A 144,179-nucleotide genomic window follows, 5' to 3' on the forward strand; every position below is an offset into this window, starting at 1 on the left:
GAATAAGCCTCATTGAACTCATCTATACATCCTTCTGATGTACAGAATTGCACTGTGAATTGTGCAAAAACAAGGATATCTTAATAAGGATATGATTAATGTTTACAAATTGACGGAGCTTGCTTTCTGTGGCAAAATAGGACAACGTATGCACATAGCCCTAACTAAACTCTAGCAATGACACAAAGGCAAAAAGGGCCTCAGTGATGCTGCAGAGTTTTATATTCAATGTCTGACTGACATTCTCACAGCTCCTTCCAAGGACAGAAAGCGAAGCTTAGTATGAAGGTCTCTTGGGGTTCACACATCCGCTGCTAACCTTTCACTCTTGCAAAAGCCTTTTTATCACAATGAGAGGATGCCAAGATCTTGATACTTGGGGAATGGAACTTTTCTGTATTTGTTAAAAAAAACAAACTGCTTTTTCTCTTCTTATTATTTGCAACTGTAAACCATTGGTGAACAGAACAGGTTGAATGCCTGGGATCTCTACTCCTCAAGCTCTTCCTGCCCCCAAGCACATACCACCTCAAGCGAGAAACTTCCTAACCATAACCTGGTAGCTCATGAATTTTCAGCCCTTCTGCCTCAACTTGTGGACGCTGAGGACTAAGCCGCATGAGTTGCCAAATAATTATTATGCACCACTTTCTGTACTACAGTAAGGTTACCGGATGTCCCCGTTTCCCGGGGACAGTCCCTGGATTTACAAATCAGTCCCCATATAAAATCCATTGAAGTTGAAAAGAGTCTCCAGATTCTTTAAAAAAAAAATCTGCTAACCTTATACTACAGTAGTACCTTGGGTTACAGACACTTCAGGTTACAGACTCCACTAACCCAGAAATAGCACCTCGGGTTAAGAACTTTGCTTCAGGATGAGAACAGAAATCATGCAGCGGCAGCAGCAGGAGGCCCCATTAGCTAAAGTGGTACCTCAGGTTAAGAACAGTTTCAGGTTAATAATAATAATAATTTATTATTTATACCCCACCCATCTGGCTGAGCCTCCCCAGCCACTCTGGGCGGCCTCCAATCGAGTATTTAAACAATACAGAATTAAATATTTAAAATTTCCCTAAGGACTGCCTTCAGATGTCTTTTAAAGATAAGGTAGCTGCTTATTTCCTTCACATCTGGTGGGAGGGCGTTCCACAGGGTGGGTGCCACTACCGAGAAGGCCCTCTGTCTGGTTCCCTGTAACTTGGCTTCTAGCAGTGAGGGAACTGCCAAAAGGCCCTCGGCGCTGGACCTCAGTGTCCGGGCTGAATGATGGGGGTGGAGACGCTCCTTCAGGTATACAGGACCGAGGCCGTTTAGGGCTTTAAAGGTCAGACTTCCAGAACGAATTAAGTTCTTAACCTGAGGTACCACTGTATTTCACTTCAGACTGTAGTTGGGGTTGGCCATGTTATTGGAGGCTCCATCATATTTGACAAAAATATGCAAGCACATCAAAAACTGGCATTCCAAGGGAGAAGAATGCCAGCCTCTCCTCTCTGGCACATTTGCTTGCTATGTCCAGGTAGTCTGAGTTATATGGAAAAGCAGGCTGCGTACACCCTAACCCATTTGTAGCACAAAAACGTAGCTTTTCCTTGATCATTCATGCTCATCCTCAACATGCTGCTTTCCATCTAGATTGAGTCTAGGTGCTGCCTTGCACAAGGGCGAGTGTGGTCGCTTGATGCATGTTTCAAAACACTCTCCTTTACTAGCTGAGTCATGCCTTTTCCTCCCAGCACATGTCCCAGGTGAAGGTAGAAGGAAGTGGTGATTGCAACCCACAATGTCATCGTGGATACATCCCCCATTTCCGGGACTGCATACTTTTGTTTTCAAACTGACACGCTGCGTGGCAACACAGAATCGATCAAGCTTTTACTCTCAGAATGAAACTGGTTTCTCAAGAAGCGTTTTCCGGGGGCAAAAGAAATATGCAACAGATCTAGATTGTGTGAGGACTGTCTGGAAAAAGCAAGTATTCGGTCTCCATTGATTCTAGAATAAAATGTCAAGCACATGGGTCCAAGAGCTCTAATGTGGTATTCCACAGATCATGCAGCTTGATTCTTTGTGCAGTGTTCTCTTGCAAGATGGTAGCTCTTTCCTCAGCCACATTACCCAGGGCAATCTAAAGCCCTCCTTGCTACAATCTCTATTTACTCTTCATTGCAAGAGGCAACATTCCCCGGCAACAGCTGCCGCTGGCTTCACCGCTGCAGCTGCCATCCCACTGCTCCTCAGAGGCAAAAGGAAGATACAGAAACATTCAAGAGCTGAAAAGCAGCCAAGACAGGAAGACAGATTTGCTGTTCACTGAGATCATAGAATCATAGAATCATAGAGTTGGAAGAGACCACAAGGGCCATCGAGTCCAACCCCCTGCCAAGCAGGAAACACCATCAGAGCACTCCTGACATATGGTTGTCAAGCCTCTGCTTAAAGACCTCCAAAAAAGGAGACTCCACCACACTCCTTGGCAGCAAATTCCACTGTCAAACAGCTCTTACGGTCAGGAAGTTCTTCCTAATGTTTAGGTGGAATCTTCTTTCTTGTAGTTTGGATCCATTGCTCCGTGTCCGCTTCTCTGGAGCAGCAGAAAACAACCTTTCTCCCTCCTCTATGTGACATCCTTTTATATATTTGAACATGGCTATCATATCACCCCTTAACCTCCTCTTCTCCAGGCTAAACATGCCCAGCTCCCTTAGCCGTTCCTCATAAGGCATCGTTTCCAGGCCTTTGACCATTTTGGTTGCCCTCCTCTGGACACGTTCCAGTTTGTCAGTGTCCTTCTTGAACTGTGGTGCCCAAAACTGGACACAGTACTCCAGGTGTGGTCTGACCAGAGCAGAATACAGTGGCACTATTACTTCCCTTGATCTAGATGCTATACTCCTATTGATGCAGCCCAGAATTGCATTGGCTATTTTAGCTGCCGCGTCACACTGTTGGCTCATGTCAAGTTTGTGGTCAACCAAGACTCCTAGATCCTTTTCACATGTACTGCTCTCAAGCCAGGTGTCACCCATCTTGTATTTGTGCCTCTCATTTTTTTTGCCCAAGTGCAATACTTTACATTTCTCCCTGTTAAAATTCATCTTGTTTGATGAAGGAGCTCAGGGAGCCTCACAGGGGTGCTGTTTGCTTTGCAGGGCACTGGTGGGCTAAAGCATGCATCAGAGTGCTTGCCTCCTTTTCCCCATGCGTCATCATCATAATAATATTTTTTTATTTATACCCCGCTCATCTGGCTGGGTTTCCCCAGAAGAAGAGGAGGAAGTGATCAAAAAATCAAACATTAAAAAATTCCCTAAACAAAGCTGCCTTCAGGTGCACACTGTATATATTTGTAAATAAGCATCACTAAAGGGACGCAGGTGGCGCTGTGGGTTAAACCACAGAGCCTAGGGCTTGCCGATCAGAAGGTTGGTGGTTCGAATCCCCACGACGGGGTGAGCTCCTGTTGCGCAGTCCCTGCTCCTGCCAATCTAGCAGTTCGAAAGCACGTCAGAGTGCAAGTAGATAAATAGGTACCACTATGGCGGGAAGGTAAACGGTGTTTCCATGCGCTGCTCTGGTTCGCCAGAAGCGGCTTAGTCATGCTGGCCACATGACCTGGAAGCTGTACGCCGGCTCCCTCGGCCAATAAAGCGAGATGAGCGCTGCAACCCCAGAGTCGGCCACGACTGGACCTAATGGTCAGGGGTCCCTTTACCTTTACCTTTTAAGCACCACTAAAGCAGGATCTCTCCAGGAAAACAGACCCTGCAGTGGCTCTCTCCTGGGACCTTCCTATTTTTAAGGCAAGCACAGGGCCCAATATATTTGTAGGTTTCCAGAGTGCTTTATCAACCCCCAAGACATGCACAATTTCCAGCTGAATATTGATAGTGTCTTGCAGCCAGAGTACCAGCTGTCCCAAATAAGAAAACTGCAAAGTGAGCATATTACGTGCCCAGAACCATCAGCTGACTTTCTCCTCAACTCATCCAGTTTACAGCGTGCCACCCTGCTTATTGCAAGGGAGCGAGGTCCTAGAGGGAGGCAGCGAGGGAGCATCTCATTGCTGTTTATCTTACTCCATCTGCCGGGATCTACTGTTCCTTGCATGAGCTCCTGCTCTTAGCTAGCATTAGTGAATCATCACTCTTCTTTAGCCAAGAGTCAGGAGAAGCCGGTGCCAAAAATGGGACTCAAGCATTTCCCACGGAAAGCCTCAGAAAACTAATCAGTGAGACACCTGCAACTGAAAACCTCCAAAGCCAACTAAGGCTGCAAAAATGGCTCACAGGATTGAGCTCTCAGACAGCTTATCAGATCCGAGGGGGCAGTTGTGCCAAGTGTACATATGCTCTGGGCAGCACACTTTGAGGCTTAAGCTATGAAACTTGAGCCAGTGCGGAGAGCGCTGGGAGAAAGAAATAAGCTGATTGCTATGAGACAAGCAGAGGCTGAGAAGGAGATTCAGTGGGAGTTGACCACTGACAAAGGATGACAGGGAAAGGAAGAACAATTTCCAGGACTGGCCCATCATGGAACCAGTGGAGCAAGAACCAGGCAAACTGAGGACGGCATCTAGCTAATTCAGGGGCAGTGTGTGCAGACTCACACTGGTTTTGGGTATTTTGGTTAAAAGATAAAATGCAGTCATACCTCAGAAGTGGAACGGAATCCATTCCAGAAGTCTGTTCGACTTCCAAAATGTTCGGAAACCAAGGCATGTCTTCCGATTGGCTGCAGGAAGCTCCTGCAGCCAATCAGAAGCCACATCGGACATTCGGATTCCAAAGAACATTCGCAAACCGGAACACTCACTTCCAAGTTTGCGGCGTTCGGGAGCCAAAACGTTCACATCACAAGGCGTTCGTCAACCAAGGTATGACTGTACTAGGTGTAATAAAAAGGAGAATTCCCTAGATGCCAAGATCAAGGTTTGAGGCAAGTACGCTTTGATGAAAGGACCCCAGCAGAGATTTAAAATGACAAAGCATGCAGCAAAGCAGAGCATGGAAATATAGGCTGTTAGACCTTTAAAAAATCTCCTTCTAAGTTGCTTCCAAAGTTCCCCACTTCTCTTAGTATAGAAAAAGACCACATGTTTGGCAAGTTCAAAAATGGTTTACTTACAAACTCTTCAAAGATCAGATTTATGCGTTCTTCCATTCAGCAGCAAGAAAACACAGGCAGTATAACTTCCAAAACAGTAAAGGTTTCTAAATTATCTGTATAGAAAAAAACCAAGATGGCTTGCTTAAGCTTGGAGCATCCAGCTTAGATCTCCATACTGGTAAGGTTCATATGGTGGAATGGGAAGAACAAAGGCTTGATAACCCTTCCTTCCAAGAGCTAACCTAGCTAAGCCTGGCAGGACAGCTTACTCTATGGTCTTAACCCCTTCATGCATTAATTAGACTTAAGCATGTTGGTTATATGAAGTTGGATATCCCACACAAACCTTACCAGATCTTTGGCCAATTAAAAGTGCACTCTATATGACAGCACATCAATCTTAGTTTCGTCTTCTTACTTTATTTCTTAATGTTATTGGATGTTACTTTACCCTAATATGCAGATATCTTTGGGGCTAGAGAGCTACACTGCAAAATTCAAAGAAGAGCAAATTTATAGGACAGCTATGTTTTGAGTTTGCATGAAACATGAAACAATTTTCATGATGTATGGATGGGGTAGGCTTGTGTTAAAATCTGAACCGGAGCAAATTTCTATCCAATGCCTATCTATGACATAGCAGTATACACCATTATACTTGTACTCAGGCTATGTGTGGAGGAATTATTTTAATTAGTAACATTATGCTAATGAGTGGAAACCAAGCACTGAAAATTTTAACAAATCTATCTCCTCCTCGATAGCCATTGACTTGTCAGCATTTTTCCTCCTCCTGTCTCTCCTGATTCTAGTGATCTTCTGCATCGATGCAATCAAGGAAATTCTCCTCTGTTAATTAAAAAATAATTGCCATTTATCATAAATTGCCAAGTTTTCTTAGAACAGCACAGACTGCTTCCCACATCCAAGAGTCCCACAAACTCATGCACAGAATAAAGGCATCAAATCCCTTGTAAGGCTTAGCAAATTGCGCACTCTGTCTCTCATTAGGTTTTTGGTTTTTTTTACCTCCTCTTGTTCCAGAAAAGCTGTGTTCTTGAGTCAAATACAGCACATCAGTGGCTGAGACACACTAATTAAATTTCTGCAGTTGCAGTTGGGAATAGGAAGCTGAAGACTCTACATTAACTAATTCAGATCCAAAATGTGAAGAGATGCTAATTATTTTCGCTATTCACTATTCAAAAGGGATGATGAGCTACCTGGTATTTCTGAATTTGCTGTTTTGTTGATTATGCTTCAAGTGTGCTACACACATCAGTGATTGATGCAAACCTAATGAAGTCAAAAGGTGCCCAAGTAAATTGCAGTCACAAGATGAAAATCCAAATGCAAGTGTTCATCAGCGGAAATAAATATCCAATTCTGATTTGTCAAAACAACTTGTGACTTCCCTCTCTTTTCAGACTTCTCAACTGGTTTCCCTTGCTCATTGACCTCTTTCTGCCTAGCTGAAACTCCCTGGCCCCTCCCCGTTTCCCCTTCCCTCTCTGAATCCCACCCATTGGACTGCAAAGCCTTGGAAATTTGCTCTTTACCAGTGCCCCATTCATTGAGAAGGGAGAAGGAGGGAAGTGAGCGGCAAAACAGACCATCTAGGAGATGCATCACTCTACCTGCAAGGTTGGCAAACACAAAGCCCTCTCCACAGCAGCACACAGAGACATTTCCAGGTCGCCTCTTCTGCACATCACCAGCCATTGGTGCCAAGTCCAGAGGACCCTGGGTGCCTGGGCACCCATAAAATTTTCACTGTGGGTGCCCGGCCTTGGCTGCCACCCCCACCTGCTGCCCTACCTCTGGTTCCACAGTGGTGACTGGACCGGGGCTGGGGCCTCCACCGTGGGGTCTCTGTTGGAGCCCACTGCAGCCTCACGACCAACACAGAAGCAGGGAAGCGGCGCCGGAGAGCTGCTGGAGTTGGTGGATCTCTCCAGTGCTTTGCCTGGCTTTGAACCTCTGAAGTGGCATCCTTGGCCCTACCCAGCGATGCCTGTGGAGGGGCTCCACCCGCAGCTTCCCCTCTCAAGGCCTAGCAAGGTGGGACCGATCCATCCTAGAGAGGGAAGCGGCTCTGGCTTCGCTCACTTGCCAGGCCGAAATTGGGCAACCATGCAAGTAGCATCATCATCATCATGGTTTCCCCAGCCACTCCGGGCGGCTCCCAACAGAATATTAAAAACACAATAAAACATCAAACATTCAAAACTTCCCAATACAGGGCAGCCTTCGGATGTCTTCTAAAAGTCAGATAGTTGTTTATTTCCATGACATCTGATGGGAGGGCATTCCACAGGGTGGGTGCCATTACCAAGAAGGTCCTCTGCCTGGTTCCCTGTAACCTCATTTCTTGCAGTGAGGGAACCGCCAGAAGGCCCTCGGCGCTGGACCTCAGTGGAGGGTGGAGATGCTCCTTCAAGTATACTGGGTCAAGGCCATTTAGGGCTTTAAAGCCTGCATGGTATGCTGAGGCAGACGGGGGGGTGGCAGGAGCCTCGGAGGGTCTCTCTGGAGGCGGCCTGACCTTTGGCCGGCAACCTCTGCACAGGGGTGAAGTCGGGCTGCTCTGAAGCCCTCTCACGACTTGCTCCCTTTCCTTTTCTTTCCCGGGCGAGCTCCAAGCAAGGAAGCAGCACTGGAGAGTAGCAACGCACACACGACATGACAGCACGACGTCATCATGTGCCTGCACCACTGAGCACCCACTGGCTGGGGCCCAAGATGAAGTCCATGATGAAATGGCTCTGCCAAATAACTCCTCTGTTCCTCCTCACATTCAGGAAAGGGTTGACAAGCCCCTTTTTCTGAGCCTTGGTTTGTGCAGGAGAAATCAGTGGAGGTTCCTAGTGAAATGTGGTCCCTGCAAACCCCTTTGATTGGACACTTTGCTGGGAGACGGCAGGAAGAAAGCTCTCTGTTGAGAATTGCGTTCCACCTTAAGGAACAGACATGGGATTGTTACGAGTCACATGTCTGTTTACATTCCAGCACAGCTTGCTGGGAACTTCCGTTTGTGTGTAGCTTTTTGCTTTTAGCTGTTCTGTCTGAGACGACGAGAGAGAGACAACATGTTTCTTTGTCCTGATTTATGATTAACAAATCTGTAGTTGTAGCATGCTTCCACAAGCCTCACGCCTATCTGCTGATAGTGTGCCCTGGCTGAATAAGCCCGGGTCACTGATTTATGTCAGTGATGGTCTTTGCAGCAGGATGGCTGGAAGGAGACGGCCCAGCCAGGGCTAGCCAGCTGGCCTCCCGGCCCTCTGCATGTCGACAATGACCTGAGTTAAACTTCCAAGCTGCCAGTGGTTCATCCCAATGCTAAGGCGCCTGCCCAAACCAGGACTGAGCGGCAGAAAGCATAATATACCCTGTCGATCCAGGCATGCTCTGCTAATCAGCTGAGCCCTCTAGAGGCACAGTTAGAGCGCAACTTGTGGAAAATGTAAGCCACGTGACAGGCCCAATCAACCTCAGAGATGGTCCGGGGAAAGCTGAGACTCCAGAGGGAGCCAATCACCAGGTTTCCATCATCACCAGCTTCCAGGAGGGATTCGATGCAGAATGAAAACAGTCCAGTGGGAAACAGCTGAAGAGCCTGTCGCACATCAGCATATCCATGTGGCAGGCAGCAGCTTCCTCAAAGGCGACTCTCCATGCCTGGCATCTCACGCAGCTTTGCACATGACTCTTTTCTCTTTCAGTCATGCTGATCCATAGCTGGCAGATGCCCTCTCTGTCTGGATGGCAAGCTGCTTTCATCGCACAGACGGCATTCGCCGCTTCCCAGGAGCAGGCCTGCTCTTCCCTGTTCTTCACCCGACAATACGGTAATGGGGCAAAGACCCAAGGAAGAAAATGGGGGGAAGAGAGTGCCTGCATCTCCACTGAGTGCTCTAGAGGGGTGGTCAACCTGAGAGTAGCCTCGGTTATTTATTAGGAAGCAACCAAGTGCCCCACGGAGGACCTTATGTTCTTCAAACAAAAACATCTTGGAGGTTCCAGGCCACAGAGAGGTTAGGCTGGCCTCAACCAGAGCCAGGGCATTTTTGGCTGTGGCTCCAATCTGGTGGAACGCTCTGTCACAAGAGACCAGGGCCCTGCGGGACATCTTTCCGCAGGGCCAGCAAGACAGAGCTGTTCCACCAGGCCTTTGGCCAGGGCACAGCCTGATTCCCTCCTTTGGCAATCCTCACAGAACTCTAGCCCAATGGTTGCCATTAATCTGATTTGAACTGATTTTATAATGAAATGATTTTAGAGTGTTGTATTATTTTACTGTTGTTAGCCGCTCTGAGCCCAGCTTCAGCTGGGGAGGGCAGGATATAAATAAAAGTTTATTATTATTATTATTATTATTATTATTATTATTATTATTATACCATCCAACATTTCTCTGATAAAAATAGGGACATCCCATTCAATAAGAATAATTTTATTATTTATTCACCGCCCATCTGAGTGGGTTGCCACAGCCACGATGAGTGGCTTCTAAAATATATAAAAACATAATAAAACATTAAACATTAAAAAAGAAACTTCCCTATACAGGGCTGCCATCAGATATCTTCTAAAGGTTGTTCAGTTACTTATCTCCTTGGCTCACGGGTGGCATAACTCCATACCCTCCAACATGAACCAATGAGTCTCCATTCAGCTTGAAGCAGCTTGTTTCGTTCCTATGCTTGTTCTGCACATGCTTACATATCTACCAGGCTAGGGCATAGAGCTGCTGCACAAAAGGATATATACACAATGGCTCCCGCTTTGCAAAGACCAGGCTGGATTAGAAGGGATTGTATTATTCTCATGTCCCCTTTGGATCAAGTTTAACGTCTGGGGCTTTCAAATTGCAGGGCTCCTGCTGCCTGCCATTAGCTTGCAGCAGGAAGACTCTGGTTGACTGCCGCAGTGAAAATGCAGAAAAATTAAACCCACCCTCCAGCACTTGGAGGAATTGGAGGGAGGGCAGGAGGGCAGGAATGGGAAGAGAGAGCCACCAAAGCGCACTAACAGTGCAATCCTAATCAAGTCTACCCAGAATTACGACTACTGAATTCAGTTGGGTTTGCTCTCAGGTTGGGATTGCAGCCTAAATGGATTCATTCAGTCCAATATGTTGTGTAGACATGAGTTCCATTGAAAGCTGGAGGCAAAGGACAGCTGCAGGTGAGGGCTGGTGGCAGCACAGATTCATGGGGCAGGGAATGGGAGCGGATCTGGGGCGAGTTGGGGAAAAGTTGCCTACAGCAGCAAATAACCAGCTCATAACCAGCCACGATGGCCATGACCAATGCAGTAGGTCAAGGACGCTTTAGTTCTTCTCCTGTAGTCACATATTGTCAAGGAGCTGTCAACGAGCCAGGTCAACCACAGGACAGGCCCACGGGATGCAATGATGCAATTAGCTTTTTATTAGCAGAAAATAACAGCAAAGTACAGTGGTAACCTCGGGTTACAGACGCTTCAGGTTACAGACGCTTCAGGTTACATACTCCGCTAACACAGAAATAGTACCTCAGGTTAAGAACTTTGCTTCAGGATGAGAACAGAAATCGTGCTCTGGCAGCACGGCAGCAGCAGGAGGCCCCATTAGCTAAAGTGGTGTCTCAGGTTAAGAACAGTTTCAGGTTAAGAACGGACCTCCGGAACGAATTAAGTACGTAACCAGAGGTACCACTGTAGAGTGCTCTGGTTTGTCTTAATCCAGCTCAGATGTTGCTGAAACTGACGGCTCCTACCTCCACCCTTCCTGCCCTAGCCTTTCATTCTGGATCCCTGCCAAGCAGACAAAGGCTGTGTCAAGGGGGTGAGCTTCTCTGGGCCTGTGTGGCTCAGCAACGTGCAGGACTCTCCTCGAGTGGGGTGTCAGATGGGGAGGAGAGCCTGCAGGACAGGGGCTGTCCTGCTGCTGTGTAGCAGGGGCAACCTCTGTCTGAATCTGCACTCACACTATGACTCTCAGCCTCTAACCTTGTTTTGAGAGCCAGTGTGGTGTAGTGGTTAAGAGCAGTAGACTAGTAACCTGGTGAACCGGGTTCGCGTCTCCGCTCCTCCACACGCAGCTGCTGGGTGACCTTGGGCTAGTCACACTTTTTTGAAGTCTCACTCTCAGCCCCACAGAGTGTTTGTTGTGGGGGAGGAAGGGAAAGGAGATTGTTAGTTGCTTTGAGACTCCTTTGGGTAGTGATAAAGCGGGATATCAAATCAAAACTCTTCTTCTTCTTCTTCTTCTTCTTCTTCTTCTTCTCCTTCTCCTCCTCCTCCTCCTCCTCCTCCTCCTCCTCCTCCTTCTTTTGGAAGGGCCTTGATCACTCAAACTCCCTGCTTCTAACACATAGGTAGGCAAACTAAGGCCCGGGGGCCAGATCCAGCCCCACCGCCTTCTAAATCTGGCCCGTGGACGGTCCAGGAATCTGCTTGTTTTTACATGAGTAGAATGTGTCCTTTTATTTAAAATGCATCTCTGGGTTATTTGTGGGGCCTGCCTGGTGTTTTTACATGAGTAAAACATGTGCTTTTGTTTAAAATACATCTCTGGGTTATTCGTGGGGCATAGGAATTCGTTCATTTCCCCCCCAAAAAAATATAGTCTGGCCCCCACAAGGTCTGAGGGACAGTAGACCGGCCCCCTGCTGAAAAGGTTTGCTGACCCCTCTTCTAGCACCTCTCAGCTCACCCCTTCTGCAGACTGCCCAGGGTCTAAGTCATCTGTGCCCTCCCTGGGGGGCTCTTCAGTGGGTGGCTCCCATCACTCTTCCTTAGCCAGCCTGTCCCTGCCATCTATGTAGTACTGGCACCATCAAGTGCAAGTAGTTCAAGCTGCCACATCAAACTTCTTCCCAGGTGAGAGCTTATATAAAGCAAAGACAGCATCAGTGACAACAAAAAAACCTTCCATTGATTTATCCTTTATTAGCTCTCCTTTAGCAATAGCAAACAGGCACTCAGCTTAAATTCTGCAGGGCCGGTAATACAGGCATACCCAATTTGAAGCACAGATGTGCAGTGGGGGGCAGGGAGCAGGGAGGAAGGGAAAGGGAAATATGGATTGCAGTTTTCCCCTCAATCGATATTGTTCCATCCTGCCAAGACAGCATGAATAACATGCCTGCTGGGAAGCACAGGGGTTAATTACCACTGGAAATGTACGAACTTCCCCGAGATCTATGTGACCAGGTTAGCCCAAAGACTGATTACCATGATGAAAAAGCCATTAAGATCAAGACAGTCTGTCTCGTGGCCAATCCCTCAGACAGAGTTCTTGGGTTCACCTTGACGATACACTGTTGATAAGGATGATACTCTCTCCCTTTTTTCCCCTAGCACACTCATTCGACTTCTGCATTTTCTTGTTGGGAGTTAAGTGGTGATTTATTGCTTAATTAGGCACCATGAGCCTGGCATAATACAAAATTATGTGGGAATGCCTACTGGACTTTGTAGAGACTGTTTACAACTGGAATCTACCATGGCCATAATTTTCTTTCTTTATATATATTTTTATTAGTTTTACATAAATGTTATACATCATAAACATAATATTTTCACACTTTTTTAAAAGAGTTATTTCAAACCTTGAGACCTCCTCCCTTCCCTCCATGGGTTCCTATTCTAAATTTTATTCCTGCATCTTTTACTGTAATCTATATGTTATATGGAAGTGAGAGCTGGACCATAAAGAAGGCTGATCGCCGAAGAATTGATGCTTTTGAATCATGGTGCTGGAGGAGACTCTTGAGAGCCCCATAGACTGCAAGAAGATCAAACAGATCCATTCTTAAGGAAATCAGCCCTGAGTGCTCACTGGAAGGACAGATCCTGAGGCTCCAATACTTTGGCCACCTCATGAGAAGAGAAGACTCCCTGGAAAAGACCCTGATGTTGGGAAAGATGGAGGGCGCAAGGAGAAGGGGACGACAGAGGACGAGATGGTTGGACAGTGTTCTCGAAGCTACAAACATGAGTTTGACCAAACTACGGGAGGCAGTGGAAGACAGGAGTGCCTGGCGTGCTCTGGTCCATGGGGTCACAAAGAGTCGGACACGACTAAACAACTAAACAACAACAACAATCCAAAATCCATGTTACATTACAAGTGTCATTGTATTCCTGCCCATGATTTCAACTGTTTACACAGTGATCTCTCAAATATGTTAGAAAGTCATTCCATTCTTTTAAAAATACTTGGTCTTCCTGATTTCTGATCTTTCCCGCCAGTCTTGCCATTTCTGCATATTCCATCAGCTTGGCCTGTCACTGTTCTCTGGGCGGTATATCTTTTTCTTTCCATCTCTGGGCAAGAAGCATCGTATGGCCATGGTTTTCAGTTACCATTGTCTTTCATGAATTTGTCTGTATCTAACTATTGCTGATTATTCACCAAAGCCAGACTAAATGTATTTCCATCAGAAGTACTAAACAGCAGACTGTCTAGAATAGGCCCGATCAAAATAGGCTCTGCTTATGCTCCAAGGGTGTCAACTCCACGAAGCACATCCTACTGCACTGTGAGCAGTTCAAACAAGCCAGGGATCAATTAATTAAACCCCTATTGGTAAACCTAACTGGAAAATCCAAAACCTTCCACCTTAAGTACCTCCTTGGAGATATGTCAAATGATACTACCCTGGTCATGGCTCAGATCCTCTCAGAACAGAAACATACATGCTCTGGATAAAACATAGTGACCGCCTTGGAATCCTTTCTTTGCATTTCTGTTTTACTTTGCTTTTGAAAATGTTTTTGTGGGTCTTTGGACGGAAATAAAGAAACCAGATCAGGTTATCATTGGTAAAGGAAATGCTTTGCTGGTCGTAAACAGAGGTTTCACAGGACACAGGACCCACATGCAAACAGTTAAGGAAATACAGTGGTACCTCAGGTTAAGAACTTAATTCATTCTGGAGGTCCGTTCTTAACCTGAAACTGTTCTTAAGCTGAGGTAAAACTTTAGCTAATGGGGCCTCCCACTGCTGCCGCGCCACCAGAGCACGATTTCTGTTCTCATCCTGAAGCAAAGTTCTTAACCCGAATTACTATTTCTGGGTTAGCAGAGTCTGTAACCTGAAGCGTATGTAACCTGAAGTGTTTGTAACCCAAGGTACCATTGTAACACTGTGGCACTCCCTTTGGGGGCCACTGCTTCTTGCAACTGGCACCTAAGGGAAAGACTTATTATAAAATCAGTAATTGCACAGGATTTTCCAGCCAGAAAGCACACGGAATCCTGTTTGAGGATGCTCTGTCCTCAGCAATATAAACTTCATTATGAATGTAAGTGTATGCAGCAGCCTCATTATAGCACTGCGGCAGTAAGAGGCGTCTCTCTCTCCCTTCTTCTCTGCTGGAGCAGAGACAAATCTAAACTGCAGGCCTCTTGAATAGCCTGCAAACAGAAAGCCATGCAGAAATGAGGTCACATTCAAGCCGATTCACACTTTTTTTTAAAAAAAGCTGACATTGGTTTAAAAGTTGCTGAGTCATCAGCAGTCAGCTGGAGCAGTAAGCAGCTTCAGATGGATGAGGTGGTCCAAGCAGAGTCTTACGTCAATACAGATAGAGCATTAGCTTAAGATCTTACAAATTAAAAAAGTTAAGAGCCTCAAATAAGTGAGTTTGAGAGGGCATTCAGATGAACGTTTTAAACAGCTGTTTGCACAAACCTTGCTTTCAGCAGTAAAGGTAAAGGTAAAGGTACCCCTGCCCGAACGGGCCAGTCTTGACAGACTCTGGGGTTTGTGCGCCCATCTCACATCTATTGGCCGGGGGCCAGCGCTGTCCAAAGACACTTCCGGGTCACGTGGCCAGCGTGACAAAGCTGCATCTGGCGAGCCAGCGCAGCACATGGAACGCCGTTTACCTTCCCGCTGGTAAGCGGTACCTATTTATCTACTTGCACCCGGGGGTGCTTTCGAACTGCTAGGTTGGCAGGCGCTGGGACCGAACGACGGGAGCGCACCCCGCCGCGGGGATTCGAACTGCCGACCTTTCGATCGGCAAGCCCTAGGCGCTGAGGCTTTAACCCACAGCGCCACCCGCGTCCCTTGCTTTCAGCAGTACAGAGCCTTAAATATCAGGAACTGGGAATAAATGGTAGGACAGAATTAATTATTATTATTATTATTATTATTTTATTTTATTTATATGCCTCCCATCTGATTGGGTTTCCCCAGCCACTCTGGGCAGCTCCCAACAAAATATTAAAACACAATAAAACTTCAAACATTAAAAACTTCCCTGTACTTCTGAAGCTGCCTTCAGATGTCTTCCAAAAGTCATATAGTTGTTTATTTCCTTGACATCTGACAGGAGGGTGTTCCACAGGGCTGGTGCGACTACCGAGAAGGCCCTCTGCCTGGTTCCCTGTAGCCTCACTTCTCACAGTGAGGGAACCGCCAGAAGACCCTCAGAGGTGGACCTCAGTGTCTGGGCTGAATGATGGAGATGCTCCTTCAGGTATAACAGGGCCAAGGCTGTTTAGGTCTTTGAAGGTCAGCACCAACATTTTGAATTGCAACCTTTAACTGCTCTCTGCTTGCATTTGGTTTTCTCTCTGGAGAAGCTCAGCGCTGATGACTGGTGGCCTTAGGAATGAGGGAGAAAAAGGATTTTTGTTAGTATTTTAATGAGAAACTACCTAAATCACACTTTTTGAAACAATACATGAGCCCAAAACAAAGCTATCCTTTGCAGTTCACCACATTTTGTGACGCTGTTCTACAACCAAAGGATACATGAAAAAATACTTATATTTGGGGAAAATGTGCATTAAAATGCCTGCATTCGTGAAAATAGCACACACACATTGCATTATATATGGGGAAATTGCTTGCAAAAATGCCTGTTATGAGATACACACTATGAGATGCATAAGTATGGAGAAGGAAGTGTGTCAACTGTCTCACGAATGTCACAGCTACTGCATCAACAGCACGCCAAACAAGAAACTTGCAAATCACATCAACTGGAGCTAAGTTTCACTATTCTGACATCTGACAGGCGTCACAAAAGGCACAAAACCAACCTTTTCCCATCACAGCAATTATAAGTAACTGGTGACTGGGAGTGGTCACAGAGACCATAGAACACCAGTCCTAAAGAATCTACATTGGCTCCCAGTGTGACCTAGTCATTTTGACACTTTGGAAGCCTATTTGCAAATTAACAATTCCAAAACCTACACGCGCTTTCACTTTCACAAGATTGAATATACTGCCTTCAGCTGTAATTGAGGGTTGATTTAAAAAAAAAATCCAATGGAAAAATGGTTATGTCCCTGTGGAAATGGCAGTACAGTCGTACCTGGGATCCCACTCGTACGTTTTGGTTTCCGAACACCACAAACCCGGAAGTGAGTGTTCCGGTTTTCAGTTACAGGTAGGTAGCCGTGTTGGTCTGCCATTGTTGTTGTTGTTTAGTCGTTTAGTCGTGTCCGACTCTTCGTGACGCCCTGGACCAGAGCACGCCAGGCACTCCTGTCTTCCACTGCCTCCCGCAGTTTGGTCAAACTCATCCTGGTAGCTTCAAGAACACTGTCCAACCATCTCGTCCTCTGTCGTCCCCTTCTCCTTGTGCCCTCCATCTTTCCCAACATCAGGGTCTTTTCCAGGGAGTCTTCTCTTCTCATGAGGCGGCCAAAGTCTTGGAGCCTCAACTTCATGATCTGTCCTTCCAATGAGCACTCAGGGCTGATTTCCTTAAGAATGGATAACAAAAAAAAATAAAAAAAAATATTTATCATACCAACAACAAACTTAGTTGGTCTCCAAGATGCTACTGGAAGGAATTTTTATTATTATTATTCCAGTTTGCAAATGTTCTTTGGAACACAAACGTCTGGCTTGGTTTCTGAATGTTTTGGAAGTCAAACGGACTTCCGGAACTTATTCCATTTGACTTCCGAGGTACAACTGTATTGAGTCAATGACTCATGTGCTTCTGACTTACACTCTTTATAAAGATTTGAGGAGTGAGGTTATTAAAGGTAAAGGTACCCCTGCCCGAACGGGCCAGTCTTGACAGACTCTGGGGTTTGTGCGCCCATCTCACATCTATAGGCCGGGGGCCAGCGCTGTCCGGAGACAATTCCGGGTCACGTGGCCAGCGTGACAAAGCTGCATCTGGCGAGCCAGCGCAGCACACGGAACGCCGTTTACCTTCCCGCTGGTAAGCGGTACCTATTTATCTACTTGCCCCCGGGGGTGCTTTCGAGCTGCTAGGTTGGCAGGCGCTGGGACCGAGCAGCGGGAGCGCACCCCGCCGCGGGGATTCGAACCGCCGACCTTACGATCGGCAAGCCCTAGGCGCTGAGGCTTTTACCCACAGTGCCACCCGCGTCCCCAGTGAGGTTATTATCCCTCTATTATTGTCCATACCAGATCACTCAACCATTGCTACTGTGTCCTTTCTTTTGAGCAGATCACGATGATCAGGGGACAGCAAAAACTACAACAAGGTTTTAGCAGGGACAGTTAGAATAAGATCTATTATTTGATTATTGATGTAAAACCTCACATGTATTTTCTATAGTTAAGTTTTTACCTCTATCTTTAGTACATTTTATTTTATTGCTATGGCTAGTGGCTGATGCAAATAAAGAATCTTCCAATTCTGTTTCCTCTATCTTTCTGAGCGTGAGTTGCTGGGGAGCTTGGTTTTGCTGTTCGTAAGAGATTTTCCCCAAACTTTCTCCTTTTTTAAAAAAGATAAGAAATAAAAATCTGTATTATATTTCACTGCCGCTAGCAGCCTTGCGTTTGGGTGAGAGGAGGGGAGGGTTGTTGAAATCGGCATTGTTATTAAAAACTTGCTTGATGTTCAGCATTCCCAGCTTCAGAACATGCTGTCTGAACAGCTCCCGCAGTATTTGAAGTTTGAAAAAAGAAAGAAAAGAAGAATCAGCTTCCATTTCTGAAGCTTTGGCATTCTTTGCTAATTCCAGGCCCAGGCTGAGAAAATGTGCCTTAGTTAACATCACAAGGCAGGAAGATTCCCGAAAGTGCCTGTCACTCACTGGCAGCTGGCATTGTACCAAGCGGGATATTTATAGCTCATGTGTTTCCTATGCACGATTCTTTTCTCTCTTAATAAAAAGGAATGCCAAAAGGGGGGAGGGAACAGAATGGGCGTTGGGCGCAAAAGCATCTCTCTCCCAACCCACATATAACGTTCCCCACTGGTGTTTCTGCTGTGCTGCCTTTTACTCCAGCAGTGAAGAACAAACCGCCTTTACGATTCCCATAGAGGCACTAATTGGAATATCCCTGGCTTCTCTAGTATGGTGCCCTCTACATGTTGCTAGAGTCCCAATTTTCTTCATCCCCCACCAATGGCCATGCTGGTTGGGGCTGATGAGATTTGTAATCCAACAACATCTAATAGGTACCCAGTTGGGGAACCCTGAATTAGACTATGTGCCCAAGACAGTGTGGTGTCATGGTTAGAGTGGTGGACTATGACCAATAAGCAGTGAATATTTTTTTTTTAAAAAAAGGCAAAACCAGGGTCCTTTATGGCAGTCTGGTGGGAATGTTTAGGCTTTGTTTAAAACCACCAAATGCATTCACCTCTTCCTCCAGCAGCTATGGACCTCTGGGGTAAGGTAAAAGGTAAAGGACCCCTGAGTGGTTAAGTCCAGTCAAAGGCGACTATGGGGTTGTGGCGCTCATCTTGCTTTCAGGCCAAGGGAGCTGGTTTTTGTCCACAGACAGCTTTCTGGGTCATGTGGCCAGCATGACTAAACCACTTCTGGTGCAATGGGACACCGTGACGGAAACCAGAGCACATCTTCCCACCACAGTGGTACCTATTTATCTACTTGCACTGGCGTGCTTTCAAACTGCTAGGTTGGTGGGAGCTGGGACAGAGCAACAGGAGCTCACCCATCACGGGGATTCGAACCGCTGACCTTCTGATTGGCAAACCCAATAGGCTCAGTGGTTTAGACCACAGCGCCAACTGTGTCCCAAGTAACATGCTCTACACTCATCTTCCTCCTTATTTAACCCTCAACTTCTTAGTTGTCATCTTAACCATACTGATCTATTATATCCTTTATATATAGTATAGCAATATTATGAACAACTGTTATTGCCTTGTGGTTGTTAATATCTTTGCAAAATATTTCATTTGAAACTCTTAATAAAAAATAGTTTAAAACCATTTGTTGAAAACATGCCTTATTAAATCCACAAAGGATTTTTTTAAAGAGGATTTTCACTTTTTTGTTGTTGCTGCTGCTTTTGGCCAGCCGACTCATTTCAGCTGTGCTGGGAGCCCCCATGGGCAAGCAGGGGTTTCTCCCAGCTGTTTACACTGGGGGGGGCTGGTCCCCTCAAATATTTTAGAATGTAAGAGCCTGCTGGGTCAGGCAAATGAATGACCCATCTTTTTTTCTATAATTTTTATTAAATCTTCTGTTTTACATTTTAAAATATTCATTTAAACAACCTTAAAATATCAGTGACTCCCCTTCTTCTCTCCCTGGTTCATTTTGCATAACATAAATCCTTGCATGTTTTACATAATGGAATTCAGAATTCCATTATTACAGCCATCAAAACTTATTTACACTGTTGAATTTATCTTAATGCTGCCCACATTTTCAAATATACACAATTTCCCCCCATATATTCAATAAACATTTTCCAATCTTCTTTAAACGTATGTTCTTCTTGTTCTCTTATTCTATATGTTAGGTCCGCAAGTGCACATATTCCACCAGTTTAAGTTGCCATTCTTCTTTAGTTGGGACTTCACTCGTTTTCCATTTTGGGGCTAACAAAACGCCAGGCCGCTGTAGTGGCAGACATAAATAACATTTTTTGACACCTGGGAATTTCCATCTGAATTATCCCCAACAAAAAGAACTCTGGGGTTTTTTTGCAGGGGGGGGAGTACTTTTAAACATTTTTTTCAATTCCTTATGAATTATTTCCCAATACTCTTTTACCCTTTTACAAGTGCATCTCCTGCACTTATCTGATTCAGTCTTATACATCTTAGCAAGTCCACTCAAAGTTAGATACCATCTGTAAATCATTTTCAGGTAGTTCTCCTTCAAGGAATAACACGCTGTACATTTCAGATCGCTCTTCCAAAGTTTCCCCCAGAGATTAAAAATCTATATTATGTCCTATATCTATTGCCCAGTGTGCCATATCATAGAGGCTTTGACAAGCTGTCTTTTGTTTCCCCGTCTAATCCAGGATCCTGTTCTCTCACAAAGGCCATTCAGATGCCTGCAGGAAACCAAATTTATCCAATTAAACCTTTTATTGCACTAGCCATAGGCCATGGCATCATTCAGAAGGAGAACAAAAAGAAAACAACAAGAATCACCATAAAAATCATCGGGCACAGACATACAATAAAACCACGGTCACGGCTCCTAAAATTATTTGTTGCATTAAATAGAATAGAATAGCAGAAGATTCTCAGGTAAGATTGTAGGGCCATTAAGAAACACCCCTCCCCCAACAGCCTTTCTGAGAAAGGAGAGGTCCGTCAGGAGAACAAGGCTGGCATTGATGGGCCTCTCAAATGTTTATTATTCAAGGTTGTAAAGAGATAAGGAGGACTCAGGAATGCACGCTGCCGTGGTGTGGTGGGGCCATTGCAGGCACCATATTTTTCGCTCTATAGGACGCACCAGACCACAAGATGCACCTAGTTTTTGGTGGAGGAAAACAAGAAAAAAAATATTCTGAATCTCAGAAGCCAGAACAGCAAGAGGGATCACTGCGCAGTGAAAGCAGCAATCCCTCTTGCTGTTCTGGCTTCTGGGATAGCTGTGCAGCCTGCATTCACTCCATAAGACGCACACACATTTCCCCTTACTTTTTAGGAGGGGAAAATGAGTCTTATAGAGCAAAAAATACGGTATATGTCCATGTAAGGAAATAGAAACTTAGTATAACTTCCGATTTGCCAGAAATCGGGTGGTTTAGAAGAAATCAGGTGGTATTGAATTCTGCAAATGTATAAAAAGCTGGCACGCTTTGGGTGTGCAGATTGCGAGCTTATTGCGCTGCACCTTTGCTTTTTCATATGCATTTCAAATAAACCTTGTTGTATCCTGCAAGGTTGTTTGCCGCTTTGTGTGAATCTGTGCTCCGGGGACCCAATAGCAGATATGGAACAGGTCCAACAAGATGTGCCAAATTAAATATTGCAGGAAACCCACAAGCAGGACCCGGGTGCAAGAGCACTCTCTGTTCCCGCAGTTCCAAATAACCACGCAAGCTTTTCCTTTGCATGTCAACATTTTGTGCCGTGAGATCTCCTTTTCCTTTGGAATCTGCCGCCCACCTTCTGCCCGAAGCCTTGTGAAAACAAAAAGCACAAACACCATGCATAATTTGCAATCAACCCCAGCAGATCATGTTCTATTCCCCACCAAAAGAAACCATGTGCCGTGTCCTCCATTGCACAAATGGCAGTAAATAAGATGTTGAGAGAGCGAAGGACGGTCTAGGTAAGCAGAAAGGTTTAGGGCATTTGCTCCCAAAGTAATAGTGACATATCTTTTGGCATTTCTGCTAAATCCCTCTCTTGAGTTTTCATTTTCCTCTCCTGAGATGAAGCCGTGCTCTGGCAATGCAGGAAGAAGAACCAATTTTCCCACTTAACTGTTGTTTCAACTGAAGCTCTAGTAAGAAAAATGCTCCTGCGAGCTCCTTTTATGCATTCTCACAAAGAGGATCCAGTCTTCATTTGGACGGATTACATTTACATCCTGTCACATCCCGTTAGGTTGTTTACAGCCTTATGCAACTTTCTCACCTTAGCTGCCTGTATCACATCAGCATGAAATAATATAAGGCAACTATTAAGCGGGGCGGGGGGAGAATGTTCTCTATAAATCAAACTCCCATCTAGGCAACAACTGAAGCAGCCTATTCACTTTTGTGAGGCTTAATATTCTGATAAATCACAGGCTCTACCTCTTTTATCCTACTTGCCAAGCCTTCTCTTTTCTCCCTCAAGTCCCTCCTCAGATGTGTTTTTTGAAAAACCAAGGCTATTTGAAATCACAATGGGGGCGTGCAACAAAAGTGTTCCAGTTTAGGCTTCCGACCAATCAGCCATCCCCTTTTGCAGGATACCCTATTCCAGCTTTCCTGAATGCAGTGCTGTCCATATCAGTGATAGTATGACTCATGCAACACTTTGGTGATTAATATACACAGAACAATAATGATACATACTTTATCAACCTTCTGAGAAAAATACAAAACATTAAACAAAGCCACAAAGACTTGCGAACTACCCAGCCTAAAATGAACTTATAATGTCTGGTTTCAATAGATTTTTCAAATGCTTAACTCAGTCTATTAGATAAATTCATGAATATACCAACAAAAGGTAAGTTCGAGAGATGCTAGTAGAGTTGTAGATAGGTGTTAATAAAGTTGTAGACAATGAAGTTGTAGACAATTGGTGCTGGCATTTTGCACCTGTTTTGCCCTGGCGGTCCAAGTTATCAAAAGACCGCTGTTGGCCCCCGATGGAGCCCTTTAACTGGGGCTTGCAGGTAGCACACTCCCAAGATAGTTTTCCAGGCTTCTTCAGTGGTCTAATCTCAAAGTCTAGATATGTATATTGATATTCACTGATAATAATTCAAACCAAATCTTATTAGAAATAGCTTAATGCACTTCTAAATGATCAATTAAAACAAAAATACATATTCATTATAAATAAAATCAAACTTACTACAGAAATTTATACATATCAGTGATGACTGGTGCTCCTTGGGACCGGAAGATATAGCCAGAGCCAATGGCAGGTGGAGCCAACTAATTTTGGTTTTGTCCCCCTCCACCTCCCTGCTAAGTCTCCGGAGGAAGAGGACGCTGTCAGGAGTGGGAGTCAGGAGGAAGTTGGCAGTAAATCATCCGGCATCAATGAAGTTAACTCTTCATTCAAGGAAACAAGGAACGACTCGGGTGGCTAGGCCTATTGAGCACAATAACTCGTCCTGGTAGATTTTGCCGCTAGGAGGCAGTTGTGAAGACTGAAGTGTCACTGAAATTCTACTCAATATTGATCCAGAGTAGATTCCAGTGTATAGTTAGCAGAGTAAAAACTTAAACACGTTGCAGGATTCCCCAAAAATAGACCAGAGGCAATTGTCTTTCCTCCAGCAGAGCTTTACTGCTACTGAAGGCAAATGAGCATAATGGTCACAAATCCAATACATTCAGGATTGGCACAGTCCATAAGAAATCCAGTTGCGGCAGATTAACTTAAACTGACAATATCTTATAATAAGTCTAAAACCTTACACTAAGCATACAGAACACCGCACCAGAAAGAAAAGAGAGAGAATGAAACCCAAGCTCCTTATGGTCTCACTATTATAGTTAGCATGACCTTGACAGAAAGAGATAAGAGAACCAGTTTAAACCAGCTGTACTCAGCTTCTCTGAAGGGTTAACTCAAATAATAACCCCAACATCATGAAGTTTCTTTCACACAGAGAAGCTTCCAGGACCCTCTTGAATTAAGTAGAATAGGAAAGAACTCTGCACATCAGATCAATAATTTCTGTACTAAGAAATGCAAACTGGCCTGAAGGCCCACACCTTCCCACAGTTGCCCAAGTGTCATCCTCACCTGGGTCTCCTAAGCAATCTGAGACTTGGTTGCCTTGCCTCTTTTTGCTCCGCCCTTTTCATGCGTCTTCTGGTTCTGGGAGACCAGGGGAAAGGAGCTGGTTGCAGCAGGAGGGGGAGATCCCTTGGCTTCTTCACCAGCCAGACTCATCTCTGCCTCTTGGCCTCCTTCCTCTTCTGCTTCAGCTTCTGCCTCTGATTCTAGACTGCTCTCTGCCACAGACTCTCCCCGCTCACTAAGCCCTGTTACCTCTTCAGCTTCTGACACCTCCTCCTGACAGTCTTCTCCCTCTTCTTCCTCTGACCACCCATCATCATCCCACCACCCATTGCCAAGTGAGTCCACTGTGAGATGCATGAGGAAGCTGTGTGGAGTCTGTGCCCTCCCCTCTGATTGGAGTAGGAGCAGCAAGATTGCTTTAAAAAATACAGGGTTGGGAATTACAGGTACCGAGATTCCAGGGGACCAGAAAATACTTTTTATGTACGCGACAACAGCCGCACGGGTGTTGCTAGCTCAGAGATGGAAGGAAGAAACAATTCCGACCAAGGAAGAATGGCAAACCAAGTTGATGGACTATTCTGAAATAGCAAAATTAACTGGGAAGCTCAGAAACCAAGAGGACAAGAACTTCAAAAAAGAATGGGAAAAAATTGTAATATATTTAGGAGACCATTGTAAGCCGATGAAAACATTAGCAGAATTTTAATCACACTTGTAAGGTAACCAAAAATATGGACAATTTAGATGGATTTTAAAAAAATGGATAACAAACTGATATGCAGTCGTAAACATTGTCATCAGGACCCATGGAGGGGATGGCGGTGGGTCCTGAGATTCAGAGTAATCTCTTTATATATATATATATTTATTGTTTTTGTTATATGTTTATATTTTCTTAAAGTCAAATAAAAATTATTTACAAAAATAAAGAATACAGGCTGGTATATAAGCAGATTGGTTAGAGGAGAAAAAGTGTCCATAATTGTGGGTGGGGAATGCGATGCCTTGAAAGGGCATTGGGGAATGAGGCTTTTGGCTGAGGGCAGTGTAATGATAGGGTTTATAATTTAGAGATATTCCCTTAGGATCAATGCATGGGTAATTTGAGGACTTGCCTTGAGGTACCATCACCCAGGCAGCTCCAAAGGCCCAAAGGTTGTTGCCAGAAGTTGGTCTTGGAGGCCCTGGTGAATAAAGTTGCTTCGAGCCATTTCTCGATCCTCTAGTCTGTCTGCGGGCCTGGAATCATTACTGGTAGAATTTCCTATTTTATCCCTGACGGGGGCTCCGCTTCTAGAGGTGAGATGTTTTCCTAGCATGATGCGCATTACGCATGCACAGGGAAAAAATTATGAGGAGAATCTTCCACGGTTGCAAATACCACCGTCTCTCCCTTTCTCACACCCACCCACACACGAAAGCATCTCTGTCAGTCCCCGAAGAGATCTCCGTTCAGCCAGGCAGTGTAATCTGCTTTGCTCGCAAATCCCAACAGAGAAAACGGTTGGGAACGCTTTACGTGGTTTCTGCCAAGAAAGCTAAACACAAGCAGAAGAGAGGCCTTTGCAATTAAGGCCTTATTAAAAGGAACATGCTGCTGCCACAGATCAGCCACAGGCTTAACAGAAAATGTACAGGAGACGAAAAAGGGTTTTGTTTTAGATTAAGCACTCGGGTAAGTCTTAAAAGGGTTGTGGGGAGGGGGGGATAATGGAGCAGTCTCAAAGACACAACTCTGTGTTACGGGTGCCACAATTCCTGTCGACAAATTTACATTTTTTTTTTTAAATAGCCTACTTTTCAGATCTAATAATAATTATAATAATAATAATAAAGCATGGAGGTGGGTATCTGTTGATGACACACAGCCAGAATTTGGGCTCTTGCTCAGTAGTCATGTGTAGGTTTCTTTACCTCCTCAGACTTATCCCACCCAACCTCTCAGTGGGAGCCCAGAAGAGCTAACCAGTGCTATTTTCTGAGGGGACGCATACCGCTAAACATTTTGTGAATCTTTGTACTTTTGTCCATTTACTGTATTTATTTTTCTCAATTTGAACTAGAAAATGGTGATTTTCTTGAGTCAAAATGAGAGTACCCCTAAACATTTTTGGGGGTGGCGCAGGGAAGCTCTGGAGCTAACAATGCAGAGCATTACAATCACAAAAAAACCCAGTTAAAATTAAAATATCAATTCCAAATAAAAACCAGAATAAATCAACATCAGCAGGATCATCAGTTATGTTCCAAAGACCTGTCGGGACAAATAATCAAGTGTTTAAAGGTAAAGGGACCCCTGACCATTAGGTCCAGTCGTGGCCAACTCTGGGGTTGTGGCGCTCATCTCACTTTATTGGCCGAGGGAGCCGGCGTACAGTTTCCGGGTCATGTGGCCAGCATGACAAAGCCGCTTCTGGCAAACCAGAGCAGCGCACGGAAACGCCGTTTACCTTCCCGCTGGAGTGGTACCTATTTATCTACTTGCACTTTGACGTGCTTTCAAACTGCTAGGTTGGCAGGAGCAGGGACCGAGCAACGGGAGCTCACCCCGTCGCGGGGGTTCGAACCGCCGACCTTCTGATCGGCAAGTCCTAGGCTCTGTGGTTTAACCCACAGCGCCACCCACGTCCCTTAATCAAGTGTTTACATTGTGCCTAAATGAGGCAGGGAAGGGGGCAATTGAGCATCACTTAGGAGTCCCATAATCCCATAGCTACCACTGAATAACAGAGTCATATAATTGTAGAGTTGGAAGGGACCACAAGGATTATCCAACCCCCTGCAATGCAGGGATCTTCTGCCCAACATGGGCTTCAAACCCACAACCCTCAGATAGATGAAGAGTCTTGTGCTCTACTGACTGAGTTACCAAGGTGGATCACACAGGAGACAAGATGGAGCCTTCCACCACTTCGCAAGCAAACAGGGACTTTCAGAGACTAGATCCCTGCATCCCTCTATGGCTTCCTTTCCACACAGTGACCTAGATTAGCTGCAAGGATGTTGCTTGCCTAGAGTTGGAAAAACACTAAGATCCCTACCATGGTGGACTGGCAGATTAAACTATTGGATTATGCAGAGATGGCAGGAATGGCCAGGAAAATCAGAAACCAGGAGGATCAAAACTCCAATAAAGAATGGGAGAAAATTATATTATATTTAACAGACCACTGTAAACACTTGAACTCTTCGGCTGGTTTTAAATCACTCTTCTAATGTTACATAGATTTTGGAGACAATGGAGGATTGAAAATTAGAAGGATTTATAGTATGCATTTGGAAAAGTTAGTTAAAGAACCCATGAGGGGGGAAGTCTTAAGATTCGGAACAATCTCGTGTAATTTTATTATTTGTGATTTTGAGTGTGAATGAATTTGTAAAATCAAATAAAAATCTATTTTAAAAAAGCTATCATGATTGCTGGTATCAAAATACAACTATTAATTCTCCTAACCCTTTTTGAAATGAGTTTAGCCCAGCTCATCTACTAAGGTGTCCACTAGGAGAAGAAGAATGTGCAATGGACCCCATAAACCTTTATGCAAAAATTGAATATTTATTTTATGTCCTTTGTTTGTTTGTGTGTTTATCACTGCAATTCAATGCAAAATACAAAGGCTTAAAAACCAAACTAACAGCTAACAGTCCTTCTACTGGTGCAGCAATAAAAGTATTAGGACCTTTGCAAAGCTAAGCAAGATCTGGTATGGTTTCAGATGGGATGGGGGAACTATCTGTTGAGGTTCCTGCATTGCAGGGGGTTGGGCTAGATGACCCTCGGGGTCCCTTCCAGCTCTAAAGTTCTGTCAAGAAAATCCTCCTACCTTCAGCGCATCAGCTCAGCCACCAAAAATATGGAGGGTCTTGAAACATGCTGCCTTTTCTCAAAGTTATTATTCTGCCTCTGCCAGAAATTATTCTGCTGCCTGCTATTTTACATTTTCCCCTGGGAACAAAGGAATTTGATCGTTTTGACTCCCACTCCACACTGAACAGTTCCTAAATAAATGGTGGGAGACCGCGACGCAAGGCACTTAAGGCAGATTTACGCATGCAGAGAAAATCAATCGCACGCTGCATGTTGTCTCTTTCCTGGAGCTGCAACGTTGCAGAGAAAGGGGGGGGCGAATCTGGTGTCTGAATGTTTCCCTGTGTGGTTTTAAAAAACCTGCATCTTTACACAAGGGGAGAATGTCAAGGAGAAGACAAGGCTAAACTAGACCCCTACTCTCCAACACAGTAGCTTGCCATGCGCAAGAAGATGTTTTAACAATAATGAAGCCTTCATAGCATAGTGTGTAACTACGTCAAGACCAAAAGGGAGTGTGATGCTCCAAGCATCCCGCAGGGATCTTTCCAGGATTAATTAAATGATCACAGTGCTTCACTTACATCCATCCATTATCTCAGTCATGTTTACAACGGCCCTGCTAGCTTAGTCCAGTATTACCATTAGCTCTGTTTTTCAGAGGGGAGGGAGGTTGTGGGGGGAGCAACTGCTTTGCATGCAAAAGTTCCCACCATCTCTAGGCAGGGCTCTCCTCCCCCCCTGCCCCCCCACCCCCAAATCAGCTCTGGGGATTAGGAGTTCCTCTGAGGAACTCAAAGACAGTGGTAATTGAAGAATAGAAGGTAACGGCTAGCTGATCTGGACTGGACTGCGGGCCAAGTTAAAATTGCAACTTTGCTTAAAGTTCCCCATTGCCATGGCATTGTTTAATGAAGGTAGGAGCATGCTTCTGTAACCGATGAAATGTACACATGTGCTGATCATGCCTTAAGTAGCTTCTGCATATTCATAACTGCGGCGATCACACAGGGTCCCCGGACGTTTGACGGTCTATTGACCCTGTGCCACCACTGTAATTGCTTCCTTCGCTGCCACCAACACGTTTCGCACGGGCACGCACGGAGTCCAGACAGTTGTTAACATTAACAAATAATCAAGTTTATTTTTATCAGCATGAACAAGCTTATGGTTTCAGTTAATTTTTTCTTGTCTGTTTCTTAATCTTAGTTTCTTTACTGTCTTATATGTTCCTAACAACTTCAAACTGATTATCCCAACTGTCTATCTGACTCCACCTAACAGTTCCTCTCACTCTCTCACAACACAACTCGACCAACCCACAGACTTATCCTCCCTCTTCCTTCTCCAACTCCCAACTCTCAACTGACTTCCACACAACTCCGACTCTCACTCTAACTCCTCCCCTCTGTTTCCACTGGCCAATCACTTCACACTCATTTAACCCTTTCCTTACGACCCACCTAGGAGGAAAACGCCACAATAACATGCAGTGTTCACGTGAAACTTTGCAGATAAAAATGAGCTCCATGACTTTGTATGGCACGCAGAATCCCGAAGTGTTAACTCTCTGTGCCTCTTTCTCACTTAATCTTGAAATAAACTTTTTTTAAAAAAAATCTCTCCACCCCTGGAAGCGATTTTATCGGCTTTTAAGTCACCCAGGAACAGGGTCCTTTGACCCCCACTGCAATATCCTTTTCCTGTCTGTTTCTTTTTAAGAAACAACTTATTACATCCAATAGGCCCAACCCCACCAAAAGTTATTTCACACGGCACATATTTTTGACACTGCAGAAAATGTGCCGCGCTGCGCATTAACACACATTCCTAATGAAAAGTTTATATGCAGAAGTGCCTTTATGCAAATTTAACTATGACCCTCAATGCATCCTGAAGATTATTCTGGTGAGAGAAGAGCGTCAAAATGTTAGCCGCATAGGCGACTAAATGGAAGAGGGTTGCATTTATATTTCATTTCCAGCTGTGTCACAATTCTGTAGTGCCCATGTGCAGATTGCGCATGAAGAAAGAGAACTGGATGGCACCACATATGGCCAGTGAATCATTGATGAGACTGAAGCACCCAAAACCCAGAAGCTGGATTTGTCTTTTCACAAGCTAGATGTTGTGATTCAAGGACCCGCCACCAGCTTGGGGATAAGAAAGACACATAGGTTAATGGGCTAAAAACGGCCACAACTTTATTGATTACAGCATGTGAGAGGTATTGGCTTAGGCATTGCATAAAACAACAGAGCGTGACTCCACCCCCCTAGGGAAGGGGTGAGTCTATCAAGGGTTAACCACCAGTAGGAGGAGCTTGTTGACGCAAATACAACTGTAAGCTCCTCCCGATGTCACCAGGGGTCGTGCCATGGCCCTAGCCACCAGCAAGGGCATTGGACAGGATCCACGACTGCCGGATTCCTTTACCGGAATACCCATAAAGTGGAGGGGTAGGCGATGGCCACACCCTGCCCTCCAATACACAAACATATTCCAATGCCTAACCGCCAATACCTAAAAGTTGTGACAATTTGGTGAAAAACCAAGTGGCCAGTGCCAATTTGCCAGTTGGATAAAAATTCCTACCAGACCCCTTGGCCAACCAAAGCGACCAACCAAAGGTCCATAGCAAGGTCAAGAACGAAGCAAAGAACTAAAGGGAGGGAGGGGTGGGTGGGTGATCCGACAAAAACCAGCAGCAGAGTGAAAGGAAAGTGCTGCCGCGGCCACATTTGAGCTGATTGGTTGGGTACCTGGGGGCGGGGCATGGCAGCCAGGCCAGCTGGGAAGGGGCTGGAACGCCCCCTGCCCACGCGGGAAATGGATCCTGCTCACAACTCCTCCCCTCTGTGAGGAGGAGAGGCTTTGTGATCAAAAAGAGAACTGAAAATATCAGGAGGACGATGCACAGGCTAAAATGCCCTTGACACCCATTTTGAGCACAAAGCCCTTTGGTGATGCTGGCAACCCTGCCCTGCTTTGACCTTAAAACGCTCCATTATTTCTCCAGAGCAGGACCTGCCTCTGTCTGAAAGCCCCGAGGAAGGCTATCGATTCTCATCTTGGCACAAATCAGCGTGTTAAGTACAGAGAAATTGGGTCCAGCCTTCCATTTGACCTTGCCTTGCCGGTAATTACAAACTGGTTCCATAACACAGTCTCTTTCCTATCGATTCATGCCATGTAGACATAACCTTTAATCCCAGAACAGGGACCTTCTCCTTCTCCCTGCAAACTCTTATTAAGATACATGCCACTATAGCTGTTAGATAAGTAGTCAAAACATGAGATGGTCGAGCCTTAAAACAGCTTCCACACCAGTACGTAGCTAGCGGTCGCCATTTTATTGCATGTCCTGGCTGGTGAATATAACTTATTAATGTAATCAAAAGGACCCGTAGCTGACAGGATGCGTTTGTGATCCTTCCATGTAGTAGAGGACCTTCCAGATTTACCATCCAATTTGACAGAAAACCCATAGCAATATGAATTAGGCCTCAACACAAAACTTCTGAATTTCCTTAAAGTAGGATAAGGGAACATATCGTCAGGCACATGTGAAACTATGCACAAAACCATACACCAGTTGGAGCTTAGGTCTCCCTAGTCCTAGTCTAATACTCTAACCACTACACCACAATGGCTCTCCAGTGGCGAAGAAAGGGGGTGCGGTGGGGGTGGTCCACCCCGGGTGTCATCCTCGAGGGGGGCGTGACAAAATCCCCCCATGGTGGATCACCGGCGCTCCGATATGGACGCCCATAGGGACGGGGCGCGCTACGGGGCCTCAGCCGCCCTACAGCTGGGGGAGAGGCAGCGGGTGGACAGTGGGCGGGATGTCCTTTTGGGTGCCGCATGCGCTGTCCCTATGGGTGGTTCGCCCCACCCCTGGGCACACCACCCCAGGTGCCCGAAATGTTTCCTCTGCTGCTGTGGCTCTTACCAGATATCACCAGAATGTTCTGGACCAGTGATAGGTCCCTTAGAATGGACATGTTTATCGACTTAGGCATGAAAATAATTACAGTGGTACCTCTGGATATGAACGGGATCCATTCTGGAGCCCCGTTCACATCCTGAAGCGAACGCAACCCGCGTCCACGTGTGCTCAGGACGCGATTTGCTGCTTCTGCGCATGCGCGTGATGTCATTTTTACCGCCTGCGCATGCACGAGCGGCAAAACCCGGAAGTAACGCAGCGTGCAACCCAAAAATACTTATCCCGAAGCTACTTCAACCTGAGGTATGACTGTACAGTCATTCTGCCTCCATTTACCCTTCCTGTCCAAAGAACATTCCCACCACCACTGGAAAAAAATTGATATGTGGTCCCAAGGAAAGGGAAGCATACTTGATTGACAAAATGACCAGATGACATGAGGAAATGTACAACTGATGTGAAGCAATATGAAAAGGATCACAAGTTGGCATGTCATTTCTTCACCATTTAATTTAAAGCCATCAAAATGGAAAGTTATAGCCAAGATGGTGACAGCTGAGCTAATGGAATACAAATCAAGCAGGCTTGCTTTATAGTTATATAAACCTAACACAACCTCTTCCTTCCTTCCTTCCTTCCTTCCTTCCTTCCTTCCTTCCTTCCTTCCTTCCTTCCTTCCTTCTTTTTGGACCACCAGAGGCCTTGGGTGTCCCAAAGCAATAGCCTAACAAGCTAAATATAGAAAATAGACTCATTGACCCAGCAGTATAACGTTTCCAGCACTTTCCACTCATTGTGTGGAGACCACCAAAGCCCCATCATAGGAGAGTACAGTATAAACATCCATTCCTTTAATTACTCCCATGGAGTGTTTCCTCAGAAACCCCATGTCTCGCAAACAGAAACTATATCTGTCCTTCTCCTACCTAAAACCAGATCAGATTCCCCCCAATACACCAGTCCCAGCAGCTGCCCAGAGGCACAATGCGCTATCATTCTGCAAGAGAAAGGATAGTTGCAAACATTGATTCAGAAGAGGAAATTTCTGGTTTACCTGTAACAGAATTATTATTTTTGCTCTGCACCCTTGACACAAATCATACAATATGTCCGGCTGTCAGCAGCACTTAACAGCAGCAAACCACTAAAGGCTCGTTAGTAACACAAGCTTAAACCTTTGAGGTTTGGGGCCCCAGGAGAGCAGATGCAGGTTTGCCGCCAAATACCCTCAACGGGGAGTCAATCAATCCTGAATCTCTGACAGTGATTGCACCTGTGGTGCACCTGCTTGTCAATCATACTCTTCTTTTTTAGGTGTGCACTTAAAAAACAAAAACAAAAAAACTTTGGTGTATACGAAAAAAACACAATTTACGAAGAGAGCTCTTAATTTTTTTTAAAAAAATGTTTTTATTAAATCTTTTATCATGTTACAAAAGTACATACAGCATCTCTGCTTTCAGTTCATAGAGTTCTTTCTACACATCAGTCATATTTGATGCGAGACACTAATGTTATGGACAGTATAAACACTAATGTTATAGACAGTAAACTTTCATTTGGCTACATAGTGTATGTGTGAGGTTTTTGTCTCAGCGTCACATGGGAAGGTTCTGTTTCTATCCATTTAGCAGTTTTTTGTTAGTGGTGAGAGAAGATTGGGGGACCCAGGGCAAAGCTGGTTGCCTTTAGTTGATGGCATTGGGTTTTGTTTGCGTGTGTGAGGGGAAAAGGGTTGTTAGGTCAAGTTAGCCATATTGATTCATATGCTGTCTGTGGGTTCCTGTTGTCTTGTTGTTGGGCTGTGTATGTAATAAAGGGGATCCACACCAGGGTGAAGGCATCTTTCCTTGTTTGTCCCCATGCTGGTTTCAGTTCGTTTTTCTAACGTTTTCTGAGTCAACCTATGATGAAACTGACCACAGTAGGTTGTTCTCCTGTACTCAGTGATTTTTCCTGGGGGGACGTAGGAAAAACATTTTGTGAATCTTTATACAGTGGTACCTCGGGTTACATACACTTCAGGTTACATACGCTTCAGGTTACAGACTCTGCTAACCCAGAAATAGTGCTTCAGGTTAAGAATTTTGCTTCAGGATGAGAACAGAAATCGGGCTCTGGCGGCGTGGTGGCAGCGGGAGGCACCATTAGCTAAAGTGGTGCTTCAGGTTAAGAACAGTTTCAGGTTAAGTACAGACCTCCAGAACGAATTAAGTACTTAACCCGAGGTACCACTGTACTTTTGTCCATTTACTGTATTTATTTTCCCCTATTTGAACTATAGAATGGTGGTTTTCTTGAGTCAAAATGAGAGTACCCCTAAACATATTTTAGACTATTTAGAATTTTAGGAAAAAAGCACTGCCTATACTTATATCGGAGGATGGCCCCCCCCCCCACTGCCCTGCAGAAAGTTCCCCAGGAGGAAATGCAGCCTCAAGAATGAAAATGAAACCTTAATACCAACCTCTGCTGCAAAGTCTCTGTCTCACCAGAGTGGTGCATGCTCTAGTTATCTCCCCCTTGGACTACCGCAATGCGCTCTACGTGGGGCTACCTTTGAAGGTGACCCAGAAACTACAATTAATCCAGAATGCAGCAGCTAGACTGGTGACTGGGAGTGGCCACCAAGACCATATAACACCAGTCCTGAAAGACCTACATTGGCTCCCAGTACATTTCTGAGCACAATTCAAACTGTTGGTGCTGACCTTTAAAGCCCTAAACAGCCTCAGCCCAGTATACCAGCGCCTCCACCTCCATCATTCTTCCCAGGCACTGAGGTCCAGCTCTGAGGGCCTTCTGGCGGTTCCCTCACTGCAAGGTTACAGGAAACCAGGCAAGAGGGCCTTCTTGGTAGTGGTGCCCACCCTGTGGAACACCTTCCTGTCAAGGAAATAAACAACTCTCTGACTTTTAGAAGACATCTGAAGGCAGCCCTGTTTAGGGAAGTTTTTAATGTTTGATGTTTTATCGTGTTTTTAATATTCTGTTGGGAGCCACCCAGAGTGGCTCTGGAAACCCAGCCAGATGGGCGGGGTATAAATAATAACGTTGATGATGATGATGATTAGGTAAGTCAGTATGCTTACTCCCCACCCAGTGTTGCACACTGATGAGGGAGAGTGGAAGCCCACTTGGGGAGTTGATGGCAGTGGTAAGATTCAACCCAAACACTTTCGCATTAAACGCTGCAATGGTGAATGCAGCCCATTGGCACTGGTAGGGCAGGAAGAGAGAGAAGCCAGTGACAGGGAGAGCCAACTACCGTATTTTTCATTCTATAAGACGCACCAGACCACAAGACGCACCTAGTTTTTGGAGGAGGATAACAAGAAAAAAAATATTCTGAATCTCAGAAGCCAAAACAGCAAGAGGGATCGCTGCGCAGTGAAAGCAGCATACCCTCTTGCTGTTCTGGCTTCTGGGATAGCTGTGCAGCCTGCATTCGCTCCATAAGACGCTTACTTTTTAGGAGGGAGAAAGTGGGTCTTATAGAGCAAAAAATACGGTAATTCTTGCTTCGTCCTCTACTGCGTTCTTCAAGGAGCTACAGTGAGGCTAAGGAAGTGGGAAGCCACAGGGAGGGGCACCCATTGGAAAGGTTGTAAGTAAGAAGGCAGGCAGTTTGGGGGAAGGGCTGGCAGAGAACAGGCTGAGGTGATGGGGCAGTGCTTTGTTTGCCCTCATGGACCAGCCTCCACCGCATAGCTCAGCCTCTCAACCACTGCACTCTCTTTGCTCTCAAGTGGAATACAAAGTGAGCAATTGCAGCCCAAATAATACAAATGCAATGCTTAGCCACGATTTGCAAGCATTGCCTCTGAGCGTTTGGGGATAAATGTCTAGAACATACGGCATTATCTCGCACAAAGGCAGAAATCACCCACATCCGTATTAATTACTCAGTGACAAGGGACATTGTCAGCCAGGCAAGAGAGCTCTGCAGGCTGCCGTTTCTTCTAAGGAAGCAGGAATCATAATGTTTTGCTCTCGGTCCCTCCTTCTCCTTTGTGGAGGAGGCTTTCCTGCATGAAGTTTCCTTTGCAGGCCAAAAGCAAACAAAACATCCATTCTTTTGGTAATTAGCAGTTCCGAAATAGTCACTTTCTCCCAGTGTGAGAATGCTTTGCTTAGGAACTGGCCATTTGGGGATTAATCAATAACATTACATCTCAAGTAACACAGTTGCTTTAAACCAGGATGAAGAACAAGACATTGTGGTTGTGAGTCACACTACCGACTGCAAGGAGATGACATTGTCTGTGGGGAAGGCAACACCATCGGGTGAAAATTCCCCACTGTTATAATGCAGGGTTCCAACAGAGATTTTCAGATCAGCCCAGAAGGCAACAAATGCCAGGAGAAAGAATCCTCACTTTTTCTTAAGGGTATAAATTGCACAGTACAGAACTGAATGCCCCTCGCACTGTAATTGCTGTGTTCACACTTCTGTGGATTCACTGCAATCATTGCATTTCCAGTGCTGGAAAATGTTCACACAACCATCTTATTTAAAATGCATTTGTGTCTTATACCGTGTTAGGAGATACAACTGTCTGATGTGTTGTTCCTCAAACCAGCTTCATATTCAGACCCTCCAAGTGTCCCTATTTTCCAGGGACGTCCCTGATTTAGAAAAGCCGTCCCAGTTTCTGATCTGATCCCAGAATGTCCCACTTTTCCTTAAGATGTCCCTATTGGAGCTATCCAACCCACGAGCTGTCTGAAGGCAATCCTGTATAGGGAAGGTTTTTTTAATGTTTAATGTTTTTATGTATGTTGGAAGCTGCCCACGGTGGCTGGGGCAACCCAGCAAGGTGTGTGGGGTATAAATAGTAGAATTATCATTGTGAAATGGGACGTCCCTATTTTCATCGGAGAAATGATGGAGGGAATGGCTTCATACCAATTGGAGTCCTTACGCCATTGCTAATTCCTCTCTAGCCAGGGTGCGAATACTTTTGCATGGGGTAAAACCCATCAGTGCCCCCAGTGTGAACACAAACAGGAAACAACTGAAGCTGGGACCCTCAGGTATCTCATGTAAGCCCATCAAGTGTCCTTGCTGGATGAGTTTTAAACTGCTTTTATTACTGTATTTCTTGGGAGAAAAGCAATGACAAACCTAGACAGCATCTTAAAAAGTAGAGATATCACCTTGCCAACAAAGGTCCGTATAGTAAAAGCTATGGTTTTCCTAGTAGTGATGTACGGAAGTGAGAGCTGGACCATCAAGAAGGCTGATCGCCGAAGAATTGATGCTTTTGAATTCTGGTGCTGGAAGAGACTCTTGAGAGTCCCATGGACTGCAAGAAGATCAAACCTCTCCATTCTGAAGGAAATCAGACCTGAGTGCTCACTGGAAGGACAGATCCTGAAGCTGAGGCTCCAAGACTTTGGCCACCTCATGAGAAGAGAAGACTCCCTGGAAAAGACCCTGGTGTTGGGAAAGATGGAGGGCACAAGGAGAAGGGGACAACAGACAACAAGATGGTTGAATAGTGTTCTCGAAGCTACCAGCATGAGTTTGACCAAACTGCGAGAGGCAGTGGAAGACAGGAGGGCCTGGCGTGCTCTGGTCCATGGGGTCACGAAGAGTCAGACACGACTAAACGACTAAACAACAACATTACTGTAGATGAAGAAGAAATAGAAGAAGAAGAATTTGGAGGCAGAAAAGCCCACAAGCACCACTCCCTGGGAGTAAAAAAAAAAAAACCCTGTAGCAATAAATTAAGTTATTTCATGACACATAATATCAGCTGCTGCCAAATGACAGGGCCATCTCTAACAACTCACCTCTGCCTCTCTCCCTCCACCCCACTAAGCAGAACTCAGTGGCATTCAAACCTCTATTTAATATTTTTTGCAGATCTAATGTGCATGACAAACTTCCTTGGAACACTGCCTTTGACTTATTAGAAGGGAAGCCACACGCTGAAGAGTACAGTTCCTTGGCACGGTGGTTGCAGACGTGCCTGCCTTTGGCTTTTTGGAAGGGCTGCTGTTTCTTCCCCAGGCAAATGACAGAAGCTTAGGTTGAACCAAACCCATCAGATTTCGCTGAGCAGAGGCATTCAAGAGAATCCACACCATAGCCAAGCTAAATTGTTTTGCACAGCGATTCATGAATAAAACAAGCACAATCCACTTTGCCCCCCTTTCTTTCTGATCCTGCTTTCACTCCCTGAAATATATTTACCGGATTTACTTTCATTTCCTCTCCTTTGTTTCCCAGGAACCAACGCAGAGAAGATTACTGGGGCCGAAAGGGGGCCACGGCAGGGGGGTGGGGGGTGGGAGGAAGTCAGCCCCAGCAGGGTAAAAAGTCTGGTGTTTCATCAGCCTGTTTAGGGTGGCAGGTGCAGAACTAACAAACAAGGAAGCGAAGGTGCTTGAGCAAAAGCCCACAAAAAAGAAAATCCAACAAAATGTTTAAAAATATGATTTGCCCCCTAAAAAAGTCATTCATAATTTTTGCATGAAGGGAGAGAGACACACACCTGGCTGCTGCCAGTCAGTGTAGACTGTACTGAGGTAGCTGGACCAGTGGATTGACTTAGTATTGCATCTTGCTATGTTCCTAGCCCCCCCTTTATGGATCACTGCCTTGCCGTGGCGAAGGAGCTTGAATAACTCAGAGAAGCTATGAGCTGTGCCATCCAGGGCCACCCAAGATGAACAGGTCATAGTGGAGAGTTTTGACCAAACGTGATCTACCTGGAGGAGGAACCGGCAAGCCACTCCAGTATCCCTGCCAAGAAAACTCCATGGACAAAGACAACAGGCATATAAAAGTTATGACGCTGGAAGATGAGCCCCTCAGGTGGGAAGGCGTCCAACATGCTACTGAGGAAGAGCGGAGGACAAGTGCAAGTAGATTCAACAGCCATGTGCCTATGGTGATCCCAACCAACTTGGATACCAGTTTCTTCACTTGTACAGTGGTAGCTCTGGTTATGAACTTCATTCATTCCAGAGGTCTGTTCTTAAGCTGAAACCATTCTTAACCTGAGGTACCACTTTACCTAATGGGGCCTCCTGCTGCCGCTGCGCTGCTGCTGCGCGATTTCTGTTCTCATCCTGGGGCAAAGTTCTTAACCCGAGGTACTACTTCCAGGTTAGAGGAATCTGTAACCTGAAGTGTTTGTAACCTGAGGTACCACTGTAGAGGTGTTTGTGTACAGTTGTTGATTTGTACAACTGAACTGTAAACTGTACCCAGACTGTGAACTCCTTCAACATCCCATGCAAATATAATTGTACATGTGCCGCTCGACTGCAGATACACACAATGTTCTGTCATGGAACGCAACGTGTTAACCCCCCTTTTGTTGAGAGTGGCCTAAGGAGGCAAAAAGGGGGGTGGGGGCAAGCCTGAACAGCAATGCATGAGCAGCATAAATAGTTTCTGACCCACTTGAAAGCTTTCTCCTTTCTTAACATCATAACAGTTGGTCTTAATAAAAGGTATGTGACACACAGAGAGAGCCAGAGTTTCAGTTTGGGAATGCGTTTGTGTCAGTGCTTCATCCTGAAGGCTACAGAATTGGTATGCTTGCCGCACAGCATTTTCTATCTTCCTCTCCGGCAAAAACTGGGACCTTTCAAGTGTTCATGATAAATACAGAGAATTATTTATAAATCATTTGAAAATAAACGCTGGGGAAATAATTGCACTCGCCGCTTCGCAGTCTTTTCAAATATTATGAACATGCCCAGGAGACTTTCGCTTTTGTGCCATTGTGATTCAAAATAACTCCAGTTCAGAGAGTGCTGACAGATACAATGCAGAGAGGGCTTCCCGTATGAAAATTAATAGCCGAACGTTGCGTTGTTTTCAGCGCCTGATTACATTGCATAATTGCTTCAAGCAGCGAAGGCTGACGTGACCAAACTGTTGAAATACCCTGGACAACAGAGTCCTTCGGATCTTTACAATGTTTCTTTTAAAACAAATCCTTAAAATCAGCTCGTACATTGAAATCAGATTCGGGACATTTTTTAAAGGGTTCAGTGGGTGCAGGAATCTGAACAAAATATTGCACCATTTCAGATGCTTCAGAAGACTTGCAAACAAAACTAGCGTCATCAAGAGACAGCCTTCATCAACATCTTCCAGGCCCCACCACAGACAGCTGCCCTTTTAAGAACGTTTTCCCCACAATGCCTCCGATATAGTGTAGAGGTTGTAAAAACAAGCCCTCTGCCGTGCCACAAATCCAGCTCAATGGTGCAGTGTTGGGAAATGTTGAGCACTTCTCCTACCTAGGCAAGTTATCTTTCCACAAGGGTCAACATAGATGCCGAAATCCAGCATCGCCTGAGCTCTGCGAGTGCAGCTGGGACTTTCCAGTCTATTTCTGGAAAGAGAAGCTGCTGAATTACAACTCATTACCAAACTTAAAACCATGGAAAGACCTGGTCTGAACAAAGACATTGGATTCTTATCTCACTATACATGACTAAACCATTTCTCACCCTCTCACCCCTTGCCTTTTCCTGTAAGACCTATTACAGTCGTTAAGAGTCGTCAACAGGCTCATCTCAGCTATCTGCCAATCTCCCATTCCCACCACCCTTCTGAGTAATACCCCTCCCCACCTTCTCACTATATAGAAGGATCTGGCAACTTCTGTTTCAGTGTATCTGAAGAAGTGTGCATGCACACGAAAGCTTATACCAAGAACTAACTTAGTTGGTCTTTAAGGTGCTACTGGAAGGAATTTTTTTTTATTTTGACTATGGCAGACCAACACGGCTACATATCTACTACTGTATGCTTGGGAACCACTTATAAACGCCATCTCCAACTCCTCAAAAGATTCCATCAACAGTGTCTCCGAAAAATTTTACACATCATTTGGGAAGACAGGCGAACTAATGCCAGTGTACTGGAAGAAGCAAAGACCACCAGTGTCGAAGCAATGATTCTTCAACATCAACTTCATTGGATTGGCCATGCTGTACAGATGCCCGATTATCATCTTCCAAAGCAACCACTCTATTCCAAACTTAAAAATGGAAAGCGTAATGCTGGTGGTCAACAAAAGAGGTTCAAAGACTCTCTCAAGGCAAATCTTTAAAAATGTAGTATAAACACCAACAACTGGGAAACACTGGCCTGCGAGCGCTCCAGTTGGAGAACAGCCTTTATCAAAGGTGTCATGGGCTTTGAAGGCACTCGAACTCAGGACAAAAGGGAGAAACATGCTAAGAGGAAGACACATTTGGCAAACCCTCACCATAATCAACTCCTGCCCAGAAATCTTATGTCCCCACTGTGGAAGGACGTGTGGATCCAGAATTGGCTTCCATAGTCACTTACGGGCTCACTTTTAAAACCGTGATCATGGAAGACAATCTTACGTGGCTACGAGTGATTGCCAAAGAAGAAGAAGAGGCTGTAGCTCCAGAACAGAGCACATGCAGAACATCCCATGCTCCTCTGCCTGGGACCCTAGTGGGCTGCTGCGAGCCAAAGTAGACAATGTGGGAAGATGGATCAAGAGCTTGCTGCAGTGTGAGCCTGCTTAACATGTCATTGCGGACTGTGCCTGTACTGGGTTTTTAGAACACACACACAAAGCATCTAGCCCTTAGGGCTGAAAATTTTGCTTGAAAGCGTGTAAGCCAGTGGTGCTCAAAGGGTGTGACACACCACACTGGTGTGGCAGGAGAAGATGGCAAGTGCAGTGGGGAGATTCAAGGACAATGAAAGAAACATTTAAACATTTCAGGGTAGTATAGTCAGGGATTTTTTTCATCCGGAACTCACTGGAACTCAGTTCTGGCACCTCTCAGGTGGGTGCCATTGCCATTATAAGAGAACAAGGGAGGCGTTCCTGGTGAGTTCTGGCACTTCTTTTTCTAGAAAAATAGCACTGAGTACAGTACAGTATATAGGGACGCGGGTGGGCTGTGGGTTAAACCACAGAGCCTACGACTTGCTGATCAGAAGGTCGGCAGTTCGAATCCCCATGACAGGGTGAGCTCCCATTGCTCGGTCCCTGCTCCTGTCAACCTAGCAGTTCGAAAGCACATCAAGTGCAAGTAGATAAATAGGTACCGCTCCGGCGGGAAGGTAAACGGCGTTTCCATGCGCTGCTCTGGTTCGCCAGAAGCGGCTTAGTCATGCTAGCCACATGACCTGGAAGCTGTACGCCGGCTCCCTCGGCCAATAAAGCGAGATGAGCACCACAACCCCAGAGTCGGCCACACCTGGACCTAATGGTCAGGGGTCCCTTTACCTTTTTACAGTACAGTATATATACTAACATAGTTATTTTGCAGGAAATGATAGATATCTTTTCCAAGTAAGAGCAAGGGAATCACATGGTAGCATCTGGCAGGGCTGAGCCTAACTATGCCTAATTTTGGGGAAGCATTTTCAACTATGTCCCCCCAAAAATATTGGGGCAGCTCCTTACTTCCTTCCCTGAACAATTTACAAAAATGTTTGCCTGTTGACTGATATTTTCTGACACTGCCGACTCTAGCTTTCTCTCAGCCAGATGCTTCAATTGCTCTGTTAGTGCCATGCAGTCAGACTGATTGGTTATTTAGTTTTACCACAATATTACAGGATTCTTTGTTGGCTGGGATCACCCATGTAGCTAATTGAGAAAGGAGAAGGAGCAACTACTGGGGGGAGGGCATGAAACACCAGCAGTTTGAAGAACCAATGCTACCAAACTGGATTATTATTTTTAAAGAGTATTCTCACAAAATGTTGCAGTAAATATTTTTACACCACTTGCTCAAACGGCTTTCTTCGAGCTCAAAACTTAAGTTGGTGAATGCGCTCCACGGCCGTAACACTAACACAATTTGTGATTTTCATCCAGTAGTGGTGTTGCATGGTAACTTGAGGACCTTGTTCTGGGTGGACTCAAAGATCACGAACGCAGTAGTTGGAGAAATAGAAAGTTTTATTGCTGACAGCAATAGACCCAGTAGAGTTGTCTCCCAAAAACTGGGCCCCTACCAATGGTCTGCTGGGCTTTTTCCAACCAGCTTTAGGCATTGCGTATTCATATATTGCAGCAAAATTAAACCAATAAGCTTTGACATCGCCCTTCCTAAATCCTCCTATGTCCATATAAAGATTACTTCTGCTTTCCATATAAAACTGCTCATTATATTAGTAATTACTCATATACTGTTATCAGCAAGCAAAGCCAAAAATCCTCTTGTTATCAAACATCCTGTGTCCTATGCAGAAAGCACCCAACTTGGGCATCCTCTTTCACTGAACATTGGGTTATGATGACCGTCCCATGACTATGGTGGATGCCTTCCTTACAAACTGCAAACACAGCTAAATGCATATATGTTTCCCGCTAACACGGTAATAAGCAATAAGGCACAGTGAAAGACACAGAATCTGGATCTTAGAATCAGGCACAATGGCACAATGTAAAATAAGGCATAACAATGTAATATACTTTCAGGTGGTATTTCAGTTGGCATTGACACAGTGGAAATGAATTTCTGTCATTGCCAAATTACTAATAGTATGGAATTATTGCCAGTTATTACCAAGATATCCAGACCCTGACACCAGTCACTTAAAACAGATACTGTGTTGCTTTTTACTGCTTCTATTTCAACCACCTGGCATAAGGGTGATTGCATCTCGCATTAGAAATCTGGATACCTTGGTAATAATAAGCTAGTGCTTAAATAATTATTAGCTGGCAGAAAGATCAAAGCGTATTAATTAGAAACTCACACATGGGAGGAATCTCTTATGAGGAATTAAAGGAATCAATCTAAGCAGCACGCAACGCTTAAACATCCACATCTATTCGGAAATGGATAGGGTGGGAAAACAAGCCCCTTCGCTTCAATTTATTGACATTTGGAGTCGCCGATCTCAGCCAAGGGCAAAAGGAAATGCAATTGATGTCATGGTTCCAAAACCAATAGAAAAATAACAAGACTTCCAAAACCAAAAGGCTGACAGTTCTAAGCCCTTTAAACCAATGAGTGGCAACAGCGCTTACAAACCAGAGTTCAGCCAACGGGAAGACAATGAAATTTCCTTCTCCCCGAGTGTGAAAATCAACAGTGGTTTTGAAGTAATAAGCCTTTGCTTCACACCCTTCAGTAATTAACCCTGATGATGTTTAACGCTCTTCCTTACAAGCAATGAAGGCAACAAAACAGAACAGAGTAGCTGATTCACATGTCTTGATTACTGCAACTTGCTTTACATGGGTCAGCCCTGGAAGACGATTCAGAAGCTGCTGTACACCTTAAGAGAAGCGCTGGAAGGTGCGACTATTCTGTAGGCGCAACTGCAAGGTTTGTGTGGGATGTGAAACACAAGAGCAGTCAAGTACAACATTCCTAGAGTGAACATGTTTACACATGGGGAGGAATGTTTGTCCAGCCAGCAGGTAAACTTCCTGTTTCCTTCTGGGCTGGGACAGACTTCCTCTGCATGTGACTGGAGGTGGGTGTGGCCTCACCTGTGCAGGTAACGACAAAAACACAGGGCAGGGCAGCCATCTCTCTCTCTCTTTCACCACGTGCATCGAAGAAACAACATCTACTGACCCAAAGATGCCCTCTTGGCTTCCAGCCAAGAGAGGACAAAGGGACTGTCTTCTTATGAGATAGATTCCAAACGTATGTTACTTCATTAAGCTAAGTCTGCCTTCTGGGATCTGATTGTGAACAGAATGTGAGTAAACTCTTTTTATACTTTTGTAAAAGACTGTGTCGTCTCTTATATTTTATGAGGGAATAAGGGGGAAATACCAGAACAGTTATTATAGAGGCTTTAGCGAGCCTGAGCAAACGCATCTGTTGCAAAGTTTAAAATAAAGGGGAGTGTTACTCTGCTGAAATTGTGCAACTTGTTAACACAAGTTGGATAAGGATATAATCAGACAATATATTCCCTCCTGCATCCCTGAACATTCTTACAGTTTGGAAATCCTCATGCCTCAAATAATTTCCCCACTCACTTCTTAAGCTCCAGGCAATAGGTTTTGTTGGTTGTGGCACCTTGGCACCAAATACAATGACAGCTCAGAGCAGGGCTTTTCTGGTGGCTGCTCCGAAGCTCAGGAACCAGCAGAGGTTGGGACAGCTGCATCTTGCCGTCTTTCCTTAAGAGCTGGCATGTGGTTGAAGTCTTTGGTGGTTGCATCGTTTTGTCATTGGATTGTCTTGTGGTTGGTTTGTTTTATCTGTATTATTAAGAGTTGCTTGTCTTGAACCACTTTGAACAACTGGAAAAGCAATATATGTTAAGTTATTAAGCAAATGTTGATCTTGGGCCTAATCCTTCAGCCTCCGGAAGCATTTTACTTGCCATAGATCTTGCCATTCTGATATTGTGTCAAGTGCATTCTGATTCTTTTCCCCCCTCCATCCGATTTCTTCTAAAAGTTCTATGCTGTTCCGTCCCCAGGATAGAATTGCACCCACTTGATATTGTGGAAGAATCTAGGAATGGTCATCTTTTAAAACAAATTATGTTTGTAAAATAGTGTTGATTTAAAAATAAAATAAAATACACCACTCATAAAGAAATGTACAGGCTTTGTACAAAGGGTGTGTGTGTGTGTGTGTGTGTGTGTGTGTGTGTGTGTGTGTGTGTCAAAAGGAGGGAGGGTGTTTGTAGATTTTAAAAGTAACATTAAAATAGAAATAAAAAATATGAAGCCCCAAAGAGAGATCAAAGGGGAAACATATTAAAATTAATCTTCCCAAAGTCAGCTCAGTTATATAAAATTTAAGTGAAATGCAATTTAATGATTCAGAGTTTTTCCATTTTTCAGCAACATTAAAATCCCCACTCCAGAAATGAAATAATCACTTTAAGAGAGTCGGCCTGAGAAGATTCATTTGCTGATCGAGATCAAAGGCATCCAAGCGCACGATGACAAACTTAATTTCAAAATGAGCTGTTAGATCGCAAGCTGTTATGGTGAGTTTTATCCAAATGAAGATACCTATGGGTTAACCAGCAACATGTCCATTATTATGATGGGGCAAAGAGGAGATGGGTCTGCAGATTGCAAGGACCTCTTCTGGGGGGGGGGAGTGGCAGTTTGTGTCTGCGCAACTACACAAAAAGACACATCGCATTGAGACATTGGTCTCAGGGCCAAACTAGGCATGGTGGGCATCCACATCAGGAAATCTTAACATTTTAATACCAGGCATGTGGAGCAGTTTTCATTGGAATCACATGGGAGGGGAGATTTAACCCTTCCCTCCCCAGCTATCATCCTGAGATGGGGCTCCCCTGCCCAACCTGTGCTGCAGTTAACCTTAGGAGCATTTCACAAGCATTTCCAACCACAACAGGCTAAAAATGACAGCATTGTGACAGTCAGGGCCGGCCCACCTACAAGGCAAAGTGAGGCAACTACCTCAGATGGCAAGATCCACAGGGGCAGCAAATTCCAATGTGGATCTTTATTCCCCACCCCTTTGTTTCTGCTCAGGACTACTCAGAACTGCAATACCTCAAGGACCTCCATATTAACCTACCCAGATCCAGAGATCATCCTCTGAGGTCCTTATATAATAATAATAATAATAAAGGTAAAGGTAAAGGGACCCCTGACCATTAGGTCCAGTCGTAACCGACTCTGGGGTTGCGGCACTCATCTCGCTTTATTGGCCGAGGGAGCCGGCGTACAGCTTCCGGGTCATGTGGCCAGCATGACTAAGCCGCTTCTGGCGAACCAGAGCAGCGCACGGAAACGGCGTTTACCTTCCCGCCAGAGTGGTACCTATTTATATACTTGCACTTTGAGGTGCTTTCGAACTGCTAGGTTTTTGAAAAAAATTATGAAGTTGTCATTCATTGAAATACACACGTATTTCTCAGCTTCACAGCTAATAAGAATGCGAGTCATACCATGTTTTGAGGGTTAAACTAAATTACCAGAAGCACCTGCATTATACGGCTATGGAGCGTGACTTCATTTAATTTCATAATACAAAGTTAGAAAGAGAAAGATACAATTACTGGAAAACTGAATACACATATAAAAATGGGGAAAGGACAAAACCAGCAATTAGCGCTTTCCTACGCTAATTATGTTGAAAGATACCATAATTTACATAAAAAAGGAAACAAACTGAGAATAATGCACAACTGCTCTCTGTTAAAATTATATATAAATATATATATATGTGCTCCGATGCGCCAGCAACGTCTTGGCACTGCAGCACACCTTCAGCTAGGAGGGTGGCGCCTGGGCTTTTGCTAGCAGAGAAGAGGGAGGAAATATTCTTGTTGCTTCTGTTCCTAAGCGGAGGAGCGTTTGCTGAATTACACAGTGTCTCAGAGCCAATTCGCACATTACCTTGCTAGTGAAGGAACACACATGTATGTCTGAGGGCCCTTCCAGTCTAGGGTGTGGTCTATTCTTCAACATACAATTGGAAGGCCCTCGGCGCTGGACCTCAGTGAACGATGGGGATGGAGACACTCCTTCAGGTATACAGAGCCAAGGCTATTCCGGGCTTTAAACATCAGCACCAACACTTTGAATTGTGCTCAGAAATATCCTGAGAGTCAGAATTTTTCAAAAAAAAAATGTTTGGAGGTTTTCAGGGTCATCTCACACCCCCAGGAGCGATATCTATCTATCTATCTATCTATCTATCTATCTATCTATCTATCTATCTATCTATCTATCTATCACCAGAAGTGTTCCACCTAATGCAAGTATTCAGCACAGTCCTGGATATAACAGTTATGGCACCAGCGAAATAGCAAACGAAAAGTAACAAATGTGCATTTAAACAGATTAGGAGTTTTCTTTTGGAAGCTCATCTATCAACATTTATTCCACATAAGAATCTGTGCTACTTCAAACTCGGCACCGCACAAACACACACGCCGTATTTCAGGCAAGTGCCATTGTAATGATTAATTGCAGTGCATCACCATGGAGAGCTCTGCAGCTCGCAAAGACCTGTTGTGGCCCATTTCACAACTGCACTTCTCAACTGCTTCACACACACACACACACACACACAGAGAAAGAGAGAGAGAGAGAAAATAACAGCCAAAGAACTACTGAGCCTATTGCAATTTTTCGCCTCTTGGGTTCACTTTGGACTGTGAAGCTTTAGAAGTCCAAATGACCTCCAGCACTGGTTTTAGAGATTTGCAGGGGTGCGTTGTTTGTGCCCAGATGCTGCAAAGGAGACTGCCCTTAGCAAGGGCAATTTCTCTGCCCAAGCTATTCTAGCTAGAAATGTCAAAGCAATTGCCTTTTCACCCAAAGGCAAACATTACGTAGGCGGCTTTGCGATCAAAATCCACCACCCACCCTGATTGCTCTCCCCCACTCCCTGCTTGCTTTGGATTAAAACAGGAGTCCCCAAACTAAGGCCCGCGAGCCGGATAAGGCCCGAGGGACTCGTTTATCTGGCTCGCAGAGACCCCCGCAGCCCACTGCCACCGCCCACTCTTACCGGCGCTGCGCTGCGCGTCTGTCCATTTCAGGGTCGGAGGAGCAACAGAAATAGCCATAGCTGTCAACCGTCCCTTTTTTGGTGGGAAACTCCCTTATCTCAGTGCCGTGTCCCGCTGCTGTCCCTTACTGATGATGTCCCTTAAATTTCCCGGGTTTCAAAGGAAGCAGCTCCTCTCTCTCCCTCCCTCCCTGCCGGCCAGGGAGGAGGGAGGCTCCAACTGTGTTGCTTGGCTGCGTTGCTCACCCAATAAGGAGTCTAAGAACGACTGGGGGGTGGAGCTTGCATGCCTTGTGCCAATCAAATCGCCTTTGCTCAGCGCTTCCCAGCAGAGAGCTGACGGTGGTTTTCCTTGCTGCATCCCCTTTGCTGGGTTACTGCGCTGTGGGAACCACCGCTTGAGGCTTCGTTTGGCTGCTGGCTGGGCTTTCTGCCTTTGGCTCGGAGGGGCTCAGAAGCTGAACATACCTGTGCCTGGAAAATCCCTTATTTTGGCTGTTGATCCATTATTTTTGAGGCTGCTGGTCCCTTATTTTCAAATCTGTAAGTTGACAGCCATGGAAACAGCTTGTGCGCATGCGCAAGCATTATGTGCGCATGCACAAGCATTATTTGCGGTGCACATCCGGCTCGGAGGAGGCCCGTGCACATGCGCACAAGCTATTTCCAGTGCTCCTCCGACTCAGAAGTGCACCAGAAATAGCGTGTGTGCATGCTATGGGCACGATCTCTCCCACCCTCCGGCCCGCCGCGCAATCGGAGCTGGAGACAGCGGCCCGAGGCGCCGTAAGTTTGCTGACCCCTGGGTTAAAAGCTGCCACTGGGGCCCCAATTTGGAGGAAGGTCACGTAACCTGTTGCTCTTTGCCATTTCTCTACCCTAACTTACCTTTCTAAGAAACTGCAAGCTACAGGGGTGCGGATAGAGTCCTGTGTGTTAAGGATGCCTGGGTTTTTTTAAAAAAAATCCTCAGCAATTAATAGCATCTTGGAAAGTAGGCCTCTAAGTCAGAGAAAACAGCAAGATAGAGTAAGAGGAATAAATCCCCCTGTCTCAGCATGATAGCCCCCAATCCAAATGCAGCCCTCCTTGATCACAGATAGGTAAGAGGGAGAAAATTTGACTCAGTCCATATTTATAGGTGAAACTACCTGACCTGCACTTTAAAAACAGTGCATAAACTGAAACACAGCCAAGGGCACCGACCTGCCCCCCACATTGCCCCCCCCACCATAATGCATGTGCTAGAATAAAGTGTGCCTTAAAAAATGATGTAGTGATGCATGGAAGTGAGAGCTGGACCATCAAGAAGGCTGATCGCCGAAGAATTGATACTTTTGAATTCTGGTGATGGAGGAGACTCTTGAGAGTCCCATGGACTGCAAGAAGATCAAACCTCTCCATTCTGAAGGAAATCAGCCCTGAGTGCTCACTGGAAGGACAGATCCTGAAGCTGAGGCTCCAAGACTTTGGCCACCTCATGAGAAGAGAAGACTCCCTGGAAAAGACCCTGATGTTGGGAAAGACGGAGGGCTCAAGGAGAAGGGGACGACAGAGGACGAGATGGTTGGACAGTGTTCTCGAAGCTACCAGCATGAGTTTGACCAAACTGTGGGAGGCAGTGGAAGACAGGAGTGTCTGGCGTGCTCTGGTCCATGGGGTCACGAAGAGGCGGACACGACTAAACAACAACAACAAAAATGATGGCATTAGTGAAATGCAACACACACAAACGACATATAAAAGGAAACAGCTTTGCAAGAATGAGTATGCAAGGCAAAATTGCATATAAAAATGTGTACATTAGGCTAAATCCACACTAACAGGCTGATGAACTTTTATGAGGGTTTATTTTCAAAGAATCGCAAACTGATATGTAAATGTGGTGAACTGAACTTAAAAGACTGGGGAAAGCTGAATCTGAAGAGAAACCAAAACCAACAGATTGCCTATCTAAATTACAGAGGCCGTTAATCAGAGAAAAATGGTGTTGGGATCTCTCATGTATAATAATAATAATAATAATAATAATAATAATAATAATAATTTATTACTTGGCCCTTCCTTGGCCCAAAAGGCTGATGAGGCTGTAGCAGGTTCCTTTTCTTTCTGAGGAATAAGGCGGGAATATTACCTGCATGCTTTGTTGGCAAAGCTCTTACATTAGCTCCAGCTGGTACCTGTTGAAGCAAATTAGAGTCCATTTCAATAAAGGCTCAGATGAGTGACAGCAGATTATCAATGGAAGACCAGCTGTGATGACCTCATTTGTAATCAGAATACTTTAGTGCAACCTGTGATCATTCCACAGAGCATCACCTAACCTGCAAAGGGCTTCTGGGATTACCATCTTAACCAACTGGATTTCCTATCATGCTCTCTCAAAATTGCAACTTTTTACTTAGCTTTTGTTTCACATCAAGACAAAGCAGGGGAGGAGGAAGCCCATGGCTTTGCAATGTTCACTTGGCCCCTAGTAAAGGTATTACAAGACTGCCTCTGAACAGGCTTTAAATCAAATATTTCCATGGTAAGGTTCTATTCTAAAATGGTTGGAACAGCCATGAGAAGGAGCTGCGGAAAGGGATATACAAACCAATGCATGGAATGAATGGTTCATTGTTTGTTCTCTAGAAAAGCTTTTGGGTGGAGCCAGGGAAGGGTCATTTGGGAACCTGTGGGTACATTTGCAAACTGGGGCAATGTGCCATGAGCAACACACAACACTCCCAAACTCTGGGCGGCTCCCAACATAATAGTAAAGGTAAAGGGACCCCTGACCATTAGGTCCAGTCGTGGCCAACTCTGGGGTTGTGGCGCTCATCTCGCTTTATTGGCCAAGGGAGCCGGCGTACAGCTTCCGGGTCATGTGGCCAGCATGACTAAGCCGCTTCTGGCGAACCAGAGCAGTGCATGGAAACGCCATTTACATTCCTGCCAGAGGAATTTATCTACTTGCACATGATGTGCTTTCGAATTGCTAGGTTGGCAGGATCCAATATAATAGACATTATTTTAAAAAACTTCCCTATACAGGGCTGCCTTCATATGTCTTCTAAAGGTTGTACAGTGGTACCTTGGGTTAAGAACTTAATTCGTTCTGGAGGTCTGTTCTTAACCTGAAACTGTTCTTAAGCACTTTAGCTATTGGGGCTCCCGCTGCCGCCGTGCCGCTGGAGCACAATTTCTCTTCTCATCCTGAAGCAAAGTTCTTAACCCAAGGTACTATTTATGGGTTAGCGGAATCTGTAACCTGAAGCGTCTGTAACCCAAGGTACCACTGTATAGTTACTTATCTCCTTGGCTCGGGAATCACATGACTCCATACCCTCCATCATTTCTCCAGTGAAAATAGGGACATCCTGATGAAAAGCAGGACGTTCTGGGAACAAATTGGAAACTAGGATAGCTTCTGTAAATCCAGGACTATCCTTGGAAAATAGGGACAATTGTAGGGTCTGTGTTTCCCTTTAGAAGGACACACACAGGCATACCCACTAAGATTTGCAGCAAGAGAGAGGGAAGGATAATCTAGGTCAAAGCATAATTCAGAGTGCTATGTGCTGTCTCTGAGCAAATCAGCCATCAGCCTATAGCTGGATGAAAATACAATAAAGCACTCCAGACATGAAATGACCCTTTGATCTGGTTGCATTACAGATGCAGGAAGAACAATGTTTTCCGCAGATAGGTTCCTTATGCAGAGCATAATTGATTCTTCTCTTCCCAAGTGCACTTCCATTGGACAGGAGCTCAGATGCTTCCATTCTGTATTTTGCCTTAATTGCCAAAATACTTTATTACAAAAACACTCATTTCCTTTCAGGACGTTCATTGGATACCTTCCCCAAGACAGGAAGTTTAATGGAATTTGCAACGAACTAGATTATTTCTCTGAAGAGCAGTATGACTGAGTTTGTATAAAGAGCGGTGGGGGGGTATTGTGGAGTAGGGGTTATTAGGACAAGGAATAGAAATACCAAATTACTTTTATTGACTGAAGTTATTTAGAACATTTTCACAACCGTGAAACTACCGTCAAGACTAGGCAAAATTCAGATCCTGCGGGATCTGACATCGAAAGACTCGGGGTGAAGTAAAAACCCCCATCCTACCCCATCAGAATATTTTTGGGGTCGATTTTAAGGAATGCTCCATCAACCAGCGGAAAACATGTGAGGCTGTGTACATGCAGCCATTTTTAGAATGTTAAAATTTCACTAAGCAGCTGCCTGAAAAGCTAATTAAGGCCCATAGCCTCCCACTGAGCCATCATTTGTCAGATTTCTGCTTTTTACAATGGGATACCCTTGAGCAAAGCACGGTGGATAAAGACTCTCAAGAGCAGAGTTAGAGAACCTATGACTCTTCTGATTCTGCTGGACTACATATCCCATCATCCCTGACCATTGACTGACTGGACTACATATCCCATCATCCCCAACCATTGATTGACCATGGCAGCTCAGGCTCACTGGCATAGCATGACTGGGGCTCTGGGGGCAGCAGCCTTGGGGACATGATTCTGAAGGCGCAAGAGGCCACAACCAGGCACTCCCATGGCAAGCAAGCACCCTGAAGGGAGGCAACCTGCGTCACTGCCTGCCCATCTGTCTTCCCGCCACGTGCAGCGGGGGAAGCCCAGCTGGCTGATGTGGAGCCACACTCTCCTTTCCCTGTAGGAGAAGGAGGCACTGCCCCAGCCCCAAAGGCCTGGCCCTGGTGTGGTTTGCCTCCCCTTGAATACAAGAAGCTACTAAAAGCTTCTCTGTGTGAGAGAAGCAGACAGAAGGGTTAATGATTGTTGGGGTTATACCTTCTGGGACGCTAGTTTGAACTGGTTCTCTTATCTCTATTCTATTCTATTCTATTCTATTCTATTCTATTCTATTCTATTCTATTCTATAAATTTAGGCCAGAAGGCGCCTGGCTCTTTACTTTTTCTCTTCCTATCTCTCTTCTTTCTGTCGTGGTGTTTCTGTTTGTGTGTGCTATAGCATTAAGGTTTAGTCTTGTTGTACGTTTATAAGTTTTGTAAGTGCTGCAACTCTGTATGGACTGAGCCAATCCTGATTGTATTGGATTTGATAACCATTACGCTCATTTGCCTTCGGCACAAGTAAAACTTTGCTGGATGAAATATTGCCTCTGGTCTATTTTTGGGGACTCTGCTGAACACTGTGACATGTTAAAAGTTTTTTCCTCCACACATATGACACACGTATGACAGCATGGTTGTGCCATCTCGCACCCTCTCAGAATCTGGTGGCATTGGTGTTGGAGAGCTCCATAATAATAATAATAATAATAATAATAATAATAATTTATTATTTATACCCCGCCCATCTGGCTGGGTTTCCCCAGCCACTCTGGGCAGCATCCAATTAAATATTAAAAACAATACAGCATCAGACATTAAAAACGTCCCTAAACAGGGCCACCTTCAGTTGTCTTCTAAAAGTCAGATAGTTGTTTATTGCCTTGACATCTGCTGGGAGGGCGTTCCGCAGGGCAGGCACCACTACCGAGAAGGCCCTCTGTCTGGTTCCCTGTACTCTCACTTCTCGCAGTGAGGGAACTGCCAGAAGGCCCTTGGAGCTGGACCTCAGTGTCCGGGCTGGATGATGGGGGTGGAGACACTCCTTCAGGTATATTGGACCGAGGCCATTTAGGGGTTTAAAGGTCAGCACCAACACTTTGAATTGTGCTCATAAATGTACTGGGAGCCAAGGAAGATCTTTCAGGACCAGTGTTATATGGTCTCGGTGGCCACTCCCAGTCACCAGTCTTGCTGCTGCATTCTGGATTAATTGCAGTTTCCGAGTCACCTTCAAAGGTAGCCCCACGTAGAGCGCATTGCAGTAGTCCAAGCGGGAGATAACTAGAGCATGCACCACTCTGGTGAGACAGTCCGCGGGCAGGTAGGGTCTCAGCCTGTGTACCAGATGGAGCTGGTAGACAGCCGCCCTGGACACAGAATTGACCTGCGCCTCCATGGACAGCTGTGAGTCCAAAATGACTCCCAGGCTGCGCACCTGGTCCTTCAGGGGCACAGTTACCCCATTCAGGATCAGGGAGTCCTCCACACCAGCCCGCCCTCTGTCCCCCAAGATCAGTACTTCTGTCTTGTCAGGATCCATTCCCCTGGATTCTGCAATTGCAGAAGTGCAGCCAAAATCGAAGGGAATAAGGCAGCCTGTTCCTAACTCCCTTGCTCTTCTGCACCTTGGAACGAAAAGCGTTTGCAGTGCTTGGGTAAAAACTGAGGGAGACAAAGGTGGAACTGATCAAAATGAGAAGAAGCTGAAGACGGACACAGATCTGACAAAACCTCTGAGCAGTCATCTCCACTGTGTATACAGACACATGCACAGATGGAGTGCATTCAATTGCAATTGGTTTTCCCTTGTTCCAAAAGAAGCATTTACCGCTCTTGAAGAAAAGGCAATAAGCAGGAATAGACTTCTTTGCCATCGCTGATTCATCTCACTATTGATTCCGCTTACTTGGGATACAAACATTGGTTAGAGACTTAATCTACTTTGCTCCATTGTTTTTATATTGCCTCTAGATCGGGGTTCTTTTATGATGAATCACAACAACAGCTCAGACTAATGCTTTAAAAGCTTTTGCAAGTGTTAGGCGGCATCTTTCTTGGCCTACTTCTTTCCGAGACAAGGAGGGACAAATATTTTGAGTGTCTTGTCCTCCCCAATGTGTTGTGAAACATTGCTAGCATTTGCAGAGGATCCCAACGTTAGTCTTCCTCAGAAGAGGATGCTGGGAAATAAGCAGGGCCAGCCCAAGACGCTTTTGCCACCTGAGGCGAAGGACGAGATCAATGCCATCTGTATATAGAAGCTGGCTGGACTGGCAGTAGAAACTTCAGTACTGACAACAGGATTGTGTACTCCATGGCAAAGTCCAGATGGGACACATTCAGCTCTGCCCGCCAACAGAAGGGTACAGCCGGGAGTTCAGGAGGATGGAGACACACACACACACACACACACACACACCTGTATTTGCTGCTGAGGCACTTGCCTCATCCCGGCTAATGAATTGTGTTTCAATTCATGTATTGCAAACCAGAGCAGCGCACAGAAACGCTGTTTACCTTCCCGCCGGAACGGTACCTCTTTATCTACTTGCACTTTGATGTGCTTTTGAACTGCTAGGTTGGCAGGGACCCAGCAACAGGAGCTCACCCTGTCGTGGGGATTCAAACCGCCAACCTTCTGATCGACAAGTCCTAGGCTCTGTGGGTTAACCCACAGCGCCACCCGCGTCCTCAGCCCTAATCTCCCTCAAATTCGTTGGATTATCTCTTTTATTATAATGGTTTTTTTAAAAATTCAAAAAAACCTTCTCCCCTCCTCTCTCTCCATACCATTCAGTATTTTATTAATCTCTATAATATCTACCCCGCTCCACAATTGCCATCATTCTTCTATCCTCAATTCCCATCTCTGTCTCTTACAGCCTTTAAGCTGTAGCTGTTTTTTGTTTTTGTTTTTTGGTAACGAATTTAATTGGGTTGCTGAAATCAGCAGTGCCGTTTTGCTATAATGTTTAAGTTCTCCAGGGGACGGTTGCTGCTTTAATGTATTTGCTGGCTATTTACTATATTTATTCAATTTATTACTATAGTTTTAAAGTATGTTAACCATACATATTTAGCCGAAGATTAATGTCTTTTATATGTTATTGCATTACAACCGTTTCACCTGGGTACCATGTGAGAAAGTTTGTTTTTAAATAATGTTTTAAAGTAACTTCTGAGACATGCCTACAGGCCCAACCAATTCTCTGTACTGGACAATAAGTGTGGTGTTAATAACATGCCCGCAGGCAAATTTAAACCAACAACCAATTTTGCTTTTCCTAAAGGTGTTTTTTTTTTTTTTTTTTTGGTAAGGCAGTCATTTATACATTTATTATAAAGATATTAAAGGGGGGGTTAAAACAGTTTGAACAATTAACCATAAGAGCAAATGAAAATAGCTTAAGAAAACATGTCCAGCTACACTGTTTGCGAGCCCATGCGCTAACTGTTAGTTTCTGTTTTGCCACTGAGCAGCTGCGTGGAGTCACAGAACTCTGTTTACATTCCTGGGATTCCATACTATTGGAGTCTCACGGGAAAGGAGACGGGATGCGATGTTAGTGGTTTCTTGTTTCCTTTGTTCCTTTGTTCAGTTGCTCTCTGCTCTCAGAAAGAGAGGGTGTATATTTCTTTGCTCTCTGCGTAGCTAGAAAATAAAGCATAGCAATGTAGCTCATACTGTCTCATCCTTCCCTGTGCTGGGAACTCTGCTGGGAGGACGTGCCTTGGAGCCTCATCAAAGGCTCGAGGTCATTAAACACATCGGGAGGCGATTCCGAAGATGAGCCTTATCAGCTTGGCCAAGCTGAGATTCCAACACTAAGTCCCCCGGCAGCCAGCCCGTAAATAAGAAGACATGACAATGATATATGGGATAAAAATAGGCCACAACCTTATTGATTTCAGATGTCTAAAACCTTGGCCTAGGCATTGTTGGGTCTGAGGATGCATAGGGCAGACAGGTGTTGTGAAGGGGACTGCAAAACGAGAATTTACACAGTGTGCCCTCCACTTCACCAGACGTAGGGAGTTTGACCTAACGCCACCACCCAGGTCCGGTGACTCCTGCAATCAACCCTTTAAAGGGCCCTGCAAACATCGTAGGCAAAACTTTTGACTTTCCTGTGCAAGGCAGCCTCCCGTGCTCTGAGAGCCAGTGTGGTGTAGTGGTTCAGAGCGGTGGACTCATAATCTGGTGAACCGGGTTCGCATCCCCGCTCCTCCACATGCAGCTGCTGGGTGACCTTGGGCGAGTCACAATTCTCTGAAGCCTCTCAGCCCCACTCACCTCACAGAGTGTTTGTTGTGGGGGAGGAAGGGAAAGGAGATTATTAGCCGCTTTGAGACTCCTTAGGGTAGTGATAAAGCGGGATAACAAATCCAAACTCTTCTTCTCAACCAAAAGCAGCCATTCTTCAACGAAGAACAAATCTCAAAATGGTGGAACAAGTTCCTCCAACACCGAGTGACAGCAATGTGCCAAGCTCTCGGACAGAGGGTCTTTTTCAGGTATGGGGTATGGAATCTGGAATCCTTTAACTGGCGATACTAACAACTGGAACTGGGATCTTTGGTATACAATTCATGCCCTCTGCTATTGAGCAATGGCCTCACTCTGATGCTTCTGAACCTTCCACAATCGATTCATAGCAGGAGCACTATTGGGCAATGAAGTGCTGAGTGCTCTCATAAAAACGAATGTATTAATTACAGATAGGTAGCCGTGTTGGTCTGCCATAGTCAAAATAAAAAAATTCCTTCCAGTAGCACCTTAAAGACCAACTAAGTTAGTTCTTGGTATGAGCCTTCGTGTGCATGCACACTTCTTCAGATACACTGAAACAGAAGTTGCCAGATCCTTCTATATAGTGAGAAGGTGGGGAGGGGTATTACTCAGAAGGGTGGTGAGAATGGGAGATTGGCAGATAGCTGAGATGAGCCTGTTATAGTCGTTAAGAGTCATCAACAGGCTCATCTCAGCTACCTGCCAATCTCCCATTCCCACCACCCTTCTGAGTAATACCCCTCCCCACCTTCTCACTATATAGAAGGGTCCGGCAACTTCTGTTTCAGTGTATCTGAAGAAGTGTGCATGCACACGAAAGCTCATACCAAGAACTAACTTAGTTGGTCTTTAAGGTGCTACTGGAAGGAATTTTTTTATTAATGTATTAATGTTACTTCTACATTTATTAAAGTGTACACCACTACCAAAATTAACCAGTGAGCTTATTTGAGCCCTCTTTGCCTATCAAAGAATTGCTTTGGCATACCAGTCTTTCCAAACTAATGCTTACCTGCCCCTCCTCTTAATTTGAAATACTTTGTAAGTACCAACTTCATTACACCCTCTATAATAGGCTACAGAAATTGTTTTTGTCAATTGCCATCTTGCAGACTACTTAGAAAATATACAGGAGATTTATTCAGGCTGAAGCAGCATTAAAATGTCATAGAATATAAATTATACCCTGCATTGTTCAAGTAATTTAATTGGGTGTGATTCAGTTGGACTAAAATAGCTTGATTTGTGGGTGAATGTACACGACAAATAATCTATAACAAAGGAGAGTGACATGCAAGATAAATAAATAAATGATAAATCCAGGTCTCCTGTGCAATTCTAAAGACTAATTATGGAATGAGGCAAACGGAAGCATGTTTGAAGTGGACCGGATTACACACCTGCATTTACGGATGTAAGACATCGAATTTTGCATATCCATATTAGAAAGTTGCCGCAGAAGGACAATCATGCACTATAATCCCAGGAAAGGGAGCGTTACTGGTAGCCCACTAGCGCCACCATTTGGGAAAATCAAATATCACCAAATATTGCTACATAAATGCAGAGATTCCCAAAAACACATGCCAGGCACATGAATGTGCAACCAGAGAGGCTGAGGTCTTCATCTGCATAATTTTTAGTTTTCATAGAATTAGGGACCCCCTTGCCACCCTCAGATAGTAAAGAGATGTTTGATTTATTACCTGCCCTCCAGCATTAGTTGCAGCAACTTAAAAATACAATATTAAACAGCGTAAAACAAATTACAGTCGTAAGAATAGGGTGAGCCCTAAGAATATATATCTCCAGCAACAAAGACCAGGGTAAAGAGGGGCAGCCTGGTGTACAACGTAAACTATATACTGTATTTTTCGCTCTATAAGACACACCAGACCATAAGACGCACCTAGTTTTTGGAGGAGGAAAACAAGAAAAAATATATTCTGAATCCCAGAAGCCAGAACAGCAAGAGGGATCGCTGCGCAGTGAAAGCAGCAATCCCTCTTGCTGTTCTGGCTTCTGGGATAGCTGCGCAGCCTGAATTCGCTCCATAAGACGCACACACATTTCCCCTTACTTTTTAGGAGGGAAAAAGTGAGTCTTGTGGAGCAAAAAATACGGTAATGAAGGGCAAAAGCCGCCTTTCAGATTTTTGGTGCCTACATCTTTAAGGGCTTTAAACATTAAGGTCAGCATCTTGAATTGGGTGCAGAAATGAGCTGGCAACTAATGCAACTGTTTTAAAACGGAGTTATACAAGATGGAAAGGAAACCTCAGGAAATCCACTCACTGCATTTTGTACCACTTAAAAGTTTCCAAGTCACCTTCACATAGAGTGCACTGCAGTAATCCAGTCTGAAAGTTACTAGCACATGGAGTACTGCGGCCAAGTTATCTCTTGTCTAAAAGGTGCTCGAAGCTGGTGAACCAGTCAGAGATGGAAATAGCCCCTTCTGTCCACCGATGATAATAATAATAATAATAATAATAATAATAATAATAATAATAATAATAATGTATTATTTATACCCCGCCCATCTGGCTGAGTTTCCCCAGCCACTCTGGGCGGCTTCCAATCAAGTGTTAAAAAAAGTACAGCGTTAAATATTAAAAACTTCCCTGAACAGGGCTGCCTTCAGATGTCTTTTAAAGATAGGATAGCTGCTTATTTCCTTCACATCTGAAGGGTGTTCCACAGGGTGGGCGCCACTACCGAGAAGGCCCTCTGCCTGGTTCCCTGTAACCTCACTTCTCGCAATAAGGGAACCGCCAGAAGGCCCTCAGAGCTGGACCTCAGTGTCCGGGCTGAAGGATGGGGGTGGAAACGCTCCTTCAGGTATACAGGACTGAAGCCGTTTAGGGCTTTAAAGGTCAGCACCAACACTTTGAATTGTGCTCGGAAACGTACTGGGAGCCAATGCAGCTCTCTCAGGACCAGTGTTATGTGGTCCCAGCAGCCACTGAGACCATCTGAGCCTCCAGGGACAATATTGAATGCAGGACGAGCCCCCAAGCTAGGACCTGTTCCTTCTAGAGAAGTACAGCTTCATCCATAACACCTCCATCTTTTCAGGATTCGGTTTCATTTTATTGGCTCACATCCAGCCCATCCCTGCCTCCGGTCCAGCACCTCAACCTCTCCTGATTCAGATGAAACAGAAAGTTTGAGCACAGTGTCTCCTGCGTTCTGGTGACACCTCACTCCAAATCTCCTGAAGACCCTTCCCAGCAGCTTCAGATAGATGTTGAATAGCACGGGGGACGAGGTGGAACCCTGTGGACACTTCAGGACAGTATCCATGGTGCTGAACAGGAGCCTCCTCCATACAGTGGTACCTTGGTTTAAGAACAGCTTAGTTTATGAACAACTTGGATTAAGGACGCTGCAAAGCTGGAAGTAGGTGTTTTGGTTTGTGAACTTTGCTTTGGAAGCAGAACATGTTTCACTTTCTGTTGAGTGTGTTCCATTTGTAAATTGAGTCCCTCACTGCTAAAGGAAAGCATGCCTTGGTTTAAGAACGCTTTAGTTTAAGAACGAACTTCCGTAACAGGTTAAGTTCGTAAACCAAGATATCACTGTAACTACTTTCTGGAAACAGTCCTGGGGGTAGAAATGGAACCAATGAAGTTTGGTGCCCCCAGCCTCTATGAGAATACCATAGTCAATTACAGTGGTAAGGTAAAGGTAAAGGTACCCCTGCCCGAACGGGCCAGTCTTGACAGACTCTGGGGTTTGTGCGACCATCTCACATCTATAGGCCGGGGGCCAGCGCTGTCCGGAGACACTTCCGGGTCACGTGGCCAGCGTGACAAAGCTGCATCTGGCGAGCCAGCGCAGCACACGGAACGCTGTTTACCTTCCCGCTGGTAAGCGGTACCTATTTATCTACTTGCACCCGAGGGTGCTTTCGAACTGCTAGGTTGGCAGGCGCTGGGACCGAGCAGCGGGAGCACACCCCGCCGCGGGGATTCGAACCGCCGACCTTTCGATCGGCAAGCCCTAGGCGCTGAGGCTTTTACCCACAGCGCCACCCGCGTCCCGCAATTACAGTGGTACCTCAGGTTAAGTACTTGATTCGTTCTGGAGGTCCGTTCTTAACCTGAAACTGTTCTTAACCTGAAGCACCACTTTAGCTAATGGGGCCTCCCGCTGCTACCGTGCCACCAGAGCACGATTTCTGTTCTTATCCTGAAGCAAAGTTCTTAACTTGAGGTACTATTTCTAGGTTAGCGGAGTCTGTAACCTGAAGCGTATGTTACCCGCGGTACCACTGTATATTGAAATTCACCCAGAGAGTGGATCACACTCTCTGCGATCTCCCCATCTCTCTCTTGACAGATGTCTTCAGCCAGGATGACCAAGGTGGTTTTAGTACCATGACTGGGTCTGACGCCAGAGTGAAATGGATCTAGATATTATCCTCCCAAGAATGCCTCAAAGTCAACTGCCAGTACTCTCTCAAGCACAGCCACTGGGCAACAACGATGATGATGATGATGATGATATTTATACCCCATCATCTGGCTGGGTTTCTCCAGCCATTCTGGGTGGCTCCCAACATAGTATTAAAAAAAAAAAAAGATAAAACATCAAACATTAAAAACTTCGCTAAACTGGGCTGCCTTCAGATGTCTTCTAAAAGTCAGATAGTTGTTTATTCCCTTGACATCTGACGGGAGGGCTTTCCACAGGGTGGGTGCCACCGCTGAGAAGGCCTTCTGCCTAGTTCCCTGTAACCTCACTTCTGGCAGGGAGGGAGCCGCCAGAAGGCCCTCGGCGCTGGACCTCAGTGTCCGGGCCAAACAATGGGGGTGGAGACGCTCCTTCAGGTATCCTGGGCTGAGGCCATTTAAGGCTTTAAAGATCAGCACCAACACTTTGAACTGTGCTCGTAAACGCAACAATTGCTTAACATTTCCGAGTCTAGGGGGGTCCTCTTGAGGGGATGTACCACCAGCTCTTTCGCAGCGAATGGTAACTCCCCTTCCTCCAATGAAGCATTAACTACTCTCTGGACCCTGGGAGACCTTCAACCTTCCCTGGTCCACAGTTTGGCAATCTCTGGTGTTGAAGGTCTGTATGGCCACTCAGAAAATCTTGTCTCACCAGATATTGCTCCTAAAATCTAAAAGATGTAATATTGCTAATGGTGTTGATAGGTTTATTTGTGCTGCTGACAATAACACACTTTTCCAGCTTTGATTGTGAAAAGATGAAAGGAGTCTGAAGAGCAGCATGCGGAGAGAAAAACCAAGCGAAGTCAAGAACATTCTTTGCTCCAGGATAAGATATTTTGTGCTACATCTATGCACTGATGTAAGGCACAGCAATCAGATCCCTCAAAAAATGAGTGTTTGCCATAGAAGATAAATAGAGGTCAGCAAAAATCTGTTCTATTAGGTGATGAACTACTCAGTAAGGCTGTACAACTTGCAATACACCAGGCCAAACACGGTTCATCAGTTGTGGATGGCGGCCGAACAAGCCCTTGGCAATTCCCCCAGGATAGGTAACCTAGAATCCTCCAGATGCCATCCTCCCAACTCTCATCAGCTCTGGTCACCATGGCCAATGGCCAGGGATGATGAGAGTTGTAGTCCAACATCATCTGGAGAACCACAGGTTCCCAGCACCTGCCCTCCCCTCATTCAGGAATTTGTTGTTATTCATCTGCTATAGCAGAGAGAGGAGATCAATGCAGAATGGAGACCCCTCTACACAAATCTCATTTCTTGTGTTCCAGGAAAGAAGCAAAATTAGGTAGAACAGCAAGCTTCTGGGAGGCCTCCACCCATTGCTAGTGTCCTGCATTCAGCTTGGTAGCTATGCTCATAGACTCATAGAAGAATTTGAAGGGACCCTGAGGGTTATCTAGTGCAACCCCCTTGCAATGCAGGACTCTCAACTAAAGCATCCATGACAGGTGACCATCCAACCTCTGCTTGAAAACCTCCAAGGAAGGAGAGTCCCAAAGGAGTCCATTCCACCGTTGAACAGCTCTTACTATCAGAAACTTCTTTTTGATGTTTAGTCGAAATCTCCTTTCTTGTAACTTGAATCAATTGGTTTGAGTCTTACCCTCTGGAACAGGAAAAAAACAACATACCCAACTGCCTGAACCATTCCTCTTGGTTTCCAGACCCTTCCTTGATCATCTTGGTTGCTCTCCTCTGCAAGCATTCTAGCTTCTCAATATCCTTATTAAACTATGGTGCTGAGAACTGGACACATGCAGTGATGTTGGGACCAGAGGCAAAATACCTCAGTTTTCGAATGTCTCCGTTCCTGAACATTTTGGTTTTCGAACGCTGTAAACCTGGAAGTAAATGCTTCGGTTTTCGAACATGCCTCGGAAGTTGAACATGCCACGCAGCTTCCACTGAGTGCAACAACCTGAATCCCAGCTGTCGACTATTGAGTTTTCAGTTTTCGAAATTGCTGTCGGCTATTGAGTTTCTGGTCTAGTTTCTACATACATTCGCCTCTGTCCTCCAGCGTGACAGGCAAGGGACATTATCAGAGCTTACTGAACACAAAACTGGCAATAGTCACACAAACCAAGCTTGCTGTCATTCTCAGGGGTGTGGATTTATCCTTCTGCGAGCCAAACATTCACGTTCTTGAAAAACAGGCCAAAAAAAAGCCTTTTTTTTTTTTTGCTTTTATTACAAGCATATAATATTAATTGGCAGAACACTGAATACAAGCTTCACTATCATAAAATCAAAACATTAAGCAATAATCCCCCAAAAGGCTTATCCAGACAAAAACTAGCCACCAATAGTACAAAAGTTACACAGCAACACAAAGCGTAAAAAAATTGTAAACTTTCAAATGAAACCAAGCCAAAAAATATGATTTATTTGTTTTTAATACGGCAAGAATTTTCAGTAACTTAATTATGCCACAAAGTGAGGATAAAGGCTTAAACGGTTGCACTGGCTTATTGTCCCATAACCCTAAATTTATCTTGTTGCAAGCGAATGGCATTCTTGACACTTGCCCTGTCACTTGGCTGTTATCGCTGCCTTTTTAAATAGGGCATTTTGCAATACCCGAAGCCCAGCGGGTGTGCACAGTGCACCTTAGGTAACTTTCCTCACCCAAGTAAATGTGCCCATTCACACAAAACATTAGGAGGAGGAGGACCCACTTGTAGCTTCGACAGGTTCAACGCTCATGGGCATTCGTAGAACTCCAGATAGGTGCAGTGGTCAGAACACCACATTCAGCAACAGAACAAGGCCTGGAACCGAGATCTGCCACAGAGCTGCAAAACAGTAGGGTTAAGGGAACCAATTGCAGCAGAGGAGTAGGGTGGGAGAAAGTGCTTAACATTTCCTGCACCATTTCCCTCCTCCAACCTCCACTTGACCCCAGCCAGGGCTCCAGAAGCATGTTTGTAGGATTGTGGAGGCAAGTGGTCGGTAGGGGAAATGGTTAAGCAACACACACAAACACCCTGCTTCCTCTGCTGCAGATCTCCATCTTCTCTGCCAATTTGCAGCTGCTCAGCAGAAACCCTGGATAGCAAGGACCTGGTAACCCTGGCCTTTGTGAGTCACCTCCAGGGCACAATTTGTGCTCAACAAAGAGGGGAGGAATTCAAATGGCAGCAGCCAGTTTTTAGGGTTAGAAACCAATTCCTGGAGAATGTGCATTCAGCCACCACTTCCACTTAAAGCAGAAACTGTGTTTCTAAGCCAACAGTATGCATCTTGCTAAAAACGTTGCATTTCCTGTGCACATTTTGACTATAAGGTGAATACGTCCACTTGCAATTCTGGCATGCAATGGGGTCTGCCTGCGCACCTCATCTTTTTACATTTGAAATTGGAGGGCACGTGTATATATGTTAAGTTAAGGTATCACGTGAAGTGTTTAAAACTGGAGCAATTACCTGAGGAAATACAGAAACAGATTTTTTTCTGTAAAATACAGTTTTAACCGTCTGCAGTAAATGCATTTCTTATGTACTGGTTAAAATATAAAGTTATCAAAGTTATTGTGTAGATGTACAAACTGGTTGGCTTTCTCCTGTTGCATTTAAATTTACAGCTCAGTTTCAAATCATTGCAAATAGGCTATGCTAATAGAGTTGTCATCCACTGGAAAAGAAACAGGACAGTGAATCTCCCAAGACTAATTAGATTGTTATGAAAACAATAAGAGCCAGATAAGCTTTCAAAAGGCTCAAATCCTACTAACGGGGGAAAAATAGCACCATCATATTTTGAAGTCTGATATTTTAAAATGATTGCATTTCCCCTCCAAGGTTACAGTTTGCATCTGGAGCATTGCACAACCACTGAGAAATAAATATTTCCAGGTTAAATGGTATACAAATAAGAGAGAAATACCAGACATATTAATGGCACACAAAAAAAGATTCGGATAAGTTGCAAGTCTTGCCGATTTCTTTCACATGTTACATTTAAGAGTTTTTTTGCCAAATCTTTTTGTTAAAAAATATTGCTGACAGGTAGTTCTTTCACACAGACACAACTCCCAAATGTCACTCTTAAAAATCCCAGGAAGGAAGGGAAAACAAAAAACAGAAGAGCCCATTTGAATGTACACTTAAACCCACCTACATTCCTTTTCAGATCTGTGGTTAGTAGATGCTACATTTAAAATCTTAAAGGTATGCCTAACAGAAGCATGTTTCAAACCTATTGCACAAAAAGCATAAAGTAATGCTCTTTATCCATACAAAACAAAAACATACTTTAAAAAAAAAATCAAAGAAGGGGCCAAACTAAATATGTAGCTGCTGTCATACATGATCACAGCTGTATCCTCCCTCTTTACTGCTCCGTAATATCTAGTACAACTTACCTGTGCCTCATGTAAGAGCGTTCACCATTTCTCATATCATTGTCTGCCTCCGGAAGGGTGCAAAGAGATGCGAAATGGCAGGAGAGCACAAATAAGTAATCATAAACATTACGGAGGTGGGGAGAAGACTTGACACGAGGCTACCATTTTTGGTTGCAGCCACCCATTCAGCACATCATCCAGTCTGGCCCTCACCAAAAGAAGGAAGAAGCTTGTAAAAAACATCTCACAATTTCATTTTATATGCCCATAAATAAAGCTGGACCATCAAAACCAAAAAAATACTTAGATGGTAAAAAGTAAGATAGAATGCTTAAAATAGAATAAATAATTTTATAAAGTTAACTTTTAACCCCCCCCTGCCCCAATCTTATTTAAAATTCAATATTATATATTCTGATTTCTCTATTTTAAAAGAAAATTATACCAAGTGAGAACATGAACCTGCGTTATGCTCGTCTCTTTTGTTGCTGAGGATAATGCAACAAGATAATTTTACTGCATTTATTTACCAGCGGTAAGCAGTCGTTTGAAAAAAAACAAAACAAAAAAAACCTCGAAAACCAACTTCACAGTAACTTTTATAGATCACTTATTCAACCAAATTGTGTGGCATGAGCCACTCAAGCTGAAAATGATTCCAAGACCTAAAGCCAGAAGATCAACAGAATGTTTTGCCAACATAATCATTGTGCAACCTGCCCCTTAAAAACTTCACAGAAGAGAGACAATTTCTATCACAAGGATCTGCTCTGTTGGTATTCACTGTGGTTGTGTGATTATTTTTTTTCTGATAAAACAAATCAGCCAGGTCTTTGGAACAAACACACCCCAAGGAACTGAGTTTCCACAGGGGGAAAAAAATGTATTCTAAGAAGCTGTTGAGAAAGAAAGAAAAAACCAAATATTTTCTGCCAAGGTTGTTTTCATCAGGCTGTTATAAAAGCAGAGATAAATACTCGCTGAAGAGCAGCAAAACCAGCTTAGGTGTCAACTGCTGGGTTTGGTTCCATGCACCTGCCTAGATATATATTTAAATATATTTATATAGCACCGTATCAAATTCAAGTGATTCAAAAATTTGCTAGAAACTTAGCAATACAGATTCTGTAGACTGCTGCAGTCAAGAGTTGTGGGGGTGTAGTTTGCATCTTGATACTATTTAATCCCTCAGTTTTAAGTTACACAGGATAACATTTATATTCCGTATTTTAAGATGGCATTGGTCATACAATTCAGCTGTGTATCTAGTCTGAGGTAGACTGAATAGTTGTATATGGTCATTTAACCCTCTAAAAGATTAATTGAATCAAGTGGGCATTGGACAAGGCTCCAAGCTTAAGGCTCACTAAGCAATGTTAGCCAATATGTTTTCAGATAGCACCATATGGCCTGTGAAATTGGGGAAAACCTTAAAGTTAAGACTCTTCTTTTTCCAGGGGCCTCACACAGTCCCATATAGTCCTCCACACTCCACAAATCCATAGTCTTCCATTAACCAGTGCTTTCATTTTTAATATTGGAAGATACTTTCTGAACAATGGCAAGCAATAGCTTAACATGAAATGGGAAATTGCTTTTCACAGAAATATGGCCTTATTAAGAAGTAGAAGCTACAAATTTAAGGGAAACTATCCAGTGGAAAATTCTCCTGCGAACAGGATAAGTGCCCTTAATGTTTAGTGTAGTCTTTGTGGTGCCCATTCATTTCAACAGGGCTTGCCCTGGAAGACTTTCCAGCGAAAGAGTGTCCAGTGCCGTCTACTGCTAAGCCAAATCTCATCTAGTCGTATCAACATTTCCTACTTGCTCCCATTTCCCCTTCGTTCCTCTAATTGACTCCTTTGACTTCCACCTATTCAGATTTGCCATGATAAAATCTGAGGTAACGAAGGCCACACTGCTCACCTTAGAAAGATGGGCTCCTATCACACTGACAGGAGGAGCCAAAGGCATAGAGGAGGACAATGGCTGAAAGAAGCTGGGTGATGAACTTTAATTCTAGTTGATGACAATAGAAAAATCAGGACTAAGGAAGGAAATGACAATTCCTAACTGAAGAGGTGGGGGAGGTCTAGTGCTGCGAGACTCATCCATTCAAGAAAATGAGAACAGTATTTTAACTTGACTGTATGCTGCTAACATAGAGACTTGATCTCAATGTTATCCAGCAACTACCTGCTTTGGACTTCCGTTTGGTAAGGATTTGTTAAATGGTCCACATGTCATAATACACCACCCCCTTGTTGCACCCTATCTGGGCTTCTTCCACAAAGGAAAGTCATTAACCTGCACCCGTTATATAGAGCAAGAATGCTCAGAAAAACAAGTAGCAAAGATGGTCAAACTGCTATGGGCTAAGCATATTGGCTACTCAAGCATGTCTCCCTAAGTGGGGGAAAGGCTTCTACCAAGTCTGGGGAAACATCATCTTCCCCTCGACCTTCTTGCCGGTCTCTCTGAAACTCACCGCCTGTACATGACACTTATTCATTTGACCGCTCTGTGCTTCTCGTCAAGCCCAAATCCCACCAGCAGCGGGTTTATAAGCAACAGAGATAGGAGAAACCTAACTCAAGGCAGCGTACTGCAAAACGGCAAAACACCATGGAAAGTGATGTACCCTCTTCCCTACCAGTCCCTGGAACAAATCCAAGTCCCAGCCAAGCTGGTGCCTGGTGGCGGAATGGCAGGTTTGTGTACATGCAAAGAATACACATGCCTCTGTGCATGTATGTGCATGTGGGAGAGGGAAAACATGCCAGTACGTAGGGTTACGTGCAACAATGAGAGTATGCACACATGTTACTGGGTGCAGCCCAGACTGGACCATTTCAATGGCCCCCGATGAAAGGGCCTCGCATGCCCTTGACCAATGAAGGCTAGCATGCAGTTTATCACACACCCACTTTGTGCGTGGTGCAAACTGTGGGAAAATGATTATCATTTTCCCACAGCAAACTTGCAGAAGTCCCATCCGAACGCAAACTTTAAAAATAAAAAATCTCAAGTTGCTTAAAGTGGAGCAGCATTTATCCTTTTTTAAGCTGTTCAATCCTCTATTGAGAGAGACAGTACTTACATAGTTTAGAGGGGCGAATGCATTCCTAGGGGGCTGGATTAAAAAATAAATAAAGATTTATAATTAAGGCCAGGAAGTACCACATTGCCATCTAAATCTGACCCCCATAAAGCTAATTCAGCAGAGAGTCAGGTGAACAGAACTGACTTACTAGGGAAACCAGAAACCAGAAAGAAAGTCAATGTACTAACGCATGTCGCCAAAGTGTGCTGTAGCATTAGTATTAGAGTGTTGTTCAAAAGGAACAAGACTGGAGTTCAAGTAGTTAAGGCTGCCAATGGCTTATTTCATTTACTGAAAGGCAAATCCCTCAATCCAATATCAGCCCCAGCTCCGCAAGATCTATGTTCTAAATGCTCAGCACTTTTGATGTGACTGATAAAACCACGATTGGAAACAACTGAAAGTCTTCCAATAACCTCATCCAATGCATCAGCAAAGGAACCAAGGAGAACAGTCTAGAACAGTGAAACGTAGGAAATTCACTGCCAGCCATTAGATCTTTGTCAATGTTAAATAATCTAAGAAGGGCTTACTAACAGACAAGATGGTCGTGAGGTATAAAGAGACAGAAAATCTTGCAAAAAAAATGTGCCACATTTAAGTTACGTTGTGAAGCAACACAAAAGTGGCTTAGGGGCAACAAATTCAAAATTCATCTCCTTCACAACACTTTAAACCTATTTTGCGTCTTTGCAAGATGATGACCAAGAACTGAGCTACACACAGGGAACTGTGAAGTGTTTTCAATGTCTGTAAACTTCGTGCTGGTAGTGTCCTCTCGAGTTGCGATATCCTTTTTTTTTTTTGTAGAAAAAAGTATAAATATTTTTCTGTCCAGAAAGTCAGGTTAATGCATCCCTCAGAGAAAGATTCAGGGTGGTTGAACAGGAGAGCACGACTGTTCTCGGGAATGAATTCTGCTGGTCTGTGTCACGGGTCAATTGCGTGATGCACTAAGAAGGTGCCCGATGATAGTCTCTGCAAAAAACCGTCCAGAAGGACAAAATAGTTCTTACAGCAAGTCCATTTTGGGTCTGTAATGTAGCAGTAGAGGTGCTTTCTGAAAGATAAAATAATACACCTGCTTTTAGTAAATAGCTAATGCAATCAAAGTTTAGTGTAGAATGTAAGCAATTTATGTATCAAAATGGAAATTAATTTAAACCAATCATGGCCAACTTCTTTTGCATGTGTGTGTCGGGAGGAGGGTTTCCTCCCCAGTAAGTTTGTTTGGAGGCTTTAATCTCAAAAGTTAAATGCATCAAGTTAACCACAAATATAACATACCTTAAATCTCCATCTCGTAACAACTACAAATTTGAGAGTGTGGTCCTTGCCCAGAATTTCTTCATTGCATAATATATCCAGCTAATAAAAACAGAAGTATTTCATTTATTTATCAAACACAAATTGCCACAAATCCTGACACCATTTTAAACAGTTAAATTAAAGAAAATGCCGGTTTAAATGTAAACTGTAATCCCTTTACAGGCAAAATAGATGCTGCTTCAAAGAATCCCTATAAGGATCTTCAGAAGACAATTTAGAAGTCTTTTCCAATACAGTAAACCCATTTAGAGCTCAAACTCTAGGCCACAGGACAAATTACATAACAAGGCTATGTCTCTATCTGTCTCTATCACTGAGCTTGCCAGGCTACACAGGGATAATATTTGGGCACCTACTGGGGTTGCATGACTCAGGGCATAAACTGCATTCTATAGTCTCTGCTGGTGTGCAGAACAATAAAGGGATAGGTCACAATCTGTGTTGTGCTCTACAACAGACCAGAGGCTCTGCCCTTGTGGAAAATGAACTAAAGCCAGAGTGTGTGGAAGTTATCAAAATGAGCATGTGCAAAGTTCTGAGTGTGCCTGCTTGAAGCAACTGTGAAAGGAAGGGATGAGGGAGGTCTGAATGAAAAAGCAGATAAAAAGAGTGTCATTTTAGCTCCCAGACAGGATTCACTAGGAACAAAAAAGAAGTTTGCAGAAGTCACCAGTAAATACCCAATTGTCCAGGGGCAAACTAGACCATTACTAAGCATTTAACCCTATGTATGAAGCAGTTGATAAGAAACAGCAATAAAAAAGGGAGGGGGGACTGGCAAATTGTGCCTCGTTAGATATTTGATGGCCAATTTTGATTGTCTGGCTGCCTTCATTAGAATCAGAGCGTCTCATACATCCATATCATGAATATTAAGATGTAAACTATTATACGGTCCCAAAACATCCAGCTTAAGATGTTTCAACGTAGGTCTGGTTATACCTTCTACTTTATCCTTCTGTCTGTCACTTTTGTCTGGCTTTTATTAGACCTGCAAGACCAGACACACAGGGCACACACACAATTCATATAGGGACCACCTCAGAAGTAGCCACCCAGCCACAGGGAAAATCTTATTCAATAGGTTTATCCAACGTGAAGCAGGAAATCCATTCCCACATCCTAGGAGCTGATTGGACAAGCTCAGCCATGCACTTTCCCCTTGTCAGGTTAGCTGCACCTCTCGCATCCACCATGATCTTGACTCCACCCTTAGAGGAGATGGATCTCAAGGGATGTCCAGAGCACTGCCTAGTCCTGTTCTGTTGGATGAGTTTTGGTTGGTAAGGCTCAAGGATGTGGACAAGATGCTTGGACTGGTCTGGGTGACCGCTTGCGCTCTGGACCCTTGCCCCTTGTGGCTGATTAAAACTAGCAGAGAAGGGGAAGCTGGCTGGACCAGGGAAGTGATTAATGCCTCCTTATGAGAGAAGGTGATCCCTGCCTGCGTGAAGGAGGCAGTGGTAAGACGACTCCTTAAGAAGCCCTCCCTGGATTCAAAAATCTATGCAATTACCGGCTAGTTGCCAATCTCCCCTTCCTGGGCAAGGTTCTTGAGCGGGTGGTTGCGGACCAGATCCAGGCACTTTTGGAGGAAACTGATTTTCTAGATCCATTTCAATTGGGGTTTAGGCCCGATTTTGTCACAGAAAGTGCTTTGGTCGCCCTGGATGATGACTTCTGTCAGGAGAGAGACAGGGGAAATGTGTCCCTGTTAATTCTCCCCAACCTCTCAGCAGCTTTCGATACCATCAAGCATGGTATCCTTCTGGAGCGACTGTCCGAGTTGGTGATGGGTGGTGGCACTGCTCTGCAGTGGTTCTGGTTCCCTCGCTGCGAGAAGTGAGGTTACAGGGCCTTCTCGGTAGTGGCGTCTGCCCTGTGGAACGCCCTCCCAGCAGATGTCAAGGCAATAAACAACTATTTTACTTTTAAAAGACAACTGAAGGCGGCCCTGTTTAAGGAAGTTTTTTATGTCTGGTGCTGTATTGTTTTTAATATTCAGTTGGAAGCCGCCCAGAGTAGCTGGGGAAACCCAGCCAGATGGGCAGGGTATAAATAATAAATTATATTATTATTATTATTATTCTGGTCACTGCTAGAGGGGGATGCTTGGAGAGTGCTCTTTGGCCCTGCAGACCCTTCAATGTGGGGTTCATCAGAGTTCAATTTTATCCCCTATGCTGTTTAACATGAAACCGCAGAGTGGGGCTATCCAGAGTTTTAGAGTCCACTGTCGACAATATGCTGATGACACATGGCTCTGTTCTTCCTTTGAATCTGCAGGTGGAGCAGTGAATGTGCTGGACGCTCATCTTGCCTTGGCAATGGACTGGATGAGAGCCAACAAACTGAGGCTCAATCCAAATAAGACTGACACACTGTTAGTGGTGTTTCCCTAGGCCAGGTGGATGGGAGGTGGCCTGCTCCTGATGGGCTTACACTCCCTCTGAAAGAACAGGTATGTAGTTGTCATTTGAGGCTCAGGTGGCCTCGGTGGTGCAGAGTGCCTTCCATTAGCTTCAGTTGGTGACCCAACTGCTCCCCTACCTGGGCAGGGATAGTCTAACTTCTGTGGTCTATGCTCTGGTAACATCTAGGTTAGATTAGTGCAACACAGTAGGGCTGCCTCTGAAGACAGTTGAGAAACTTCAGCTGGTGCAGAATTTGGTGGCCTGGTTGCTCAGTGAAGCAAGACGCTTTGAGCATATTACACCGACTGCACTGGTTGGCAATTAGTTTCCAGCCCCAATGCAAAGTGCTGGTTTTGATCTATGAAGCCTTAAACTGCTCAGGACTACAATATCTCAAGGACACCTCTCCCCACATGAACCAACTCAGACCCTGCCATCACCATTTGAGAGCCTTCTTTGAATGCCCCCTCCACAAGAGATCTGGAGGGCAGCAACACAAGAATGGGCCTTTTCTGCGGTGGCTCCCCGTTTGTGGAATGTTTTCCCCAGAGAGGCTCCATGGCCTTTTAAATGTGTTTGTGGGAGGAGGGTTATTGGTTTGTTTTTGTTCTTATTTTATTACGTATTTTGTCTTTTCGTGTATTTTTATGTTGCGAGCCACCTCGTGAACTTCAGATGAAGGTTGGTAAACAAATTTAATAAATAATAATTATAATAAGCTACGAAGCCACCTAAATTCTAGAGGGTGAGGTATCAAATTGTGGCATTCAGCTTGCACAACAGACTTCCACTCATGCAAACATTACTTCCCTTCTCCCCACCCCCCACAGCGCTCTGTGTGCCCCTAAAATCTGCTCCACAAGTTTAGGGGACCTACTGGAGCTGATTTTTTTGTTTTTAAAGCACATTTCTAAGCTGCACAGTATGAATGAAAGCCTGAGGTTATCTCAGCTGTTTTTGCTTAAAAAAAAACTTGAAAAAGTAGAGAAGGCCTAGGACTCCAACAGTCAGGACAGGATGTCACTTAGTACAAACCTCTACCCCAAACCTCTTAACAGCCAAGTCTCCCTATAGATGCTAAAAAGAATGGTTCAAATGGAAATAGCAGGTGAAGGAAGAATAGTGAAATATGACTAATACCGAAAAGCTTCAGAACCAATTCTAAGAGAAAATGTCATTTGTTATACCTAAAGGGACTATTTCAAGATACCAACACTTTATATTCATCAAGCTATTTCTGTCTCAGGAAAAAAAACCAGCCCTATCATTTGTAAAGTGATTATTATTTTTTTAAATAGAACGAGTTGCAAGATCATTTTAAGAACACAACACAATCGTATGTTTGTTCTTGGTAAGGATATTTTTTTATAAAGTTTACCTCATTAAAAGAAGAAAGATTAAGCTTTTTGGCAATGAACTTCTTTAGATGTAAGACTGTAGCTTGTGCAGAGCAGCGAATCCATTTTCTCTTCAATCCGCGCAATTTGCTGCTGTTGCATTCTAAGCAGATGCTTACCTTTTGGGGGGGGAAACAAGCGGCCAATACAAGTTAATAGGGGTTCCCTTCTAGGTTCCCCTTGTTTCAGTGGCAAAAAGGTTGAGAAACTGAACTAAGCAAGGGTTCATTTTACATAAAATGAAGGTACAAATAAATCAGCTGTAGAGCACATTCTTGGAACACAGGAAAGGTCCCAGTTTCCACCTCTGACATCTCTTGCTTTAGAAGAGTCAGGGAGCAGGTGATGACAGAGAGCTCAGTCTGAGAGCATGGAGAACCACAGCAAGGCGGAATAGTCAATGGTGGGATACATGAAGAAACAGTCCAACCTCCCTATGTTCCTAGGGAGCTGCTACATCATGGGTACCAACCGACAGGTACCTATGGAAATATGCAACTTCCACATATCAAAGAGTCATGCAAGAGATCTGTGCCTTCCAAGACCAGAACTGCTGTTCACCACCAAACTGGGACAGGTATGTGTTTTTGTTGGTGGAAGCGCCACATATTGGAGGCAGCTTCACATGGTGATGTTGTTCAGGTGGTTCGGTGAAGACCGTGCTGGCCTCCTGCCTAGGTAAAGCACTGAATCTTTAGTTTTCCTCTACAGAAACCAAGAAGTTTCTTACACTGGGATGTGCAAATTCCAAGACCAGCTTCTCTACATTTACCCACTCCCCTACGGTGTACTGCTAAATCCCTGTCCGTTTGGATCTATAACTCTTCCCAGGATTTATAGCTGTCTTGTACATCTAAACAAAAAACAAACAAGAAATGGCCCTTCCAGTTCTACCTCTATGATCCATGGAGACAAAAACTGGAGTTGAGGGATTTGGCTTTCAGCAAAATCCTGAGCATATGAGGCTGCCTTATGATACCAGACTATTGCTCCATCTAGTCAACTGTTGTCTGTTCTGAGCAGCAGAGGTTATCCAAGGTCTCGGGAGGCTATCCTTCCTGCACCTGCTGCCCAACGATCTATTTCAGCAGGAGACGCAGGGGATTAAACTCAAGACTTCCTGCGTGCAAAATGTGCTCTACTGCTGAGATATGGCCTCTCCCAATTTCAAACATCAGAGATACGTGAAACAGTCACATCATTGCCTTCTTCAAAATAAACTCAAATAGCAAAATTATGAAATGCTTAAACAAAAAGATTCGTTGTTTTTCCTCGCAGTAGGAAATGCTGAATTTCATTAACAAGAAATGAAAGTTAGGGATGAAATAACAGTTTATCTAAGTGGCTACATTTTCACAGCTGCTGAAGCCAGGTGACAGATCAGCTGGCAGGAATAAACTACGCATGTAGAAACAGTCCTAAAAGGCAGTGATTTGAAAAGCCAACTTCTAAAAAGCAGAAACAGAAACAGAATGTACAGAAGATTGCATGAATTGTTCAACTGGTATATGGAGTTTTCAGAGCCACAACCAACCACACTAGGATGACAGAAAACAAAACCTGGCTACAGGTGATTGCAACGAAGGGTTCAACACTTTCAAAGAATCATAATACCCAGCAAGCATAGCCTGCTTTCGTTTTAGAAACTGAGTACTTACTTGATGAGAAACTTTTGAAACTCTGGGCAGTATCCAAATAAGTGCTCCACTAGCAAAAGGATTAATGTGTCTGCAATGGAACTTCGCCTCCTCTCCCCACATGCCTTCCTGTGCCCTTCCCAAATTTGCTCTGGAAGATTGGGGGGAACCCGGAATACATGCAGGGGGCACTGAGCAGATGGAAAGGTAGGGGAAATTCCACTGCGCAGCATCTTGTTGGACACCACTCTCTCTTAAAAATTAACACACCCATCGTAGCATCTCTAGCTACTCACTTCTTTGAAAAGGTACAACGTTATCTCCTAGCTGATTCTATCCTGAAACCAAAAGCTAAACATCTACTTAATTAAAAGGACATATTTAAACAGTACCTGCTCATCACTTCTATGATAATCATTATCTTCTTCCTGTTTCTCTTCCGACGTTTCTTTGTTTGTACTCTCATCTGCTTTTGTTTCCCCTTATGAAAAAAGCAGAGAGCATCTGTGACAAAGTTGAAGACTCTAAAGATATCAAATTCACATATGAAATAAATGCAAGACGTCCTCAGTCCTTTCAGATGTAGCTCTATCAGCTACAATAAATTCATTCATATTAAGAGCAATTCAAGCTACACATGGAAGACACTATGTGTCTAGTATGTCATGTAGTGCATCATGACAAACTCAGGCATTTGAAAGTTTTTTTTTAAAAAACCTCTCAAGATTCTGATAGGTTATAAGATCTTTAGATAATTCCAACAACAACCTGATTGTGCTCTTGCTGCTTTTAATGAAAACAGTTTACCAGCAAAGCCACCAAAACTCAGACTTTTCATCCCAACATAACATTTACACATTCTTCTCATTGCAACACCTCGGATATTTCAAAAGATCAGGCTGTAGGCTAAACTGCCCACAACTTCCATTTCCTGTTTCTGACTGAAACATCTGGAGATTTAAAATTAGAGTATACCAGAAAGAAAGAACAGGAAGCCTGAAAACAAATCTGGCCACAATTTGTCCCTGATCATAACCACTATCAGCTAATTTGTCCCCAGCAGAGATGTAGGCAAAGGGTTCTTTATTCTGCTCCTCTTCAGAGGCAGAGGCTGTGTAAGAGTTCTCTCCTTACACTCAAGCCCTTCATGAAGCTAAATCGTTTGGGGTGGCATATTTACCTGCAAAGCTATGAAAGTCCTTGCAACACTTGTGTTCTGTTTTGACAAGCTGTACTGGAGCAGGACAAGCAATCCCAAACACAAGGTTATATGGCACAGCCAATTTTACATTGGATTTATTTTAGAGCTTCCCAGTTAGTAAGATGCGGACAGCCAACTCTGCCCAACTGCCAGGAACCACACACACACCTGGCCCCTATGCCTTGTACTTGTGTCGCATAAGAACATCCCACAAGGTGAACAGAGAGAAGAACTCCACTACACCCACATCAGATCTTTCTGCAGTTCTTTGCTCAGATGTACCAAGAGCATGTGGCATCCACTGGCACTAGGGCACTAATGGACACCCCCACACTACTGTCAAGACTAATATTAGGATACCACTTGTGTCTTTGAACCAGAAACACATTCCTTGCTCTGGATCCTGGGCGTTTTATTTCTTTAAATAAATTTCTGCATTCTTGGCTGAGGCATCTGAAGTAGGTTCTTAACTACAGTGGCTCATGTCACAATTATGCCACTTAAGGACTGTAACGTTCATTCTGCAACAGCAGAAAAATATGCACCACTCAAATTCGCTTTAATGAAAGCAGCTCACAGTGAAGTGTATCACAGTGAAGTTGTTTTATTGCCTCTAAAGACTTTAAAATTGGCTATTGATCCGGCATCCTTAGTCAAAGCTGTAGTCATCTTTATAAACCACTAGGCATTCTGAATGCCTACATCGCAGAACCCATATATGTGCAGATGATGGGTCCACTTCCTACATTACACAAACAGGTGGACCATACAATAGCCAGTGGGGAAGATCATAGGTACCATCAATTGTGGAAAATGGCATGAATGTAAAATTTGTTGCGAATATATAGGTCACGAGGCTGTAGCCTTCCAACTGCTTACTTGTGGGAAAATATCTATTTGTTCCACATTTCACAAGCAACAGCATACATATTCTTTAGGAAACAGAATATATTGGTAATAAACATATTATAAATCAATAAAGAATGTTCAAACAATTTCCTTTCGCAAGCACAGGTGTAGCAAATACATGCAATGTCTATTTACCATTACGGTGGGAATCTAAATGTTGCTTGGCTGAGCACGTCTCCCCTTTGATGTCACCTGGTACTTCCATGCCCAGTTTGTGGTAGAAATCCCTCTGCTTTCTCATTTCCGCTGTTTAACATTTTAAAACAGTGTCTTTAGCTAAGATCAGTGGACTTCATCAACTTAAGCAAACAATTTACTCCTCTCACACTTTCAGCAAAATGTATCAAGAGCACCCTCTAATGTCCGACAGCTTTTCTGTGACTCATTACACATCATCTTAATAAGATGAGATATTTCTTAAACGATTGAATGCTACTTTTGGATTTCAGTTTCTACTTTAAAATGGCGCAGCACTTGTTTCATGCACTTGTTAGTGACTCTTGGCAAGATTTAGGATTGAGGCGGGGACTCATGTTTTACAAACTGTGAAATAAAGTCTTTCCCACTCCCACTCCCATGCCTGGTTCATTTATGAAATAATTTTCAGTCAAAAGTAATGATGTTATTACTGTACACACATCATATGTATAAAGTATCCATATTAGTGAAACAGGCAACAGCAAAATCTAGGACTGCAAATTGCAGCATATCCACAAGGAATTTTATGTTAGTATGCATTGCAGGAAATGTAAGCAACTATGTGGATATTGACATTTACTGGTAATTTAGAAAGCCCGCTGGGAAATGTTAGAAATGCCTGAACCATGAGACTTGTTTCTGAAATTTACTCATGTGCTTCTTAGGTAAGTGTCCTTTATCAGTTATATGCTAGAAAAGGGGAATGACATTTAGACATTTAGGTGCCAGGCGAAAACATTCCTCTATAACCAGGCCTTTGGCTGATTAAAAAAATCTATGGTCTTCCAGATGTGTTTGTGGGAGGGGGAGTATTGGTTTGCTTTTGTTTTTTTGGTTATATATTTTGTGTTATATATTTTCAGGTGAAGGGTGGTTATATATATATTTAGCTAATAAATAAAATAAATTTCCCAAAGGCATTTAGTTATCCTGTCATTTCTCTCTGGGCCCATTCAAATATCAGTAAATACCAGTAAATATCCCCACTTGCTAAAATTTCTCACATTCACATGTGCAAATATAAGGCACCCACACTGCAATGAATTTTCCTGCCTACAGTATCTTGAGGGCCAAACTACATATTACATTGCTGCCTCATGTCTGGAGCTCCCAACATAACTTTCTTTCTGTAAAATCAACCAAGAGATTAGTTTTCTCTTCTACAAGTTAACAGCAGCTCCACAGAAGTGATCTGGCTTGGGGCCACAGGGGGACCTCCCCTCTCTCCCAGTCCAAACTTGAAACCACCAAAACCATCTCAGTAACTTTTACAAGCATGGAGCTCCACTGTAACATGCCAATTGGCCCTTAGTTGCCAAAGCAACCCCATAAAAACAACCTAGAACTACATCATGCCATCCATTATTTCATGTTATTTTGGTTTTTTTAAATTGAACTATTACCTCCAAACACCACATTGAAAAGTTTTAATCATACGTAAATGTTTACCGAAGAGTATATTGTTCACTTACCTTCCTGAAGACCTGGAACAAGTTTGTAAACAATATCTTGCATTGTTCTGTCATGACTGGCCAAAAAGAGAGAGAAAATAACAAGAAGTAAATTTCACTTTGAAGCACTTCCATGCTGAATTTGTCCATTGGATGGTGGGATGAGCATTGAAATTTCCCTTGGGATGAGCGCTGAAACATCAACTCATTCCTCACGTAAAAGTAAAGTTAATGAAGGAAGGCTGGATGGCTCCCCATAATTTTCATTGTGCTATGCAATCAAGTGATGTGCAGTCAAATTACCGTATTTTTTGCCCTATAGGACGCACTTTTTCCCCTCCAAAAATGAAGGGGAAATCTGTGTGCGTCCTATGGGGTGAATACAGGCTTTCGCTGAAGCTTGGAGAGCGAGAGGGGTCGGTGCGCACCGACCCCTCTAGCTCTCCAGGCTTCAGGAAGCTATCAGCAAGCCTGGGGGGCCTGCGGGAGTTCCCGCAGGGCTCCCTAGGCTGCGGATAGCAGCCTGCCGCCCGGCGCGCCAGGTGCCATGAAGCAGAGCGCCCCACGCGCCGGGCAGACATCAGCCAGCCCCACAAGCTTGGGGGACAGCGGGGAGGCGCAGCGCCGCCATCCCGCTATTCCTCGACCTGGTTTTTTGGGGGGGAAATAAAGGGAATTTTTTCCCCTTTATTTCCCCCCAAAAAACTAGGTGCGTCCTATGGGACGGAGCATCCTATGGGACGAAAAATACGGTATGTACATGCATTTCTAAACCAGCCCACTGATGGAAAAGCATACCTAGCAGATCTCTGTACATATTACCTTAAAACGTTACTTACCCAATATATTGTAGTGGATGGCTCTGGTGTATAACTATCCTGCATGTGGGACAGGTGTTATTTTCTTCCAAATACTTTACCAAGCAACTCCTGCAGACTGTATATAGAAAGATTTGGTTACTACCGTCCTAAGAACAAGCATGGATGTTGCAGATTTAACACTGTTCCCTTAAACCAGGGGTGGAGAACCTGCCCTCCACCCAGCCAGAGGGCCACATTCCCTTCGGGGCGACCTGCTGGGGGCCACATAGAGGATGTGGGTGGGCCAAGGCAAAAGTGAACAGAGCCATAAATGTGAACATCACCTTTGCCTAGTTTCTTCACACTCACACATTCCTCTCTATCCTCCATCCATCCAAGCAACTAAGCAGCATTATTGGAGTTCACTGGACACTTTCCAGCCAGTCAAAAAGCACTCAGGGGGGGGTGCAAAGCTGGGCCAGGGGCATGGCTCTCCAGGGTATGTGACCTAGAGAGATTTCTGAGGGCCAGAGAGCCCTGGAAGGCTCAAGCATTCGGCCTCCAAGCCTGAGGTTTTCCATCTCTGACTAGAACATTTCATTCTTTACGAAACTGCTTTCTCAATACAAAAAAAGTTAAATGTAACTCCTTAAAGGGAGTGAAAGGCGGGATATCAAATCCAAACTCTTCTTCTTCTTCTTAAATGCATTAGATATTTTAGCAACTATTTATATTCACTTTCCAGCTTTAACTAAATAATGCCCAATAAGGATGTATTGTCTAACATACAAATGTTAAGGCATATATTCAGGCACTTTCTTTCATTCATTCATTCATCTCCAGAGGGTAAAATTCAGAGGGTTAAATATAGATAAGAAAGATCAGAAGAGCAGCAATATAAAACTGGGAGGGCTTTTGTTTGTTTGCTTGCTTGCTTTTCTGGCATGTGTTTAGAATTCTAAACTGATTTAAATTTTAAAGTACACATTTATTTTTAGGTTGTTTGAATGCAGAATATGAAGTTGTGAAAAGTTGTTTACTGCTTAAGAACAACATGGTCTTTAGAGTCAAACTGAGGTCTGAATACATAGGATGTTCCTTATAAACATATATTTATTACATATCTGACAGTGTGCCATCATTGATTTAGCGTTGTCCAAAGTTGAAATTGAGGTTATTTCAGTGACGTTAACAGCAGAGTTGTAGGTACAGCAAAAGGATACCTAGAACACCCTTGCTTGCTTATATAGTCCGCTTGCATATAGCCAACTGCCCTACAATGGCTTTGAAACCTTGGCAATACTAGTGCCTGGCTTCTGCAGTTAAACAGTGCCATCTACATCTCACAAAAATGATGCACATTTTAGCAGAAACAAGCTCAAGGTAGTGCTTAATAACAGCCAGGATGAGGCACTGTGAGCCTTTAGAGGGAAGCCTGGTTTGCAAGGAGGGAGGGCAGAGAGATATATGCAAAGCAATGAGGACCAATTGACATAACAAAGATTCACACCCACACAAAGATTACCCAGCTATCCTATTGCATTAAAAGTCAACAGAAAGCATATGACTAAAATCATGGAAGAGAAACAGCAAGGTGAAAGTCCAGATAGACCAAGACGATGGTTCAGTTTTATTATTTATTAAAATATTTATTGCTCTCTTGCAAAGAGTAGAAGTTCCTTTGGAGGGAAAGGAAATGGGGAAAGAAGAGGAACTTCTGAGTAGGATAGGGGGGGAAGTTCAGTGTTTTGGAAGAACTGTATAAATGGCAAATTCTATGAAGTTTAAATGCACTTATAAGCCATCACCTATCAAAGGGGGGGGTCTTTCAAATGTCATAAGGACCTTGGCACTGAAATGGAATATGCCACAAGCACCCAAACTGGGAATGATTGTGACCTAACAAGGGGCAGGTGGCTACATGTCATGGCTACATAAGCAAGAGCTACAAACCTATCTTGTCTCCCTCTTGTCCAGAGTTATGCCTTGTACAGTTTCACACAACAGTTCCTGAAAGTCTTCAGTTTAGGTTTAAATTAGGAGTATTAATCTAAGGCTTACAAATTGGCACAGCAATCAACTCATAATTTAGTATGTATCACATGAACTAAATCTCCATGTTTCTTTTTCTTTCAAATACCACTTGCAAAATATTTACAAACCCAACCCCCCATCCTTCCTTTTAGATCTTCACTACTGGTTCGTATGAGGGTAAGAAGAACCTGATTTACTGCCAGCAATAAACCTTGGATTATGTGCCGCTTCAAACATCATCACCACCATCATTAATTCTCCAATACACCTTATGTTTTAAAAGAATCCTACTTTTCAGCATTCCTAAAAGCCTACCATAATATACCATTGCCCTCACCTTCAAAGTAAAGCAGAACATTACTTGGCATCATTCATTTACACTCTCCCCTACCACTAAAAGAAGGACCATAGCATATGCTTTGTATTCACATGGGAGTTAGCCTCAGGCTTACAGGGACCCCTGCTATGTCCTTCCCAGCAGAAAGTAACATCTTATCCAGCCAGAATATGGATTTTATCTGTAATCAGAATCTGTCTTCACCCACGATCTGATCCTGGATGGGGGCGTGGGTGGAGAGAAGCTTGGTATTTGACATTTGACTCTGAAACATTACAGAGCTAGAAGAAGCAGGCAGAGAGGATGTGTCGAACAATGAAAAATACCCAGCCCACTAATCTTGCATCTGATGAAACATCACTATGGGTAGATATATTAATACTCACAGGTATGCAAGCATTCCGTTACAGTGGTAGCATCAATAAGATAACCATTGCAAAGGCGGCAGGTTATATGGGCATTGATGTCCCAAAGCTTAATCTTCCTCGTCAGCATCTTTGGTGTCTGCAAGAAAAACAGGGCCATCAGTTTTTCCAAGTGTGGATGTAAGTGGCCTTTGCAAATTTAAATATTTGACGTTCATGATAAGCCTGCAATACAGAGAGTGATTAGGTTTTTCAATGTAGCTTTCTTCCTAACAATATCTTACTTGAAAAGAAGGGTCCTGGTTTAAGAAAATGAGAATGAATATCCACTGAACTATCCAATCCAATTACTAAAGGCAAGTTCAAAATTTGGTATTCTAGACCTAATGCTGCAATATTTATTTGCAACTAAGTTTGTGACATTCTACACAATCAGGTTTAACTGGGGCCTAGTTCTCAGAAGTAGCAGGTAAGGTTACTGGACTGCACCACTTCAGATTGCAGTTGGGGGCAGTGATGGAAGTATGGATTGTAGGATCCCAAATTAGAATGAATTACTAGCATAAATTTCAAAAACCTCCAAAAATCCCCACGTTACTGGGTAGAGGCTCACATGATTCTATCACACAAACACATACCTGTATTTAACCCTGGAGAGTCACTGGCAGTCACAGTAGACAATTCTGAGCTAGGTAGGTCAACAGTCCGACTAAGTATAAGGCAGCTTCCTAGGTCATGATGTTGTAATGGAGCTTACCTCTGAGTAGGAATGTATACGATTGAACTGAGTAGGAATGTATACGATTGAACTGACCTTAGACTGATATAACCTGCAGCTGACTTCAGGTCAGTTAAAAAGCAGCATGATAGGAATCCAGTATCTAGGAATTTGGAGTCGCTCGGTCTGTAAGGAATTGTTGAAAGTCTGCCTCAGGGGACAGATGTTACATATTTTATTACCTTATGAATCAAAAGTCTGTGTAACTTTGGGGGTGGGGACTAATGTGTATGTTGGTAGCGTAAGACAATAAGGAATGGTTAGTCATCTTCCTTCTTTCAACTGGGGCCTTTGAACAGAAGTTAAACAAGTCTCCGTGTAATCTGTGTGTAATGCATGCATGTGCGCTTTCATCAAGAATAAATCCCTGAACCCTAAATTTGGAAGGGCTGGGGTAGGGGGGACCCTGACAAAACAAACTGTCAAAATCTCTCAAGAACGTTATGAAAACACCCAAATTTGATGAGCGAGTTTAGCTCATACAAATTCAAAGTTCCCAGAAAGCAGCTGAAGTATGCCATACTAAAACTTATAAGTAGGATAAAAGCACCTGCTCACATTTCCTCACTGGGAAAATCTGCACTGGAAAAAGAGGAGTATAGCATTAAATAATAAAAAATGGGGGGGAGCTAGTTTTACCATCTGTTGCAATGGTATCCTACGCGGCAGGTGTCACCAAATTAACATGCTTTTCAGTGAGAACTGCTGAGACACTTTGGCTCAGAAAACATTTTAATTAATTTTTATTTTGGAACACATTTCATAATTTCATTGCAGTAAGGGTAATTCAATGTACTTGTGTCTTCAGATTACTTTAAGATAATGCTGCACTGACCATTTTCCTTTGCTTTCCTGATCAATGTACATGTCATTCAATAAAACTAGCTAGCAGGAGCCAAACTCAAGATTCTTAGGGGGGGGGATTCTTTTTTTTATGATTAACTATTCTCTCCCCTCAAGAGGCCTTCTACAAATTATTGTGTAGATTGTTAGAAATGAATCATTCATATGTTTTTATGTCCGATGAAGGTATTGCATATCAAAGCCAAACTTTCCAAGAGAAATCAGCATAGGCAATTCTCCATATGACAGGTCCTTAACGCTGGGGGAGGGGGGGTTGTATGCCACAAAGTATGACTGATTCAACCGTCTCCTATGTCTTTCATCACCCCACTTTGCTATATATTAATACTGTGTCTTGCCTGAACTGTATTGCTTCCTCCACACCCATCCCCATAGCCAGAGTAGCAAGAAACAGTGTGACTAGCCCAAGGTCACCCAGCAGCTGCATGTGGAGGAGCGGAGATGCGAACCCGGTTCACCAGATTACAAGTCAACTGCTCTTAACCACTACACCACACTGGCTCTCCATTTCATACACTGATACTGCTGGCCAAGCACTTCTGCCTTGCTTGTCACAGCCTGGACATATGGACCAAGACTAGCTCTTTGAGCACACACACAGTTCCACTGCAAACTCCCATGAAACAGGGAGACGGATGGCTCTCCCCCATGGCGGCACTCAGTCTTCTCTTACAAACACCAACTGTGCTTGAGGAGATGCAAGTACTATAGTCTGGCAGCAGATGCCTCTTGCTCTCCATGGGCCACTGCCCACAGGTAGCAAGCTTTCATTGGGCAGGCTTTCCCCATGGCCTACAAGGAATGGGGAATCCATTCCACGTAGGCCCCAAGGAAGAGCACCCCATGACCAGCAATCAGGATGCCCCTGCCTGTTCCCGGCCTACTTCTTCCAGCCACTCTTTGTTCTCAGTATCAACATGAAGTTGTGAGCCATGAGGGGCACCACAGCAGTTACCTTGCTACTGAGCAACTGTCCAAGGTACAGCAGCCCTCCTGGAGGAACTGGTCGTGCCACAGACCTTTCTTTTCAGGCTCTCTTCCATCCCAGGTGCTATTCACTACGATTTGGCTGCAATCCTAACCCCCTTTCCTCAGGGAAAGCCCCACTGAATTCAATTGGACTGACATCTGGTCAAGATTGTGCACTCAGGCTCTTTTACTGCCAGGAAGCGGTAAATCCCTCTCCCCGGTATGATCTACTTTCAGACGCCCTCCATGAGAATGCCACTTGTTCCGCCTGGCTTCATCTGCAACCTATGTGCTTCTGGCACATGTGACTGGGTCTCAACGCTGAGGGAAACCAATGTGTCACGATGCATCTGTTTCCGGTCTGCTGCCAATAGGGAACTGCTGAGTAGTTTCTCTGGTGTTGCTCATCTTCTCCCTATTCCCCCTGGTGAGGTTCAAACTCCATTTTCCCCACCTTGTACCCTATACAGTGAGCTAATGGAGGGCACTGTTGTCAGTGAGTGGTTGCAGTTTCCTTTGTCCATTATCCTGGTACTTCCCTTTCCCTGCTTGGCAAAAGACACTTCTACTCCTTAAGTGAGTCCTGAGCTCTTGTCTCAAAGAGGGCTCTATGCTCTCTTCTCCGCGGGCCTCCTTCCAAGGAAGCTTTCAGGGCTCTATGTTATATGGCCCCTCCTTCGTCCTCTTTACATGCTGCAATCAAAAACGTACTTGCAAGGAGTATGTGTTGCCAGGGCAAACTGTACCTCTAAGTGCAAGGATGCCAACAGCTTTTGGTTGCTGGTGTCTTCCTGCTCACATGGTGGAAGATGCTGCCTTTACCAAAGGTATCATGGACTTTGGAGACACTCGAACTCAGGACAAAAGGGAGAAACGTGCTAAGAGGAAGGCACATTTGGCAAACCCTCACCATGATCAACTCCTGTCTGGAAACCTATGTCCCCACTATGGAAGGATGTGTGGATCCATAATTAGCCTCCACAGTCACTTATGGACTCACTGTTAAGATCGTGTTCATGGAAGACAATCTTACTTGACTATGAGTGATCACCAAAGGAAGAATAAGGTTTCATTATGTCTGATACGCTGAGTCTGGGGTGAGCTGAGAGAATGTGTAATGGGGCAGATCTGTGTCAGCGTAAATAGCCCCCCATCGCAGTATCCAGCTCAAACATCCATTTCAAACTTTGCCATATCATCTCCACAACATTGCCAAACTGGCCAGCCATGACAGCTTGGTGGTGGGGGTGCTAGTTTTGCTCCATTCTGTGCTTTTCAGAGCAGTGTGTTTCTCCCTTCTACTTCGGGCTGGACGAGTGTAAAATATGGTAAATGTTGCAATAGTATAATAGCAGTTTATCTCTCCCCTTGGTGTATTTGAGTGTATTTGCCCATGGAGGATCATGTAATGGCCACATCTGTACATCACACTAAGCCAAACCATGCTGAGAACATGACAATGGCCAGTCCTTTCACAGCCCTGAAAGTTGTACACTATCTCCTCCTTAACAACAATTCTGGGTTCAGACAACACAATAAGCAAAACTTTGGCTTATCTCCTGTCTTGTGCTGACCTAAAAAAGCCTGGGAAGGAGCAAGGTAGTGTGGGACTCAAAACATTCATGGTAAGCCATACTCTGGCACCATATAAAGCAGTGCCCCAGAGATCTGAGATATCAGATACCGAGAAGTAATGCTAAACAAACCCATCTAATCCTCAAAATAAACAGCATAATCTTAGCTAATAAATGCAAACAGAAAATTCATGTGCTTCAGAGGAAGTGGGCACTAACTGTGGTTAGAAGAATGAACAGCAGCTGCAACAACCAGGACTGCAATCTTCTGCAGTTCCATGCCTGGGGAATCCTACACAGAATATGACATTTGTCAAAGGGTTTGCATGACAGAAGAGCCACGAGAGCACATCCAGTGTACATACTTTTACAGTTTAACAACAGTTGCAGGGGTACATTGGGAAATTTGATTGTAACTGCAGTGGGGTGTGTATGTTAAACCCTTTACTCTGTGCTGTTGTTTAAGTGAAAATCATCTTCTGAAGCTATTAATAATATGGATACCTGTACGCTTTGTTTTCTCTTGCAGGGCAAATAGCAGCCTAATAGGAAAATGTTACAGAGAGAATAGGGTTAACACATTGTCTCAAATGGATGCCTACACTTCTAATTGTATTTAAATTGTTATTTTTTAAAGAAATAAAAAAATTAACAGTGGGAGAGCTAATACTTACTCTCCCCTGGTCATATCTAGTTTGGCCCCAAGATAACCTCAAGCTTTTCTGCTTCTGAAAAGAGCGATTTCCTAGCTCCCATGGCATAGTGCTTTGTGTTGGTATCCATCTGTCTCGAGAGACAATGAAATGCAGCTCTGGGAGTGAAGTCAAGCTACTGCACTAGCAGCACTGAAGTGACCACCCCGGGGTGTAAGCCTGGGCAGTGTGTATGGAGGTCCTGGGCTGCCCAGAAGACAAGACACCACCACCCCAGCCTCGCTGATGGGGTCTCAAAGGAAAGCAGAGCAATATGTCTGGCACCAATTCGGTGGCAGGAGTTGCCAGAAGGAGGTGTACAAATCACCATCCAACTGTCTTAGGGTCTCCACTCTGGATTTGTGTTAGGTTTACTCCGACTCCTTAGCAGTGCTATTTTTCAAAAAAAAGACATGCCAAAACTCACCATGAAAACCTCCCTCATTCTCTTAGAATGGCAATAGCACCCGCTTGAAAAGTGCTGAAACTGACTTCTGGCAAGTTCCGGCTGAGAAAAAGCCCTGCTCCTTAGCCTTTTCTTCTCCTGAAGATATTCCACAAAGCAGCAGAGATTTAGCATCAGATTTTTCCTTCTCCTAGGTGGGCTACCTTTCCAGGTGAATGAGCCCCATCTGCCCCTCACTTTCCTCTACGGCATGTACAGAAACCATCTTCTTGACTGCTGAACCTAATACTAGTCTTGTCTGCTCAATCTGCCAGAGCCTGTCTTCGCATGCTAGGGAAGTCCCTAACTCACCAAGGGTTGAGTCCCGTCGGCTACCCTCACCTGGTTTAGCCAACTAGCCAAAGCCGTTCCCAGGGTGTGGTCGTTGTTGCATGCTGACAGCTTCTAGGATTCACAGGTGAGAGATGAGCGCAGGGTGGTGGACAAACTACCCCAGAAGAAGCCGGGTTAGCTTAGAGTTTGGGTGACTCTCAGTAGCCTTGCAATGATAACTTAACCACTCAAAGACTCTTCTGTGACATTCCAAAACTTTGAACACATTAAACGTTTCTTTGTGGCAGGAATCAGAGCATAAAGGACTTCTTGCCACTGACAGGAATTCCCTAGTTCCAGTTAGGAGGGTAAGTTCAAATATTTTATAGTGATGCAATTCAAACAGATTTGGGGATCTCCATTGACATTCTTAATGTGAAAGAGTGTCGAGATATTTCAGTTGAATAAAAAAGTATTCCTACATTTAAAAAACCCTCAAGATTAAAACAGTTACCTCCACCTCCCTGAGCTTCTACACAACTGTCGCGCCATAACACTAAAGGCTAACATTAAAAGCAACTTATACTGGACCCATAACAAATCTGATGTTGAGACTAAAACAGGTTCTATCTGGTGGGACAGCAGCAATTTTATTGTTTACAGTAAAACTAAGCGTTTTGAAATTTTAATTATGACTAGAACTTCAAAAGCACCAATTTCAACTTGGGTGTGCTTGTTGTTTTCAATCCCTGTTTCCCCTTTCATCTATTTAAAGTGAGAAGCGAGAAGTCCAATTCCATCAGTAAAGCGCTCTTTTCCCAAATAATTCTGGAAGCACATGTGGTCGACATACCTCTTAAAACTGCATTTCTTTTCAGAGTCTGCCATCCAGAGACCTGAAAAGAGAGAGGAAAACAATCTGTTAGGTAACACTACGATTGCCAGAACAAATACCAGAGATTTAAGGAATATAGGTAAATATTTCAATGCATATATGGGATGGGGCTGACATTAAATGATGGGTGTCTGTCACAGTGCAGAGAAGAAAAATTAGACATATGAGGCTAACAAGAGATACATGAACTGAAACAAAGTGTAGATGTCATTTTCCCCTGCCACCACAGGGTGACAGAAATGAGAAGTATTTCTGATCCTTTTCCGGTGAACTTATTTCTGTCAGCATAAAATAGTCAAGCTATCAAAAGGCCAACTGCTTTCCTGCTTAAAATAGGTCACTGGATAAAATCCCTAGATCCACAAGATCTAGTATAGAGGGTACAAGAGTGTAACCTTTCGCAGAGTTAAACCAACTAGTCTGACGCTGTTTTACTTTTGCTGTTTCTGCTGCCCTGGGCTCCGCTGACAGGAGTGGCAGAATAATTATGATATAATTTTTATCATAATTATAATAAATGGATGGCAGCACCAGCCAGCTCTGCTCACTTCTTGTTTCTTAGTCCCCAGTTTTTCTGGGATAAAACTGGGACACAGGCTTCAAAACTTGATTCCTAATACATGTATTACCTGTCTTGCAACCCACATGCAATCTGCTATTGAGTCTTTCTTCATCTACTATTCTGTGACAAATTTCATGACAAGGTCCAAATCTATTCTATTTCTACAGATGTACATGAATGCCTTTTTTCATTGCAGTGGTACCTCGGGTTACATATGCTTCAGGTTACATACGCTTCAGGTTACAGACTCCACTAACCCAGAAATAGTACCTCGGGTTAAGAACTTTGCTTCAGGATGAGAACAGAAATCGTGTGCCAGCAACACGGTGGCAGCAGGAGGCCCCCTTAGCTAAAGTGGTGCTTCAGGTTAAGAACAGTTTCAGGTTAAGAACGGACCTCTGGAACGAATTAAGTACTTAACCCAAGGTACCACTGTATTTTCCTGCTGGAGGATAAAAAGCATTTTCTTGCTATAAGAACAAAAAAGAGATGGCCACTTGGGAATTCATTTTTAAAAGGAACAAGTTCAAGAAATCCAAAAGGCACTAATTCCAGCTCACCACCATCCAGTTCACAGTTCAATTCAAGTTCACCTGAATCACTGTTTCCCAACCTATGGGTCATGACCCACAAATGGGTCGGGATCTGAATAAACACATGTCTCTGAACATCCGGATGGCTCAGGTCTTACACTGTAACACTTGGGAACTGCTGTCTGCTGGCAGATCCAGTGACAGTTCACCACAAGGCGCTCCTTTGGCAGCTGTGCATCACAGATGAGCTGTAATAATCACTCAGAAAAACTCCCCGTACAAGTGAACCATCACTGAACCTGCTGCCAAGGTTAGTTAAGTCAATGGTAATTTGAAGTGTGCTTAGAACTGAGAAGGTTGAATAGGTGCAAAACCCATTTGCAACTGATGTCACAAAGTCCTCACTGTGCAAAAAGAACAACTCCTTCAATTGTCATGTGATAAGACCCTGTAAGATAACTTCTGTAAATGAGGCGCTCTGAATTTTGCTTTCATGTTGCCACAGAGTATCTAGAGCTTGCTGATGAAGCAATATTTGCTGCCATTTGGTAGCAAATAGCTTTTTGATAGAGATTTTTCAGGAATGGCTGCTATGAAGCCAAAATACAAAAACAGGTTATGTATCCATAATGATATGAGAACCATGTCTAATACCATTAAAGCCTACATTGAACTACTCTTTGACAAAATGCTAGTTTAGCAATCCCACTGTTATTTGCCGAAATGGACTTCATTTAGAATAAAAATATTTAAACTATTAATATGTTGTTAGATATAACATGGCTTGTGTAATTGTATGTGTTAAAAACAAATTACAACAGTTTATGGAGGAATATCCTGCAATCATATGGTTGATGTTCTTACATTCCCATAAACAAAACTATGGGTAACTTTTTAAGTACTATAAACAATTCAACATATTCCACATTAATAAGGACATTAAGTAAATTGTTGCTTGGATGCCTCAAGGTAATAAAATACACAAACATGCAATTAAAATGCATAAAACCAATGCCTGCCAATGACCTGAAGTCCAAAAAAAACCTGATAAATTTATGGGTCACTATACCAAGTGAAAAGGTTAGGAACCACTGATGCACATGATTGCAAACAAAAATTCAGCATTCACAAGCTGTTGTGCTGAAGAATAAAACATACTTAAGAAGACTAAGAAAACATCAAAACACACAAAATGGGATGTGAATTGTTTAATTTCCACACACGCCCCTCAACAATTATGATCTTTAAGCATAAAGGCTCAAAGGGTCTAAAGAGTACAAAACACATGTAAGAGAATGAACCTGAACTAGAAATTGTTCAATGTTATACCCCAAATGAACTTAATTCATATGCAGTGCACCTGACAATTATGGGCACTACTTTCAGGTGTAGTTCAGAGATTTTTGAATTTAATTAGCATTTCTTGCAAACTGCTTTGACATGTTGTTGCAATTACTCTCCCTCCCACCCCATGGGGACTAACATGCAAAGGAGGAAGCAGAAATGAACTCATTTGGGACAGCTCCTCCTGCATGTACAGGGTGAGTCTTTTAAAAGAGGCCCCGTGGAACATGTGTACTCTGTATCCACGGAGCCTCTTTTAAAGGACTCACCCTGTACATGCTGAAATTCCTGAAGGCCTCCACATGCTGGGGGCTGAATGTCTGCAGTGGGACACTTGCTCTACTTGACTAGATGTTCTATGCAAGCTAGAGTCCTCAGTTGTAAATTGCCTCCAACACATGGACAGTAGAAATGACCACGGAAACATAAAGTGGGGGGGGCTAATGGGCTCACCCCGACTCTCCCTCTTGCACAGTGGTAACTACATTGAGGGGATAATGACTGAATAAGACTTAAGAATATGATTTTTCTGAAACAATGAATAACTGACACCTAAGGTACAGTGAAGTGGGGCGCGGGTGGCGCTGTGGGTAAAACCTCAGCGCCTAGGGCTTGCCGATCGCATGGTCAGCGGTTCGAATCCCCGCGGCGGGGTGCACTCCCGTCGTTCGGTCCCAGCGCCTGCCAATCTAGCAGTTCGAAAGCACCCCCGGGTGCAAGTAGATAAATAGGGACCGCTTACCAGTGGGAAGGTAAACGGCGTTCCGTGTGCTGCGCTGGCTCGCCAGATGCAGCTTGTCATGCTGGCCACGTGACCTGGAAGTGTCTGCGGACAGCGCTGGCTCCCGGCCTATAGAGTGAGATGAGCGCACAACCCTAGAGTCTGGCAAGACTGGCCCGTTAGGGCAGGGGTACCTTTACCTTTAAGGTACAGTGAACCACTGCTGTTACACATATAGCTGAAAATTAACTACTGTACAACCAAATACTAATTGGTAACCCTTCCAAAAATCCTTCAACTTCCAGAGATGAATTACCACCCCTAAATTAGTAAAATCAGTTTAATCTTCCAAGATTAGCAAGCTTAAATATCCTAGTCAACAATTCATGCCTTTGAGGCCAAGTAGCTCTAGAAGCATGTTCTCAAGTCAGAAGAGGAATGCAGTATTACTGGTGTCTTAAGCCCTCTGTTCACACAACACAAAGGCAGGGGCTGCTCCGCTCCCATATGCGCTTACTTGCACACCTCTCACACACTACATTTTGTGGTTGCATATACATAACTGTACATCTAAAAATGTAGTGTAAAAATATTTCAGGATTCATGTATCATACAGATACACTCAGCAAGGAACCAGGACTGGCTGCAGCTCCCTGTTGCAACCCCAGGTTTGCTGCTGAGTAGATGTTTCCGTGCGCTGCTCTGGTTCGCCAGAAGCAGCTTAGTCATGCTGGCCACATGACCTGGAAGCTGTCTGCGGACAAACGCCGGCTCCCTCAGCCTATAGAGCAAGATGAGCACACAACCCCAGAGTCGTCCATGACTGGACCTAACAGTCAGGGGTATCTTTACCTATATGAGATAAAGGACCACCACTTACAGAATATTGCAACCAGAATGATCAAGAGGTTGAAGCATCTTTCCCTTGAGAAAAAGGTAAAACTAATGGCAGCTTCCTGTGCATACATTGCACATAAGTATGAAGTCTGACTATTTTCTGGGCATACTTATTTTTAAGAGAGTATTTTAGACTTCTTTGCACAAGATTATTTGCTAAAACAACTACTGATTAAGCGGTGGTTGCTGTAAAAGAAAATCAGTTCTCTGATCAGTGTTTTGGCAGGTTTAGTTTACAGTGAGCTTTATACTACAAACCAATTAAATGTAAATTTTTGAAGGTATTAAGACTGAATATTAGACAATCACCAGTGACAAATTAAGCATCATTCATTCAAACACTCATAAGTGTGAGCAATTTCTTTCACCTTCCTCTTCAACGTCATTTAATGAACAGATGGCACAAAAGGAATGAATCAGAACTATCTAGTTAATGAAGTTGGGTGCAGAAGTCCAGTCGTAACTTGCTGGTAATCATGCAATGAGAAGGGGGAAGCATACACTATTCTAGTCCATTCCTGCCTCCTTCACAGACTTCAAATTGTCATATGATTCAAGGCACTGCATTTGGCTGCTAACCTCTCCCTGTTTTAGATTAAGAGAAGAAACAAGCTCACATGCAAGACTGGCGATGATTATCACAATGATTTTGTACACTAAGATGCTCAACTCATTGTACAATGACTCAAAGCTAGTGGGAAATTTGATAAAATAATGTAGACCAAGGGTGGGAAACCCTCTGTATATTGTTGAATTTTAGTTCCCATCAGTTCCAGATAGCACAGGCAAAGGTCAGGGATGATAGGAGATGGGAACTCTACAGAGTCAAGGCTCCCCACCCAATGCAAACTTTTGATTATCCAAAAAATTGGACTTGGACTGTTAACAAGCTAAATTCAAAGAATGGCCTTTGACTATGTCACACTCAAGAGGAGATCCAGTAAAATCAATGGATTTAAGTTAATCATAATTAATTTAAGTCCATTCATTTCAATGGATCTACTGTCAATATGACTTTGTCAAAGGGCACTTAAGACACATAGATAGAATTATAGAGTTAACTGAAAGGTTATGATCTGGGGATTTCCTATCCATAGTGTCTCTGTCTGGTCACAGTTTATATGCTCTCATTCAGCCTATGAAGGCCTCTAGGGCTTCTAGGCACCAGTTTAGGACATACACAGCCTCTCCTGGTTCAGATGTTCCAAAGAAATATAGAAGGGCATCATCAGCATACTAGTGACACTTTGCCCCAAATCTCCCACTGACTGCCCCCACTGGCTTCATATAAATATTAAATCATTTCGGGAGGAAATTGTTGCCTGTGGCTCCCACAAATCAATTGCCAGGGGGCTGAGACACAGCCATCCAATACTATTTTCTGGAACCAACCCCGCAAGTAGGAGTAAAACCACTGTGAAATGGTGTCCCCAACCAACAAAGATGGTCCAGGAGTATAATGTGGTGAATGGTATCAATGGTCACAGAGAGATCCAAGCAATCTCAGCATGGTCACACTTCGCCATCCCGAAGGTCATCTTTCAGGGTGGCGGAGACCAGCTCTGCCCCAAAACCAGACCAGACTAGAAAAGCATCCACAGCTGAACCAGCACCACCCTATCTCAAAAAAGGTGTGTTGAAAGTAGTTTGCATGCAATAATTGGCATAAACCTCTGCTCCCAAAGTGCTTTTTCCCCCTTGCATGGCCACACTACCACCTCCTCCAAAGCAGCAGGGACCAGGCATTCATCACACCTTGGAGCTACCCAGTAAAGCTTCAAGGACTGGCAGTAATCAGCCAGGATAAATATGAATCAAGAGAGCTTGTAATAGGCTGTAAAGTTGCAAGCATCTTGACCACATCCTCAGGCTTCATTAACTTTGCATTTCTGCTAAAAGGCCGCCATCTCCATGATGCCTAGATCTCCATACAGTGACAGCTTACATTACTTCAGTACTCAAAGCAATGGCAGGCCTTACATTCATGAAAGCTATAGAAAGATCCAAACTGATTTGATTTTGAAAAATTACCAATACTATTTTTGAAAAGTAAGGAAATTTCCGCATTCTGTTTTAGAGCCCCATTGCACTAAAAAACAACAACACAACCTTCCCAAAAGAGTAATGAATACAAAATATGAAGTACACAGAGCCATCAAACAACAACAGAAGCAAATGCAATAGTGAGAACGCTAGAGGGATTTTAACAACAAGAAGAAGAAAAGCTTCAGTATGAAAGTAGTCTTAAAGTATTTCTGAACTCCAGGGGACCTAGCTGTAAGGGGACAAGTATGCCTATGAGCCAAAGCAAAATTCCACCAAACCCAAATATCTTAACAATGGACCTATATTATGCACACATAAGAGGTTTCTAGGATATAAAAAGACTAAAGCTTGCAGAGCTTTTAGAAACCATCCTAACAGTCTTGAACTAAACCTGAACTTTATTAGCAACTGCTATAAACTGCAGGCAACGGGCATACTACACCGGGGAGCCCACATCTCAGATGTCTCATCAAGTTTTGAATCAACTATTTGTTCAGGGGAACTGGAAGCACAAAATTTGGCACCTCTCACCATTAGAAGTTAAAATTCAAGGTTAGGGGGATCTGATTCCTACCCTAAGCAATAGCTCACAAATGCATTTCACAGTAATCAGAATAAAACAGTAGTCTAAAAGAAAAAGGTAGCACAAGCAGAACAAAGTGGTATCGACACTTATGGGCCTTCCCATAAACTCATAAGATCAGACATAAACTTCAATCCATGGTCTATTGTGATGTCCAGGCCACCATCATCTACCATTGTTTGCAAACCCAGATCCGAAATTATGCTATGAGACCATAATTTGGGCAAGCTGTGACTTGGCATTACTGTACATCGAAAACAGCAAAGGACGGCTGGGAATGTTGTTCCAACTTCAGTGGCTGCTTTTTGATAACCTATTCTCAGACAACATGGATGAAGAGGGTAACAGCACAAACCAGAGATGTAGTTTACTAGAATGCAGGTACATGAGCAGTGGCCGCACATCGTGACTTCCATCACTAGACACAGGAGCAAATGAAAAGCTTTATTATTCACTTAAACTGCAATCCTATGCACACTTACCTGGCGATTAAGTCCCATTTAACACAGTAGGACTTACTTCCAAGCAAACGTGATTAGCAACTGCACTATTAGTATATTTATATCCCGCTCAACCAAGATTGGTTCCCAAAGCAGCTTAGAGCAGTTAAATGCTTCACAAAATCCAAGGGTTAGTACACAGCAAGAGTACTAATTAAGAATCACAAGCCATTTATACTAAACTCACAGAAAAAAATAATTTGAGTGCAATAAACAATAAAACTCAATATCTCCAGAATGTCTCCCCAACTCTGTTCTACTCAGCGTAGAGGCAAAAGGGAGGCAGGAGTGGGTGGAAGTGTTCAATTTTTAAAATAAATAAAAAAGTTATTGAATTTATATACCGCCTTATACTCGGAGGTCTCAGGGCAGTTCCATGTCTTCATCTCATTCCTCCTGGCATTCCAGCTGCTGCTACAACTTTTGCTTCTACTTCTGTCCACTGACTTGCCTGGACCGATCAAGGTGCCCACATTTTTTAAAATCAGAAGTTGTTAGTCCTGTCAACACATGAACCCATGTAGCCAGGGTTAACTGCATTTCCCCCCTTTTAGCCCTGATTAAATTCCTTAAAACCCTGAAAATAAAGAAAAGCTTATGGGCTAAGCACCTGCTTTGGGGAGAAAACTCCTGCCTGACAGGTCAATTGTTTTCTATACTGAAAACCCACTGAAGTCAAGAAGGAAGAATCTGTAGGCACCAGAGGCAAAATCAGCTTGAGGGGAACACAATTTAAGCATGCATTAAATGTAGAATAGACTGCCCTCTCGGCCATTAATGAAACCCACCTTTGCACAGTTTGACCTTTCAAGGCCCAGCTGGTAACCTGCTTGCTGCTTACCTGATAACCCACACATACGAACATCCTTTTCAAAGTTCAGTGCTAATTAAACCTCTGGCAAACTGATTCTGAGCATAAAGAATGCCTAAACTAGATGATGAGTCACTAATACAGTAATCATGAAATATGATTTCAGTGACTCTGCTCTCTGCTTCCTTCAAAATTAGCATTTTAGAAAATAATGTGGCAAGTTTGGGCTTCTAATTACTCTTAATAGTAACAACAACCTATGATACAAAAAAGGTGCTGTGCATGAACACAGCACATCATTAGAGGGTAGTTGGCACCTTAGACGAGGTGCGGGGGGCATTTCCTCCCCCCAATGTTGCTCAACTACAACTCCCATCATCCCTGGCCATGAGCCATACTTGCTGGGGCTGATGGGAGTTGTAGATCCAGAACATCTGAAGATTCAAAGGTTCCCCACACCTGACCAAACCAACCATCTCTGCCTTGAGAAGAGAAGTTTTATGTGTTTTGAATTTTGCATTTATAGTGCAGGCTGTGACTTCCCAACAGTGGAAAGTTGCCCTCCAGTGGGGAAAGAAAACACGCAAAGCCCTAATTTGGAGTAAGCTCAAGCTTGGATAATAATGCCCAGTTGCAGGCTTTTCAAGAACAGCCCTTTTAATTTCTTCAGCATTTTGAAACTGTCTCTAAATGCCCACTTCACACTTCCTACAGAGACAACTTGAAATATAACTGGAGAAGCTTTATTTTTAATGGCAAATATACCACAAATGCCTTTTATACAGCCTCTAAAAACATTATTTCTTTCATTTGCATGAAAATATGCAAGGCATGCTTTAAGCTATGGAAAAAATAAAGTACTGACTCATGCAAGACTCAGTATTAAGCTGGTTATTAATACCCTACAACTGGAATCTTTTAGTGTTGGATGGGTATTCCCAGTCAGTGTTTGGTTTTGTTTTTGAACAGGCAAACCATTAACCTAGAACTTTGGAAGAGAAGTAGGAGCAGGATTTGTATTGTTAATTCACTGGGATGGTGCTTTGTTTCGTTTTTCTAAGTTATTCCCCCAACCATTAGCTGTTTCATATGCTGACTTCTCAGCATTTACATATCTAAGCTCTGCCTACTACCCTTTTGATGCCTAGAATGTAGTTGCACAAGTAAGTATGTACTGTAAGTAATTTGTTATTTATGCCAAGACCGGGCTCAGGGCTAAAAAAAGGTAAAGATACCCCTGCCCGTACGGGCCAGTCGTGTCCGACTCTAGGGTTGTGCGCTCATCTCACTCTAGAGGCCGGGAGCCAGCGCTGTCCACAGACACTTCCGGGTCACGTGGCCAGCGTGACGAAGCTACTCTGGTGAGCCAGCACCAGCGCAGCACACGGAAACACCGTTTACCTTCCTGCTATAAAGTGGTCCCTATTTATCTACTTGCACCCGAGGGTGCTTTCAAACTGCTAGGTTGGCAGGCGCTGGGACCGAGCAACGGGAGCGCACCCCGCCGCGGGGATTCGAACCGCCGACCATACGATCGGCAAGTCCTAGGCGCTGAGGTTTTACCCACAGCGCCACCCGCATCCCGACATCAAATACATTAAAAACACAAGTTACCGTATTTTTTGCACCATAACACTCACTTTTTTCCTCCTAGAAAGTAAGGGGAAATGTCTGTGCGTTTTATGGAGCGAATGCCTGCGGGTGGCGGGGGGGATCTGCTGCAGTCGTGAGCAAAGGATCCATGGTTCCCCTTCCTTCCCTCCTCCGTGGTTACAAAGCATGGATCCACATGGATCCTCAGGATTTTTGCATTGGGCTACTCCAAACTCACCGTCAGATCACATGTCTGTGGCCACAGCATGAACCACAAAAATCATATATCCACTATTTCGTTTAGAATATTTTTTTTCTTGTTTTCCTCCTCTAAAAACTACGTGCGTGTTATGGTCTGGTGCGTGTTATAGAGCGAAAAATACGGTACATCTGCACGCTGCTCCCCCTCAGAGCCTCTTCAAACTCCCCTCTTCTGTTGCTCCTAAATCCTAATCCCCAGTGAAATAAAACCTAAGCACCTCTAACTGCATTTCATTTGCACTCAGCCCTGGTTTCCCCTGCCACCTCCTGCGTTTCTTTCCTGCATGTCCCCACATTTAGACTGCAATCTCTTCTGAATCAATGACAGAATATTATGAAAAATGGAAAGGATTTGCTGTGACAATTAATAACTAGGATACAAAAAAAGGGAGGAGTGAGGAGGTCAGAGAAAGAAGGTAATGACAGTTAAGGATTGGAGAATATTGGATTTGTTTTTAAATGTTTGTGGCTTATTTTTGCCTTTTGATTGTGTTGTGTTACGTGCTTTGTTTTTATTTTTTGACTTTGATTTTTATTAATTTGTATTGTTTGATTGTGGTGTGTGTGTTTTTTCTGTTTTTTCTTTTTCTCTTTCTTTTTTGTTTTTTTCTAAAATTCTTAATAAATATCATTTATAAAAAAAACAATCTCTTCTGAATCAGTGCAGGGACCAGCATTTCATCCATATTATTCTGTAAATTCTGAACAACACATCAGAGGCACAAAAATAATGTTGAGGACAGCTCAGCTGCTTAGAGCATGGTGCTGACAATACCAAGGTTGCAAAGGCAGTCCCTGCATGGGACAGCTGCATATTCCTGCGTTGCAGGGGGTTGGACTAGATGTTTATCTACAATTCTATGATTCTACAATTCTATGAAATCCCAAAATGTATCCAAAATATTCTGTACAAATATCTTACTGGATACGGCAGGGGGGAAGGATTCCATGAAACCAAGACACCATCTTTGGCTCTAATTAAGGACTGTCCCTTTAAGGGCTGCTCTCATATCAATTTTGCCTACCTGAACGTAAGCTTACTGAAGACTAGTGCCAAGCTGTCTCCCTGCCATGCAGTGGTCAAAGACAGCATTTCACTTATTAGTCTTCCAAATCAACACACAAGTAGTAGTTGAGATCCCTACACGGAACTAGCTCACCAAACACAGCCCCCGAGACCCTGAAAGTAGGTGGGCATTAATGCAGCCTCGTCACAGGGACCAATAAATAAATGGGAAACTCCGAATATGTGTTCAAATGAAATTAAAAGTTAAGCAGTTTGCTCTACAAGTGAATAAAAGTACAGTATAAAGAAAGAGGAAGCTGCCAGTGTCTTCAGTTTCTTGAAGCTGACAAAATATAGGAAGCATTGCCACATAAGCCTTTTGCTCAAGTTGCCTAAATTAAGAAATCTGACACTAGCTCTCATGTAACCTTGCAGAAGCGCAACCACAAAAATGTACTAGCCCTTCCTCCAAGTGGCACACCTATTCACACTTGGGAGCTCTCACACACACTCAGTGGTAAAGCACCTGCTACGGAGAACATTCGTATCATGAACCTATTTAGAGTTATTTGAGAGTGTCAACAAAAGCATACAGATAGAGGTGATCTGGTTGACATAGTGTACATGGAGCTTCAAAAAGCTTTCAACAAAGTACCTCACCAAAGACTCCTGAATAAACTTAGCAGCCAAGGTATAAGAGGTTTAGGCCCTCTTGCAAATCAGGAATTGATTAAGCTGCAGGAGGCAAAGAGTAGGGATAAATGAACAGTTTTCCAAATGAAGGTATAGAAAGTGGAGTCCCTCAAGCATCAGCATTGGGACCTTTGCTTTTTAATGTGTTCATAAACAATTTATAGAGTTAGCAATGAGCAGTGAGGTGGCCACGTTTGCTGATGGTCACTACAACAAAGAGAGATTGTTAAGAGCTCCAAAGGGAACTCTCCAAACTGAGTGAATGGCTGGTAAAACGGCAAAAAACATGAATTAGAAGCGGGGGGTTTTTTGGATTCTCATGATTTTTACAAAGTTTCTCCCCATACCTCAGGCAAATCATAGGTAAACTCAGATATATTATGTGACATGATGGTTTTATTGATATATCTAAAAATCATGATAATTCATCAGGATTGATGTCATGGGTTCATCTTTTTGTGTGTGTCATGTAACTGCTGGCAAGGGCTGGATCCATGATTTTTAGCATGCAGTCTATAGACACCAATGTAAAATCTCGTTTGATTGTGGTTCTGAGTGGATCTCATTTTAAAAACCATGTAATAAGATCTGTTTTCTGATTTTAGTGGAGCTGACTTTTACCCAGATCCTGTGGAAAGGCAAAATGTGAATGAATGGCAGCCCTTTCTTGGGGGGGGGGAGTATTTAAATCATGCAAATTCAAGAAGATCTGTTTTAATTCTGTTGTATCTGACTTTTACTAAATGGAAAAGCAGTGTGGTGTGGGAGCAGCGGGGTGGGAATCTAGCGGAAAAGTCAGTATTCCTTGGCACTGTTTCAAAATTCCACAATGTCCCCATAAGTTTGAGAATCCCCACCTGCGAGTTTAGCTGGAACATCGACTAATGAACGTTTGAAACTCATTGCAGGCATGTTAGAATGCCGTAAATCAAATCCGGGCAAAATGTAGCTAAATTTAATTAAGGTAGTAAATGTTTTATAAATGTCCAAAAGCCCTCTTTTTTTAACTTTTACAATTTCAGCTTTAAGTAAAGTCCCAATACTGAATATGTGGTACTAACAATTCTACAAGAATAATGGCATTAGGACTGAATTATGGCTTCACAGGGGAAATACCTTAGATTAAACAAGCCTCAGTGAAAACTTCAAAAGCAGCCAAACTCAGAAGTCGCTAAATCTTACAACAAAACCAGCAAGGTCAACTTGCATACTGAAAAAAACTGAGTAAGATTCTACCCAAGATAATGCAGTTATCTTGGCACTTTCCATATTCAACTGAACATAATCATTTGGGTCATGCTTTAATGCCAGGCAAATAAGGTTTACTCCACACAGATGTGGCAGTACAAAGTCTCCCCATCTGTATCATGGTCCTACCATTGAAATGGCAGTGTTCAAACTGTGTCACTCCAAACTTGTTTTTTAGTTCTGATTCTACCTGAATTTCATTTTGAGACAGAAACTAGGTCCCTAGAAATGATGAGACACCTTCAATGAAAACTGAAAAAAAAGAAAAAGAAACATACACCAGCTGGGGTTTTTTGCACCAGGTGAAGCTTCCAAATTGTCAAAGGTAGGCCTACTTAAAGTACATTGTTGTTGTTGTTGTTTAGTTGTTTAGTCGTGTCTGACTCTTCGTGACCCCATGGACCAGAGCACGCCAGGCACTCCTGTCTTCCACTAAAGTATATTACAGTAGTGTAACCTTGAAATTATAAAAGCATAAACAATAGTTGCTTCCTGTGTGAAGTTGTTTTAGGTTGCAGAATAAAATGTAACTGCTCTGGATATTTCAACTACTCTTAGCAAACATTTATTTTATACATGCAACATTTGTTAACCCCACTTTCCATACTGGCAACTTCTTTTTCTAGGAATCCTGAGCTTAGTGGTTGTTGTTGTTTAACTGAAATGGGATGGATGAAGGGGGATAAACGTCACAGCCTTTGTAAGACTGATTAAGTTGCCAACAGAATTACAAGGAGAACCTGTAGGGTAGAAGGTTTTCCAGTGTTTATTTTTTCCACCGAAACAATGAATGGTGCCAACTACAAATAAATATTAGGTAAGTTTGGCAGTTTCAAAGTTTTTAGCTTGATTTACTAAATACAAATAAAATATGCATGCTAAATAAGATCGCTCTCTAGGGCATCATAATTTTTTCCATTGCAACGTACCCTATTTTTTTGGGGGGGGGGGAGGAATTTAAGAAAAAATACCAATTCAAAACGTTCCAGAAAACTGACATCACATCACAGCCTATAGGTAATTTGATCAAACTGAGAGTGGGAGAAATACAAAAGAGGAACATTTCAGATAAATATGCATGCTGCTAAACAAAACACGAGAAGGAACAGAATCCAGTAAATCAGTTATCCACAGATGAGCAAGTGGGGTTTCTCAGACCTGTCTGATCTTACAGTCTGAGCTGGAATGCAGCAAGAGGCCTCAGTCTCAGCCACTTGCCTGGCAATAAACTGTGGCTGGATTAAAGCTGAGTCAGGGCAGAAGACTGCTCTTCCTGTCATCTGTAGTTTAGTTCAGTTTAGTTCACTATCTCTGCCTCATAAACTCTTGGCTCTCCCTCTCAACCTCTTCACCATTCCTTCTCTCAGTCTCCTTGGGGGAGAAGACAAAAAAATTCAGTCCCCCTTGGCACAGGATGTTTTTGGGGGGGTTAACAACAAACCCCAGTTTGATTACTCAGTTTGACGGGGGGGCTGCAAAACGTGAGGTTTGCTCTGCAAAACCCTGCAAAACAACTGCAAAACTGTGGCACAGGTTTGGAGGGGATCCCAGATTTCGGGTTTAATGAAGTTCCTCTTCAGCAAAAATGTTTTCATTCTCAGCATCCCACGGGGGTAACTTTCGTGACAAACCATTTGATGAGAGTCTGAAAAAACTTACTGCAGGCTTGACCTAACAATATCCACTCAACTATCCACCTGATGACAACTAGGAATAACCTTTAGGTGACCAAGTTAAAGAAATGTGTATATTGAGGCATTCAGGTATAGGTATAGGTGGGCTAGTAAAAATGTATGCAGATTCATAATTTCATAGACTTATATGCAAGGCTATGGGGTGGGGGGGTGGGAGGAAGCTGTTGAAATCAGCACTAGCAACTTCCTAATCAGTGCTAGTTGACTAAAATGGAGAGAAGTGGGGTACTTGTATCTAGTCTGAAAACATATCACAGAAATGATATTGAAATTAATATAATGCATTTAGAACATGGGTATCAGGCTGCCTAATACCCAGTGGGGGAATGTGCTAATTTTGCTCTTTCATTTTTCTCAGGAGCAAAGGGGGAAGGATGTATTTTCAACTTCTAGTTGACTTGTCAACTTCAAATGAAATGTCCAAATTAATATTTATGTGGCAAATAAATTTGCTATAGGTAAACAAGGATTCACATCTGACATTTAGCCTTCCACATGTTTGCTAAAGGAAACAAACAACAAGCTCAACTTCTGCGCAAAATGTGCAGTTAACTGTGGGGACTTCACAGTGTTCCCTACTTTCACCCTCAAGGATGTTTTCCTGTATTGTGGCTCCTCACCTAGTGCAGTGAAAACCTCTTTCTGACTCCTCTACAAACCAAAGATGTGAACCAGCCACACTTCTCCCATCCCTCTCTGAGTGATCTCCTTCCCACACCCAATTGCCCATTGTTGCTTTATAATCCTTTGCTTTCTGTTCATCATCAAACTGAAGAGACAGAAGATGCAAAAGTGTCCCCATTTGCCTCACCAAAGGTTCTGAAATAGATTGAGAGGTGTTAAGTTCTTTTGTTTTTGTTTTTTCTATGATCAGTTTAGTCTTCAGGACTATCACTCTCTCCATCTTGACAAGAGGATCTTTGTCCTTTTAACTGCTTCATAGCAAACAGAAATTCAACAGGCACAGCTTTTTCTTGTCACTTCAACAACTTGCCAGGAAATTTTCACTTGTTGAATTTCTGCTTCTAGTGCAAATGCAAAGCTCTTCTGTTAAGAGAAAAAGCAACAATCCTAGAGGCCGAACAAAAAGAGTGTTCCTAGCCATATTGACGAGATACAGGGTGAGTCCTTTAAAAGAGGCCCCGTGGATACAGAGTACACATGTTCCACGGGGCCTCTTTTAAAAGACTCGCCCTGTACAAGAGGTACAATGGCACTTCCAGCTCTAGCCTATTATGAAAACCAGATTTAAAAGGCTGCAATCCTAAATACCCTAGCAAGGGAGTAAGTCCCACTGAACAAAGAGGAACTTACTTCTGAGTAGACATGTACAGATCACAACGAAAGGCCACAATCAGATGCAAGACCATGAAATGGGTATTTTCCCTTGTCTCCCCTTAATATCTTATGGAAATACATGACAGAATGACATCGCACTGTGCATTCCTCTACCAACTCTCAACAATACTAAAGGTAAAGGGACCCCTGACCATTAGGTCCAGTCGTGACCGACTCTGGGGTTGCGGCACTCATCTCGCTTTATTGGCCAAGGGAGCCGGCGTTTGTCCGCAAACAGCTTCCAGGTCATGTGGCCAGCATAACTAAGCCGCTTCTGGCAAACCAGAGCAGCGCATGGAAACTCCATTTACCTTCCCGCTGGAGCGGTACCTATTTATCTACTTGCACTTTGACGTGCTTTTGAACTGCTAGGTTGGCAGTAGCAGGGACCAAGCAATGGGAGCTCACCCCATCGCGGGGATTCGAACCGCTGACCTTCTGATCGGCAAGTCCTAGGCTCTGTGATTTAACCCACAGCGCCACCCACGTCCCTGGTGGGTGCCTGGGCCTGGGGCAAGAAGAAGAATACATAATATAATATGCTTCCGTAAGTATATCTATATTAAGCAATTACCAAAAATGTATCTTTTAAAGATTTGTTTCTAAACTGCTGTGCACATATTTATATCTAATATACATTCTGTTTATTGTACACAGCTGTGCAAACATTTGTTGAGAAGGAAATTTGTGTATTCTTAAATAGGGTGAACTTGTCACAGACTCTGTGTATTTAGCAGCAACCTATGTTTGGCATGACATTTAGTTCTGTCTCAATCCTAGGACCATTTTTTTCTCAGGCACCATTTACAGGCTCAGATTCTTGAGTGAAAGACTCTGGCACCCTTCAAATATGGATTGTTAGCTTTTTCATAATGTCAGTGAAACCTTGATTCACAAACTGTCAATCCAGATTAATATCCAGTATTAGTTGGCTACCAACCTAATAAACTGTGTTAGTAGAAAATCTGAATGAGCTTCAACCACTGTGATGCTATGAACCTTCGATCACTTCACATCACTTCACACCTAATTAGGAATGTGTTAAAAACACTGAGATTTGAAGTGCTATTGTGCAGAGTTACTGTTAGCATGCCACATTATTTGCTGCCAAATCAAATATATGGTTGGCACATTTATAAGGATATTCACTCCATGTTTCAAATATTCTGTTTAAATTATCTGAAGAACTCACAGGAATCGTTCATTATACAAATTGGCTTATTTAACTGGTGTTTTAGATTTCTAATAGGACCTGAAAAAAACAATTAGCAGAAACTAGAGAATTGTTAGATTTGGCAGTAGAGAGGACCCATCAGCCTAGGAGGCCTGAGCCTCTTTACTTTTTTTTACATAAAATACTGAACGAAGCTTGTGTTTGGCAAACAAGCATCCAGGTTTCTGACTCTACTCAAATCTAAGTAAACTGGGCTTTCATAAAGGGCCAGCCTTCCAGACAGGCATTTTTGCATTCTATGGTGTGTTACCGTCACCTTGAAATGGCAAGATACTGTGGGAGGCAGTATCATGTTCCTCTGGTTGAGGGATCCAGTTCTATGGACTCTGGTGCTGTAACATCAGAGAGACCTCTTTGCCATCCTCTGGTTCAAGGAAGAAGAAGAAGAGGAGTTTGGATTTGATATCCCGCTTTATCACTACCCGAAGGAGTCTCGAAGCGGCTAACATTCTCCTTTCCCTTCCTCCCCCACAACAAACACTCTGTGAGGTGAGTGGGGCTGAGAGACTTCAGAGAAGTGTGACTGGCCCAAGGTCACCCAGCAGCTGCATGTGGAGGAGCGGGGAAGCGAACCCGGTTCACCAGATTACAAATCTACCGCTCTTAACCACTACACCACACTGGCTGTACTGCCAGGGCTTTTCTTCAGCTGGAACTCACCAGAACACAGTTCTGGCACCTCTCAGGTAGCTACTATTGCAATTATAAGAGAACAAGGGAGGAGTTCATGCACCTCTTTTTCTAGAAAAATTGAACTGGGTACCGTCATTTACAGCATGAGGCTCCAAGTCAGGAACCAGATCTTACTCTAGCCTCCGACTTGGTGCCTTGGTAAATGCTAGACTGTGGGGGCATGACATGAATGTGTGGTTCCAGCTCAGAGAACCCCTAGGTAAGAGGGTAACTACTGCAGAACTTCTCATACTTTCCATCTAGAAAAGCTGAACCTAAAAATTAGGTTTCCACTAGTAAAATGCATTAGAAAGATGGTAAATTAGCATAAATCCAGAATTCCTGAGAGTGTAGAGATATTTTCAGAAGACAAAAATCATCCCAATTTAGCTACACCCTCATTAAATGGAGCTGCTCCAGGCAGCCTGCTTTCTTAAAGCTCATTTCACCCTTGATGTTAATCACCACAGAACAATGCTAAGCAATTGTCCAGGTTTGTAAAAACCTAGCTGTTTCACAAAGGATGAATTCGGTTCACAGTCATCCTTGTTTAGCAAGAAGGCAATACAATCTGGCCAATTATTAAATGGCAGAAAGTGAACGAGAATCTTATATTAAACTAATAAAGAAACTGAAGGTTGTATTAGCGCTTTCAGACAAATACTGTATTCTGGAATGGTGATGGTTTGAAGGCACATGACACAGTTCTATAGCTCCTAAGTTGCTTGGATGGGAGACCACCTGGAAATGGCATTTGAGCTATGCTCACATATGCCAGGAAGACATACTATGAATTATTGTTTCCAAAATCACATATATAATTGATGCAATACCAACTTAAGCAAGCTACTTAAGAAGTTTATAAGAAACTGACCCCCCGATTTAAAATTTGGACACAAATGGAAAGTTCTATTGTACTTAAATTCCAGTTTGTGACATTTAGTTGGCCACTGTGAGAACAGAATACTGGACTAGGTAGCCCTTTCGTCTTATACAGCAGGGCTCTTCTTACATTCTTAAGGCTGCAATCCTACATCCGCTTACTTGGAAATAAGCCCCACTGAACTCCACGAGGCTTACTCCTGCATGGTACGGTGGTTAGAGTGTCAGACTAGGACCTGGGAGACCAGGGCTCAAATCCCCACAGGCCATGAAGCTCACAATGCACCTTGGGCCAATCACTGCCCCTCAGCCTAGACTACCTGACAATGTTGTTGTATAGATTAAATGAGGAGGGGGGAGAACAATGTGTGCAACCTTGCGCTCCGGGGGGGGGGGAGGTGGCATAAATAAAAACAAAGCACAGGTTTAAAGCTGATTTTAAAAGGAAATATTCAGTTTGTCCTGAAAAAAAGAGAGGCCCTACTCTCCTGCAGATATAGAGATTTCAATGAGGCTTCAAGAAACTAAGGCTTGCAAATGGCCTTGCACCAAGGGCGCAACCCACCAGGAAGCTCTCCTGTGTAGCTGCCATTTATTTTAATCACTTAATGAGCCTTGTGCAAGACAATTTTCCAGGAAAGTGTATTCCAAGAGCAGTGTTATAAACTCAGATATATAAGCTAGGCGCCAATTGCTAAAACCAATGTCTAGTTCTCATTTTGGGGCCAGGCGGCTTGAAGGTCAATTTTTTCAATACAACTTCATAGTTCTTAAAATTTGTTCTGATTGTGCGGATAAAATATCACAGACTTCTACAGGATGTGTTTTCAGTGTGTGAAAACAGGCAAGATCCAAGGATCCCCAGTGCACCTCCAGATGCACATCAGGCGCCATCCTGGCGGCAGGGCATCTTCACTTGATCGCAAGTGGTGCTGGTGGGACCTGGTGCCTGGTGAATTTCAAACACTGCCACCAAGAAATCCAAATTATCTCATGCTGGACCTAAGCATCTACCACACCTTTTGCATACTGGGTCTACCTCATGAATAGACACCAATTCTTTCCACCAGCCAAACCATCTTTAAAAGATAAATGTGCATCCCAGGCAAACTAAGCACCAATGAAGAGGTAGGCCTACCATACAAACAATGCCATATGTAATCGAAGGAGTATGTGGGTACATCATCAATTAGCATCTTTTCAGAGTGCAACATTTCAGCATTCACACTATCATAGGGCTATGACAACTAACACCACCTGTTGCTTGCTAGGACATCTCAAACTCAAATGGCTACCACTGAGTACTTTTTTCTTTTCTTTTTTGTATCCTGCAGCATCTCTGGAGAACGCAATAGCTTTGTTTGCACACATAACACTTTTTCAACCCTGAAGTTTGAGATCAATTAACATATCTGGCACTTGCATGTGGGTAAAACCACCTAACCCTGAATAAACATACTCTCCAAAAACAATGGCACATGTTAAATGATCAGCAGCAAGTTACTCAAAAAGTAGCATTCATACTTACGAAGAATGAAACTGAGCAATGCACTTAAAACATGTAGGTTTCTATAGTGTATTCAGAAATCTTATCTTGGCAACCGACATTTTTAACTATTGCAGATCAAAATATTTTTGAGCTGAAAAGTAACACTCATGCACTTTCCTAAAGATGAAAGAGCTGTTTGCATTAGTTCTGAATTATATATCACTGCTATTAATAAGGAGGTAAAGCAGAATGCTCTGTTTGGTTTTACCAATTGACCTGATATGAACCCATGCATACGGATATATGGCAACCTACTCACCCGAATTAAATATTTCTGATCCTAGGATTGAGCAATGGGTGTTAAAAGTAGCTGCAACAGAAAAAACTGTCAATTTTTTGGTATTTGATTTTAGAATGTGATTTGCCAGGTAAGCCTCCATCAAACAGTGCTTAATTGGGGGGGAGGGTTCCCCTAAAAGCTGACGACTTGGAAGTAGATTACTGGGGTGCAGATGTGGTCAACATCAATATTTGCTGTGGCACACAGAAAGGCAACCATTTTCAGGCAGAAGAGGAATAAAGAAGACTATATTTCAGCCTCAAGCACTATGTTATAATGTATAGGTTTTGAATCAAGCCCTTAGGGTAGTTTCCCATGAATCGCTCCCACCTCTGGAAAGTATCAAGAACATACAGTATTGACCAACCCATGCACTCAAAAACTGCATCCTACTAATTCGTCAATACCCTTGGCAACAGTTTCTACTTCAGAGTCCTTCTATTCACAGCTCCCAATGTGGGCTGAAGCGTTCAGATTTGGAGTACGTGGCTCCAGATTTCACACTATCAGACACACGTAAATAGAAACAATTGCACAGCTTTGGAACAGCAACAGATAGAAGCAGATTTGTGTGCATTTGAACTGTCTGATGACTCTTGAGAACAGCAAAATGTCGGGGGGTGTTTGGTTTGAAGGATATGTCTTCCAACATGGTATAACTGTAGAAGGCTTTCAATTGCATTTAACTGGTACAGCAGTTTCATTCTTGGTAGGTTTTATAGCCCTCAGCATTTATGTTTATGCAGAACCACCCTGAGAAAGCGCCTTGAGGGCAACAACTCTCTATACAAGTGTTTCCCTGACTTGGGTCGCTAGCTGTTTTTTGAACTACAACTCCCATCATCCTAGCTAGCAAAACCAGTAGTCAGGGATAGGGGGAATTGTAGTATGGAAACTGGAGATCTAAGTTTGGGAAAACACTGCTCTAAACCAAAGTCCACTGCCAAGACTAATGGGTTCTTCTCTTTCACCTATGAGACTAGTCTGGATGACCTTGGCTGCTCATCCCTACTTTATAGTCACTGACACACAACATCATCATAAAAGTTCAGGTAACATACAGCATACTAGTAATTTATTGCTAAAGTTTCCTGTCCTTTATTGTGACTAACCCATTGGTAGTCAACTTGTGGAGTGGCATGATCAGCTTGGATCTGTGGCACTCTTGGATAGGAGCAAGTCATCTCATGCAACCAGCTGTGGCACAGATATATCTGATTAATACCTAAACTAATAAAAAGATCAAAACGGAGTCAGTCCGACACTTCTGCCAGCTCCCAAGATCAGTAGAGGCAGCAGCATCTCAACATACATGGGAGGGAGGCTGTATATGTACTTTCTTGCGTAGCAGAGTGGTACAATTTTGATCTTGACTTGCCACACTATTGCCAAAAAGGTTGACAATCCATGAAAGTACTAAAAGCTCAAGGCCACTACAAACAGGACAAGAGTCCTACATGAGAAGCACTTCAATCCTGGAAATAGAATGCAACCTGGGTATATTTCACTACACACATTTGTGGCATATAGACCTATGATCAAACAGTGTCAAACCTTTTTGGTAACTCTCTCTACAAACAAGTTCAAAACTACAAGAAAACTCTACTGTGTGCAAAACTACACATGCTACACGTACAGCCACACACTCTGTGTACTTCAAGTTGATCCATCAAGCTAGGAAACTGACAGGAGTCCACGCATGATAGTTGCATGTTGTTTCATATTTGGAAATGTTTCTCACGTAGAAAATTTCTCACATTTGATGTGACTCCTGCTTTCTGACTATACCTGGTGAGATGACAACATTTGTTCTACTTCCATGAACGACAAATAATTACAGTGACAAATGACACATCTGTGAGTGGCACCTTACTTAACACCACCACTTCATTCCCACTGAACATTAAATTCATTTAAAATAAACTGGAGGTGGACAAAAACTTCCTTAAAAATAATCTCAAGTGGAATAAAGCTTCTCAAGCTTTTTTTTAAAGAATAAAACTCTCTGATAAGAACTTCCCAAAGCATAATCACTGTTATCTTCCAAACTCACAGAATTTTTAAAAGCTGGTGTTGCTGTTAGAAGGTTGATCTTAACTTTATAAACACTGGAATCAAGGGCCATTCACAAGGGTCATATCGGAGGGGATAATAAAAGGTATCTGTTCACAGCAGCTCAACCACATATCTAAGAGAGGAGCATTCATTCTTGTCAAAGCAGTGACAGGGTTTTTTTAAAAAAAAATGACAGGATTAAGGACATCAGAAAGGAAAAAGTTGCAACTGTCTGGGGATTGGTTCTGGGAGTGAGAAATTATACTCTACTTTTCTGTCAGTTTATTTGAAGAATGAAGGCGCGAGTCAGAAGTAAGTTTTAGCACTTCATACAGCTGATGGCTTACATTATTCCATCAACAGAGAATTGCTGAGGAAAGTGGTGCTAAGATCACTTGTTGGAATGGGGAAAGTTATATGACATGGAAGGAAATGTTCTACCAGGAGAGGTGCTCTGCTAGGGGGTGTTCATATACATGTACAAAAGTATTTGTATTGTGAGCACATGGGAAACAGTGGCTCATTTTTAAATTTACTTTTTACATTTAATAGCTGGAAAACCTGTCTTACTCAGAATTTGAGGGAGAAAAGTGAATAAAGGTAAAGGTACCCCTGCCCGTACGGGCCAGTCTTGACAGACTCTAGGGTTGTGCGCTCATCTCACTCTAGAGGCCGGGAGCCAGCGCTGTCCACAAACACTTCCGGGTCACGTGGCGAGTGTGACGAAGCTGCTCTGGGGAGCCGGCACCAGAGCAGCACACGGAAACGCCGTTTACCTTCCCGCTATAAAGCGGTACCTATTTATCTACTTGCACTTAAGGGTGCTTTCGAACTGCTAGGTGGGCAGGAGCAGGGACCGAACGACGGGAGCTCACCCCGCCGCGGGGATTCGAACCGCCGACCATGCGATCGGCAAGTCCTAGGCGCTGAGGTTTTACCCACAGTGCCACCCGCGTCCCTGTAGAAAAGTGAATAAATATGCTTAATTTCTTCCCTCAATCATTTTTATAAAAAAACAACAACAGGGCATTCTTCAATATTTCTATTCAAGCCAAAAGCCTTTTCATTTTAATGTTACAATATTCTCAACGTGAACCAACCTGCTTCACAGAAAAGGAGTGCCTTGCAGTCCAGTCCTATGAATAACTGAGCCCTGGCAAGCAGCTTCAATATCAGGTAGAATTTGGTGGCACCAGCAAGACTTTACACCCAAGGAGTTTGGCCACTGGCTGCTGTCGGCCAATCCAAGACACTGCGGCAGAGGGGCAGCCTAACAACAACGCGCTAACCAACCATTCCTTAAGAGCAGGGGTCAGCAAACTTTTTCAGCAGGGGGCTGGTCTACTGTCCACTGTCCCTCAGACCTTGTGGGTGGCCGGGCTATATTTTGGGGGGAAATGAACGAATTCCTATGCCCCACAAATAACCCAGAGATGCATTTTAAATAAAAGGACACATTCTACTCATGTACAGACACGCTGATTCCTGGACCGTCCACAGGTCAGATTTAGAATGCGATTGGGCCGGATCCGGCCCGGCCTTAGTTTGCCTACCCATGCTTAAGACACTATGCAACAGCTTCATGCAAATGCCTTTCACAGGTGAAATGTGGTTGAATCTGGACCACAGCAGAGGTGGGCTGCATATAAAATTCAGAATATTTTATTCGTACAGTCCCCTGTCTGCCTTTGGAGCTACCACAGAGCCAGCTATAGCTGAATAAGCCTGAGTGCCTGAAATATGATAGTAACTGGCTGTAATGGGAGTTCAGCTGACAGGCAATGTGACAAGACAGACCTGCCCTATTTTCCTCACCTAGGATGGATGTCACTAAGGCTGCATCGGTCCAAGCCACTTTCTGCACCAATCACAGCTACACAGAACTGAAGTGCTTGAATGTAACAAAAACCAGCATGACAATCACATTTTCAAGCATAAAAAAATTCCTTCCAGTAGCACCTTAAAGACCAACTAAGTTAGTTCTTGGTATGAGCTTTCGTGTGCACACAGTGTATCTGAAGAAGTGTGCATGCACACGAAAGCTCATACCAAGAACTAACTTAGTTGGTCTTTAAGGTGCTACTGGAAGGATTTTTTTTATTTTGACTATGGCAGACCAACACGGCTACCTATCTGTAACATTTTCAAGCATGCGATGTATGGGTGTGCACTTTTAGAGACTTGCACTTTTAATTTCACTAGTTGCAGACACAAAGTTCTTTGTATTAAATCTATCTGAGCCACTTGCCACTCCAAAGCCAGATTACCATGGCTAATATCAAACAGCTCTATTTCAAACAACTATTTGTTTGTTTATTAAATGTGTATACCTCTCTTCATCTGTAAATCTCAGGGCGGCTCAAAACATTAAAAATACAATATAAAAAATATATAATAAGAACAAGAACAAAAATAAACCAATAATCCTCCTTCCCACAACACATTTAAAAGTGTATTGGATGTTTATCAGCCCAAGGCCTGGCAGAAGAGGAACGTTTTTGACTGGCACCTAAAGGTGTATAATGCAGGCGCCAGCACATAAATGGTACCTGAAAATGAAGTTAGTATAAAGACTTGCAAAGCTAAGTTGAAAGTATTTTCACACTAAGATTTGGCTATTTGGGGTAAAATTGGTCAAAAGTGAACTTTGATCTTTTCTATCACAAAGCAAGCGCATATAGATTAAATCAATGGTTTCATAGGCTTATCAGAGATTCTTTAATCAGAAGATCAGCAATGACAGGTCAGTTTGCTTAAAATAAATAACTTGCCCACTACTGCCAATCTTCCCCTCTAACGTGCAGACACAGAACCCTCTGCTAAGAAGTATTCTCTGTTTGCAGAGAACTATGATGAAGCCCAACAGCCCTAACAAATGCTCTTGAAGAACAGATTGTCAACACCAGACACACCCCAGAATCTTTTGCAAACCAACAGTGGCTCCCTAGTAGACATGTTGACATTGAAATGGTAGAAAACTTGAAAACTCTTGGCTAAGGCAACTTCTGGCATCACTGCAGTATATGTTAGCTCCATTTCTACCCTTGATAAATTTTAGCAGCCTTAAGATCACTTTGCAAGACATTACAGAAAGAGGCGCAGGTTCTGCACTGTATGCATGGATAAAAATCACACACATAATGTTCCCAAACATTATGGAGAAGAAGCATTTACGTACAAAAGTTAACACATACCAGCTTCTGTTATGTGAAGCAGCTGTCAGTATATTTAAATAAGATCTCTCTTAGGTGCAAAGTTTGGCTATGACCTAGCAAAAAGCTTCTTAAGTGTCAGTAATGTCTTCCGCAAGGTAAATACCTTTGTGAAACAGGTCATCACAGGTTAGAAGCAAAATAGAGCTTCTGAATCAGGGGTAACAGAAAGCCTGAATTACAGTTTTAGGCTGAAGCTCAGCAAAAGAGCAGGGACCAAAGATGTTGTAACGGCATCATCCAATGCCCTCCCCCCAGGCTCTGCTGGCAGAGTGGAAGTGAATGCCATCCACTTCCAAGCTTTTTTTAAAATGTGACTTTTTTCATTTCCCTCCCACTGTTTTCAAAGAGAGGGAGAGGTTCAGACACACTCAGAAACATATCTAGCTTTCCCCTGGGTTTGGGGGTTTAGTAGGAGACCAGGATGACTTGGGATCTTTTGGATATCAGCAACTTCCCAGAATCCCCCCTATTTGGTCCTTTCCATGTCAGTGCTCTCATCAGTTGGACCAGGGCATCAAAGAGGAGGCTCAGACATCTGCTCTCCCCACCTGACGTCAGGTAGAGCTATTCCATCCTTCAGCCCCTGAGACACTGTCCCAGGACCGTAGGAATGCATAGAAAGATACTATGAAAATATAATCAGATAACAAGGAGAAATATATATATGGATAACTTCAAGGATAAGCAGACATATAAAGTTAAACACTGCTAGAAAAAGGGTATAAAAATACATTTGGAGTCTAGATTTAAAAGTGTAGCTTTACCTTTAAAGCACACATTTTCACACACCATTGCATTTATTAAATAATATAGCAAGCATTTTAAACTAGAAATACCAATTCTTGCAGGAAGATTTAGGGCAATTTATGTGGAGCATATGAAAATCTAGAGCCCACTTGTAATTAGTTATGAAGATGTATCTATTTATCACCAAATCCTAATCACATGACCACAGCATTTACAAAACTGAAATTCCAACATGATAAAGTGATTTTAACAAATCCAAGTTAAACTGAACTTCAAGCCACAAAAGTGTGTTTCTTCAATTACACCCCAACACTAGAAGTACAGATCTCAAGTTCGCATACACTAGCCTGAGGTAAATCATGTTTGCATCACATTTACTAACACATTATCTCCTACTTTTTTTTGACAGTGCACCCATCCCAGAATAGCAGAGCCACTCAAAATAATTTCTGAAACAAAATTCTTTAGTTATCAATAGCACTATAGATAGTTCATCTCAACTACGGATTTGATCACCTCTCCTATTGCTTCCATCAAAGGAGGTCTTAAAACTATTTACTATGTGAGAACAGTTGGCTAAATTGCTGGACATGAACTTCCTTAATGGCAAAATCAAGAAGAACTCTGAGAAGTATCAAATAGTGGAGTGGAGAATTCAGAAACAAACAAAAACAATACTTCATTACAACAAATAACACTCATATAGACACCTGAGGCCATGAACACCTTGAGAGCCCAGGCTGCTCCGATGTGGGCAAGCCTCAAGTTAGTTACTTGCTGATATCAAGCCCAGACTTCTGCAGATCAACTCACAACTATGCAGTAACCTTAAATTGCGCCAGGGCGAAATCCCCAATAAACCACAGCAAACCACACTTTCCCCCTTTTTCTTTTCCTTTTGTACACCATCAAACCCATGTGGCAGCCTTCCAGTTTAAACTGCAGTTGGGCTATGGGAACCACCATAGTACAAGCAAGGCGCCGGTGTGAACCAGCCCTTAGTCACCACACAAGCAGAGACTACTCCTTGGCACAACTTGGGGTGGGTTGAGAAAGCAGATAAAATCAATGGTAGCTTTTCAATGCAAGCTATTTAAATCCTTTTAAAAGAGAGAGTGTGTGTAAGAGGAGTTACACATTTCTGAAAGATCTAAGGACCCCTTCCACTTCTAGAGAGGTGGGTGGGGAGGCAAATCGCCATGGGGAAGAAGACTTATTATTATTATTATCAAAACCAGCTTATGCTTTGTGGGGAGGAGGGCTATAATTACCAGGAGTGGGGTAGAAGGAGAAAGTCTCCAACTCTGGACCAGGAAGACCACCACCACCCTTTCCCTGGAGGGCATTTGCTGCAGTCGCAGAAAGTTGAGGGCGCGCATACCCTTCAAACCCACCTCCCCAATTCCCTCTCCTTTTCCCCTTTTCTTAAACCAACACCTTCTTTGACATAGTCACCCCCCCAAAAAAAACCCCCAAACCCACAAAATCCCAGAGGTGTGTGGCGAGCAAGAGCTTTTGGCCCTCCGCACCTTTGGCACATCCACCTGCCCCCCTCCCCACCTGCCCCCCTCCCCAATAACAACCCCCTTCCCGTCGAGGGAAGCAGGGGGCGGCGGCCCCGTCACGCGAGGCGTGTTTTTTTTGGGGGGGTGAGGGCGCGGGGGGGGTGGTCTCCCCTCACGGCCGCCCCCCCCAAAAAAACACCTCTGGCCCACAGGCGTGAGGGAGGGAGGGAGGGAGGGAGGGAGGGAGTCAGCCCTCGGCGGGGGCCTCCGCCGCAACTCCGGGCAGGGGAAGGAGGCGAGAAGGGGGGAGAAGACACTGACCTGGCTGGGGGGAGAAGGAGGAAGAGGAGGAGGAGGAGGAAGCAGCGGCAGCAGCAGCAGCAGCAGCAGCGAGGACGGCGCCGGCCACGCGGGTGGGGTGGTGGGGGGAGGGAGCCCGCTCCCCTCAGACACACTCGCCGGTGGGGGATATTTATTTTTTAATTTATTTTTAATATATATATATATATATATATATGCAGATATGGAGACAGACGTGTGTATATGTGTATCTATATCTATATATATATATATATATATAAACGGAACCCGGAGAAGGTTAGAATGGGGGTGGGGGGGGAATTATTCCGGTCGGGAGTTAGTACAACAAAGAGGCGGAAATAGCCGAGCGGAGCCGAGCGCGCCCGAGCGGGGGCGCCGCCGCGAGGCCCGGAGCATGCGCGCTCGGGACGGACCCAGCGCGCGCCGCCTCGCCGCCAACACCAGCAGCAGCAGCAGCAGCAGCAGCTGGTGCCGGTCGGCGGGCCAAGTCCCTCAGAACCTGGGCAAAGGGAACCTTCGGCGGGGGGGGGGGGGGAAGGGGCGGGGCCTGGCAGGGGCTGGCGACGCCCACGGGAGAGGGGGAGTGCGTCGGAGGGCGCGAGGACCTTTAACGCACACGCCGCCGCCGCCCCCCCTCCCCACGCGCGTGTGTGTGTGTGCGCGCGCGCGCGCGCACGCACGCACCTTCCGTTCCCATGGCGACGGGGCTGCTGCTTTCTGGGCCCAGGTCGCGGCTCGCGCCCTGATGGAAGTGGGGCTCGCCCCCCCCCCGCATATTCACGACCCCCGCGTTTCTTTGCCACTCGCTTTTCCTCCACGCTTGCGAGATCGCCACACAGCAGTGTTAAAGCGACAGCTGCTGCTGCCCTGTTGCCTTCGCTAGCGTGTCAGCAAAATGTTTTGGAAACTCCTAATAAAATAAAATAAATAAAAACTCAGTCACGCTTAGCGAGGTCTTGGGTATATATACAGTTACAGATGGGTAGCCGTGTTGGTCTGCCATAGTCAAAATAAAAAAATTCCTTCCAGTAGCACCTTAAAGACCAACTAAGTTAGTTCTTGGTATGAGCTTTCGTGTGCATGCACACTTCTTCAGATACCACGAAATGCACACGAAATGCATGCACACGAAATGCATGCACACGAAAGCTCATACCAAGAACTAACTTAGTTGGTCTTTAAGGTGCTACTGGAAGGAATTTTTTTTATTTTGGGTATATATAATAAGACTTAGGGCAGAGCTTCCCAAGTTTTCCGTCTCCGCGACACTTTTTAGACATGCACCATTTGGCCACACAGTAATTCAGTTTTACTAACAAACCGGAGGTTAAGCTAATATCCCGTATAAAAGCGTTCGCGCGACGCACCTGCACACTGCAGGTGACACAGTAGTCTGTCACCACGCACAGTTTGGAAAGCTCCAATTTAGGGGCTTACAGAGCGATTGCATCCCCACACCAAGATGAATTGCTGTTTGAGTCCCACCCCAGTTCATACATTTTCTGGCTACTTGTCTGTGACTACACATAGAACTACAGTGGTACCTCGGGTTACATATGCTTCAGGTTACATACGCTTCAGGTTACAGACTCCACTAACCCAGAAATAGTACCTCAGGTTAAGAACTTTGCTTCAGAATGAGTACAGAAATTGTGCTCCGGCGGTGCGGCAGCAGCAGGAGGCCCCATTAGCTAAAGTGGTGCTTCAGGTTAAGAACAGTTTCAGGTTAAGTACGGACCTCCGGAACGAATTAAGTACTTAACCCAAGGTACCACTGTATAGAATTGTAGAGTTGGAAGGGACTCTGGGGGTCATCTAGTGCAACTTCAGGAATGCAGGAATATCAGCAAAGGCATCCCTGACAGATGGCCATCCCACCTCTGCTTAAAAACGTCCAAGGAAGGAGACTCCACAACCTCCCAAAGGAGACCATTTCACTCTTGAACAGCTCTTACTGTTATAAAGTTATTCCTGATGTTGAGTCGGCATCTCCTTCCTTGGAGCTTGAAGCCACTAGTTTGGGTCCTACCCTACAGAGCAGGAGAAAACAAGGTTGCTCCATCTTCCATGTGGCAGCCCTTGAGATATTTGAAGATGGCTATCATCTCTCCTCTCAGTCTTCTCCAAGCTAAACATGCCCAGCTCCTTCAACCGTTCCTCATATGGCTTGGTTTCCAAGCACTGCTGTAGTAACGTTTGGGAAAGAGCCACACTGAATGGAACTGATTCCATGTGTCCTCCATGTGTGGCGAGTTGTGTCCCCTCTCCCCTGCCACTGCTGCATCTGTATTCACTATCTGTCGTGGCAGTGGGTTAATCCTCTGCCAAGCACTCAATAACACCCACTGCTGCTGCTGCTGACATCTATCTCCCTTGGGTAGGGTTGCCATACGTCCAAAATTTCAAGGGTGAAATTAGCGTACGGTGGGAATTTTGAAAAATCGTCAAAATGTTTTTGAAGGAGGAAGTGTGTATAGTGGTACCTCTGGCTGCAAACGGGATCCGTTCTGGAGGCCCGTTCACAACATGAGCAGAACGCAACCCGCATCTGCGCATGTGCAGGACACCCGCTTCTGCGCATGCACCTGACGTCATTTTGAGCATCTGCGCGTGCGTGAGCGGTGAAACCCGGAAGTAACCCTTTCTGGTACTTTCGGGTCGCCACGGGACGCAACCTGAAAATGCTCAGCCTGAAGCAAATGTAGCATGAGGTATGGCTGTATTTGATTATCACTCTCCGCCTTTTTTGCCTTTTCTCCCCGAAAAGGCTCAAGCACTGCTGCAATGCCCTGCACTGAATGTATAAATTATTCCACCAAGCTAAGGCTACCCTGTGTGATTGGAGACTATGACTGGATTTGGTGGGGGGGGGGCAGGGAGAAAACGTCCCTGGATGTGCCTGCAACTCTGGTTGTGTGGTTAGGGAACTGCACTGCTCAGTCTGTAGAGCATGAGAATCTTAATCTTAGGGTTGTGGGTTCAAGCCCCACATTGGGCGAAAGATTCCTGCATTTCAGGGGGTTGGACTAGATGACCCTCGTGGTCCCTTCCAACTCTACAGTTCTGTGATTCTCTGATAGCTCCCTTTCCTTTGCCTCCAATGTGATTGCATCTGCTACACCACACAGGCTAGGCATACAAGAGGTGAGGGGATGCATTTTCCCGCCTCGCCCTGGCAGGGATCCAACTTCCCTCTCCTGCTTTTGAAACCTTTGGCTTACAGAGTGAGTCACTTGAGGTTGTTGCTGTCAGTGGGTGTTTTGCAGCTCCTGTTTCTTGCCTGTCCTGGCCTTTCCCTCGGGCTGGTTGGCAAAAGGGACTTTCCCTCCCTCGTTCCCCTCTTGAACTCTCTTCCCAGCAGGAGCGCTCTGTGTGCTCCGACCTGGGGAGCCATATGGGTGCTGTGTTATGTAGGCTCCCCTTCCTTCCTTTTGGGTGCGTGGGGTCATAAAAAGTGGTTGTGGGTAGCGTGAAGTAAAGGTAAAGGGACACCTGACAATTAAGTCCAGTCGCAAATGACTCTGGAGTTGCAGTGCGCGTTTGTCCGCTTCCGCAGACAGTTTTTCCGGGTCATGTGGCCAGCATGACTAAGCTGCTTCTGCCGAAACCAGAGCAGCACACGGAAACACCGTTTACCTTCCCGCCAGAGTGGTACCTATTTATCTACTTGCACTTTGACGTGCTTTTGAACTGCTAGGTTGGCAGGAGCTGGGACCGAACAACAGGAACTCACCCCATCGTAGGGATTCGAACCGCCAACCTTTCAATCGGCAAACCCAAGCGGCACAATGGTTTAACCCACAGCGCCACCTGCATCCCTGTCAGTGGCATAAATGGGTTCAAACTCCAACCTTTAGGATTCCTGGGTGTTGACAATACTGGGTCATCGCTGGCTCTGGTATTAGTGAATTTGGGGCACTGGTCTCATTTTTTACATTCATTTTCCAAATTTTTATTTTTTACATGTTGTGAAGTGTCCTCAGTCTTACGAGTTCATTCATATATTTGTGAGCAGCATCCTTGACAGAGTTCCAGAAAGCTAGGCTTTGGTAGCTTCCAGGGGCTCTGGGATGTTTGTGCCTGAGGTTTTCCTGTGTTGCAATTTCCCCCTTCACCTCCAGGGCTGGGCAGGTATAGCCTACATAAGCTGCGTCTCCCATCCACTGGGGAAAATAAAATTAAATAATTATTATATAGGATGGCTTGGAAAGGACACACACTTACCCTGGCCGTGCTTTCCTGGGAGTAAGTGCTCAGATAGACTTACTTCTGAGCAGACAAACAGAGGATCGCATTGTAAAGCATGTATACCCTGCCTTTTCAACAACTGCTCAAGAAGGCAGCTTGGAAAACCATAAAAACCTACATAACTTTTAAAAAAATCGTAAAAGCGATGGCAGTAATGCAGCTGCATCAAATTTTAATTTTAACATTGATTCACGATGTCGAATCAAGACCTATGTACTCTGTATTTGCCTCTTTCTTTTTTTAAGTGGTTAATATGCCCTCCGCCGATAGTAATGTTGCTGCATTAGTGAGCTATTTTCCAGTTGTGTGTTTAATAATTGAAATAGTGTGACACACAAATCATTTCACTAGAGTCACAATATACTCCTTGATATTCTGTTTGATAATCCCATTTAACCCTTTTATACCTGCAATAGACTTCAGCATATTGTGGTGGAGAGCCAGTGTAATTTGAATTTTATCTTCACAACAAGCCAGAGAGGTAGAGTCAGATGGAAGGCAGCAATGTGTCTTCTGTGGGGATTTGAATTCAGGTCTCTCTAGTCTAAGTCTAGCTTGCTGTTTCATTAAGCCACACAGGCTATCCTAGATAATGTTATATCTCTGCCACCCTTGAGATTTTACTTTGCTGAAGAGTAGAGATATTTAGACTATTTAAAGCTATGGTTTTCCTAGTAGTGATATATGGAAGTGAGAGCTGGACCATAAAGAAGGCTGATCGCTGAAGAATTGATGCTTTTGAATTATGGTGCTGGAGGAGACTCTTGAGAGTCCCATGGACTGCAAGAAGATCAAACCTCTCCATTCTTAAGGAAATCAGCCCTGAGTGCTCACTGGAAGGACAGATCCTGAAGCTGAGACTCCAATACTTTGGCCACCTCATGAGAAGAGAAGACTCCCTGGAAAAGACCCTGATGTTGGGAAAGATGGAGGGCACAAGGAGAAGGGGACGACAGAGGACGAGATGGTTGGATAGTGTTCTCGAAGCTACCAACATGAGTTTGACCAAACTGCGGGAGGCAGTGAAAGACAGGAATGCCTGGCGTGCTCTGGTCCATGGGGTCACGAAGAGTCGGACACGATTAAATGACTAAACAACAACAACATTTTCATTGGAGAAAAGTTGGAGGGCATGTGGATGCTGCGAAGGTAGAATTCAGAGGATGGGCTCTTTGTGAACGGTGGTGGAAGCTATCATCTTTAAATTGCTTCAGCCTTACCTACAAATGGATCAGGGCAAGGCAGCACGTACTTTAACTATGGATCTCGCTCCCATAGAAGGCAGTGGATGGTGTTAAAAGACAATGTGCAGGGAAGACTCTTTAAATATATATTGGCATTCACACTTAGCGGGGAAACATACACATTGCAATTCGTTTTTCCACACCTAGATACATAGGCCAGATCTTATTTTTTTTTGTATTAAATTGATAATATGTGCCAAATCCATGTTTCCAACAGCTTTCAACAGAAACGAGCCAGCCTAAATCAAAATGAGGAAGCGAAACAAGAAGCAAGTTAAAAGTAGAAGCAAACAGCTATGGTGTAGCTGATTAATTCATTACCCTTTCCTATTTCTTCTGCACTTCAGCCTGAACAATTTTATAAAAACGTATGTAGCTTGCTGTTCCTTAATATCTTGGGATGGTTCAACAGCTTGTTCTTGATTGCTGTCTGTGCCAGGGCTTGCAATGGTGATGCAGGAAAGGTCTCTCATGATGTTGAGAGCTGTGATGGTCCTTCTTCATCCTTGCCAATCATGATGTTACAGAATGCCAAAACAACAACAACAAATATGCTAAGTTAAAATATTGCAAGAGTCTACAGAGCTATCACTACAATTAAGAAAACTTGAAATAGTTTGGACTGGTTTGGATGCCTCAGTGCAGTCCCTCTACAATTCTGTCTGCACCAACCCATTACACAGTTCCAAAGGTGTAGGCATTCTGCTCAGGAGGACAATACTGAGAGCTGCCGAGTTAATCTCTAACCATTCATTTCCTACCTCTCAAGCCTAAACATTCTCATGGAGTTTCTTATGTTCCCAGGTATTTTATTATTGTTATTATTAAGATAAGAAGCCACAGAGAAAGCCGCCATTCACAGCACTTACAGTGCAACTTCTGCATTATACTATTTTCTCGTTGCATTTCTTGCAAAAGCAATTGATCCTGTTATTTCCCTGCTTTTCTCCTTCAGGCGGCCAAACACTAAGGGCAGAATGACTCCACAAACTAATCTACATTTTCCTCCAAGGGTCCTATACAGCCGAGATGCTGAGTTTGTTTGTCTTTTTTCTATTAGTAACTCTCACTTCACAGAATTATAGTTCCCAGGCTTTCCCGGAAAACAGGGGAGACAATTAAAGCAGTTTAGGCCTGTCCGATAGAGAGTGTAGTAGATATTTTGTGTAGTAGATAAGCCATTTGACACTATCCCTCATGAATAGTCCTCTCCAGGATAAAAGAATTCTTTACCCAAGAGGGCAAAACTACCTGCTTCCAATCCCATCACCATCTGGCTTTGATTCTTGCACAGAAGCACACCTGGGAATTGTAACTCGCACTGGATCTTCCAACACACATTTAAGACATGAGAAGGAACCCTCTGGGGCTGCTTCCCTGTTACGATGATTTTCTGGCAGAAAGTTGGGGGGGGGGGGCATTGCCAAATAATATTTATTACTTTTCCAAATTTTTAGTGAATCAATACCAAATGACAACAAATTTAATACAATTTTTTCCAAAAAGTTGAGTTCCCACTCTTCATCCCATATGTGTCCCTACTTCCACCCATTGCTGCTTGGTATTACATAAAGGTCAAGGGACCCCTGACCATTAGGTCCAGTCGTGGCCGACGCTGGGGTTGCGGCGCTCATCTCGCTTTATTGGCCGAGGGAGCCGGCGTACAGCTTCCGGGCCATGTGCCCAGCAGGACTAAGCCGCTTCTGGCGAACCAGAACAACGCATGGAAACGCTGTTTACCTTCCCACTGGAGCGGTACCTATTTATCTACTTGCACTTTGACGTGCTTTTGAACTGCTAGGTTGGCAGGAGCAGGGACTGAGCGACGCGAGCTCACCCCGTCGTGGGGATTCGAACCACCGACCTTCTGATCGGCAAGTCCTAGGCTCTATGGTTTAACCCACAGTGCCACCCGCATCCCCTGGCAGTGGCGTAGCGTGGGGGTGCAGGGTGGGCTGGCCGCAGCGGGCTCAACATCTGGAGGGGGCGTACTCCACGGGTTAGGGGGCACAAATTACTTGCCTTGCCCCGGGTGCTGACAACCCACACTACGCCACTGTCCCCTGGTATTACATATTTATCTCTAATTCACATTTCATTCCTTATATTCAATTCGCCATTATTAATTTTCTAATTTTCATTTGTCCTTGCCCTTATCCATCAGCCATCTTTTTACCGATTCCTGCTCATATATTTACATAACAATATCACATTCCTGTAGAAAACAGAAGATGTTATAATGTACATCCCCCTGCCTATCCACTTTAAGCCATTGCTTATTATTTCTCTATTAATTCTCCTTTCTTTTCATCTTGCGTGTCTGCCGTCTGCGTCGATCTTGTCCACCGCCCTTCACTTCTCAAGTAGTTGTTCATCTTCACTTTTACCCGTCCACATTCCGCACAGCCAGTGTCCATTTCCTGTCCAGCTCCAAATTGTTTTGCAAGTCCTGTTCTCTCCGCAGCGTTTGTGCTCTATTATCTGCCGTAAGATTATTTCTCAAGGACAGCCATCTGCTATTAGCTCTAAACAAGCAGAGCTCTCTTCTTGCAACCCAACAAACCCTCGTTGCAGAAACCAGCCCACAAAGCCCATTGGGGAGGAAGACCATCACTCCACGAAGACTTTAAAGTACTAACAAGGTCCCTTCCTGGCAGAAAGTTTTATTCATTCTCCCAAGGATGTTTTGTCAATTTCGGAACCAGGTCCTAACTTGTTGGCACTGTGCCCAGGGCCGGATTTAGGTTTGATGAGGCCCTAAGCTACTGAAGGTAATCGGGCCCTTTATATGTCCAGCTGTCCTTTGTCCACAACAAATTGTGGCTGTTTTTTGTGTTGAATATATGCTATATGGTAATTTATGGACCTAATAGGTATCTAAAGCCATTTGCACATAACAAATAGGAGCCTACACAACACAAAACACTGTTGCTGTATGCAGGTTTTATTTTATTTATTTTTTATTTTTTATTTTGGAAATGTACATCCAGGTTTTTTTCCTTTAAATTTTTTTTGTGGCCCCCAAGAGTGTGGGGCCCTGAGCTATAGCTTGTTTAGCTTATACGTAAATCCAGCACGGACTGTGCCATTCAGATGGAGTCACAGCTGGTTGGAAAACCTTAAGAAGAGCTTACTGGATCAGGCCAAGGGCACATCTAATCTAGTACAGTGGTACCTCTGGTTACGTACGTAATTCGTTCCGGAGGTCCGTTCTTTACCTGAAACTGTTCTTAACCTGAAGCACCACTTTAGCTAATGGGGCCTCCTGCTGCTGCCACGCCGCTGGAGCAAAATTTCTGTTCTCATCCTGAAGCAAAGTTCTTAACCTGAGGTTCTATTTCTGGGTTAGCAGAGTCTGTAACCTGAAGCGTATGTAACCTGAAGCATATGTAACCCGAGGTACCACTGTATCCTCTTCTCACAGTGGCCAACCAGATGTCTGTGAGAAGCCCACAAACAAGATGTGAGCCTTGCCGTAGCTTTTGTCTCTATCTACAAAGCAGAGAAGCGGGAGGAGCGCAGCAGAGCAACGGCAGGCAAGAGGGCAGGTCTGATTCTCTGCCACAGCCAAGCTCAGAAACCCTCCTGGTTTTATCCGGGAACGTCACAACTTCCAGCCTCCCATTTCCTGATGGCTTTGTGTCTCGTGGCCCCGTACAGTAAGCCCTGGCGAATGTGGTTGCTCAACCAAATGCCCTACTAGATTGTTTTTTTGCGGTCATACTTTTGCGGTTGCGATTGTCAGCGATGATTAATATCTCACACCTAGTTTCAGGGTAGGTTGGGCTTTTGTATCGTTTGCTCATATAGGGACACTCCCTCCTTTCTACCCTTGGAAACCTAACCCACAGACTCGTGGCAGGCTGGGACAGAGGCTCATTATGCCTCTGCGGTGATTTTTTTTGTTTTGCTTTGCTTTTTAAATCTGTTTTGTTTACAAAATGTACAGGTAGAGAGGAAACAATAGGGGAACGGCAGTGAGGGCCTAGCAGGGCTGGTCCCATGTGAAGAATTCATAGAAATCCTAAGGGGCAAAGAAACCTATTAGATCACATGTCAGCAACAAGAAGAGGCCTGCAAGGCAACCCCCCCCCAAAAAAAAAAAAATGTCCCCACTGCAGCCGCTTTCCGAGTAGCTGTCAAGCAAAATACAAAAGATGCAGAAAATAAAATTGAGCAGAACAGAACCAGCAACAGAGGATAAGACTGGCAGCTCTGAGAAGCACAAGACAGAAAGACAGATAGATAGGAAGGAAGCGTTGAAAAGCCTGAGAAAATATGCAGTGTCAAAAATTCCATAAGGCATCATAGGTAAGCCTCTGTGGGGAGTGCATTCCATTACTAGGGGAGCCACCACCAAAGAGACCCTTTCTCTTGTAGCTACTTGCCAACTCAAATTATATACTGTGTGCTAATTCCTTCGTAGCTTTAAGGCCTGCCCTCTCATCATCAAAGGTTCTCAGAGCAGTTTGCAAATATAGTTTCTAAGACAGTCCGTGCCCTCAGGCTGGTTGTCTAAAAATACATCACACGGGGGGGGGGGGGCTAGAGTTTAAATGGCACACAAACATGCCTCTTATGATATGGATGACTGGTCTGTTGCAGTTTTTAGGTGTGCGTTCCCCCACCCCCACCCCAAATGCTTTGCCTCTGACCAGCATAATGCACATGTAAAGTACAGTGGTACCTCGGGTTAAGAACTTAATTTATTGCGGAGGTCCATTCTTAACCTGAAACTGTTCTTAACCTGAAGCACCACTTTAGCTAATGGGGCCTCCCGCTGCTGCCGCACGATTTCTGTTCCCATCCTGAAGCAAAGTTCTTAACCCGAGGTATGATTTATGGGTTAGCGGAGTCTGTAACCTGAAGCGTCTCTAACCCGAGGTACCACTGTAAATCCATCACTGATTCATTCAAGCTGATAATTATCTTTTCAGAGAGCTGTTTTCCCTTAACCCAGTCTTGTCAAGTTTTTTGCTTCTCCTGGGCAGATTCTTCAGAGCAACCCGAGCAGCGAACATGCAGGAAGGATAATAAAAGGGTGACATCTCTACATCTGAAATGTGCTCATGGGCAAAGGCACAGGGCACCAAGGCCGGCCCACCCGTGAGGCAAAGTGAAAGAACTGCCTCAGGCGGCAGGATCTACTGGGGCAGCAGATCAGGAGGTAGATCTTTATTCTCTCTTTTTTCCTGATGTAGATCTTCACCCATCCCTTCTTCCTTGACAGGGAGGAGGGGGCGCCATTTTGTGATTTGTCTCAGGTGCCAAAAAATCTTGGGCCGGCCCAGCAGAGCACACTGGGTGTTATGTACTGAATTGAATAGGATCCAAAATGCAGCAGTCTGATTGGTCCTAGAAAAATAGGATCCAAAATGCAGCAGTCTGATTGGTCCTAGAACAATAGGATTTATAATGCAGCAGTCTGATTGGTCCTAGAACAATGCAGCAGTATGATTGGTCTGCAGGAGCCACCCAATCATGCTCCAGTTTGAAGTGAATCCACAACATGATTGGCCTACATGAGAATTCCGGAATTAGCAGCCCATTGTGTAAATAATGTATATAAAGCAGATACTTTGGGGAAACTTTCATTCCTCCTCACCGCTATGAGCTGAATAAAGAGCATGAAATCCACTCTCGACTCTTGAGTATATTTCACTGGGGAAGTGGGTAGGTTTGTGCAGATGTTTCTCCAATGAGTGCTGGAACATCCAAGCAGACACTGGACAAATTGAAAAGATCAAGAGACTCCCTAATTTATTAGAGTTAACTTTGTAAGAAGGCTGTTTGTGACTGAAACAGGAATGGTACATTTTGTGTACCATTTGGCAAAGGGTGCCGAATTTTATATAGTTGTGAGCTCTTGGCAGCATCTATTTGCTCCTGGCCACCTGAATTCCATTGGGCAGATGGGCTTTGGTGTTTCTGAAACATCTTTCTGCCACCTGTCAGACTATGGGTGTATGGTGTATAATTAAAATAAAAAAATCCTTCCAGTAGCACCTTAAAGACCAACTAAGTTAGTTCTTGGTATGAGCTTTCGTGTGCATGCACACTTCTTCAGATACACACAAGTGTGCATGCACACGAAAGCTCATACCCAGAACTAACTTAGTTGGTCTTTAAGGTGCTACTGGAAGGAATTTTTTTATTTTGACTATGGCAGACCAACACGGCTACCTATCTGTAACTGGTGTATATTTGTGTGGTGAAGTGCTGCTACTGTCGCAGCTAGAAGCTGTGGGATCCCAGAGCGGGTAATCGTCATAAAAATGGGAGGGGAAGGGAAGAAAGGGGAATAAAAGATCAGGCTAAGTTCAAATTGAAAGCCAGGTGGAATAGCTCTGTCTTACAGGCCCTGCGGAAGGAAGTTAAATTCTGCGGTGCCCTGGTCTCATGGGACAGAGCATTCCACCAGGTCGTAGCCATCACTCTTAGTCTCTTCCCTTTTTCTCCCCATCTTGGTGTCTGCTGGTGTCATAGGAGCCAACTCCTAGGGGCCAAGGGGTCTTTAGCCGCCCCGCCCCCCAAAAAAATGTTTGAGGGAGTCAGACCCACCTCACCACCCAATTTATGGGCATTATCATTCAAATGGTGTGTGTGCGCAATGTCATGTGATCAATTATGCAGGGCGGGGCTTACCTGCCCCCCCCCCAATAGTTTATTCAAGTTGGCACGCCTGGCTGGTGTCCAATGAGAATGCTGCTGGAGTCTCTCCTCCAATCGGCTCACAGGGGAAGGGCTGAGCCGACAATGCGGTTGGCTAGATTGGAGACACTGGGACTGCTCCTTTAAACATCTGCATAAATTGCAGCACAGAGGGGCACAGAGAGCATGGCTGGTCCTTTGTAAGACTTTGTAGGCTCCCTGACCCCTGTGGGCACCTTGTTGGAGAAGCCAGCTCTAAGTAACCCCCCCCCCCCCGGAGACTAGCTGTTGCTCATTATCCCTCCAGCTCCCTGGCATGCATTGTTAGGTGAGTCACCTGGGAGAAATCTGATCAGGGAATTAACTTCCTACTGGGCGGAACTGCCGTAAGGTATCAGCACCTTCGCTGGTGATTTATTGCACATCAGCCGAGCACAGGATAGAGTTGAATATTTATTTCTAAGCACAATAAGCCTCGCAGGCCCCAAAGCCAGCCGTCACCTCCAGTGCCGTTCTTCGATTTACCTGCCTTTCTTATTCCCTTCTGGAGCATGTCTTTATCATATAATTGAAAGATAATGTCAAAATTAAATTCAGAGAGTTAAATGGTTTAGCGCAAGGCACTTCAGAATGAGGGGCGAGTTTCGGTGCTTTGAAATGAAGCATCAGCCAGGGGCTGTCGCTCTCAAGCCAAGCATAGCTCCTAAACTTATCTTTACATTACATAGACTTAAGTGGCACCTGTTTGAATGTTGTTTTAAAATTTCAGTTGCCTAAAACAACCTCTTTTTTTCAGTTGGGGAATGTGTTCCCTAACAGATCATCTGTCAAGCCACATGCCAACTGTGGGCAGAGTGAGAGACAAAAATGTTCTAGATCAGTGGTTCCCAACCTTTTTTTGGCCATGCCCCATCTAAGCATCTCTAAAATCCTGGTGCTCCCCCACCCCACCCCTGTGGCATATAATTCTTATTATTCAAAAAGTGAACTCCTATTCACGTGGAGGAAGCCTAAAAGGCCATTCACAGTGGTACCTCAGGTTAAGAACTTAATTCGTTCTGGAGGTCCATTCTTAACCTGAAACTGTTCTTAACCTGAGGTACCACTTTAGCTAATCGGGCCTCCCACTGCTGCCGCCGTGTGATTTCTGTTCTCATCCTGAAGCAAAGTTCTTAACCTGAGGTACTATTTCTGGGTTAGCAGAGTCTGTAACCTGAAGTGTATGTAACCCGAGGTACCACTGTAACTCATTCTCGAATTGCCCCCCCTTAAAAATCCCATTGCCCCCTTGTGGGGGGGGGTGCCCCACATTGGGAAACACAGTTCTAGATTACTGTATTTTTTGCTCTATAAGACTCACCTTTTCCCTCCTAAAAAGTAAGGGGAAATGTGTGTGCGTCTTATGGAGCGAATGCAGGATGCGCAGCTATCCCAGAAGCCAAGAACAGCAAGAGGAATTGCTGCTTTCGCTGCGCAGCGATCCCTCTTGCTGTTCTGGCTTCTGAGATTCAGAATATTTTTTTTCTTGTTTTCCTCCTCCAAAAACTAGGTGCGTCTTGTGGTCTGGTGCGTCTTATAGAACGAAAAATACGGTAGTTGGCTCTCCCTGTCACTGGTTTGTCCCTCTTCCTGCCCTACCAGTGCCAATGGGCTGCATTCACCATTGCAGCGTTTAATGCGAAAGTGTTTGGGTTGAATCTTACCACTGCCATCAACTGTTTGGGATCTTTATCTCCCACACACACACCTCACAGGCCGACTTCGACAGGTAGAAGAGGTTGCCTACCTGTCAGTCATCTGGTGTCATGATGACATCCGGTGAGTGATAGGTGGATAGCCCCACCTGTCAAAGTTGGCCTGCCGGGTGGGGCAGGAGGGGTCTGCATTGCACAGGAAATGCGCTGGTGAAACATCACTCAGGGGGATTGAACTCTCAGTTCAGCGGTTGATGAGATCTTTGAGACTTCTCTCGGTCCTGCCACCCTCTCAGGCAGGCTTGGCGGGGGTGCAAGACAGGGCCTTCTCCATGGCTGCTCCCAGGCTGGAACTCCCTCCCTGGAGAAGCCAGACTAGCTCCCACCTTGTTCTCCTTCTTGCCAGCAGCTCAAGACTTTCTTGTTCCAACAGGCTTTGGGGAACTGACTGCTTTTAATGAAGGGGCTGGTGCCATGCTTTTTCAATTGTAATCATTTTTGTGTTTTAAACAGGTTTTATATGTGTGCATCGTTTTAATTCTATTAATTTTTAATTATTTTTAACAATTGCTTTTTCTATGTTTTAAGCGGTTCTTGTTTTTATCTGTGAGCTGGCTTGAGTTTTTTCAGGGGGGGAAGCCAGGGTATAAAGAAATATGTCATGGAATAAGAGAGTTGGAAGTGACCACAAGGATCATCTAGTCCAAACCCCTGCCTGATGTGGGGCTGAAACCCACAACCCTAAAATTAAGAGTCCTTTAAGGATATTATTAACAACAGCTGGAGGGTTCAGTGCTTCTCTCTGCAGGGGTCGACTTGCCAGCACATTAAGCACAGGGTTTGCCCCCCACCGCCGGTTGATGGGCACTGCCATTCAAATGGTGTGTACTGGGAAATGATATACAATGAAATGAAAAGGATGTTTAAAATAACATTTGTAAAAAAAATAAAAACCCAGTTGCCTTTCTGTTGGGAATTATAGGGATGTTGTTGTTGATTAGTTGTTTAATTGTGTCCGACTCTTCGTGACCCAGAGCACACCAGGCACTCCTGTCTTCCACTGCATCCCGCAGTTTGCTCAAACTCATGCTGGTAGCTTTGAGAACACTGTCCCACCATCTCGTCCTCTGTCGTCCCCTTCTCCTTGAGCCCGCCATCTTTCCCAACATCAGGGTCTTTTCCAGGGAGTCTTCTCTTCTCATGAGGTGGCCAAAGTCTTGGAGCCTAAACTTCACGATCTGTCCTTCCAGTGAGCACTCAGGGCTGATTTCCTTAAGAATGGAGAGGTTTGATCTTCTTGCAGCCCATGGGACTCTCAAGAGTCTCCTCCAGCACCATAATTCAAAAGCATCCATTCTTCGGCGATCAGCCTTCTTTATGGTCCAGCTCTCACTTCCATACATCACTATTTCCCAGTAGCGATTATAGGGATAAAGGTAAAGGTACCCCTGCCCGTACGGGCCAGTCATGTCCAACTCTAGGGTTGTGCGCTCATCTCGCTCAAGAGGCCAGGAGCCGGCGCCGTCCGAAGACACTTCCAGGTCACGTGGCCAGCGTGACGAAGCTGCAGCTGGCGAGCCAGCACCAGCGGCGCACACGGAAACGCCATTTACCTTCCCGCTATAAAGCGGTACCTATTTATCTACTTGCACTTAAGGGTGCTTTCGAACTGCTAGGTGGGCAGGGATTATAGGGATAGAACTACCTAATTGTATAGAAATTTGCTCATGTATGCAACTACAGTGGCAAGAATGTTACTTGCCCCAAAATGGAAAGAAGCAGAGGAAGAATGGATACAAAAACTTATGGAATATGCAGAAATGGCGAAACTTACCGGAAGAATAAGAAATCCAGATAAAAAACTTTTTATAAAAGAATGGAAATGCCCTAGGGCCTAGGCCAACCCCAACCTCTCTCACCACCAAAGGAACACAAGCGAATAGCAAAGAGAACCTGCACAAGCGACGCTGACACAAAACCCCACACATACATTAAGTAAAATAGAAACTTCGCCACCCAACCCCACCCACACTCACCATGCCCCCCACCTCTTTCCCCCTTTTCTTCCTAATGTAACACTAATGTCTCAACAAATGAAACTGACCTGTAGAAAATGTAACTTGGGGAAAAAAGACATTGCACATACTTTTGTAAGCCAAGAAATCTTTAATAAAAAAATGCATTGAAAATCAATAAAAGAATGGAAATGGTTTATTGAACATTTACCGATAAGTTGTAAACAGATAAGAACACTGGCAGGATTATTGTAATAACCTGCAACTACATAAGAGTGTATATTTAAAGAAGATAAATAAATGAGTAAGCTAATTTGGATATGCAGAAGATATTAAAAATAAATTTAAGGAACCGCAGAAAGAAAGGGGGAAGGAAGTCAAGTTTTAAAATGTCGACATGATTGTGAAATCAGTGAAATGTATATATCTGAAAAGTATAAATAAAAATTAATAAATGGTGTGTGCACACCAGGTATTGTGATCGATTATGCATGGCAGGGCTAACCTGCCCCCGCCCCGCAATATTTAACTCAAATTGTCACCCTTGAACTGAGCTATGCTCTAACCAACTGACCTATGCAGGCACAAATATACCGTATTTTTTGCACCATAACACTCACTTTTTTCCTCCTAGAAAGTAAGGGGAAATGTCTGTGCGTGTTATGGAGCGAATGCCTACGGGTGGGGGGGGGGATCTGCTGCAGTTGTGAGCAGAGGATCCATGGTTCCCCTTCCTTCCCTCCTCCGTGGCTCGCTTTGAAACAGCAAAGCGGGAGAAGAGCCACTGAGTGGGGAGGAGAGAGGGACAGAGAGCCTGCTTGCTTTAAAGGAGCAAAGCGGGAGAGGAGCGGAGCCGCTTACATGAGTGTAAGCGGCTCCTGTCCGGTTGGTTCCTTTAAAGCAAGCAGGCTCTCTGTCCCTCTCTCCTCCCCACTCAGCTTGCTAAATAGCAGCAAAGTTTTTCAGCTCGCTAAGCCGGGGATGAGCGGGAAGGAGGGAGAAAAGCAGAGCCTGCTTGCTTTAAAGGAGCAAAGTGGGAGAGGAGAGGAGCCTTCTCCCCTTATACCCCTCTTCTTCATTATTAGCACCATCCTTCTCTGCCCACCCCACGCATGCTTCTTCTCCCCTTAAACCCCTCTTCTGCATTATTAGCAGCATCCTTCTCCTTGTCCCTTGAGTGCTTTTCCTTCCCTCCCCACTTAAAACGTGGTTACAAAGCACGGATCCACATGGATCCTCAGGATTTTTGCATTGGGCTACTCCAAACTCACTGTCAGATCACATGTCTGTGGCCACAGCATGAACCACAAAAATCATACATCCACTGTTTCGTTTAGAATAATTTTTTTCTTGTTTTCCTCCTCTAAAAACTACGTGCGTGTTATGGTCGGGTGCGTGTTATAGAGCGAAAAATACAGTACTTGGTCAATCTGGCTGGGCGGGCTAATGGGCCTTGTGGTCCAAAACATCTGAAGAGCAACGGTTGGACAGGGCCAAAGTATTGTTGGGTCTGGTTTGAGAATGGGAATGGGAGCACAAGTAGGCTTGGGGGTTTTCAAACAGCTGCCGAAAAGAGGGCTTTACATCTTGGCGCTTGCAACTTCCTCTTAACCGCAGCCGGCATAGTACCAGCAGAGAGCAAGCCAAGCCAAAATGCATACATGACAGAACAGAGGCTGCAAGAGTGCCGTGGCCCCAAAATCGAACAGGCCTGCGATTGAGGCAGCAGGGTTTGCTGCGGGCAGCTGGGAACGAGTCAAGCTGCACATTTTGCAGAATGGGGGACTTTGGGATTTTTCTCTCCCTGGAATCGGTCCTAGATTAAGGAGGAAGGATTTCCAGTGGCAGCCAGGAACATAGCTAGGGTTGCAGAATGCAGGCGTTTTTTTAAAAAAAAAATTAGTAAGCAATAAAGTGATAAAATATCATTTCAAGATAATAGCCTCAAGAGCCAGGAATGCCTTTCACCAGCTTCGGCTGGGAAAACAGCTACAGCAGTTCCTAACTCTGTCCCCATCTTCCTCCCTGCTGAGTTGAAGGAGGGTGGCGCTGTGATCTAAACCACTGAGCCTAGGACTTGCCAATTGGAAGGTCGGCGGTTCAAATCCCCGCGACGGGGTGAGCTCCCGTTGCTCAGTCCCTGCTCCTGCCAATTTAGCAGTTTGAAAGCATGTCAAAGTGCAAGTAGCTCAATCGATACCTCTATGGCAAGAAGGTAAATGGCGTTTCCGTGCGCTGCTCTGGTTTGCCAGAAGCGGCTTCGTCATGCTGGCCACATGACCCGGAAGCTGTCTGTGGACAAACGCCAGCTCCCTTGGCCAGTAAAGCGAGATGAGCGCTGCAACCCCAGAGTCGTCCGCGACTGGACTTAACGGTCAGGGGTACCTTTACCTTTATCTTTAAGGAGGAGGAAACTGAGAGGCAGTACCACCCCCAAGACTGGTTGTCAACAGGAAGGCAAGCAGCTGGGGGCAGACTAAGGGTGATGGCGCAGTGTCGTTCCCCCCCCCCCCCGCCTTAGTAGACCAGAGATGCCTGCATTTGATACCAGCTAACGGATAGGAGCGGGGACGCGGGTGGCGCTGTGGGCTAAAGCCTCAGCGCCTAGGGCTTGCCGATCGAAAGGTCGGCGGTTCGAATCCCCGCGGCGGGGTGCGCTCCCGCTGTTCGGTCCCAGCGCCTGCCCACCTAGCAGTTCGAAAGCACCCCGGGTGCAAGTAGATAAATAGGTACCGCTTACCAGCGGGAAGGTAAACGGCGTTCCGTGTGCGGCTCTGGCTCGCCAGAGCAGCGATGTCACGCTGGCCACGTGACCCGGAAGTGTCCCCGGACAGCGCTGGCCCCCGGCCAATAAATGTGAGATGGGCGCACAAACCCCACAGTCTGTCAAGACTGGCCCGTTCGGGCAGGGGTACCTTTACCTTTAACGGATAGGAGCAAAGGCTGCTGATGCAACCAAAAACACCAGCACCTGCCACATCCCCTGTCAGAATACTAATAATAATAATATTATAATAATATCCTGTCCATCTGGCAGGATTGCCCCAGTCCCTCTTGTGGCTTCCAGCACATATAAAAACTTAATAAAACATCAGTCGGTAGAGCGTGAGACTCTTAATCTCCGGTTGGTGGGTTCGAGCCCCAGGTTGGGCGAAAGATTACAGTGGTACCTCGGGTTAAGTACTTAATTCGTTCCGGAGGTCCGTTCTTAACCTGAAACTGTTCTTAACCTGAAGCACCACTTTAGCTAATGGGGCCTCCTGCTGCCACACAATTTCTGTTCTCATCCTGAAGCAAAGTTCTTAACCCGAGGTACTGTTTCTGGGTTAGCGGAGTCTGTAACCTGAAGCGTATGTAACCCGAGGTATTGCATTGCGAGGGGTTGGACTAGATGACCCTTGTGGTCCCTTCCAAATCTACAGTTCTATGAATCTGTGATTAAAAACATCTTGATACAGGGTTTCAGATGTCTTCTAAAAGTTAAATAGCTCCATCTCCCCGACATCTGACGGGAGGGAGTGACGCCTTATGGAAGGAGCCACAGGAAAGACAGATCCCCCCAGCCATCACTGGCTATTAAGATCCCAAGCCAGAGCTTTAACAACTTGCAATGAGTCTCTAGAGTTGCAGGCTTCAGGGTGACAAGCAATTGAGAGCAGCTGACCTCATGAAAGGATAACTGTGCTTATCTCTGTTAAATGGCCTTGAGATTTACAGATGAAAGACCGTAAATGTGTTAAATGTCATTAAGAGGTGTTAATCAGCAGCCCTTTATGGGTTGCCAGAGAAGCCTGTTGCCTTCGGGAAGATTAAGGCAGGGAAGCATTCTGATGGCCAGTGCAGAAGTAATTCCTTCTTTCATCCTTCTCTTTTGGGGGCATTCGAGAGATCCCAGCGCTGCTTTCAGGTTGGGCTCCGTGTCCGAGAAACGCTCAGATCTGCCTTTGCTTTGTAAGTTTGGGCAGACTGTATGGAGGTCCTGGGATCCAAAGGAAAGCAGAACAATAATTTTGACACTAGCCCGGCTGCAGGAGTTGTCAGAGGGAGGTGTACAAAGTGCCATCTTAGGGCATAACTGTCAACTGTTCCCTCTTTTTAAGGAAATTCCCTTATTCCAAATAGGATTCCTCGCAAGAAAGGGAAAAGATGACAGCTATGTCTTAAGGACTCCGCTCCAGATTTGTGTAGGGTTTTCTCCCAAGCCTTTTCTTCTCCTAAAGATTTCCTACGAGGCAGCGGGTATGGATTGTTCCTCAGGGTCTGATCCTGAAGCCTTCCTCATGAATGCGTATAGCTGCGAGGTAGTGGGGGTTCAGGATCACAATCATTTATGCCTGGGTTCATCATCTCATAATTTAAGCGATTTAGCAGTTTCCAGAGGGTTTAAACCGGTGGTTTAAACTGGTGCAACAAACCACCAAGTGTTACCATGGCACCGTAGATGCTAACAAATTTATTACAGCAGAATCCCCCTTTCTTCCTTAAATTTGTATTAAAATTAATTTGCATTAAATTTGCATTAAATCCTTCAGCTGCATCACATTAAAGACAGTGTATGGGTGTCCTGGGTTGCCCAAATGACAAGACCCCCCTCTCAGCCTAACTCAGGGGTCAGCAACCTTTTTCAGCAGGGAGCTGGTCCACTGTCCCTCAGACCATGTGGTGGTCAAGACTATATTTTTGGAGGGGGGGGAATGAACGGATTCCTATGCCCCACAAATAACCTAGAGATGCTTTTTAAATAAAAGGACACATTCTACTCATGTAAAAACATGCTGATTCCTGGACCATCCATGGGCTGGATTGAGAAGGCGATTGGGCCGCATCCAGCCTGCGGACCTTAGGTTGCCCACCCCTGCCCTAAGTGATGGGGTCCAAAGGAAAGCAGAGCAGTACTTTTGGCACCAGTTTGGCTGCAGGAATTGCTGGAAGGAGGCGGACAAGACACCATCCAACCGTCTTAAGGACTCCACTCTGGATTTGTGTAGGGTTTGCTCCTTAGCCTTTTCTTCTCCTGAAGATACCCCACAAAGCAGCTGAGGTTTAGGATCAGAGTTTTCCTTCTCCTAGATGGGCTGCCTTCCCAGGTTGACAAGCCCCATCTGCCCCTCACTTCCCTCTACAGCAGCGGTTCTCAACTTGTGGGTCCCCAGATGTTGTTAGACTACAACTCCCATCACCCCTAGCTAGCAAGACCAGAGCTCAGGGATGATGGGAGTTGTAGTCCACCAACATCTGGGGACCCACAGGTTGAAAACCGCTGCTCTACAGCATGTGCAGAAACCACCTTCTTGACCGTTGGACCTTCTCTTGGTCTCGTCCGCTCAATCCACCAGAGCCAGTCTTCGCATAAAAGGGACGTCCCTGTGAAATGTATAATTAGCTTTCCCAATGCCATCCTCTCCCATCCTCCCATTAAGTCACCTCATTAGGTTGAGATTCTTCTACAAGCCTTTCTCACGGAGGTGATTAAAATAGTTACCACCTTTGAGCCCCATCTATAAGATATAACAGCTGGATGATTAAAGGGGTCAAGAGGTGGACAGTAACCAGCAATTCCCTGGTGCTTTTAAAATAGTACTCTGATCTTCAATTCCGCCCAAACTCTCCTGCAGTCAGAATAACTGAGGGCTCCCTCTGCTGGTTGACAGAAATGACGGGCAGGGCTTCAAAATTAACCTGCGAAAAAAGAGAGAAAGAAGCTATTGAATTCTGGCGTTGGATCTAGAACACGCATAGGCAAACTCGGCCCTCCAGATGTTTTGGGACTACAATCCCCATCATCACTAGCTAACAGGACCAGTGGTCAGGGATGATGGGAGTTGTAGTCCCAAAACATCTGGATGGCTGAGTTTGCCCATGCCTGATCTAGAAGAAGAAATCTCTAATTGAATGGGCTCAGGTGGGCACAAATGAAAGCCGTTGAGGTCCTCCTGCAACTCTCTCTAAAACCAGTCCACATCCTGGCTAGAATGCAAAGTCAGTGGATTATTTGGAAGTTTCGGGTGCTTCACTCTTAGATGTCAAGGTTTTCCGAGATGAAATTTCCCTGTGTTGTACAGTTGGGGGGGAAATGGAAACGGAAAACATCTCAGTGTCGGCATTCTGTAACATCACGATTGGCGAGGATGAAGAAGGACCACCACAGCTCTTAACATCATGAGAGACCCTTCTTGCATCACCACTGCAAGCCCTGGCACAGACAGCAATCAAGCACAATCTGTTAAACCATCCCAAGATATTAAGGAACAGCAAGCTGCGTATTTTTTTATAAAATTGTTCAGGCTGAAATGCAGAAGAAATAGGAAAAGGGTAATGAATTAATCAGCTACACCATAGCTGTTTGCTTCTACTTTTAACTTGCTTCTTGTTTCGCTTCCTCATTTTGATTTAGGTTGGCTCGTTTCTGTTGAAAGCTGTTGAGCTTTCTTTTTTTGAAACATGGATTTGGCACATATTATCAATAAAATTTAATACAAAAAAAAATAAGATCTGGCCTATGTATCTAGGTGCGGAAAAACGAATTGCAATGTGTATGTTTCCCCACTAAGTGTGAATGCCAATATATATTTAAAGAGTCTTCCCCGCACATCGTATTTTAACGCCATCCAAATGGGTGGTGAACACTGCCTTCTATGGCAGCGAGATCCATAGTTTAAATATGTGCTGCCTTGCCCCGATCCATTTGTAGGCAAGGCTGAAGCAATTTAAAGATGATAGCTTCTGCCACCGTTCACAAAGAATTTATCCTCTGAATTCTACCTTCACAGCATCCACATGCCCTCCAACTTTTCTCCAATGAAAATAAGGATGTCCTATTCCATAACAGGGCTGCGGGTGGTGCTGTGGGTTAAACCACAGAGCCTAGGATATGCTGATCAGAAGGTTGGCGGTTCGAATCCCCGCAACGGTGTGAGCTCCCGTTGCTCAGTTCCTGCTCCTGCCAACCTAGCAGTTTGAAAGCACGTCAAAGTGCAAGTAGATAAATAGGTACCGCTCGGGCGGGAAGGTAAATGGCGTTTCCGTGCGCTGCTCTGGTTCGCCAGAAGTGGCTTAGTCATGCTGGCCACATGACCCGGAAGCTGTACGCCGGCTCCCTTGGCCAATAAAGCGAGATGAGCGCCGCAACCCCAGACAACAACAACAATTTTATTATTTATACCCCACTCATCTGACTGGGTTGCCCCAGCCACTCTGGGCAGCTTCCAACATATAGAAAACAATGGATATTTTTTGTTAAAGGACTGGCACCACCTTACAAGATGGTTGTAAGTCCTATGGATATGATTCAAGAGACGTGCTTAAGCTCCACAGAAGTCGCTTGCATTACACGTATCAAATAGGCACCAGTGTGCTTAGCTGGCTGTGTGACCTAAGTTTAAATGCATATCGCTTCATAACGTCAAGAGAAAGGCGGTTGCAATGACTGTTCAGTCAACCGGCAGATCCATAGACATGCTGGAATGCTGCAGCTTCAGCCGTAACTTGCAAGTGATGCTAGATCAAAAATACCTCATATTGTGTGTGTTTTTCAAAATTTTATTTTGATTTTCCAAAAAAGTTTAAATAAACAAAAAACATAAATCTCAACCATATTTAAACCAAACTTAGTAACATTGTTAAGTGACTTCCTCGTATCCCCCTGGTTGAATTTCAGTGTATATCATTTTAACGGTTTTCCAAAACCAATATTCTTATAAAATTAACCTAATCACTTACCATCTTTCTTTCTTTCCAATTCAGCATTAAACATATTAATTCATCACATTACCTATTTAAATCCTAAGCCTATCTATTATTTGCAAGCATCTCCAATTAATTTAACTTAACATATTTAACTAAATAGTCTTTAAATTTCGTCCATTCTTCCTGGTAATCCTCCTTCCTTCTGGTCGCAGACTCTTCCAGTCAGGTCAGCCAGCTCTGAAAAGTCCATCATCTTCATCTGCCAGTCTTCCACTGTTGGTACTTCTTTTATTTTCCAATTCTTAGCTAATAAAATTCGAGCAGCAGTTGTGGCATACAAAAATAATTTAGCATCTTTCTTGGGCAATTCCAAACCTGTTGCAAGAATGCCTCATATTGGATCAAGATGGGGAATTCCTGGAATGGCAGATTGGGCCTCGGACTCCCAGTTCGAAACATGACATTGGAGCGGGAGATCCTCTGGAACTGCATCTCAGCATCGACCTCATCCCCCAGTGCCCAGTAGGACAATTCAGTCTGGCTTTTTCCCAATCTGCTGCCACAAATCGCAGCTGCCTGCTCAGCTGTGGGTGGGTGTAGAGAGCCAGTGTGGTGTAGTGGTTAAGAGCGGTAGTCTCGTAATCTGGGGAACCGGGTTCACGTCTCCACTCCTCCACATGCAGCTGCTGGGTGACCTTGGGCCAGTCACACTTCTCTGAAGTCTCTCAGCCCCACTCACCTCACAGAGTGTTTGTTGTGGGGGAGGAAGGGAAAGGAGAATGTTAGCCGCTTTGAGACTCCTTAAAGGGAGTGAAAGGCGGGATATCAAATCCAAACTCTTCAATAAAGCTGGTGGGTGGGTGTAAGATGGAGACTGAGTCATGGGCCATGTGAACGCTTTCAGTTTTCCCCTCCTTCATGCCATAGCAAGGCTGCTGCGCTCCTCGCTCAGCCTTGTGTGCAGAAACTGTGTGGCATGTGTGTGTGGGAAGGGGTAAGTCTGTGATACAAAACACTGCAGTCAACTTAGGTCAAATTTTCTTATGTCTGGGATGATCCTGCACAGGGCAGAACCTTATGAGGGATGAGAGGAGAGGTGGTCCAATACAGTGGTACAAGTGGCGTAGCATGGGTTGTCAGCACCCAGGGCAAGGCAAGTAATTTGCGCCCCCTAACCCGTGGATTTGCGTCCCCCAACCCTAACCCCCAGATGTTGCGCCCGGTGCGGCCGGCCCCCCCTGCACCCCCCACGCTACGCCACTGAGTGGTACCTCGTGTTAAGAACTTAATTCGTTCTGGAGGTCCGTTCTTAACCTGAAACCCTTCTTAACCTGAGATATCACTTTAGCTAATGGGGCCTCCCGCTGCCGCCATGCAATTTCTGTTCTCATCCTGAAGCAAAGTTCTTAACCCGAGGTACTATTTCTGGGTTAGTGGAGTCTGTAACCCGAAGCATCTGTAACCTGAAGCGTCTGTAACCCGAGGTACCACTGTATCTGAAGTGTCATGTGTTCCTCACACCTCGGATGAGCAAAGGAGAAGGCTCTGACTTTTATAGGTGGCATTCAGAGAATGTCATGGTAGAGTCACAGGAGGACGGGAAGCAGACTGTACCACATTACAGTGGTACCTCGGTTTACAAACGTAATCCATTCCGGAAGTCCGTTCTTAAACTGAAAACCGTTCTTAAACCGAGGTGCGCTTTCCCTAATGAGGCCTCCCACCGCCAGTGCCCTTCTACTGTTCGGATTCCGTTTTTAGACCGAGGTAAAATTTGCAAACCGGGACACTCTGGTTTTACAGAGTTTGTAAACTGAATAGTTCGTAAACAGGGCTGTTCTTAAACCAAGGTATCACTGTATTATTATTATTATTATTATTATTATTATTATTATTTATTACTATACACACCCACCCTGCCTTTTCCCCTGTCAAGCTGCAGGTGGGGTGGTGCTATTTGGCCATGCTCTCTCCTCATACATTATTATTATTATTATTATTATTATTATTATTATTAAAATTTCTATACTGCCCTTCATCTGGAAATCTCAGGGCAATTCACAACATAAAATTACAATATAAAAACCAAAAAATGCATAGTAAAAATAAGAACAACAAGCCAATAAACCCCCCTTCCCACAAACACATTTAAAATTGGACTCTCACCTGACTCTGCTGACTCACGGCAAGGTTCAAAGTCCTGCATTCCCATACCTTCTTGTCTATAAACCCCCCGAAGGAAAACAAGAGTATTTGTTCTGTGTGAGAAGTTATTACCTCACAGGAACAGGTCAAAGAAAGCTTTAAAACATGGGGACGTGGAAGCCCTGACCCCCATGGCGAGTTGACAGGTTTAGACATTGGGGAGAGGTGGGAATTCCTGGAGTGACACTGGGGGCATACCCACAAGTTTCCAGATTCTGGAACTCCCTCGGTAGAGTAGTTAGACTGGTTCTCTCCTTGTTATCCTTCCACCAACAGGTAAAGGTGTTCTTGCTGCAACAGGCTTTCAGGAGCTGACATTTAATCAGGGAGCTGGAGCAGGGCTGGATTTAGATTTGATGAGGTCCACGCCCAGAATAAATGGGAAAGGTTTTGGAGGGGAAAGATATTTAAAACAGTATCAGCCAGAATGAGAGGGCTTGCACTGAAAATGAATTGCATGTGGCAATTCAAATGAATTGCAGTTCAGCTGTCCTGCATCACCTCCAATCAATCTTCCTGTTATTGGAGAGGACGTGGAAGTAGAGGGGTGCATTTTCATCTGTCCCCAAGGGTCCAAATTTTTTATTGGAACAATATTCTCAGAACACGGGTTCAAGCTACACCTCAGTTGGCAGCATTATCCATTTTTGCTGTGATCAAATTTCACAAAATAAATGAAATAAGAAATTGATCAGACAGTAGAGTGTGGGACTCTTGATCTCAGGGTTGCGGGTTCAAACCTCACAATGGGCAAAAGATTCCTGCATTTCAGGGGGTTAGACTAGAT

At 44.3% G+C, this 144,179-nt stretch overlaps 1 protein-coding gene across 8 annotated transcripts; it reads right to left on the reverse strand.

Annotated features, from left to right (window-relative positions):
* Positions 1 to 69,059: 69,059 nt before the first annotated feature.
* PCGF3 (polycomb group ring finger 3) lies at positions 69,060 to 117,924 on the reverse strand (the record flags this gene model as incomplete). Of its 8 annotated transcripts, none has more annotated exons than XM_082205164.1 (12): positions 69,060 to 69,857; positions 70,085 to 70,165; positions 73,919 to 74,056; positions 75,967 to 76,055; positions 77,820 to 77,930; positions 79,355 to 79,410; positions 80,173 to 80,269; positions 82,891 to 83,008; positions 87,559 to 87,596; positions 88,174 to 88,290; positions 89,318 to 89,360; positions 117,650 to 117,714. In XM_082205164.1, 8 exons carry the CDS (start codon positions 82,997 to 82,999, stop codon positions 69,810 to 69,812), a joined length of 729 nt encoding a protein of 242 aa, XP_082061290.1. In that variant the 3' UTR covers positions 69,060 to 69,809. The 8 variants fall into 8 exon arrangements, 7 of the variants coding, with proteins under 7 accessions (XP_082061290.1, XP_082061288.1, XP_082061287.1 ...); XM_082205162.1 differs by having other exon boundaries at positions 83,684 to 87,596; XM_082205161.1 differs by having other exon boundaries at positions 83,627 to 87,596.
* Positions 117,925 to 144,179: the final 26,255 nt, after the last annotated feature.

This window comes from Podarcis vaucheri, assembly GCF_965113315.1.
Source record: "Podarcis vaucheri genome assembly, chromosome: 17".
Classification (NCBI taxonomy): domain Eukaryota; kingdom Metazoa; phylum Chordata; class Lepidosauria; order Squamata; family Lacertidae; genus Podarcis; species Podarcis vaucheri.